Source organism: Equus przewalskii, chromosome 4, assembly GCF_037783145.1.
Source record: "Equus przewalskii isolate Varuska chromosome 4, EquPr2, whole genome shotgun sequence".
Classification (NCBI taxonomy): Eukaryota; Metazoa; Chordata; class Mammalia; order Perissodactyla; family Equidae; genus Equus; species Equus przewalskii.
Genome location: NC_091834.1, coordinates 54,859,461 through 54,982,646, shown reverse-complemented (window position 1 = coordinate 54,982,646; position 123,186 = coordinate 54,859,461). Strand labels below are relative to the sequence as shown.

The following is a 123,186-nucleotide window of genomic DNA, read 5'->3' as shown; positions in this document are numbered from 1 at the left end:
GAACCTTACACGTAACACTTAGGCAAGGTGAGGACGTGCATTCACGACCATGATGCCCCCTGCACACCGACACTGGGAAGCAGAGTCCCTTAAACACAGGATGGGGGGTGGGGGGATACGAGGGGGGAAAGTGATAAAGAGAATGTAAAGCAAAGGAACAGAGTGATGAGGAGACTAATGAGGAGAATTTGCTTCAAAGGGAGGAATAAAATTAACTCAACTCTCCTCATCTAGGTTAATATTAAAAAAATCAAAGTGAAGAAGCACCTTGAAAAACCGGATCTGTTTCATGTTGTGACCTGGGAGTTTCCGCATCATTCCTGCTTCTCAGGTGAAGGCTGGGTAATTTCTCATCCACAGCCAGGGAACGTCTTCCCCGGGGGAGTGGCAGACCCCTGGAAGAGTGCGAAAACACCCAAGGTTTTCGCCAGGCACGGGCAGGTGTTAGGGAGTAAGAGTGTGAGGAAGGATGGAGGCAGCTCTGCGGGAAGACCTCTGGCTGGGTGTGAGCCTAGATCAGAGAGTTAACTATCATCCACCCAGGAAGACACAATGACAATGACTCGGACGGTTGCTTTTCATATGCTGGACAATAATCTAAATGTTTTACATCCCTACAACAATCCACCAGGGGTAGATACTCTAATTGTTCTGATTTTTCAGATGAGAAGACTAGGGCTCAGAGAGGTAAAGTAATGTACCCAAGGTCACACAGCTAGTAAGTACTGGAATGGGACCCCTGCAGTCTGGTTTCAGAATCTGCCACTGAATCCATTCACTGTGCTAAGGGTTTCACAGGTGTTGGCAGTATCTGGGGAAGCTGTATCACCTGCACCACTTAACTTATGCTCTTGGTATTAATGGTTTAATTATAAAAGGTTTAACTTTTTGAAAATATGGGGGCATTCAGTATTACAGGAGACAATATACAGACTTCTTAACCTCAAAATCTTTCCAGGCATGTTTGTTCTGTGGTTTTATTTCTCAGTAAATAGATATACCACTGACTATTTTTAAGTAAAAAATATTGAAGGCATGGTCTTTGCTGGTACCGCTAAATATTGTGAAGGGACCTTCCTGGGCGTGCACACTGAGAATGACATAGGTGAGAAGGGGCCATTTTGGTGGAGGTACAACTAATTATTTATATCTTAATCAATGGAAAAGATTTTGGCATATCTTCATTAGTCTGGAGAATAAATGATTTTGTTTTACACTACAAAACAAATAAAAATACTGTCAGAGAGCAGAATAAAATGAAGAGGAAAGAAAATGATTAGAATAATGTCAGTGAGCTGGGTAAAAGGGAAAGTTAAAGATTTTTGTATTCAGGGCCCCTGTGTTAAACCGATCTTTCAGACCAATGTTTTGGAGTGTGTTCAAACCAAGAAAAAAGAGTGACATTCTTCATGAGCTGCAGATAACAAGAGGCATTTTCAGTGGCATTTAATGCTGGGTAGAGACTGCAGCAAGCATGGAAATAACTGAGAGTCTGAACTCATTGTACTGATTTGTTCTGTTTACTGATGTTCAGAAATAAAAAGACCCCATTGATTCAAGTTCTCTGCCCCCGAATCCTTTCATCAAGTGTGCAAGGAATTGGCATGACACTCAAGGCCAAAAAGAGTGACACCATGAAAGAGAGAGTCGTAAAGGAAGTGGGCTTTCCTGGCAGGAACACCCCAGAGCCTGTGAAAAGGAACATTGAATGTCTGTGGGGCCAAGCCAGGGGCCACAGCTGTCAGATGGAGCCTGAGCGGAACACGTGGCTTCTGCCGAAGGAATTGGGTTTCTGAGAAAAAATTAAGGCCCAGGCCGAGGTGGTGGAGGAGAGGGCAGAATGATAAAACAGACAGCTGGGTTGGCACCAGGAGAGCGCACCAGGCCCTTGAAAGGCAGCCGAATAAGGACCATTGTTCAATGACGCTGCAGCCCCCAGGGGTTTGACCAGACCTGCTGAGAGGAGGTGGCCGTCCCTCGGAGTCAGCTCACATTGGACTCCATGACATGAAGGGCTGGAGTTTAAAGGCTAATCCAACTTTTCTGAGGAGAGGTTTATGAAAATATGCTCTAATAGGTACACCCTTCAGAGAGACAGCAGGCAAAAAAGGGCACCCTCGTAAATGAGATGAATGAAAGAGACCACCAGGAAACAACAACATAAAGAAGGAGGAGGTGGAGGCGGAGGAGGAGGAGAAAGGAGCTTTATGACTGAACCCTCTCTCTATACATGTGTATCTATATTATATATATTTACATTTTATTATGAAAAATTTCAGACATACATAAAACAGAATAGTAGAATGATTCCCTGTATATCCATCACCTGGATGGATCTAATAATTAGTAACATTTTGCCATATTTTCTTCATATTTTTTCATCTATTTATTTCTTTACCATTATTTTAAAGCAAATCCCAGACACTTTCTGAGTACCTCAGTATGTACCACTAAAGAAGAAAGGACATTTCTTGTAACTCCAAGTTGTAACAGTTATGAGTTAATAATTCCTTAACATCACTTTATACTCAGTCCATTGTATTAGTCATCTGTTGCTGCATAACAAATTACTGGAAACTTAGTGGCTTAAAATAGCATAAATTCTTTATCTCCCAATTTCCAAGGTGTGATTAAGGTGTCAGCTGGACTGTGTTCCTTTCTGGATCCCAGGGTCTTTTTCCAAGCTCATGTGCTTGTCAGCAGAATTCAGTCCCTTGTGGTTATAGGACTGAGGTTCCCGTCTTGCTGGCCAGCTACCGTCCCAGTTCTCTGCTGCTCTTTGCAGCACAACTCCTGAAAAGAATGTCCACGTTCACCACACCCACAACCTTTCCTCCCATTCTTCTTTGAAACCATTTCAGTCAGGGTTTCTATTCCACCATTCCATCGGAAGAGCTCTTATCAAGGTCAACATGACCTCCATATTGTCGAATCTGATGCTCCATTCTCAGTTTTCGTTTTATTTCACCTAACACCACCATCAGACAGAGCAGATCACCATCTTCCTTGAAACACAGTCTTTTCTTGGTTTCCAGGACTCCACACTCTCCTGTTCCCTGGTTCTCAGTCTCTGCTGGTGCAATTTCTCATCCTGTGGTCCCCACAACCTCTTTTGGAAACCCCAGTTTTATCCAGATATGGGGAGATTTCTGTGCACAGCCTGCAGTCACACAACTCTACCAGACCAGTATATATAGTGCCACCCCAGATCTGCTGACCCTGTCACCTCTCCTCCCAGCCTGAGTGGTCAGGGTGAAGGCTCCCCTGCCTCCTACTGTTAGAAAACCCCGACCACAGACGCAGCCACCTCAGACCAAGGAGCGCTTATGTGCAGAGCCAACTGATAGAGAGACCTACACCGATTTGCCAGACCCACTGAGGCTGCGGCCTCCTGGGTGTGGAATGCCCTCTGGGGAGTTTGGCCAGAGAGAGAGAGAGAGAGAGAGAGAGAGAGAGAGAGAGAGAGAGAAGATGAGAAGGAGGCAGTAGATAAATTACTTGCTTCTTCTCCCTGACAACAGATTGTTTCAAATGCAGTAGCTTTATGTGGCGTCTCTTGAGATGTCCTGTGATAATGAACAACATTCTGTGTTTGTTACAAGGCTGAGGCAGCTTGATAATACATCCCCTGGTATTTGTTCTCCCCCCTTTCCTGCCTCACATCTCCTTTTCTATCATTCTTCTTCTTTTTTTTGTTTTTTAAAAGATTTAATTGTTCCTTTTTCTCCTCAAAGCTCCCCAGTACATAGTTGTGTATTTTTAGCTGTGGGTCCTTCTAGTTGTGGCATGTGGGATGCCACTGTAGCATGGCTTGATGAGCAGTGCCGTGTCCGTGCCCAGGATCCGAACCAGCAAAACCCCAGGCTGCCAAAGCGGAATGCAAGAACTTAACCACTCTTTCACGGGCTGGCCCACCTATCACTCTTGCTTCTCCTGGATCGTAAGCCCCAAGAAGGCATTAGTGTGCAGAGAAGTCAGGAAAGAGCCTATGGAATTACTCTTTTAAAAAAATTTTTTTGTTTTGTTTTTTTCTTATCAACTTCATTGAGGATTATTTTACAGATAATAAGTAAAGTATAATTTAAATCCATTTAAGTGTATAATTTGATGCTTTTTGTTAATTGTGTACATGCATGAAACCACAACCACCATCAAAATTGAGATCATTTCCACCACCTCCAAAAGCATGTCCAGTACTTTCGCCGTAAGCTTCTTTGCTGTAGATATCTTTGCCACAAGCATTTTTACCATAATCATTTTCTCCACAATTGGCTGTAAAGCAATTTTGCTGTATATGATAAAATAACTGGTTGACAGTTTAGTTTGACAGTTTTGTTTTAACTAGAAAATACGGTGATAAAACTTACTGAAACTGTGAAATAAGAGAGTGTGAAGCCAGATTGCATACTACACTAGAAAATGATAGCATAGCAGTGTGCAAATCCTTTGGTGATCACAGTCATCCCTCCCACCTGTCAAAACCAACAGTTTACCAAGCTATGGCAAATATAAAAGAGGCGGCTAGTCATTCACAACACTCTTCGAGAGCATTAGTTATCAATTCTTTGACTAAGTTACATCAACACCCCATCTCAGCCTGAACCTAAGTGCCTCTCAATACAGCACTTTCCACCAACATTTATAGAGAAAAGTGTTCACCTCCATTGTCCCTTAAATCCAAAGTTACAGAAGAGTGATGCATGAGGAGTGTTGAGTTCATTCCTCTCATAGCTGGTGGAAACACCTGGGTACTGACGGCCTTTCGAAAGCTTGTGAGTGTCCGGGATATAACAGACTAGCACCACCGAGAAGCTGCTGGTGTGAACAGCCCATGAACTGGACCAGCCTGCACCCTTTTCAGCTGTCACAGGGAGACAAGCCACCATTCTTTTTATTTGGATGTTTCTCTGAGCTCCAAAAAATTGGTTCTTCATTTTCCTTTTTCTGTTCAGGAATGGGTCTGGTTTTCTAGAATGGCGGCTGTGTGAGGCTGGAGATGCTGCCCTGAGGAGCGCAAGCCAGAAGGTGGGTGAGGCCAGCACCTGCTCCACATCAGTGAGAAACGCCTGGAGCCTGGACGGTACCCCAATCTGCATGGCTGTGAGCCTCTTGGAGCAGGGGCTTCATTTCTGCCCCTGGCAGCCCTCCCCACCCCGTGACCCTGCCCTCCCTAGGCTTCATGTGCCCCAGGAAGTCATTGTCTCCGCTTGCATTCAATGTGTGGTTCACCAACAACAGAGCAGGTCTACGCTGGGTCCGGGGGAGTAACGTGTCCTGTTCACGGGAACCATGCTCTAAGGTACAAGTGCTTCATAAAGATTTGGGGGTCAGTGTAGGCCCCATGGATGAATAGCTACTGTTAAAATATTAGTCTACACTGCTAGAACTAGACTGAGTTTGATTGTTTCTTTAAATGTGGCCTGGCCTAAAGAGCAATGCACTTGTGAGTATAAACTACCAACTGGATGCCAACTAGATTGAGGGGTTCAGAGCAGTCCCTGCGCCCACCAAGGCCATGTTCTCAGGGGACAGATACCAGTCCAGTGAAGCAATGTCAATGACTCTAACAGCCTCATGGGACCAGAGTCTGAGGAGAAGCAAAGTGAGCTCAGGGGATGGATGTAGGGGGCTAGGTGACAGGCTGGTTTGGGGGGGAGGCCTTCTCTGTCAGGATCCTCAAGGGGATCCCCAGGGGGCCAAGGTTCATGGAGATGAGGAGGACCACTCCAGGGGAGGTGGCCAGTGAAGGAGTGGATGACAAGCAGGTCTGGGTGGCTCCAGAGGGCAGGGGAGAGTGAGAAACTTGCATCCTGGAAGCTACAGGAGGTTCGAGCCGGGCCAGGCAGGATACAGCAGATGTGCTTAGCTTGTCACTCAGGCTCCTGTGGGAAGAATGGTGGCCCAGGTGCAGGGGAGCTCAGCCTCAGTGATGGTGGGATTATTGCCCTTATGAAAAGAGACACCAGAGACTTTACTCTCTTTCTCCCTGCCATATGTGGACACAGCGAGAAAGTGACCATCTGCAAGCCAGGAAGACAGTGCTCGCCAGAACCTGACCATGCCAATACCCCATCTCAGACTTCCAGCCTCCTGAACTGCGAGAAATAAATGTCTGGTTTTCAAACCACCCAGTCTATAGTATTTTCTTATGGCAATCTGAGCAGACTAAGACCACACATAATTATCAAACTTCTGAAACTAAAGATGAAGAAAATGTCTTGAAAGCAGGGAAACAGAAATGATATTGTACCTATAGGGGAAAAAACCCAACTTGAGTGACAGTGGATTTCTCATCAGAAACTGTAGAAAGCAGAAGTGGCACAATACTTTTCTAGTGCTGAAAGAAAGGCACTGTCAACCCAGAATTCTATGTCTGGTGAAAATATCTTTAAAGAATGAAAAGGAAATCAAGACTCTCAGATGAAGGAAAACTAAGAATTTGTTACCATCAGACCTACCCTAAAAGAAGTTCTTGAGAGGAAAGAAATTAAAAAAAAACCAAAAAGAAATCCTGGAACATCACAAAGGAAGAAAGAAAAACAGAAAGAATGAAAACATGGATAAATACATTGACTTTTCATCTCCTCTTGATTTTTCTAAATTATGTTTGATGATTGAAGCAAAATTTATAAGATTTTTGTCTGCTGGTTGTTCTCAATATAATTAAATGAAATATTTAAGACAATTATAAATAGAGGAGGGTAGTGGATCTACGAGGAGGTAAGGTTCCTGCATATCACTCAAACTGTAAACTGCAGAGATCAGTAGATGGTGTCGTTATGTAAATATAATGTCATACTTAGAACAAATACACAAAAAACTATACAAAGAGATACACTGAAAACTACAAATCAAAATGGAATTCTAAAAAATGTTCACCACCCATAGGAAGGTTAAAAAAAGGGAAACAAAAAACAGGGAAAACAAACAGAAAACAAAAAAGATAATACAGACTTAAGCCCTAACATATCAATAATTATATCAAGTGTAAATGGTCTAAACAAAATAAACAAGAGATGGGCAGAGTGGATTAAAAAACATAACTGTGTTCTGTCTACAAAAAAACTCAGTTCAAATATATCAATATAGGCCAGTTGAAAGTAAAAGGATGGAAAGAAATTTGCTATGTAAATATTAACCAAAAGAAAGCAGGACTGGCTACATTAATATCAGATAAAATAGACCTTGGAGCAAAGAGAATTTCCAGAGACGGAGAGAGACATTACATAATGATAAAAGGGTAATTTCACTGAGAAGACATAGCAATTCTAAAAGTGTATGCAACAAACAAAAAAGCTGCAAAATACATAAAGCAAAAACTGATAGAACTGAAAGAAGAAATATAATTATGGTTGCAGACTTCAACACTGCTCTCTAACAAGACATAGAACAGCTATACAGAAAATCATCAAGAAGCAACTCGACAATAGTATTAACCAACAGGATCTAATTTACAGCATTAAATGTTTACATTAAAAAAAGTCTCAAATCAATCATCTAAACTTGTACCTTAACAAATTAGAAATAAAGAAAAGCAAAATAAGCTCAAGCCAAGCAGAAAGAAGGAAACACTAAAAATCAGAGCAGAAATCAATGAAATTGAAAAAAGAAAACTAGATAAAATCAGTAAAAGAGTGATCAATAAAATTGCCGAACCTCCAGCAAAACTGATAAAGATGAAGTGAAGACACATATTATAAATATCAGGGATGAAACAGGAGTAGCAGCCCAGACCCTGCAGACGTCAAAGGAATAAGAAGAGAATACTCTATCAACACAAACTGGCACCTTAGGGCAAGTGGACCAGTTTCTCAAAAAGCACAAGCTACTACACATCTTCTATTTGAAATAGATAATTTGAATACCCCTATAACTATCAAAGAAATTGAATTTATAATTTTAAAGCTCCCAAAAAAGTTATTTCCAGGCCTAGATTGTTTCACCAGAGAAATCTTCCAAATATTTAAAGAAGAATTCTCATCAATTTTACATAATATTTTCAAGAAAATAGAAAACAAAGGAGCACTTCTGAACTTATTTTATGCAGCCAGTATTACCCTGATATTCAACTTCGCAAAGATAATATATAAAAAGAAAACTAAAAACTAATATCCTTCATGAATAGACATGCCAAAAATCCACAATGAAACATTATCAAATAGAATTCAGCACTATACAGAGTAATCAGGCAAGAAAAAGAAATGAAAGAGATCCATATTGGAAAGGAAGAAGTAAAACTCTCACTATTTGCAGATGACATGATTGTATATGTAGAAAACCCTAATGCATCCACCAAAAAACCATTAGAAATAATAAATGAATACAGTAAAGCTGCAGGATACAAAATCAACATACAAAAATCAGTCATGTTTCTATACACTAACAACGAAGTAGCAGAAAGAGAAATTAAGAATACAATCCCATATACAATTGCAACAAAAAGAATACAATACCTAGGAATAAATTTAACCAAAGAGGTGAAAGACCTGTACACTGAAAACTGTAAAACATTGTTGAAAGAAATTGAAGAGGACACAAAGAAGTGGAAAGATATCCCGTGTTCTTGGAAGAATTAACATAGTTAAAATGTCTGTACTTCCTAAAGCTATCTATAGATTCAATGCAATCCCTATCAAAGTTCCAATGACATTTTTCACAGAAATAGAACAAAGAATTCTAAAATTTATATGGAACAACAAAAGACCTTGATTAACCAAAGGAATCCTGAGAAAAAAGAACAAAGTTGGAGACATCACACTGTCTGATTTCAAAATATACTGCAAAGTTATAGTAACCAAAACAGCATGGTACTGGCACAAAAACCAGACACACAGATCAATGGAGCAGAATCAGGAGCCTAGAAGTAAACCCACATGTCTATGGACAGCTAATTTTCGACAAGGGAGCCAAGAACATACAACGGAGAAAGGAAAGTCTCTTCAATAAATGGTGTTGGGAAAACTGGACAGGCACAAGCAAAAGAATGAAAGTAGACCATTATTTTACATCATGCACAAAAATCAACTCAAAATGGATTAAAAACTTGAATGTAAGACCTAAAACCATGAAACTTCTAGAAGAAAACATAGGCAGTAGGCTCTTTGAAATTGGTCTTAGCAGCATCTTTTTGAATACCATGTCAACTCAGGCAAGGGAAACAAAAGAAAAAATAAACAAATGGAACTATCAGATTAAAAAGCTTCTGCATGGTAAAGGAAACCATCAACAAAACAAAAAGACAACCCACCAATTGGGAGAAAATATTTGCAAACCATGTATCCAACAAGGGGTTAATTTCCAAAATATAGAAAGAACTCATACAACTTAACAACAAATAAAATGAATAATCCAATCAAAAACTGGGCAGAGGATATGAACAGATATTTTTCCAAAGAAGATATACAGATGGCCAATGGGTGCATGAAAAGATGTTCCACACCACTAATTATTATTATTATTATTATTACGAGATATCACCTCATGCCCATCAGAATGGCTATAATTAGCAAGACAAGAAATAAATGTTGGAGAGGATGTGGGGAAAAGAGAACCCTCATACACTGCTGGTGTGAATGCAAACTGGTGCAGCTACTATGGAAAACAGTATGGAGATTCCTCAAAAAATTAAGAATAGATCTACCATATGATCCAGCTATTCCATTTCTGGATATTTATCCAAAGAACATGAAAACACAAATGCGTAAAGATTCACGCACCCCTATGTTCATTGCAGCACTATTCACAATGGCCAAGACTTGGAAGCAACCTAAGTGCCCATCAAGGGACGAATGGATAAAGAAAATGTGGTACATATACACAGTGGAATACTACTCAGCCATAAGAAACGATGAAATCTGGCCATTTGTGACAACATGGATAGACCTTGAGGGTGTTATGCTGAGTGAAATAAGTCAGAGGGAGAAAGTCAAATATTGTATGATCTCACTCATAAGTAGAAGATAAAAACAAAAATAAACATATAGAGACAGAGATTGCATTGGTGGTTACCAGAGGGAAGGAGGGGAGGGAGGAGGGTGAAAGGTGTGATTAGGCACATGTGTGTGGTGATGGACTGTAATTAGTCTTTGGGTGATGAACATGATGTAATCTACACAGGAATCGAAATACAATGATGTACACCTGAACTTTATATAACGTTATAAACAAATGTTACCACACACAAAAGAACAAAAATGCTGTAATGAAAATAAAGTAATAAAAACAAGAAAAAAAAATCTTAGCATAGAAAAGTGCTTTAGTTGTAAAATAGCACATTTAATATCACATTATAATCTTATATTTGGAAAAATTGAATTTCAAAATTTAAAAAAACATTATGACTCAATAAATAAATGACAATGTTAAAATCAATCAAATCCTACAAGATTAAGCGCCAGCTTCCCAAAAACCCAAAAAATCTCCATGAAATAAAAAGATTTTTCAGGACCTACTCTCTTAAGCAGTATTATTCACAAGAGCATTCTGGCACAACAATGACTGGGCAGTCCCATGGAGTCATGGGATTTGCTTGCAAGGGCCTGAACCTGGTGTTGAAATGCCTCCAGATCAGCGAGCCCCCATGACACCAAGTCAGCTGCCCAGGACTCCTGGGGAGGAGATCACAACCACTCTCTTCCTCTTTGTCAAAAGTAAAACAAATCCAAATCAACTCACTAGCAACTGAACAGATAAATGCCCAATGGTCTTCTCTGATACCCAAACACAGCACAATTAGTCCAGGAAGTGCATTCTGCCTTGCTGCACCAGTTATCCAGGAAACAGGAGAGCTCAGAAAGCCAGCCACTATGTTGACTTACTTTGCCTGTGGTGGATTGTTTGAAATATTGCAGGAAGAAGGATGGATGAGGATCAGGCATCACATCATTGAACTCTGATGAAGTACCAAGATGCTTTAGGTAACATGAGAGAGAGCACGGTGTGCTCAACTTCAGTCATTCTTGTACCACTTGAATGGTTTTTGTCATATCCAAGTACTTTTTATTACAGTTTCTACTTAATATTTATCTTTGAATCTACTAGCGATACTTTAATCTCATCCTAAGCAACAGTACCCATGAATTCAGGAATTTGATATGCTAACTAGGTTTTTTTTGTTTGTTTTTTGTGGGGTTTTTTTGGTGAGGAAGATTGTCCCTGAGCTAACACCCATGCCAATCTTCCTCTATTTTATGTGGGATGCTACCTCAGCGTGGCTTGACGAGTGGTGCTACGTCTGAGCCTGGGATCTGAACCTGTGAACCCCAGGCTGTAGAAATGGAGTGTGCAAACTTAACCACTATGCCACCAGGCCGGCCCCACCAGCTACGTTTTTTCCTATCTATAAAAAATAATCTACTGTAATTTATCCATAGAAAAGTAATATATTATAAAATAAAAATTGGAAACCTATTGAAATAAAAAATGTGTTCACATACCTCCTAAAGTCATCTCACGTATTTCCTGTGGTAGACATGTCACACTCTGGGACACACTGAAGGAGAAACTTGATCCTGGGTATCACAGAGCTGCCCAGAAAAGTGTTGGCTATGGTGGGATGTGGGGTCTTAGGGAACCTATCCCTTAAAAGAGTCATACATACACACATATATGATTATAGACTGAGACATTGAGTCATGCATGTAATTGACCCCCAAAATTAATCAGATCAGCAAATACTTTATTGATTCAACCTTCTTATTTAGGTAATGGAAGTAGGCTAGCTGGTTTTTCTTCTGCTTCAAACATTGGTTGTTTACTTAGTAGAAATTTTTTTCAAGTTAAATACTTTCTTTTTGAGCTCCTCTCTCCTAGATCTTGTGAGTAAATGGGAACTGGGGAGCCGTGCTGAGATAAAGTGCTACTTTCACAGAATAAAGAATAACTAATGTAGACAGATCTAGAAAAGGAAAAAAAAGGTTTGGAAAAGCCAAAATAATCACAAAGTAGGGACTATAACTTGTACACCACTCCTGTTTCCGTTTCGAGGCTTCTTCTGGTAAAATTGTCATTAAAGAAATATGTTTGCTAATGTCAATAGTGCAGCATGGGTGAAGCCCTTTAGAAACAAGGGTGGCAGTTATAATAAGTTCTCTATATGTTTTATGAGTAGTACTTGTCCAGTCAGGTTACCAAGTGCCAGCAAAAGAAAGTTTCGTTTATAAGCTATCAGTACATGTTGTGGCCTGAGGGGAGACTGGATGGTACAGTGGGCGGGGTGTCTCACTGGGAGCCCCTGCCGCGTTGAGAATGCTCCTGGAGAGGCGCGGGGATCCCAGCAGAAAGCGGCTGGAGGGGAGATCTTTTCAGTCTGTTTTCACTCCAGGCTGGGCATGGGGTGAGGAGGACGAGAAAGAGGACCTCTGCTGTAGGGTTGAAACATGGAGTTGGTGGTGTTTTGTCATGACACAACTGAGGATGTGAAGGGAAAAAGAACAAAAAATAGGAAAAATAAAGTTTCTGCAAGGTCAAGGAAGAGATAGCTTATTTATCAGCAACAAAACAAGGACAGAAAGTATAATCAGGTATTAACTGTGCATCGGGACAGTGTTAGAGCTGAGTTCTAGGACTTCAAAACTGAGGTTAGCCCAGAGAGGTTTGCAAAGTGATTATCTTTTTAAAATCAGGCATCAGGAGCAGAAAGGACACACGACATACTTCTGAAAGATGCAAGATTCAGTCAGCCAGGTGTGCTGATTCACGGCTTCAGGTGATGGGTTGGCAGGATAGGGGCATTGTGGGACAGGCAAGGTCATTCACCACAAAATAAGGAGGACTGAGACCAAGGAGGCTGAGAAGTCAGGCATTGATCTGGGGGTGACATCACCTCTTTGGGGATGGAGATTGGCAGGTTGTGGTACTGGCTTTCCCTGTGGGTCATAGCAGAACTTAGACAATGGCAAAAGAACAGAAATTGGAAATATCAAGGTTTTTACCATTTCTTGTGAACCATTATGGTGGAAGCAGGGGCCACAAGGCAGAAAAGGTGAGAAGAAAGGTACCCACTCCCCCAGGTGACCCAGAGAGGTTAGAAGCTCTGTTGACACTTGGACTACATTTGGTGAGCTTAAGACAATGAAGAAAAAGTCTAGACATTGCAGCTTCCAGGGTCCCCTCCCCCAGCCTCTTCCTCAAAATGGTCACAGGAACATACAACGTGACATGTTGGTGGTGTGATGGAAAGTTCCTTAAAAGCGCAATTCAACAGTCATATGCTTAATGAGGTTAGTGAAGAAAGAACTGAGTGTGCATGTGAGTGAACATGGTTCTAGAAAGTGCATCCTAGCATTACTTGTGCTAGTAAATTGCTAGAAAACCTAAATGTCCATCAGCAATGGAGAGGTTAAACAAATTATGATACATTCATGTGATAGAATACTATGCAGCTGTTAAAAAGAAAGCGGTGGATCTTTCTACCAGAGTGAAAGGTCAGGGCATCAGAAGAGCCTTTGTATTCCATAACTGATCGAGGATGGGCACATAGCCCTGATCAGAGGCACTGAGAGGCCGTGAGAATTTTGTTGAGAATCTTGGGAAAGAGACTTTTTCCTTCACTGACTTTCTGAGAAGATGTAGGGTCTGGAGCTGCTGCAGGAATGCTGTCAGAATGAAAAGGGAGACTGAGAAGAAGCCTAACTGGTACTGAGACCTTAGCAAGGACAGCTTCAGTGGAATGAGGGGTGGGAGACAAATTGGACGGGGTTGAAGAGTGAGGCGAGACTGGGCGGGGCAGGGGAGCGATCAAGCGAAACCAACATTTAGAGAAGCGTGGCTGTTACAGGGAGTAGAGAGCTGGGTGCTGGCTTTGGAAGATGAGGCCAAGGCCGTTTTGCATTTGTTTTTCCCCCAGGGAGACGCTCTAGCATGTGTGACATTTATGGGAGACTCAATGAAGGGGGACAACAGGTGACTCAAGAAGAGAGTGAATAACTGGTGGTGTCACACAGCATGTGTGCAGGGCTGGCCTTGGAGTGCAGAAGAGGATGATCAAAGTCCTCTCTGATGGCTTCTAATTTCTCTGTGAGGTATGAGGAGGGGTCATCCTTCAGAGAGAAGACAGATTAGACAGCAGAGAAGGTATAGAATAGCTTAGGTGGGAATAGGCTCCAAGCTCTGGGAGGGACTATGTGGATTTCTGGGCAGTGTTCCTGAGGTTGAAGGTCATGGCTTCACAGTGTAGCTTTCTGTAGCAGCACTCTGCCTGCAGGTGTACTGGTCGCAGAAGACAGCCTCCCAGGGTTTCAGGTTGGCCAGGCAAGTGCCTGGAGGAAGCTGGTGCAGAGGAGCGTCGGTTACATATCTTCAAGGGCGATGGGATGGATGGGCCATGGAATCTAAGCTAGATAAAGAATCATGTGAAGCCAGGAGGTGCCTAAATCATTTGGGAGAGTTCTCTCCTTTCCTAGAGAGTTTCATTTTCCTCCTCCTTTTGCAGCTTTTACCCATTTTATTCTCAGGTTTGGCTTGGTAGGAGCTGTGTGGCCAGTTAGAAAGCTGTTGTTTCCTGGAGCTACCTCTCTCCAATCTGCCCCCACCAGTGAGCTGCATAAACTGGTACTTTCTGCCAATAAAGTCTTTTTTTCCTTCTCTTTTGATGAGATTCATCTCTCTGGTCAATGACAGGCTTGTACATTCAAACATCAAACACCATAAAAACTTGTTTGAGGGGAAATGGCACCTTCAGAGCAGTTGGAAATTCTGTCTCTCCAGGTCTCTCTGGTTTGGATGGAAAAAAAGCACACAGGACACAAGACCCAAAGCCAGGTCTATACAGTACTGGTCCAGGGGTCTCACCGGAATGGACTTACAGAAACATTGCTGATGAAGCCCCCAGTCCTCATGGCTCCTATTGCTGTATATATTCAATTACAACAAATTTATTACCTATTCTCCTTTGAAATGTGAGTAGGTTATGTCTTCTGTTTTCACGACCTACATGGTGGGGAAGACAGTGGTGGGGGGGATAAATTGATAAGACATTTCAAAGACCAATTTAACAAAACCTATTAAAATTAAAACTGCTCATAATTTCAACCCAGCATTTTACTTCTTACAAAACACTCCCACAATGGTGGAAAGATATATGTTGTAGAATGTCCTATTGAAGCATTGTTGGCTCATAAATAGAGGCATGGTTAAGTAAACTGAGCAATGTACATACAATGGAATATTAAATGGCCTTTAAAAACAGTGAGGTAAATCTATATGTGCTGACATGGAAGGTTCCTCAAGACATTCTGTTAAGTGACAAGATGCAAAATAGTATGATAGCATTGATAATAACTATTAGAATGTGTATAAAGAATAAAAATTGGAGAAATGTGTACAAAGTGTTAAAGACAATATTATTGGGAAACAGAGTATAACTTTTATTTTATGTGTTTCTATGTGGTTTGAACTCTCTATAGTGAACAAGCATTATTTTTGCTCAAGAATGGAATTATTGAGCATAATTTCTCTGCTAAGCATGTTACATTCATTATGATTCACACTATCACTACGTGGTTGATATTACCTCTTCTACAGATAAGAGAATTCAAAAAGTTACCCTGCCCAAGTTCACCCAGTTAGTAAATATTCTCTATCTAAAGACATAAAGAAGCTTTTCAAACTCTACATAATAAAGTTAATGTAATATTCCCAGGCTCAGCTTATCTCTATTTAGAAGCTCACTTCTGGTTATTTTGGCTATTTCTCCTTCCCATTATGATTTCACTTCCCTCTCAAAACTACTAAAATTCATTTCCTCTGAGAATTTACCCCAGGCTGATGGCCCCTCATGCTCCAATAATGCTCCTCGGTAGCGTTTTGATGTACTTATTGCAGTGCCTTTGTATATGTTACCATTTGAATTTACACAGAAGACTCTATTCTTGTTCATCTTCATCTTTGATGATGAGTTCCTTGAGAGACTAGATAGACATTTGTTTGGAACTTCCCATAATCCTTTAGGGCCTGTTTCCAAACCTGCTCAGCAGGTCTTAGGCCTCAATCCTTAGTGTAGCATTTGCATTTGGTGGGTCCTTGATGTCGATAATCAACAACTCCAATAACTCAAGCAGCCTTTTTCTTATACAGGACTATATATTTTCTCTACTGAATGTGGAGAATGTAAATGTCCCTGAGTTGGGTAGCTTCTAAACTAATAGATAATTCCAGTAAGGTCTTCTCTTGACTTTTTTTTGGTGGAGGGGAGATGTGAGTCATACAGAGTCACTAGAAGGTTTCCAAACGGAAAAAGCTTGACAACCACTGTGTTAAAAAATACTAGTGGCAGAGAATTCTTCCATTTTTCTGCTTCAATGTTAACAGGACTAAATGCTGTTTACACTATAAATGACCAAGGAAACAAGACTAGACTTCCAGCTGGTTGATGACATGTGGTTGAGAAAGAGCTTCAAGGTAACTGGTTAATATATTGATTCTAGATTATCTTCCTTGTCTAGTGTAAGCAGAGGGACAAACATATATCCTTACCCAAACTAGTGAATCAAATATAATTTGCATTTTTCTCCACAAATATTTTAATATGTACCCTTAACATTTCATTAATCCAGCAGCAAAAATTACATTTTCTATATTCACAGTCAACTTTTCTCTAGAGTAGTTTTACTCCTTGTACTTCAGTATTTGAATGACAAGCTTCATCTGCACGGCATATTTCATCCAAAAGACTTGGATACAATTTGACAAACCAGTTAATTCATAGCGATCACTTCAGAAATCTAAAAGCTACTTGATAATACAAAATTTAGGGTGGAAAAGAAAGCATTCCATTTTTTTCTAAATTAAATGTTTCAAAACTTGTAAACTTATTTCAAGTAGATGGAAAAGTATAGAAAATAATACAGTGAATAACTATGTACTCATCACTCATGCTATCAAATTTTACCATTGTCACATTTCTTAGATTAAAAAAATAAAACGTCACGGATATAAAGCCCCCTGTATATGCCTCTGAAGCCTCATCCTTGTTTTCCTCCATAGGCAAACACTATTCTGAATTTGGTGCTTCTTATTCTCATGCTGTTATTCTTTTTCTACATTTATATATTCAGAAATAATATATAATATTGTGTTTCATTTTATACTTTAAATAGTATATTATACATATCATTGTGCACCTGTGCTTGTTTGGTTGTTTATACATGTGACTAGAGTTGTTGTACAGATATGTATCTGGTGTATCATTATACCAAAGTGTATCTGGTATCCTGTGGATGGATTTCTGGTTGTTTCCAATGTTTTGCTACTAGGAACAATACTATGTACAGTTTTGTACATGTCTCCTTTTCCCACATGCAATAGATTCTCATATATTCATGTGCATACAATCATTTGGTGAAGCTTGTTAAAAGGCAGACTCTTAATTCAGTAGGTTTTGGATGGGGCCTGAGATTCTGCATTTGTATTAAGTTCCTGGATGATGTTGATGCTGCTGGTCCTAGGACCACACCTTGAAAAGCAAGGGTCTTGCAGAGGAGTGGAACTGCTAGGTTGTAGACAATGTGCATCTTTGACCTTACTAGATATTGCCAAATTGCTCTCTGAAGTGCTTACACCAAGCCACACTCCTATCAACAGCTCACAAGAGTCTCCACAATATGACATCTTCATCAACACCTGTTATTGTCAGACTTTAATTTTTGCCAATTTGATGGGCATGAAGTGGTATCTTGTTATATTAATTTGCCTTTCATGAGTACTTCTGAGGATGGACCTCTTGAGTTTCTTCTTCTCTAATAATTCTCAACATAAACTAATATTTTGGGCAAAAAAAGTTTTCATTTATCTGTTTCATACTTTAAAGTATCTTAAAAAAAAGAATCTTAAAAGATTCCTTCACATTTTTAAGGCTTTCAACTTTTTTTTAAAGTGCTGGAAGTGGAAAGTGCGGAACTGAAAGAATGGGGCTGGAAAGGAGTAAAGAGAAGTAATTACTGCCAACCCAGCCAGAAGAATATCTTAGTCATGTTTATGGATCTTCCTTGGCTGAGAGTAAGAAAAGGAACTGGAAGCTTAGGGACAGAGGGAGGGGTAAGAGGTCTGTATCTTCTGAATACTTCATTTATCTTGAATCTTAGGGGAATGAATTTCACTTAAGTAAACAATCCTACTAAAATTAAGCTTCTGCCATCTAAAAATATTATGCTCCATCCCACAAATTACACGTCCATAAGGAAAAATGGAGGATACATGTATTGCAAAGGTAATGCATATGTATTGTAGAAAATGCTGATAAGCAAAAAGGAAAAACCCTCATAATTTAGTATGTAGTTTAGCATGGTGGTTAAAAGCATGGGCTTTCAAGTCCTGCGTCTGAATTCCAATTTAACCATTTGCTAGTTGAGTGACTTGGATAGGTCATTTAACATCTCCATACCTTGGTTTTCTCACTTAGAAAATGAGGATCATGATAATAGCACCTAGATCATAGGGTTGTGAGGATTAAATTAGCTAATAGATGTAAAGTACTTAGGACATTGTCTGACACACAGCAAAAGCTCATTAAAACTAAGGCTATTGGAGGTAACATCAGCAAGATGATAGACTAAAAAGCATTCGGCCCTCCTTCCCCCATGGAGACACAGATTTAACAGCAATACATGGATTAATTGCCTCTGTGAAAAATCTAGAACCCACTTAAGTGGTTCCTGGTCTCCAAGCAAGTGCAAAGCCAACCACATCAAACCCTGGTAGGGAAATTTGTGGCACTCTTTCTTGTTAAAGCTCCTCCCCCCGGGCACAGTGTGGTGTGATTAGGAGGAAATACCCAATTCCCATCTTCTCTCTGGGGAGGAAAAGAGTAGAATGGATGTCCAACACCCAATTTCTGGGTGGACTGCCCAAGGGACTGGTTCCTATCTTGTGTGAATCCAAGCACTGACAAGAAACAGGAGCCAGGTTGGGAGCTTGGCCTCTGAGAACAAAAGTGACCAATATATACCAGAGTCTGCAGCACCACAGACAGACACTAGGTGGCGCTCCAGTACTATGGAGAGTGGTACAGTACCACAGACCACAGCAGCACAGTACCACAGACATATGAGGGGGAGCTCCTGAGTAGAAATAGGCAGACTTCTTCAATTAGATTACACAAGACCAGCTAGGACATATCACCATAAAAGGCTTGAGAAGTCCCCATAATCTCTAGCAGGGCTGAATGGAGAATGTCCTCTGTACAAAACCAGACTGCAAAGTCTGGGAAAGACAGCTGATTTTTCAAATGCCAAAATCCTAACAGAAGATAGTAAGACATACAAAGGAATAAGGAAACATGGCTCATTTAAAGGAACACATTAAATTTCCTGAAACCAACCCTAAGGAAATGGAGACATATGAGTTACCAAGGAATTCAAAGTAACCATCATGAGGATGCTCAATGAATTAAGAGAGAGCACAGATAAACAACTAAATGAAATCAGAAAAATAATGCATGAACAAAATGAGAATATCAACAAAGAGATAGAAACTATGAAGAACAAAACACAAATTCTAGAAATGAAAATAATGGAACTGAAAAATTTGCTAGAGGGACTCAATATCAGACTTGACCAAGCAGAAGAATCAGTGAACCCAGAGACAGAACTTCCAAAATTACTGAGGCAGAACAGGAAACAGCAAAAAGAATGAAGAAAAATGAAGAGAGCCTTAGGGACTTATGGGACACCATCAAGCACTACATACATCTACACATATAAGTCCCAGAAGAAGAAGAAGGAAGAAAGAAAGGAGCAGAGAGCTTATTTGAAGAAATAATGGCCCCAAACTTCCCCCAAACTGAGAATAAAAACAGACATACAAATTTGTGAATCTCAAAAGACTCCAACTAGGATAAATCTAAAGCAATCTACACCAAGACATATCATAATCAAACTGTCAAAACTCACAAGGAGAATCTTGAAAGCAGAAAGAGAAAAGTAACTTGTCATGTACAAGGGAGCTTCTATGAGATTACCAGAGATTTCTCAGCAGAAACCTTGCAGGCTAGAAGGGAGCAGGATGATACATTCAAAGTACTGAAAGAAAAAACTACAACCAATACTATATCTAGCAAAACTATCCTTCAAAAACAAAGGAGAAATTAAGACTTTTCCAGATAAACAAAAGCTGAGGGAGTTCACCACAACTAGACCTGTGCTGAAAGAAAGGCTGATGGGCTCTTTACCTGAAAGCAGGTGGCAGAGGTGCTGACCTGTGCAGCCATGACTAAGATTAAGGTTTGAGACCTTCAAGGCAAGAAGGAGGAGGAGTTGCTAAAACAGCTGAATGACCTGAAGGTAGAGCTGTCCCATCTGTGTGTTACCAAAGTGACAGGCAGTGCAGTGTCCAAGCTCTCTAAGATCTGAGTTGCTCACATATCCATCACCATTGTTCTCACCGTCGTTAACCAGACTCAGAAAAAGAACCTCAAGAAATTCTACGAGGGCAAAAAGTACAAGTCCCTGGAACTGTGGCCCAAGAAAACATGTGCCATGTGCTGCTGGCTCAGCAAGCATGAGGAGAACCTGAAGACCAAGAAGCAGGAGCAAAAGGAATGGCTGTACCCACTGTGGAAGTACGCAGTCAAGGCCTAAGCACTACACGGTCAATAAAAAACAAACTGGCTGGAAATAAAAAAGAAAAGTGCCAAAGGGAAGTCAAAGTCAAAGTGGAAGAATGACAAACAGCAACCAAAACCATACAAAAATATAAAACTCTTTGGTAAATATATACACAAATATAGAATTAGATAGTGGTGTAATGTAGGTGCACACATCACTTTCAAACCTGGCATAGAATTTTAAAAACAAAAGCATAAAAAATAATTACAAATCTATGCTAATCTATGGACATGTGATATAAAAAGAGGTAATTTGTGTCTCAGTAACAAAGTGGGGGCAGAGATGTACAGGAGCAGAGCTTTTATATGTGGGTGAAGTTAAGATGGTATCAGTTTTAAATAGATTGTTATAATATTAAGAAGTTTTATGTAATTGCAATGGCAGCACAAAGATACTATGAATAGAATATACAGAGAGAAATTAGAAGGGAATCAAAATACGTTACTACAAAAAAAAAAAATCAACAAAACACAAAATAAGGGGCCAGCCCAGTGGCACAGCGGTTAAGTGCGCATGTTCTGCTTTGGGAGCCCGGGGTTTGCTGGTTCAGATTCCAGGTGTGGACATGGCACCACTTGGCAAAAGCCATGCTGTGGCAGGCATCCCACATATCAAGTAGAGGAAGATGGGCATGGATGTTAGCTCAGGGCCAGTCTTCCTCAGTGAAAAGAGGAGGAATGGCAGCAGTTAGCTCAGGGCTAATCTTCCTCAAACAAACAAACAAACAAACAAACAAACACAAAATAAGGCAGCAGGAAGAAAAAAGGGACAAAAAAACTGTAAGATATACAGAAAAACAATGAACAAAACGGCAATATTAAGTCCTTCCCTGTCATTTATTACTTTAAAGGTAAATGGATTAAATGCACCAATTAAAAGACAGATTGGCTGAATGGATAAAAACAAGAACCAACCAATGTACTGTCTACAAGAGACACCCTTTAGATCTGAAGACACACATGGGCTAAAAGTGAAAGGATGGAAAAAGATATTCCATGTAAACAGGAATCTAAAGAGAGTAGTGGCAGCCATACCTAGACAAAATAGGCTTTTAAGACAAAAACTGTCACATGAGACAAAGGAGGACATTATATAATGATAACAGGGTCAATTCACCAGGAAGATATAACAATTATAATATACATGCTCCTAACATTAGAGCTCTCAAATATACGAAGCAAACATTGACAGAATTGAAGGGAGAGAGAGACACCAACACAACAGTAGGAGACTGCAATATCCCACTTTCAGCTATGAATAGAACCATGAGACAGAACATCAATACAAAAATAGAAGACTTGAACAACACTATAAACTAATTGAACCTAACTAATTGAACCTAATGTACAGAACACTTCACCCAACAATAGCAGAATACACATTCTTCTCAAGTACACATGAACATTCTCCAAGGTAGACCATGTGTCAGGCCACAAAACAAGTCTTAACAAATTTAAGCAGACTGAAATCATACAAAGTATCTTCTCTGACCACAATAGAATGAAACTAGAAATCAATAGCAGGACAACTCACAATATGTGGAAATTAAACAACACAGTCTTAAACAACCAATGAGTCAAAGAAGAAATCACAAGGGAATTCAGAAAATATCTAGAGATAAATGAAAACAAAATACAACATACCAAAACTTACAGGATGCAGCAAAAGCTGTCCTAAGAGGGAAGTTTACAGTGGTAAATGCTTACACTAAAAAAGAAGAAAGGGGCCAGCACCGTGGCCTAGTGGTTAAGTTTGTGCTCTCTGCTTTGGCAGCCCAGGGCTACACTGGTTCGGATCCTGGGTGCAGACCTAGCACCGCTCATCAAGCCATGCTGAGGTGGCATCCCACACGCCACAACTAGAAGGACCCACAACCAAAATATACAACTATGTACTGGGAGGCTTTGGGGAGAAAAAGGAAAAGTAAAATCTTTAAAAAAAAAAAAAAGATCTCAAATCAATAACCTAACTACACTTTGAGGAAATTGAAGAAGAACAAACTAAACCCAAATTTAGCAGAAGGTAAGAAAAAATAAAGATTAGAGTAGTGGTAAATGAAATAAACAGAAAAATAATGGGAAAAAATCAACAAAACCAAGAGTTGGTTTGTTATGGGCTGAATATTTGTCCCCCTCCGACCATTCAAATGTTGAAATCCTAACCACCAATGCGATGGTTCTTTGGAGATGGGGCCTTTGGGAGGTAATCAGGTTGAGAATAGGTCCTCAGGGTGAGAACCTTATGACACGATTGATGCCTTTACAAGAGGAAGAGAAAGAGAAATCTCTCTCACGCACTTAGAATCTAGCCTATGCACCGAGACAAGACCATGTGAACACACAGTAAGAAGGAAGCTGTCTGCAAGCAAGGAAGAGGGTTCTCACCAGATCTGACCATGCTGGCACCCTGATCTCAGATTCCAGTCTCTGGAACTGTGGGAAATAAATGTTTGTTTTTAGGCCACCCAGTCTATGGTATTTTATTATGGCAGCTTGAGCAGACCAAGACATGGTCTTTTGAAAAGATCAACAAAACTGACAAACACTTAGTTAGAACTAACTAAGAAAAAGAGATAGAAGACTCAAATAGTTAAAATTAAAATTGAAAAAGCAGATATTACAACTGATGTCACAGAAATAAAAAGGATCTTAAGAGATTACTATGAACAATTATATACTAACAAATTGGATAACCTAGAAGAAATGGATACATTCCAAGAAACATACAACCTATCAAGACTGAATCATAAAGAAATAAAAAGTCTGAACAGACTTATAACTAGTAAGGAGATGGAAGCAGTAATCAAACACCTCCCAGCCAGGACTAGATGACTTCACTGACGGATTCTACCAAACATTTAAAGAATTAACACCAATCCTCCTCACATTCTTCCAAAGAACTGAAGAGGAGGGAATATTTCCAAACTCATTCTATGAACCCAACATTATTCTGATACCAAAATCAGATAAAGACACAAGAAAACTACAGACAAATATTCCCGATGAATAAGAGTGCAAAAATTCTCAAGAAAATACTAGTAAACTGAATTTAACAGCATGCTAAAAGGATTATACACCATAATCAAGTAGGATTTCTACCTGGAATGCAAGAATGGTTCAACATATGAAAATCAATCAATACAAAACACCACATTAGCAAAATGCTTTTTATAATCAGGCAAGTTTAGAAGGTCTGGGCCATTAACCTGCATCCTCAGAGCTTCCAGGACACTGGGAAGTTCACTTAGGACCCAAGGGAGGCTGTCATATAACCAACCTATAGGTAGCACAGGGCTCATTCCGTTGGAGTAGCAAAATTCTAGGAGTCAACTGTAAGTTGGAACAAACATCAGAAAGTCTTTAGAGCTTGAGACCAAAGCAGGAACTTAGGATGGTTGCAAACATATATCCCTTGGGTATAGATTCTATCCAAAATGCTGGGGTAGTTGGAGTCGTACAGTTGTTCAAAAAGTGTAATAGAGAATCCAGAACTTCTGAGGACTGAATCCTTTGCATATGTACTAAAATCATTGGAAGTGTGTATCTTTTATTAGGTAAGGTTATATTTTCACTTTAAAAAGTCAGCTCAATATCAGATCTGTTAGGCAACTGTTCTCATAGTGCAGGCTGTGTAATTTTTGAGGCTTGAGAAAGGAGCACAGAACTCTTGACACATATGCCTCAACTCATGACAGGTTTTGGTTTCTTGGATCAACCATCTACAAGACGTACAAGATATTACTTTCTCACTCTGAGAACAGGGAAATCTAAATATGTCTGAGAATTCTAATAGAAGCTATAGAAACAGAGCTGGTAAATCCTGACCCCTCTTCAAACACTATTTATTCACATGAGATCACAATTTCTGTTCCTCTTACAATCCATCCACTTGATGAGATAATGTGAGGAATAAATAGCATTATATAAAAACTAGGCCAAGACAAAAAGTAGCTTAAAATTTTTGAAGAAAACTCAAATGGTGGTCCATGAGATAGTGAAAATTGAGGGGGAAACAAAATTATGAGGGGAAAATGCCTCCTAGGTCCTAAAAATGAGAGCGTTTACCCTTTAAAAACTGTTATTTCTTCCTTTGAGATTATATTCTCTAACATGAATGTCATGCCGCTGATAATTATTAAGTAGACTAAATATTTAAGCATTTTTTTCCCTTAATGGTTCTAGAAATTATTCCCCCCCCCAAAAAATGTTTAAAGGTAAAAATTTAAAGGGTAAGACAGTAAAATGATGTAGAGTGAGGAAAGTACTTCACTCAGTGCACACTCAGTTTTTTCAGTTCCATTCATAATTATAGCAAAAAAAATCTCTTGCTGAGTATTTTTAGTTGTTTTACTTAAATAGTTAGGCTTGAGAAAAAAACGTTAAATTTCAAAACCCCTGAAATTGTTACTGAAAGCTTATATTCATTATAAATATATATGTGTATATATACATAGATATACATCTATATGTGTCTGCTCTTTTACATGAACAACTCAAAACAATTTTAAAAGCTGTTCTTTTCTGTTTTTGAAATTGCCCTTTTAAATATTTAGAAGTTCCACAGGTGGTGGCTTTAATGGAATTCTCCCCAGAGTAAATTTCTTGGATTGAAATTGCTCCAGTTCTTCTGCTGTCAGTTGATCCTTGGGTGTGAATAACACATTATCTGTGGTGGTGCTGCCACTTGAGACAGGGAGAGAGGCAGACATGCTGCTAATTCCAAAGGCATCACCGGATGACTTGGAAAAAGCAGTGTGAGAACGGGAGCCTGCGCCACCAAAACCAGCCACAGAACTGCTGCTTCCAAAGGCTGGGGCCACGGGAACTCCCACGGGGCCTGCTGCCATGGAAGCTGGAAATCCTGAAAATCCGGGCAATCCAAAACCAGAAGCTGCAGGGCTTTTAAATGAAAATGAAGCAGCAGATGTGATTTCAGGTTTTCTAAATCCAAAAGCTGGAGTAGAAGTAGTGATGGCAGAACTGGCAGAGGGTGCAGCTCCAAATGCTGGAGTATTCTGGGACACAGAAGCGCTTCCAGAAGTGGCAGTGGCAAATCCAGAGCTTGGTTTAAAACTAAAATTCTGAGCACTACCACTGCTGCTGTTATTCACTGGAAAACCTACAAAAACCAGAAAGAGAAAAAAATAATCTATTATAGTCAGAAAATGGAGCCATATTCCGCCCCCCGCCCCTTTTTTTCTTATTTCTGCCATGTTTTGATGTTGAGAAGCTTATTGGAAGGAAGAAGAGAAAAGTGAAACTGAGAAGCTAGAATACACCACTAAACCCGGCTGCCCTGCCTTGCTGCTGTACGGATCTCACCTGCACGGTGATTTTTCTGCTCTCAAGGAGGCAGCTGGAGAAAAGTCAGGGATTAGGGAGCGGACTTTTACTTTCAGCCCCCCTGGTCACACCGAAGCTGTCATCTGAGGACAATACTATGCTGTTAAACACAGTGACAAGAAAGTCCTTAGAGGTGCTGCTCCCATGGCTACGTATTCCTATGAAACTCTTGAAAAATCATTCCTAAAATATACTTGAAAAGCCTGAGCCATATCATCTTTCAAAGAACATGCCCCTTCTGGCCACCATTTCACAAATGCTTGATGAGCCAAATTCTCCGAAGCTTCATTACGGAAGGTGGTCGAATTTAAAATGGCACTTACCATACCTTTGGGCTTTATGATTTGAAACCTATAAAATCCTATTTTTCTAAATCAGTGAAGTCCTGTACTACTTTAATCACTTACCTGGTGACCCAAATGTTACTGCTTGCCTACTGCCAAATCCAAATGTAGGTGCTGCTTGATTTACTCCATCCTTTACCTCGGAGAGCTATAAAAAAAAGTAGGCAAATAATAAAGTACTTGAAGAATAATTCTCAAGCACCTTTTCTATACACTTTATAGATAAATTCAATTTTTAAAATGCGCACTTAAAAATGTGAAGTTAAGGGCTGGCCCCATGGCCAAGGGTTAAGTTCATGCGCTCCGCTTCAGTGGCCCAGGGTTTCACTGGTTTGGATCCTGGGCGTGGACATGGCACCGCTCATCAAGCCATGCTGAGGCAGCGTCCCACATGCCACAACTAGAAGGACCTACAACTAGAACATACAACTATGTACTGGGGGGCTTTGCAGAGAAGAAGAAGGGAAAAAATTAAAAAAAGAAGATTGACAACAGCTGTCAGCTCAGGTGCCAATCTTCTAAAAAAAAAAAGTGAAGTTAAAGGTTTGACATAGAAAAATGCCCACAATATGTATATGTATAGAAAAAATGGACCAATCTCAATAAATCAAGAGTGATTGGGTGATTTTAATTTTATTTATGCTTTTTAAATATTTTCTAAATTTCTTCCGTGAACACATTAAAATCAGAAAAATATTTTTAATAATACATTTCAGTGTATACAGGTTGATCTGCATTTATCAAGAAATCTAGAGCCAGCCCTGATGGCCTAGGGCTTAAAGTTTGGTGCTCACTGCTTTGGCGGTCCAGGTTCACTTCCTGGTCGTGGAACCACACCACCTGTCTTGTCTGTTGCCATGTTGCGGTGGCAGCTCACACAGAAGAATTAGAATCACTTATAACTAGCATATATACAACTATGTACTGGGGCTTTGGGGAGGGAAAAAAAAAAAGAGAGAAATCTAGATATTAGGTGAGGGACCTTTAGAGGCTACACAGTCTACTTACTCTAATGCTTGAACTGAAGCTGATTCACAATTACGTTATTAAAAGATTATCACCATAATCTCTTAAACATTTCCTATTCTCCGAAAATACTTTATGCTTTTGCTATTTCCTGCTGTAGAAATGTCTTCACCTCTGCTTACTAAAATCTTAATCTCCCTTTCAAGGAACTTTTCACTTACCTCCAAGAAGCTGTTCCTAATCAACTCAAGCAGATATAATTTCTCTCATTTGGAAGCCCCAATAATATATTTAAAAAATCAACTTTATTGAGGTATAATTTACATACAATAAGATGTATCCATTATATATATATATTTCAGAGAGTTTTCACAAACTTATAACTACCACGACAATCAGGACTTAGAACACTTCCATCATGCCTAAAAGTTCCCTATGTCCTTTTCCAGTCAACCCTCTCCAAACCCTGGCCCCAGGCAACCACTCATCAGCTTTCTATCACTACAGATGAAGTTTGTCTTTTCTAGAGTTTCACATAAACAGAAGCATATACCTTTTTTTGTCTAGTTTCTCTCCCTCAGTGTAATATTCATTAACAGGTAAGTGGATAAACAAATTACATTATAACCATACAATGAATTAAAAGAATAAAGAATGAACTAGTGATACATGCTAAGCCAGTTGTGGGTGGGCTCTCCAAGAAAAAAGACATAACTTTATTGACAGAGATAATGAATATGCTATAGTCAGGATCATATATCTTTGGAAACAAGTGGGTATATAGCTCCTAAAGGCATTTCTGTATAAGACAAAGAACATACGGTGAGTAAGTGTCCTTCAGTCACGAAAGGATACATTAGTCTAAAGGTGCATTCATAGCATTTTTCCAAAGCAGTTTCTTTTTAAATGCTGATAACCTGGAATCCTTGAATTTATATAACACTTTTCAATTTTCAAAACTAGTACTATCAAGTTAAAATTTTTACCCTAAGAATAGTTTTAGAAAAGCAAAATTATTTGTGCTTTTCTGACTGAGGAAGAGAGAGAAAGCAATTTCAGGACCTTGACTCTAAATGACAATACAGTTCTTGAGAATGTGTGTATCAACTCTTGACAGAGAATGCTAGCTTTGCTTTCCAAATCCAAAGTGAAATTCTCTGTAAAAAAAGCAACAGAAAAGACACTTCCTTGCAGAAAACTCTCCAATACTCACCAAAGCTATTTTAGTTGATGTATTTAGACTTTTCAATTCATTTACCCTGTTCCTCCACTGATTTATTAACTGTTGGACAGAATTTAGCTGAAGAGAGAAGACAGAAAAAAATGAGTCAATTCTGAGTGTTTAAGTCAATCTCTCCAATAAAACTTCACATCTTTATTTGCCAAAAATCACAAAAGTTTTAAAAACATTTTATGGCCTATAACTTGTAAAATCTGCATTGACTTCCCCCTATTTGACAGATATTCCAGCTGGCGTCCCTCTCTCTGTTCTCCAACTTCTTGTATCTGGTTAAGAATCACAAGTACTTGGTAGCACAGAGTTAAATTATATTTGGATGGGAGGCAAACACGTGCACTAGTTGAAATGCATGATCATGACTGTAAACAACAGAAAAATAGAGAGTTTATGTTCTTTCCCAATTTATTCAAGCCTAGCTTTTTTTCAGGTGAGGAAGATTGGCCCTGAGCTAACATCCGTTGCCAATCTTCCTCTGTTTGCTTGAGGAAGATTGTTGCTGAGATAACATCTGTGACAATCTTCCTCCATTTTGCATGAGGGATGCTGCCACAGCATGGCTTGATGAGTGGTGCGCAGGTATGTGCCTGGGATCCAAACCTGCCAACACTGGGACGCTGAAGTAGTACATGTGAACTTAACCACTACGCCACTGGGCCAGCCCCCAAAGTCTAGCTTTTTTATTTTTTGATATTTGATATGTGAGGATGTTAATCTGTATAACAGACTGCATCTTATTTAACTTTGTTTTTCTGGCATTCTTCACAGTGTCTACAACTAAGAGATCCTCCATAAAATGTTTGTCAAATGATGAAAGGGTTTGATTTCTGGGACTGATTGCTGGATAATTTGCCATAAAAATAATGCCATTCCTAGTTACTACAGTCAAAATATATTAGTGCCATTTTAGATAACCAACCAATTCCAAAGAAAGTAATTTCGAAAATAAAAGTAGCCTTGTGCTCAAAAATATTATAGACCTCATCCACTTTGCCAACACACAAGCAAGCCACTAGAAAGAAGATAGCAATTAACAGCTAATCTGTTACCAAGGTAGAGGAACAGGAAACAAACTTACATAACTCTGTAAGTTATTGCTGGTTAAGAAGTTATGGTATTCAAGCCTCAACTCCTCTGGTGAAATGTCTGTAAAACCTGAAGTAAGGAATTAATTGGAATCTTTAACATAAATACTAATACTTTTGATAGGATAGTAAAGCTAGAGGGGCTAGACAAGAAAACATGCTAACGTTGATCATTAGAAAATTTTCATAATCATAAGGAAAAAATTCAAAGCCTACACTCTATTTAATATTCAATAAAGTACAAAATTAGAATAAAATGTAGTTGGTTATTTCATCTTTGAGGGGGGAAAATTTTCTAAAGACGAATGGAATGGAAGGAATAACAAAGAAAAGAAAGAGTAGACTACATATACATTCAAACTTCTGTCTTAAAAAATATTCTATATATCAGAAAGTATAATAAGCAAAATTAAAAGACAAATGGTAAACTGGGAAAACCACAATTGTAATATATATGACAAAAGAAGAGCTAATGACAATGTATAGACAGCTCTTACAAATCACTGAGAAAAATAAGTTAATACAGGCAAAGATAATGAATGGGCAATTTGCAAAAAAGAGCCAGTAAATAAATGAAACTGAAAAGTTCAATTTAAAAATACAAGTCAGAGATAAAATGCTTTATTAGACTGGCAAAAATTAAAAATGGATGATATTTACTGTTATTATTATTATGTGGTGAAATGGATATTCTCCTAAATTGCTGTTAAGGAAATTAAAAAGGTACAACTTTTCTGGGAGGAAAACTGTCAATAAGTGTCACATGCCTTAAAAATGTTCATAACTTCTGACTTGAATAAAATTTCTAGGATTTAACCTCAGGAAATAATCAGATGTGTAAAGGAAACACGTATAAAGATGGTCATTCTAGTATTTTAGTAATAGAGACAAACTGAAAACAACAAAGTAGAATACAAAATTAGATTACGATCCTCATTATACACATAAACACGAAATATGTTTGTGTGTACATTTTTTTTTCCCTTTTGCAGGGAAAGATTCGCCCTGAGCTAACATTTGTTGTCAATCTTCCTCTTTTTTTCTTTTCGCTCCCCAAAGCCCCTCGACATGGTTGTACATGCTAGTTGTAAGGCATTCTAGTTCTTGTACGTGAGCTGCTGCCACAGCATGGCAACAGACAAGACAGGTGGTGTGGTTCCGCAACAGGGAAGTGAACCTGGGCCACCAAAGTGGTGAGCACTTAACTTTTAACCACTAGGCCATTAGGGCTGGTTCTGTGAGTGCATGTTTTAAAAGAAATATACTAAAATGTTACAGTTGTTATCTCTGTGAGATCAGGTGATCTTTATTTTATTTACATATTTCTGTAATTTTCAAGTTTTCCATAGCAACAGCTATAATTTTTATAACTATGAAAACTTTTTAAAAAAGGAAAAAAAATGTTCAGGATATTTTCTACAGAGAATTACTTGTAACCTATATATCATTAACTCCAAGGACCACTAGGTGAGAACAAAGAAAAGACTAAATGTTCAAATCAGAACCCTGGATTACCTCTAACAACTTGTCTTTACCATCTTTATTAACTGCTCAGGCCAAAAAACCTAAGAATCACCTTGCATTTCTCTTTCCCCATATCTAATTAATCAGCATCCTGCCAGTTTCAGCTCCAAAACAGAACCCGAATTGGACCACTTCTGTCTCCACTGCTAGTAACTCTAACCAAGTCATTAGCAATTGTCTCCTAACTCATCTCCCTGCCTCTATTTCACCTCCTCTTCCTTGCCCCCAACAGACCATTTCCTTTCACACAAGAGTCTGAGTGAGCTTTTTCTAATCAGATCATATCCCCTCCCGCTTAAAGCTCTTCGAGGCTGCCCAGTGCAATTAGGCCCAATGTGATCTGGCCCCTGGCTGCCTCTCTGGCCTTCTGTCATATTACTGTTTCCCTCATTTACACTCCTCCAGCGATTCAGGCCTCACCAGTGCTCAAACATGCCAACCTTGTTCCCACCAGGGCCTTTGCACTAGCTATTCCTATTGCTAGGAATGTCTCCCCAATCTTCGTGTAAGTGATATCTTCTACTCATTCAGGACTCAGCTCCAATATTGCATCCAAAGAATAGATAACCACCTTGTCGAAAGGAACACTGTCCCTCTAGTTACTTTCTCCTCCCTCCAGCTGTTCTGCATCTGAACCAGAGAGCACAGAAAATGATCTGAGTGACTATTGTCTCAGTTCTCTCAAGGGTGGGACAAAAGTAGTACCATTCGAGCTGCAAAAGAAAAGTTAATTCATTATAATGATGCCTAAGGATGTCAGCAGTTCTCCAACTTTTTGGTCTCAGGACTCATTTATATTCTTAGAAATCATGAAGGATCCCAAAGAGCTTTTGCTTACATGGGTTATACATATCAATATTTACCATATTTGAAATGAAAACTGAGAAATGTAGACAATATTTATTAATACATTTAAAAATAAGAAACCTAAATAAAAAACAGTTTTCCAAAACAAAAAATAAAAATTTAATGAGATGAGTGGCACTGTTTTATGTATGTAAATCTCTAATTTTTGGCTTAATAGAAGACAGCTGGGTTATTATATCTGTTTCTGCATTCAATCTGTTGCAATATATTGCTTAGTTGAAGTGTATGAAGAAAACCTGCTCTCACACAGATGTGTAGTTGGAAAAGGATGACTTTAATGGCTTTTTCAGATAATTGCGGATATTCTTCTTTGATACTACACCAAAACTTGACAGGTGGTAGTTTCTCAAAGGTCAGCTATAATGTGGATTCAAACCCTACTAATGAACTTTTTGGACTATTATATTAAATTTACTGGTGTATCTTGCACTAAGAATGGATTTTTCAGCCATGCATGATTTTGTAACATCATACATTGGCCATTTGGAAAATATTGGTTAACTGAGTTACTCAGAACTTCCAAATGTTGGCACACGTGATCTTACAATATCAAAAAAAATCATAGCTGTTAATGTCACTATCCATCTCATCAGAGGAGACTTTAAGTATTAAGATGCTGTCATGCTCGCAGTGGTTGAAAACAGTTTTTCATAATTCTAATTTTCACTTGAAAGTTTGAATTTTTGCATTGGCAATAAACACTGTCGGTTGTATTCTTTGAAGTGACAGGCTCAATTCATTTATTTTTTAGGAAATGTTACCAAATACCCAAGTCTAAATAACCATAGTTGTCATTCTTTCAAATGAAAATTGTCTGTGAAAAAAGTGACTAGTTCAGCTCACAACTCAAACGATCCCACCAGTGCTTTCTCTCAAGATAACCATACATACTTGAGTATGTGGCAGAAACACTTTATGTGTGCTTCCCATTTCATCACACAGAATATCAAAAAGGTGTGCAATTGGGGCCGGCCTGGTGGTGCAGCAGTTAAGTTCGCACATTCCGCTTCGGTAGTCTGAGGTTCACCGGCTCAGATCCCGGGCATGGACCTATGCACCGCTTGTTAAGCCAGGCTGTGGCAGGTGTCCCACATATAAAGTAGAGGAAGATAGGCACAGATGTTAGCTCAGGGCCAGTCTTCCTCAGAAAAAGAGGAGGATTGAAGGCAGATGTTAGCTCAGGGCTAATCTTCCTCAATAATAATAATAATAATAATAAAAAGGTGTGCAATCAAGGGTCAAGATTTAATAAAATTAATAATTTTTACCCCTTCATCAAGGACACCGTAAGTGAAAATGGCATTAAAATTTTTTTAATTGACTACTAGTCTGCTAGTACAGTTTGTTGCCTCTGCCTTAATTCACACTAAGATACAAGGAGTTTTACTCATCAATGCTTTTGTACCAACAGTGCAAAAATCAACACAGTGAAAATGGCAATTAATGAAAATATTTTTGAACTTGTAATAGCCCCTAAAAGGGTCTCAGGAATAGGGTTGCCAGATTTAGCAAATAATAATACAGAATGCCCAGTTAAATTTGAATTTCAGACATACAACAAATACTTTTTAGTATAAATATATTCCAAATATTACATGGGATACTCATATACTAAAAGTATTATTCTTTGTTTATCTGAAATTTAATTTAACTGGGTGTCCCATATTTTATCTGGCCACCCTACTTAGGGATCTACATCCTACATTTTGAGAACCACTGCTTTAGGAAGGCATTAGGCATTAGGTTCAATTCTGAACTGATTAAAAAAGGCTTAATACTTCTTTATTTTCTTTATAGAAAAATCACTATCTGGAATTATCTTATTTGTATTACTTATTGTCTCCCTCCCTCAAGAACATAAGCTTCATAAGGAAGGGATCTTGTCTATCTTGCTCAACAATATATCCCTAGCACTTGGAATAGGGCAGGGCACAAAAGAAATTCAGTAAGTATTTGTTGAATGATTGAGTGAATAAATAACTAAGGAGCGCAGTGACACAAATGCTCACAGAGAATGAGCAGGTAGAGCTGAGATAGAGTAGAGATCCCAGAGTCCCTAGGGATTGCAAGGGCTCTCACCCGTTAGGTACCTGCTGTTTACTCAATAGGAGAGTGGGCTCAGAAAAGCGTAGTGGTCCAGGTTGCAGCCCAGAAAGGGCTTTGCAACTATGGACAAAAGAAAACGGGATGGAAAGGAGTATTCTAAAGAAAAGCTATCCCTGTAGCCCAGCTAAGGCTCCCTACCTTCAAACATTATCTCCAGGATAGGTTTCAACATGGTCTATGAAAAATAACTGCCTTTAGAAGGAGAGATAGGGAAGGAAGAGAGTACAGAGTCAGGAAGCCAGAATCAGGTAGCCAATTAATGGGAGGCAGGATGTAACTCTTCCAGTCACTGTAGGCAGCTCAGAGGTTCTACAGCTGTACCCACAGGGAACCAAGAAAGCAAAGCCTGTTCCTGGGCTTACAGAATTAAAATTGTGGTGGGTCCTGATTTTACTATTATCTCAGGAGAACTACGTATCTTAAAAGAACTGTATCTTCCACCCTCAATCTCTGAATTACCAAGTTCATCTAGAATCCTCATATATTTTAACAATGTCCAAACTCTCCCAACTGTAGCTACATTTGTAGTTAATTTCTTTATTTGGTATGGTTTTGGTTTTAGAAAATAATGGTTGTAAAACTTATTTTAACAGCACACAATTTCTCAGTTACCTGAAATATTAGATTTCTTTTTCACTGGTGAATAAACAGAAAACATCCACTGCCCTGATGATTCCCAAACTTCCATATCTTTTACAATTCCTTCCCTGAAAAAAAAAAAGAGCAAAGGATCTTTTTCATCTGCTTGTTAAAATTTATTGTTTATAATTTTCAATGACTGAAATTTTAAATTGTAGTAAATATATAATTCCAAATTTTTCCATTATATTTTCTGAAGTGTTCTTTAAAGCACAAACTTACAGAAATATGAACGATCTTTCATAACTATAAATATTATTATAATATCAAAGAAGTTCATAATTTTGGTTTCCCAGTACATTGAACCATTAACCAATACATTTATTAAGTGAGAACTATCATACCATATATATTTTAAAGAGCTACAATAAAATAAAACACATAATACTAACTTTAATCTTTCTTTGTTCGTTATCATAAACATCAATGATCATTTAACTGGGAAAGATGTTACCACATAAGTAATGTAGAACCGTAACATTTTTAAAGTGGGTGGACCATAGAGATCATTTTGTCCAGTTCTCACATTTTGCAAAAGGGGAGATGGACCCATGGCCACACAGTTAATTTGTTGGCAAAGCTGTGGATAGATTCAGCTCTAAATTAAATGTCTCCCCTCCCCCCATCCAGAAGGCTACAATTAATAAAATGACAGATACCACAGAGAGTACTGTGTTAAATTTAGGACTTTTACAACATCAAATATAAGAAGGAAGGTTTCATTTGTTCTTCTACTTTTTTCCAAATAAACTGTATATGGTGTATGGCTCAAAATGTTTACCACTGGTTCTAATTTGGTTATGGGAAGTAAAAGACTAGTGAGCATATTTAAGTTCTATCCTAGGAGCTGAGAGAAGAGTTACAGACAGCCTGGCACTGTTTTGGCACCAGTCATAAATTCTACCATGAATGTTCTCAAGATATGATAAGGTATCTGCTCCACAATAATGAAGGAAATCAAGAGAAATCAGTTTGAATGGAGTAACCAAAGTAAAAGTTTTAGAAAGAAAAATATGAGATGCTATAAGTGACCTCCAAGATCACAAGTTGCTTTAAATTACCTCATACTTTGTAAAGAACTCATAATTTACAAAAATGTTATGCAGGACTACCTTAGAAAGATATTCACAATACAGTGTTATCAATAGAAAAGTGGAGAAAGTATAATTAGCCCTAAGAAGTCACTGTAGTGATATGGAAAGATGACATATTTTTAAGTGAAATAAAGTCTAGTACGATATATGCAAAATAGTGGTTATCTCTGAGTGACAGCATCACAGGTGCTTGTTCTTCTTTTTGCTTGATCTGATTTTTTAATAACGTATTAATTCTTTTTTAAAGAAAATATTGTAGTTACTTTTGAATAAAGTAAGCAAATGAGTAGTAATTTTTCTGAAGGCTTTCACTTACAGAAGTTTCTTTTCATCTTTGTCTTCATCAGAGCTAGGTGAAGCAAATGGATTCTGAGACAATGCAAACCCCCTGTTCCTACTAGTTGAAGCTCCAGAATCAAAAGAACCGAAAGATGGCTTTTCTTGATCTCTGCTGCCCCCCCATGGTGTGGATTTGGAGAAACTGGATGGCTGGATAACATTGGAATATCTCTGGCTGGTGGTATTCCATCCGCGTCTGTTACTACCTGAAATAAAAAATAAGACAATTTTACTGGCAAGTCCTCTTTTAAATCTCAAAAATTTTATTATATTTTGTCTTATTACGTGCAGACATTATGCAAAGATTCAACAAGAGCTATATTTCTGCTCATTTTAAATCACAAAACTCTTCATTTTTAATTTATATAGTTACATATAATATCAACAAATCACATAATGGTATAATTGCATTTCTGTTTAACAGGACTTCTGTAAATCTATAGAAAAATAACGATATATTACTAAGTTCAGCTAATATAAGCTCATTAGGTAAACAACTGCTTAACAGTGGAGTGGATAGACGGCATGTAACCTAAATCATAAGCTTCTTCAAGATAAAAAGCTGTGTCTTTATCATTCTTTGCTCCCCCACTGGGCCCTACATAGTAGTAAAGTCTGAAAAATGGACGATGTATTAAAGAGTTCGTTGAATGTAAAAGATTAGATTCTACCCTCTGTTCTTGAATAGATGCTTAAATCTATTTGACTCAGTCTACCCTCTTGGAAAAGGACCCCTACCCACCTATCTTTCATAGGGAGATTATAGAGGTAATTTACATGTGAATAAAGTGCACTGAGTTCCTCTGGTATGAGATTTCTAATATTCCATAATTATCAAAATGAGCCAAGATGACTCTCTCCTATCTCTATATTTAAAAAACACCTTATCACTTCAACTATCTCATTTACTCATCACTTCCTAATTGGGGCCAAGATAATTCATCTCGTTTCTGACTGAATTAGGAGATATGCCATTAAATGTATTAAAAAATGGAGTGACGAGAGATATACCCTTTTGCGAAAATTCATCTCCTAACTCTAAAATTACTTAATAAAATCAAAGACAAAAGAAAGTAAACTGCTGGACCAGATCCCTCAAGTAGGGGTTAGTGGTATCTTATTTTTCTAAAGTTCCAAATCCTTTGAGAGAGAACACAACTGAAAATATTCATTCCATCTTTCGTATATGGTTTTTGGTGTCATACTTAATTAATTCCAGAAGTATTCGTTTGTTTCTGGGAGCTAAATACAGTGTTTATTTGACAAGTTTTATTTATACTTTTTCATGTATCAATCTATCCAATCAACATTTATTTTCTAATTAGTACATTTAGAGTGAGTCTCCACAGAATGTCAAATATTACATTATGTTGTTCCTGGAAATACACTCTCATTTATTAGACCCCAAGTCTTAATTTTTGGTTTGGAATATTTCACTAGACCAATTGTGGGTAATGCAAAAAGGCTATCTTCCAGAAGAGGGATCAGAAGGTCAGGTGAATAGTCCGAACGAAGGGAAGGGAGGGGAGAGGGTTAGCATCGTGTGATACCCTTAAGGACTAAGTTCCAACCCCAAGAAAATAAAAACTATTCATCTGACCTTTAAAACTTTGTGTTGTACTCTGGTTTCACGTCTGATCCCTCCTCTCCTCGAAGACGGTCCTTTTGCATCATCCACAATTGGTTTAGTGAAATATTCTAAAAGCTTCGACAACGACTTAGGCCCAGGGAACAGGTCAGCTTGGTACCCCACATCCCCTTTTCCCGCAGCCCAGAGTTCTTCACGGAGTGTCCCGCCCTCCCACTTTCACCCCAAATTTATGAGCATGTACATTTGTCTAAGGTACAACTCTGTAGCTTTTATTAGATTTTCCAAGGAGTTTGAGACTTCCCCAAAGTTAAGAGTTCTGACTCTGACCCCAGTTGCTAGCTCTCCCTAGAAAAAAATTCAGTAAAAATTACAAAGTGTCAAGCGAAAAAACAAGTACCCAAAAGGGTAGTAAGGCGAAGAGCCGTCAATTCGCCGAACCATTGCCACCCAGGCACAAGGTGATTCTGACCATACTTCCGACTTAAACACTCATTTTCTGCCTTTAGTACCCACAAAATCCGACGCTCCTAAGACGCGAATAAAAAACATTGGAGGGAAACTGTACGCCTGGCCCGATAGGCGGGGTCGGGAAGGGGGAGACGCAGGCACGTCTGCGTCACGTGACCCGTGCGCCGCGGCGCTGCGCCGAGCGGCGGGCCCCACGCGGGACGCCCGTTCCCCACGGCGAGTTCCGGCGCCAGGTCTTTCCCGGCTCGGCTAGCGGCGGAGGATGGAGGGAACGTCACCTGAGGGCTGTGGCTGCCGTCCCCCGACCGCACCCCCGGAGCCGGGATGTTCGTTCCAGCACCGGTTTCCAAAGCGGCACCGGCCTTGAAGGAAGAACTGACAAATGGTCATTGCGCCGGCGTCGCCGACGAGCGGTCTTCAGCCGGCACCCTCGCGAGCGGAGAGCCCAAAGCAACCGAAGGGTCGGGCCCGCTACTGTGACGTCATCTTCTCGCGTCCGGGAAATGTCCTCCCTCTTGTCCCGCCCCAGTGCAGCGAGAGGCGTGGATTTTACCTAATAGGGTTTGAGAGCAGCCGGACCGCCCCGCGCTCCGAGTGTGGCCTGGCGAGGCGGAATGTTTGAAAGGGGACTTGGAAGGGTTTGAGTCGGGTGCCGGACCGGACTTCAATGGAGGCTTGAGGTCCGAAATGAGAGGAAAGCGGGTCAAGCAAACCTCCGCCTCCCTGAGATGAGAAGTAACTGTGGTTTGAGAGACCGAGTCGTACTTTTTCATTTGTAACTGTTGAGAAAGTAAAAATTTGCCCAGTCGTTCATCAGGATGATTAATAGAGTCATATAAAACCACTTGTAACGTTAACGGGAAACAGTGTTTCTTTTAAGGACTGACTGCAAGGGAAAAGTATCATAGTAACTCCCATCTTTGGATGAGTACTACATTCTTAGACGCCGAGAAACCTTGTTTTTAAGGTCCATGTAAACGTTGCTATTTGAAATTACATCGGTAAGAATGAAACATCCCGCTCTTGCCTGCAGGATCTAAGACACTTTGATGCAGAGAAGCAGCCTCGATTTCTATCCAGGTGCAGAGCTTTAGATAAGGGGTTCCTGAAAAGAACATTGCATATTTTCTTAACTTTGTAGTTTCCAAGGAAACATGACCCTGCATCCACTTCTCAGTCCATGTCTGATGTCGATGCCTTAACACACAGCTCTGCTTTGAGCCTATGAAAACTTTCATTTAAATTTCTCATAACCTCCACCTTCTCCACAAATCCTACAACGACTATCTTGTCTTTTGTATGGTGAGACAACCCTATCGTTCCTCTGGTGTGCAGTCTCCTTGGTTGCAACCAGTCAATAAATCTGCCTTTGTTGGATTACAGATTTGTCCCTGGTGGTTTAGAACGATTGGCCGTTGTTCTTGCCCACATACTTTGGGTTTTGAGGAGAGGGGAATCTATAGGAGCACTAGGAATAATTGGTGCAACTTAGTTTATTTTTTAAAAATCGGTTTCATTTATTTTGAAACAAATTTATGGGCAAGTTACAAGTATAGTACAAAGAACTTTTTCCCTGAACCATTTGAAACTGTATTACAGACCTGATGCTCCATCACCTAAATACTGTTTCTTACAAACAAGGATGTTGTCCTACGTAACCACAATGCAATCACCAAAATCAGGACATTGATATTGATGCATTACTGTTATCTAATCCATAGATCCCGTTCATGTTTTGCCAAATGTCCTAATAATGTCCTTTACAGGAAAAGGACCTATAGTTCAGAATCATTGTTGCTTTGCTCATTTTTTTAGTCTCTCTCATTCTGGGACACTTCCTCAGTCTTTCCTTGACTTTCATGACCTTGACACTATTAACGATTACAGCTGGTTATTTTGCAGCAGTTCCTCAACGCAGATTTATCTGTTTTCTCCTGATATGCGTCTCTGGCAGGATTATCACGGAAATGATGCCATGGTCGTCACATTGCACCTGTCAGGTTGTGCACGATTTCAATTTGTCCCATTACCTGTTATGTTCACTTTGATCACTTGATTAAGGTGGTGTCTACCAAGCTGCTCCACTGTAAAATTAATCTTTTCTTCTTTGTTATTAATAAGGATTTGGTGGGGAGATACTTTGAAAATATATAAAAAATCTCACTTTACCAAACTTTTAGTTCATTTATTTATTTGTCTCAGTATGGATTCATGGTTTCCAATTTTACTCAATGTGTTATAAGCTTTACTATTATTTATTTTGATGCTCAAATTAGCCCCAATTTGGCCATTGGGAGACCCTTTAAGTTCTTTTGTCCTTTTGACACATCCTATGATTCTTTGGGCACTTCTTCACTTCCTGGACCAAAAGATGCTACAGACTCATCTTACACTTTCCCTACTCCAGTCCTGGAATCAGCCATTTCTCCAAGGAGCCCTGGGTCTTTTTGATGGTCCTTAGAAGCCAAGATCTAAGCTCTAAGTTTGCTCATTGCTATTGTGATGTCCTTGCTCCTGTAGGAAAAGAGGGAGAATTCTCTACCCACTCCCCTTTTCCCCTTTTGGTTATTATGGCTGGTCAAATAATTAAAATGACATAAGGCAGGTTAGCAGGAGAAAGTCAAACAAAGTTTAATGCATGTACATGGGGAATTCACATAAGCATGACGAATTCCAAAGACAGTCAGGCAAAATGAGGTATATATGTCTCTCTGGACTAAGGATAGGGAGATAGAGGTCTGAGACTTCAAAGAGGGAGAAGGCAATTTACAGAAAGATGCAAAGAGTTAATATTTGGTAAACAAATGTTTGCTGGGCTATCTATAGACAATGGGACCTGAGAGAGATCTTTTGATAAAATGGCCCTTGCTAGATGCCTTCCTGCCTACTAGACCTAGAATTATCCATGGTGCTAGCTCCTTCCCGGGATGGGCCCTTCTATCTTAAATTGTTTTAGGTAATTTGGAGGAAGATCAAATGTTCTTCCTGAGTCTTCTGAGCCTTGATTGTCTTCAGCTCGAAATAATCTGCATACCAAAGTGGCGCATCTTGAGGCGGCCTGCCCTGAACCCCATCACTCCCAGGCCCTTTCATGGGCATACATATGGAATACATACTATAGACAGACACACATTTACATCAATACATATTTCTGTATATTTATAAAAAACTGAGTTCCCACTGATAACCTCCAATTACAACCCAAGATCACAGGATTCATTTTATTTTTCTCCTATATTTCTATCTTCCTTCTTTGACAGAAACTTGGCTCCCATTATTAACATATTTATTTTGAGCAATCCCCTTGTATTAACAAATCTCACATTGTGGTCCCTGACTTCTTGTCCATGGCAGCATGTATAAGGACTCTGCTGGGATCAAAGACCTAAAATAATACAGTGGTGGCTGACACTTAAATGAGAGTGAGCATGGTGCTCGGTGAAGGTGTGGAGGTGGCAAGGCCAGAGTCCTGACTGAGATCATCCAGATGGAGTGCTGTGTGAGACGATGAGAGCCGAGATCAGAGGCATGTGGAACTTGGTAGTGATCAGTTAGGGGAGAGGTAAGTGGAAAACAGGAAAGTGGGGCCACTGCAAGGAAACTTCTAGTTTCAAGTTGGCAGAGTAAAAATACTTCTGTCTCCCGTTCCTCTTGAAAATCATCTCAAAATAAAAGGGAAAAAAATCATGTTGGATTATACTAGGACATAATTATAATCTCAGACCACAATTTCTTTTAAAGATTGGCACCTGAGCTAACATCTGTTGGCAATCTTGTTTTTCTTCTTCTTCTTCTCCTCCCCAAAGCCCCATAGTACATAGTTGTATATTCTAGTTGTAGGTCCTTGTGGTTGTGTTATGTGGGATGCTGCAACAGCATGGCTTGATGAGCGGTGCCACGTCCATGGCCAGGATCCGAACCAGTGAAACCCTGGGCCGCTGAAGTGGAGCATGAATTAACCACTGGGCCACAGGGCCAACCTCCTCAGACCACAATGTATGAAGAGTGTATGAAAGAGTGAATGACCACAATTGAGAAGAGTAAATAGTAAGTTACCTAGAAGAGAGGAAGAAAGTCAGATTCCTGTAAGGTGGACACTGATGTTCCCAGAGAAGGCAAAAAAGCCTCAGGAATTGAGAACCACCAGGTACCACAGAAGGGTGGATTATTTGAAAATCTCCATGAGGTGCAGTTAGAACCCAGTGCCATAAGTCCACCCAGTGAGGTGACTATCCCTACCTGATGAGAGAGAGGTTTTTTCTTGAAAAACAGGAACAAGAGAAGCTTCAGAGTCCAGGACATCAAGTGCAGACAGGCAAGTTATGGTACTGACAAGAGAGGGCCTAAGCTATGCTTATTGAATGGTCAGTTAGTCCCCTTGTCTGAGCTCTAGAAATCCTGCAGCCAGGCTTTGAGACCCCCTCTTCCCAACTTGCCCTCCCCCACCCAAGGAGCAGAGGTTTGGAAGATTATTTTCCAGAGAATCAAACAACCCAGAAAAATATCTGTGGATCTTTCATGAATCCTCCCTCAAAATGGGACCATTCCCTCTACGATGAAGTTCAATGATAATTAAGCTCACCTTTGTACACAAAAGCTATCAACTTTTTGTGGGGTTTTTTTTTGTTTTTTTGGAGGAAGATTAACCCTGAGTTAACATCTGCCATCGATCCTCCTCTCTTTGCTGAGGAAGACTGGCCCTGAGCTCACACCTGTGCCCATCTTCCTCCACTTTACAGGTGGGACGCCTGCCACAGCGCGGCTTGACGAGCGGTGTGAAGGTCTGCACCCCAGATCCGAAGCTGCGAACCCCAGGCCACAGAAGCGGGATTTGCAAACTTAACCACTGCACCACCAGGCTAGCCCCTACTTCAACTCTTTAATGTCTCATTTTAAATATAAATGCACAGCCAGGGACCAGATATTTGAGGAAAGACTCCAACAGGAAAGAGCAAAGCAAACAGAAAAAGAAGTCAGAGGAAACAGAAACCAAGAGTATAAAAAATGTTAACCTAAACTATCCTCAGAGAGGCTAACATGAAACAAGAACAGCATGCTATGTAAAAGAACAATCATAAAAAGAAAGTGCTCTTGGTAGTGAATTAATTTCAATGAAATTAAACATTAATAGTGGGAACAAATTCAGTAGAGGGTTGGAAGAGAAAATCCTCTACAAGAATTGAACAAACCAGATTTTGAACCCCATTTTACAGCTTTCTTATGAGGGGAGGCTTAAAGCTCTGTAAAGTAAAAAGCTTTCTAGTTAGTAAAGATAACATTTCAGACAATTTTCCAGCACAGATTTTCTATTTCTCACAAAGTAGTTTGAATCACCTTGGCAAGGGGGAAAGTTAAGAAAATGAAAGCGGATTCAAGTTTTTGAAAGACCTTTAAGCCAATTGTAAAGACACGGGAATATTTAAAGAAAGAATTTGTCACGTGTTGAATGATGATACCTGTAAAGTGTCCTTTCATATCACCAAATTATTGAGACTTAGTGAGAGCTGGTTTGGTACCATGTTGGAGTGGAATGAATTTTCTGAAGTCGTTGGTATATGTTAATAGTACCACCCTTAAAAAACAAAATTTCCTTCAAATGTCTCCTTTCACCCTGGCCTATGCAGCAAATCCAATTTTTTTTTTTTTTTTTTTTTTTTTGCTGTTAATAGCATATAAGGCAAAAGGAATATAGATTGCTTGGTTGAATAATTATTTATTAAATGGCTCATTTTCATGACAAAAGTTTCTGTGAGACTATACATAAGGTTTTTGAAAGCTAGGTCACAATTACTGTTTTTATTACAATTGTTTTCAAGACATAATAACTTTCATGTTAAAGTTGTGACTTTAAAAAGATTAATCTAAATAGGTGTATCATCACAATAATGTCACTGCAAAGGATATAACATTAATATATCATGTATCTACTAAAAAGAAAGTAGAGCACTTTACAGGAATTTTGGCGGGGGGCGAGGAATAGAAAGTTTATTTGACAATATATTTTGCTCATTCATTATCCTGGCATTAACAATTTTGTAGAATATTTCGAAGGCAGAAAACAGACACTAATTAGGAATTACTAATTTTTAAAAACCACTTCATTATAACCTACATCAAACCTGTCTACATACTTATACCGTGTTCTGGTCAGTTGACAGAGCCTAAAGAAAAGACTAGTCCATTTAAAAGATCTTAAACAGTGCTGCGTATTTCCACTTGGGAGATTATCATATTAAGTAATACAACAAAACTGTAATATGATACCTGGATATTTTTCCCTCAAAAAATTTAAACTGGACACATTTTTTTCAATAGGGTGCAAAATTCAAAACCCAACATAAAAATGTTCAGAATAGGTAAAACTAAAGACAAAGATTAATGGTTGCCTAGGGCTGCGGTGTCTGGGGGATGTTACTGGGTTGAATAATGTCCCCACAAAATTCATGTCCACCCAGAGCTTCAGAATGTGACCTTATTTGGAAATAGGCTCTTTGCAGATGTCATTAGTTAAGATAAAATCATCCTGGATCGGGGGATGGTGGGCTAAATCCAATGACTGTTGTCCTTTTAACACCACATGAAGACACAGAGAGACACACAGGGAAGAGGGCCATGTGAAGACACAGGCAGTGATTGACGTGATGCAGTTACAAGCCAACGAATGCCATGGATTGCCAGCAACCACCAGAAGCAGCTAGAGAGAGGCCTGGGCAGTTTGCACCTCAGAGCCTCCAAAAGCAAGCAACCTTGCCAACATCTTCATTTAGGACTCCTGGCCTCCTGAATTGTGAAAGAATACATTTCTGTTGTTTTAAACCATGAATTTTGTGGTAATTTGTTACAGGAGCCATAGGAAACTCATACAGGGGGAAGACAGAGAGTGACTGCTAATGAGTATGGGGTTTCTTTTTGTGGTGATGAAAATGTTCCTGAAGTGTGGTGAGGGTGACACAACTTGGTGAATATATTAAAGACCATTGAATGATACACTTTCAATGGGTGAATTGTATGATACATGAATTATATCTCAATAAAGCTATTATGTACATTAAAAACCCTACATAAGTACAAATATATCTATCATTATGCTTTTTATAATTCCTTTTTCATTTAGACATTTTTAGCGTTTAAGATTATAACCCCCATAAAAAGAAAACAATGAAAATTAAAATAGAAACACTGCTTAAATTTTAAAAATAACCATTACTTAACACATTTGAAATGAAGAATGAATAAAAGTTAGCAGTCTATTTTAAGTTAAAAAATATTTAATATTATCAGATAAAAACTTTGATGGTGACAGCTTTACATGGCTCATTCCATACATTCCATAATGTAAAAGGGCACAACATTACTAAGAAAGAAATGAGTAGTTGGGTTTGTAAAAGATTTATTGAGCACACAAAAGCAATTAATGCGAGATGACAAATACCGAACTCAAATTATTACAAAACTTTTATTAGAGACAACTGCGTCAAATACCTCTGACATGTCCTGTTAAGGAAAAGCAGTGATGTACCTTTTAATCCATAAGAGGTTCAAAGTCAACAATGATATTGTATAAACTATCAGTGCTATTCTAGTGACCTAGAAGTTTGCTATAAATACGCTTATCTTTTGCTAGATAATCATTCTTATTATGATTTGATTTGATTTCACAGTGAGGACTGAGGAGGCATAATCATTTTTTAACCACTGGGAAAAACAGTGATATAAATTAATGATGGGTGCTAAGCTGGACATTTTGTGTTAAAAAGATACACTGTGTTTAATTGGATTGAATATCTTTCATGAGGAGTTGGGTACATTTGTAAGTCCTAAAATGTGTTTATGAAGTCTTGTGAGAGAACATGTGTATGCCTTGACTCACTCTGGCTTGCTTTTAAAATGGAATACATTTGGCACTAAATGGAACAAATGAAGACAAGCAAAATTATGTAAGACTAAGCTGCTCCATCAGAGTTGGCTGTCTTGCCTTACAATTCATACTATTTATTAGTTCTTGACTGAACAGAAACAAACAGACCTAACTACATAGCATTTCTATGACGTATGAAAATAGAATCTAGAGCTAAGATGAGACTGCCTCATTGATGAGCCAATCTCCCACTCTGCCCTAATCATATAGTTACAAATGTGAAATTCATTTAAGAATTCATATTTTCACCCAATGCTTATAATTTTTCAAGTTTTCTTTCTAGATATGTTCTTGGTTATGTGGCCAGCTAAAATACGGTCTTTGAATTAAGTAAGGAAATCCATATAAAAGAAACATCTATTTTATAGGGATCTTACTGTACTTGAAACTTCCTTTAAAAAAACAAAACACCAAAGTAAAACTTTGTAACCAAACTCTCGAAACAAAGCACTGGTGGCCATATTTTTGAGTCTCCGATGAGCCTTGAAGTCCACTCACTTTTCATGTCTCAAGGGTTTCTTCATTTGCTCCACAAGTATCAACAACACAAATTAAACAACTTGTTACTGGAAAAGCTCGGACTTTAGAGTTGGCAATCCATTTGTCTGTTTCAGTATTATATTCAAGGATGTGTCCTAATCGACCCACACCTTGAAAACCAGCCAAGACATAAACTGTAGAGCCAACCGCTGCACACTTCACTGTTACACCCTTCCACGGCATTGGTGAGACCATCTTCCATTCGTTTAATTTAATATCATAATATTCCACATTGTCCAGACCACCTTTGAAAGAATAAAACAACATGAACAACTATATGAACAAACTGAGATTTCTTAAAGTAGTAATTCTTTGCCTTTTTCCAAAATTTTATTGTGAAAATTTTCAAACATGCAGAAAAGGTGTAAGATTTTACAATGAATGCTCACATATCTACCACCTAAATTCTTATTCTTACTTTAACACCATAGAAATTTAACTTAACGTTTGTCGTTTTAGAACCATAAGTACTTATATTTATTCTACAAAATTAAAAATGTTCTATCCATTTTGGAAAAACAAAAAAAGTAAACCAATCAGTGGATTTTCCCTCTGATTAACTTTTATTACAATTATTCAAATACCCTTCTTTTTCCCTTCTGGTATTTATCTTTCAGCAGTTTATGGAAAATAGCAAGAGATACAGACAGGAGAAGGGAAGGAAGTTGCTTCTTTGTTATACTGACATCTACTAACTAAAGATTCAGTCCAGATTCTCCATTTAAAAATTCTTTAGCATTGTACAGCCTTAGTTAAGAAAATAAAAAGGTTAAATTCACTCATTTAAGAAAACAGCAATATTGATATTTTCTTTTTTTTGAGGAAGATTAGCCCTGAGCTAACTGCTGCCAATCCTCCTCTTTTTGCTGAGGAAGACTAGTCCTGAGCTAAGATCCGTGCCCACCTTCCTCTACTTTATATGTGGGATGCCTACCACAGCATGGCATGCCAAGCGGTGCCATGTCTGCACCCAGGATCCGAACCAGCAAACTCTGGGCCACGGAAGTGGAAGGTGTGAACTTACCTGCTGCACCAAGGAGCCAGCCCCCATATTGATATTTTCATGCAATGTTCAAAAGTATTTAGGAAATTTTGTCATTCAGAGTCTGGATACAAGTCCTAAAACTTGTATTTAAAAAGTTTAAAATGTTTTTTTAAAGTTTAAATGTTTGTCACTCAATAGTTCTTAAGCTAGTGTGGATACCATTCCTCAGAGGGTATTTGGAAATGTGTGGAAGCTGTCTGAGACTGTCACAATGACTGGTGGCCATTACCCACATTTCATGGACAGGGATGTTAAATGTACTGCAATATTTCATAAAATGTTAGTTCCCAGAAACTATACAAATAAGTCTAACGATGTAAGTGATAAATGCTTGTATCTAGATTTTAAGAACATTTCAATAATTGAAGATAAGGAAATATCAGCAAACTCATTGGGAAAGTTGAACAGTGAATTAACATCACATACCTAAGCCATTCTGACCACCCACAGCAAATATCTTGTCTTTTACAAATACCAGTCCATGATTCTTCCTGGCCTCAATCATTGGACACAGCTCAGTCCACCTGAAAAAGCAAAAGAAAGTTTTTAGTGTACTTGTTCACAGGAAGTAAAAGGACTGCCACTAATTTATAAGAAAGGTCTGTTATCCCAATTAAGTGCTCATTTATCACTCACATACACACACACCTGGAAGGCTAGAAAACAAAAGTTTAACAGTGGTGTTGAGTAATTTATTTATAGGTGGGGTAATAGGGATTTTATTCCTCTCAATTCTGATAGGATATGAGAAACAGAAGCTATCTGAAGACTGTTAACACGTCTTCAGAAGAAATCCATTTGCTGTAGTTCACAATAACTTGTAAAATAGTAACAAAAAGGAAGGGGAAGATACTTAAGAGAATATGAAGCATTAATACTGTCACAAGAGGTTTTAATCAATACTTACATGAGTAAGTAAAACATGAATTCATCACGGGCCTCTAGCAATCAGTAAATTAGTAGTATCTGTTACTATTCACATCCATCTTCAAATCTACACTTAGAACTTCAGGCAGCTCTGGTAACAAAAGTACTATCATTCTGACAAGTTTAATAACTTGTTAGCATGTTGCTATGTTCACAGCCGCTACTAGGAATAAGATTGAGAATATCACGTGGACACAAGTGTTGAAGGATACTAATTCGCAGGTAGCAGCATCATATACACAGACAACTGTGTTTTGCTATTTTTTCTATGAGAGTCAATGCCACCGTCTGCGTACTCTCCAATACAAACAACTGACATTTGTGATTGTGAAGGTGGTAGTGGCACACAAGCCTGTGCTCTTAATATAACATAAACCAAAGACACCAAACAACAACAAAAGGGAAATCTGGCATAAGTGTAATTCTATAATACGGTTATTTATATCTCTTCTTTCAAACAATTTAATAAATTTAATTTTTTAAAACATAATTAGGGCATAATGATTAACTCTGAAATATTGACAACTCTTTTGTTGCCTTATATTTATGTATTTTGTTTGTTTTAAAAATGGTTTGACAGTGGTTGACAGTCAACTTTCATTTTCAGAGCACTCTGTAAGGTAAGGTGGGCAACACTGCTCCTGCTTTCCAGGATAAACACACATGCGCATCTGGGTGAAAAGACCAGCGTACAGCGTGGCCGTGGGCAAGCCAGTACTACGCCTCCATTGCCTGTCCATGCAGCGAGCTTTACAGAGTGAGCTGGCAAGTGCATTAAACACGGGATGTGACTTGGAAAATTTCAATATGCATACCTCTTTCTTCTCCAAATATGTCCATGACATAAAGTAAGAACACGTTTTTATGTATATCTAAGTCTCCTGAAGGTTTAGAATAAAGGAAGTTACACAAAACATACTTCCTTCCTCTTGTAATTCACAGGCAGAGTATGTACGAGGTCCTTGCTCTCTCCAACTTAGAGGCCTTTCCTAAAATTCTGACCCTAGCACATTCAAATGTGTATGTACATTCTTAATACAAGAACTAAATTCTCTTCTTGGGTTCCTTGTGCCTTTGACATCCTCTTCCACTGAGCTTACAGAATACAATTAACTGTGAAATAAGAGTTTTAAATTGATACATACGTTTCTGTGGCAGGATCATAAACTTCACAGGAATTCAGCACTCGCCCAGAAACATTGTTCCCTAAACTTCCACCGCAAACATAGATCAGGCCATTGGCTTCCACCATCCCGTGGCTGCATCGCTGAGTCAGCATGCTGGGCTTTGTGTGCCAGCTTTCAGTTCTTGTATCATAGCATTCAAATAAATACAGAGCTGAGTTTCCTGTAAAAGAAAAGGGCCCAATCATGCTTAACTTAGTGTGTGTGTGTGTGTGTGTGTGTGTGTTTGTGGGCTTGCAGCAAGCTGATGGAGCACTGACTCATGAGTTATTAGAGGGAAGAATATCTTTAAGGTTTGCAGAGTCATTCCTATAGTCAATCAACAATAACAGCAAAAGGAAGGAATAGATTAAGAAAAAGCTAACCCTGTTTGTATAGACTTTAGAAAATATTCAAAAAAGGATCTGTTGGAGAGGCTTATTTATTGGTAACTAAACTTTAGGAAAAAAATTGGTTTGATCTCAAAAAAAAGTCAAATAAGAAACATTCTGGGGCCGTCCTGTGGCAGACTGGTTAAGTTTACGCACTCTGCCTAGGCAGCCCAGGGTTTCACTGGTTTGGATCCTGGGCACGGACATGGCACCACTCATTAGGCCATGTTGAGGCAGTGTCCCATGTGCCACAACTAGAGGGACCCACAACTAAAATATACAACTATATACTGGGGGGATTTGGGGAGAAAAAGCAGAAAAAAAAAAACTGGCAATAGTTGTTAGCTCCGGTGCCAATCTTAAAAAAAAAAAAAAAGAAACATTATGTACATTTTCAAGCTCAGGTGTGCATGATGAGAATTACCCAAACTTCAAACGTTTACATAGAGGGGAGAAACAGCTATTTACACATGGTAAATCCATACCGTAAAATAGGAAAACTACTATTTGATAATATACTAAGGCTTATCATTTAATATTCTATAACAGCCACTGCACCATAACAAAACTGTTCTTCCTGACTACTCTCAGTGGTTGTGTGGGTAAACCCTGAATTCAAGCTTGTGCATTCTTGGGTATACACTCAAGACATCATTGTATGTTTCTGGTGTACTTTATACATTTTAATGGCAAAACGTATATTCATCCTGTTTTAAAACTTCTCTACATTATAGGAGCTCAATAAAGAGTTTTAAAAATGATCCTATTAAAGATCAAGTGCTTTTTTTCCTTCCCAAGAAAAAAGAAGTTAGAACTTTACCAAATTATTTCTCATTTCCCATTCTTCTGGACTTTGCTAATGCTTAAAAACAACAACAACATCCTTATAATTCCCGATTGCAACCAAGACCTATGAAAGCAAAGATCAGAGAGTAACAAATGGAAGAAGCAATGGTCATGGCTAATGATAACTTCTTTTTAAACATTTCCAATTTGGTAGCTTCAGTTAGTTGACACCGGAGGAAATAAACAGTATATAGCAGATGTAACATATTTAAGCAAAAACCTGACTCAGTAGAGCAAATGCTGAAGAAATGAAGTTTTATATAAATATATAGTAATACCACAGAACAGGTACTTTCTATTATTATTATTATTATTAGGATATATTAGATTTGAAATAGGCTGTATTATGACATTCTGTGAAGAATGCTTTTATAAAGGGGAAGTGGTCACCTCTTAAGTCACATTTAGGAAATCACAATATTTCTCGTATTCATTTGGCACCTAGACGGGGGTAAAAATGTAGAACAGATAAATATGCTGCCCAAAAGCAAAACATTCACCAAGGTAATATCAAAATCATCAAAGAAAATAAAAAGACCTAATTAACATTTAAATTCCATACCTTAGGTCTACTTGGTCTTCCTAGTTTTCTTTAGAAGCCCATTATTTAGCTAAAGAAATTACTTGAAAAGATGAAAGCATGTAAAAGCTATTATGTGTCTAGTTTGCACCTAGAACATTCATTTAGAAAAATCATTCATTTAGGAAAAGATCACTACTGGACACTAACAAATTATTCATCAGTGTGAAAGGTTTTTAACACCCACACATCTGGTTCTGATCAATAAGCATCAAACACCATTACTAGTCATTAGATTAAAAAGCTAAAGAACAAAACAAATGAAAAAGATCATTCATACTTTTTTCTCATAGAAAGAAAGCAAAGATAATACAGATTTTAAAAGCTTGAATGTAGTAAAGAGGTCTCAAAGGGTCTGTGAGTAAGCAGAATTCTGCAAGCTTTAAAGCAAGTATATAACATATCCAAAACAACTAATCTAGAACCCAAATCCAGGTGGTGTCAAAGAAAGCTTCATCATGACAAAACAGTGACAATTAACATAATCTAGGAATTTGAAGTTCTTGTAAATTACTGATTTATAAAGGAGTTAAGGTAAACCTTTAGGAAAATGGGCTCTAAAATGCAAGAGATATGTATTTAAATTACATCAAAAAGTATCTGGATAAGTAACACCAATTGTTTATTTAAATATGAAAGCCAAGATACTTGGCTTTAAATCACTTCCCCCAAACAGAAAGACTGAATAAGTCCTTACCGACTTCGGAGCCGCCTGATGTATAAATTTTGCCCTCTGCAGCACAGGCAGCAAGGCTGTCTCGAGGTGTTGGGGGCCCCAGTTTGGAATACCAGCTGTCTTTCACAACATTATAGCAGTCCATTCGTTTTATGGGGAAAAGCTGAGAACCACCCAAAATGTATACTACGTTGTCCCAAAACACACATGCTGCATCTCTTCGTTTTTCAAAGGGGCAGCGGATGTCTGTCCAGCTATAATCCTGTAACCAAAAAGGACAGGAAGTTTTTAGCAAGGGAAAAATATAACTGGAAAGGACAAAAAGATATAGTTGAAAAAATACAAAATGTAAGAATGTGTTAATTTACTAGAGTGCATACAAAAGATCTTTGGCTTGGGGCTGGCCTTGTGGTATAGTGGTTAAGTTTGGCAGACAGCACTGCTTCGGTGGCCCAGGTTCACAGGTTCAGATCCCAGGTGTGGACCTACACCACTCATCAGCCATGCTGTGGCAGTGACTCACATACAAAATAGAGGAAGATGGGTACAGATGTTAGCAAAGGGCTAATCTTTATTTTTCATTTATTTATTTATTTCCCCCCCAGGAAGATTAGCCCTGAGCTAACATCCACTGGCAATCCTCTTCTTTTTGCTGAGGAAGATTGGCCCTGAGCTAACATCTGTGCCTATCTTCCTCAATTTTATATGTTGGACTTGCCACAGTATGACTTGATAAGAAGTGCATAGGTCTGTGCCTGGGATCTGAAGTGCCAAACCCTGGGGCACCGAAGTGGAGCATGTGAACTTAAGCACTGCATCACTGGACAGGCACCTGGCTAACCTTCCTCAAGCAAAAAAGGGAAGACTGGCAACAGATGTTAGCTCCCAGTGAATCTTCCTCAGCTAAAAAAAAAAAAAAAAAAAAAAATTTGGCCCGAGACTCTCATCCAATTTAATCTTGTGTGATTTCTTCAGAACGTTGGTCGGAGCAGAGGGCAAACAGAAGACACTGACTGCTTTGGTTCTTTTCTGGATCTAAAATCAACTTTAATACATTTGGATATATCACCACCACCACAGTCTTCTATTCTTTCTGTTACTGAGGTTAATAATACAAGAAAATTCTAAAATAAGTGGTTTTATTATTTAAAAAAGCTTTTTTTCAAATATAAATACCTCATCCTTTCCCTGCCAGATGCATAGAGTGATATAAAGAATCAATGGATAATACAAAGCTTAAGCTGCCATTATCCTACTGATGCCTAAAGCCAGAAGGTATTATATGGACTTCTGTAAATATTCAGTTGAGCCAGTGTAGTCAGCTGGACTCTTAAAACTGCAATATTTATTATGAAATACTTGAGTAATCTGTTCTGAGTAGCCTGGAAACTCCCTTTTTTCTTCCCAATGATTGCAAATGAGCCCCTATCAATACCTCACAGCAAGGGCTGTGCACAGCACCACTGTTTCCTCGCTCTGTGTGATGACATCCAAGACACCTGTGCCCTTCTATGTACTCCCAGAGCTATAGCATCTTGGACCCTCCCCTTTACTGAGCAAGGAAGCTACTGTGTTCCTGCTGCTTTCTGAAAACGGCTGAAAATAATTAGGATCAGAGAGACATCCAAACAATTCCCCATCTCACTGACCAAAGCAGTGTGTGATTATTAATGTTGAGTTGCTTTGAGAAAAGTCGACTGTTACCTATCATGCTAGTGTGTCCCGTGTTTCAAGCATTCATAGGACTAGATCAAAGTATCATGGAAGATAAGGAATGGTCTCCCAGGAAAAAGAAGAGCCCCTGACGTAGAATACTTGACTCTTGGTGATGAGGAACATTCTGCTTTTTAGGTGCCCAGAAAAACAGAGCCTTAATCCCTTAGGACTTTGTGCTCAAATTACGATCTATGTATCTCCCTGGATTACTCAGTGGTAAACCTACTGGTAGGCATGCAAAACTACAGTATAAACATAACATCTTCCTGAAGCTTCAGTTTTACTCAACGGACACTGAAAAACTGGGGAAAAATATTTTTACTTGTTTTCTTAGAGAAACTGCATACCACAGAATGAAAGAAAGAGATAAAATAATGACCACATTCTACAGGGAGCAATTCCTCAAAGGTGAACTAAATGATTCTTTTACATATTCTGCAAATCTACACCTAATTCCTACCTGACACAGTTCACTAGTGAAGTAACACAATTTCATTAATAAGATACATTGTTAACTCAGTGAATCTCAAGTCTTGTCACTCTTACACCCAATTTATTTGATATTTGTTATTAGAAAGCAATACAGAAACTTTGCCCTATTTCTAAAGATGTCTTCAAGATCTTCCTTAATTAATTTCAGGATGAGAAAGTTGGTCATATATTCTTTTAAATGATCTCCAAGATATGCTACTCTTCAAATTAAAAATAACTGCCCACGCAGGAGCTGGGATTAAACAAACAAACAAAATACTTTTTCTTTTAGCCAGATGAGCTTAAATATTTAGACACTAGGGTATGAAGTTCCAAAGAATGAAATAATTCTGATGAGTCTGGTAACAGAATAGCTCTAACTTTCTAATGCTACTCAGGGATTGGAGTAGGGAATAAATGGGTGCTCATATGTACCTGTCATAAAGGGCTTGGTTATGCTTCAGATTTAAGAATTAAATTGCTGTCTTTGCACTATAAGCCTAAGGGAAGAAGTGTGTATGTGGTGTGTGCATGTGTGAGAGACACATAGGAATAGACACATGCTTCTATCTACTTGCAATCTGGATTCCAATTTCTCTAGAAATCCTCAAGTTTTTAAATATTTCCCAACTCTCCAAATACTGTCAACGGTCATTGTGCATGTTAGATACTAAGGCTGATAAATGCTAACTATGTATAATGTTCTGCCTACTAGTTCTTCTTCTAGGCAGATAAGTAAAATGATCTCTGCAAGAATTTTTACCTAGAATCTGCAAACCAGACTTTATTTCAGCTAAAATTTAGTTTTACACTTGGGCTAATTAAATACACCTGTCAGGAGTTAAATACACCTGTGTTTGAACATCTCTGGCTTTGGAAGAGTGTCTATGGGGGGAGGGGAGCTAATGATCTTCTTTTCCTTATATGTACATGGGTAGACCTCCCTGGGAAGTCTACCTAATTCCCCCAATCTACCCCTCATCCAAAATAGAGTACTCAGAAGGGAATTTGATGTTTGCCTTTTAATAACTTGTTAAACTGCCTAGGAGATGATGTACGTAGATAAAGAAGCAAGGAGAGAAGGGCAAAAATAGATGGGAGGTGAGGCTTGTCAGCTCAGTGGGTATGAGCACCGGGCCTTACCTTAGTGATGAGGCCACTCCCAACCTGGGACCTGCAGGTGGAGGGAGGGCCACTTATGGCTCCCTGCACTCCTAGGCTACAGAGCAACCTAGAGGGACATGCAGCTTTCATGTCAGCAACAAAATGGATGAAGCACGAGTCACAGATGGGGAGGAGTATGTGTGTAGGCAGAGAACTGTTACCCTAAAAATCTAATTTAATTCAGGTGAAGTTTTATTGAGTATTCCATGCAAGGGTCTGTGCTTAGCTGCTGAGAAGATATGAAAATGAGAAAACTGGAAAGCCTGGAAAAGACGCAGGTAGCAAGATTTCTTAAGTTTTGAACTATCACCTACATACGCGTCCATACATATACACAGGCAGACACACCCAGGTAGAAAGTCCTGTCTTCCTTGGTCCTAGTCAGCCTTTCTTGTCTCTGCTGTGATATAGCACATTCTAGACTTCTTTCCAGCTCAAGATTCCTTTCCTTCTTGCAGGCTTCCCCGATTTCCTTTTCCTGAATCCCCACTGCACTGAAGTGGACTTGATGACTGAGCACTTGGTCACATCTTGCCCTGTGTTGTCTTCCAACTGAAGTACAATGCTACAGGACAGTGTAGTCAAAGCATGTGCTTCTTGAGATGAGGGGCTGTAATATTTTCTCTAATTGCCTCAAGGCAAAAACATCAGCCTGCTATTTTCCTTGAGACTACGGATTGATTTTATATAATCTGTAGTCTGAAAGCACATGAATCCTCAAATAATAGAAACACTACAGATGTAGATTTTAATAATGAAGACAACTAAAGTCCAAACTAAAAGAAATACTTTTTACTTCTAAGACTGGAGAACTTTATTTTGCATCATTTTGAGAGGAAACCAAGCCAAATTAGGGAAGACAGAGTCTTAGAAAAAAAAGAAAGCAAAATTAACAAAATGATAAAACCATAGATTCCTTGCAGAAACCTCAAAGAGGTAATCAATTTGAATTTAAGATGATCAAATTATAAACACTTTCTCTTAAGCCATTATATGACTTAATTTCTAAACGCTGTTACAAAAAAATCAGAACTATGGCAACAATCTATATAGAAAGTAGGTTTATGCCAGATGCCAGAACATTCCTAGAAGTAGTTTCATGAAAATTACATAACAACACTTTTGGCTTCCTTCACTTCACAAGGTCACAAAGAATATAGCCCTAAGGAGCTCGGAATCTTGGGTACCAAGCTGGGCTCTGTGTGGAGGAGCCCTGGGTCTCATCTAAGTCACTTAACTTCTCAGGGACGTTAGTGTTCTCATCTGTAAAACAAAAAGACGAAACTAGATGATCTAAGGGCCCGTCCCTCTCAGCCCTAAAATCCAATGATCTTAGGGTCCAAATGACGTAGAATGTATCACTAAACAAAGAGCTACTATTAATTTATTCATCACTGAGCACTTCCCTTTCCAGGAACTATGCTGAAATACCTTAAAACATTTTCTTATTTAATTTCCTCAATAACTCTACGAGGTAATATCCCCATTTTACAGATAAGAAAACTAAATCGTAGAGACGTTAAGCCCTTTATTAAAGGTCACAGAGTAAGAAAGTGGTGAATCCAAGACTGAAGTCTACCACCTCCAGACTCCAAAGCTGTGCTCTTAACCCCTGCACTGCCCTGCTTCTCTAAAAATCTTACGGAACACTGGATTGGGAGTGGAGCAAGGGTTCTTCTTGTTCCTATTGTTTTTCTAGCTAAGTGACTCTGGGCACTTGACTTGACACTGAATGACCTCAACAGTCTCATCTGTAAAATCAGGAGGTTGGCAGGATGGCTGCTGAGGTCCTCTACTGCCTCCACATCTTACCACTTACAAACACAATGCTCAACTGGCAAAACCATAGCTTCTGTGAAAATAGGGATTTTCCCCATGTCTTTGTGTGCTATCTGGCCCAGGACTTAGCATACTGAAGGGAATGTTTTTATTGGGTGATAGGTCACATTTATAGAAAGGTATCATCCAACAGAGCCACCTTCATTCTTAACCTTCCAAAGGGCAGAGACTGTAGATGCTGCATCAGCTCCTGGTCCGGACCAGTTCCTCACTGCAGTGCTGTCTTTAAATTACACTGACTCCTGTGTGCTTCTTGTCACTATGGCTTCTGGTCCTGCAGTGGCTGCAACACCGAGGAACAGGGAGAGCTGTCACCAACCAACACACATTACCTGGGGTTAGGGACCAGGATTACATCTCCTTTTTTGGTAAATCTAAATACTTGCCATTTATATCCCTTTACTAGAACAACTGTTCTCCTAGGAATTTACCCTGAAGAAAAAACTAGATAGTGTACAAAGTTGGCATATACAAGAGTGTTTCACTGCAGGGGTATTCTAATAGGGAAAAACTAGAAATTGGCCAAATATGCATGAAGAAGATAGGTATTAAATAAGCTACGGTATATCCTTATGATGGACTACTCTGCAGCCTTCAAAAGGATGGTATTTTCAATACATGAAAATATCTCCATAATATAATACTGAGAGACTAAAAAACGTTTTGCAAAATAGCATGTATGGTATGATCTCATATACTTAAAATGAGAGGACTGGAATGGTGTTCACTACCTATTGATAACTGTCTTTCAAAATTGGGAGCTCTTTGGCTTCCTCCTTTATATCTTGCTATATTTGAATTTTCTACAATGAGCATGTATTACTTTCTTTAAACAGAAAAAGTAAATGCAACAATCAGGGAAATGGTGCCAAAAGTATGGTACAAGGAAAACAACTGCTTCTAACAGCAGACGCCTATAATAATAAGTGTTTTAACAGAAACATGAAATGAAAATGAATTTAAGTCAAAGGCCTTAAGAATTGAAAAACTAAAACAGCTATCATACTATGAGGCTGAATTCCAACTACAGGATGGATCAGAGTCGTTGCCTTTCTTTCAAATGGCATGTTTATTAGAACACTCCAGTTTTGCAGAAGTAAACACTTGATTGTGCCATTTTGAAATGCACTCATTTTCAACAGGGTTACACAAATATTTATGGAAACATATTAACATCCCAAGTCCAGAAAGGGATTAATAATCAGCCATTAGGAGAAAATACTCCTGTAACTTAAGTTCTTCAACAAATAGAGCATTGTAGCTAGAAAAAAAAACTTCCATAGTTGGGGGAGGGCATGATTGTGTTGTTGTCAGCTGTTAGATAAAATTCAGAACAATGAACACAAGAATAGGCATTTCTCAGCTGTTAAAATTAGCGAGGCATCTGAAGTGAGGACAGCGACCAGCTCAAAGGGAATTGCTAATTAAGATTAACTGCTGCTTTATAAAGTAACAAAATGTTCTTCCCCTCCACTCTCAAACCAAAACCACACCACCAAAAAACAAAACTCAAACCTAAACTACTCAGAAATTTGAGTATGAAATGAAACTCAGTCCCAAAGTGAAACCTGATATGGATATTATGCTCAATACAAGCCGTTGTCCTTTGCGTAGAAAATAAATGAAACGGTAGGGAAGAATCCCAGTGTGAGCTCCCCGCCAGTTACCTCAACACAAGATTTGCCTTTAAACAGACTTGACGTGTAAGTTTTAATCTCGGCACAGCAAAGGATATCTGTTGCCAATCTTCCTCCTTTTTCACGTGAGCCACCGCCACAGCATGGCCAATGACAGACAAGTGGTGTGGTTCTGTGCCCGGGAACCAAACCCGGGCGGCTGAAGCAGAACGTGCCAAACTTTAACCACTAGGCCATCGGGGCTGGCTGCAAGGTATACTACACTTTAAAGATTGTCTCAGATCCAAAAATGCAGTAACATACTCATTTAATAAAATGTTCTCACCAACGGGACAAACAGCCACTCTGTGCTCACATGTGCAGAGTATAGGAGGCAACACAGAGGGACAAGAGGTTTGGAAGAGGTAGGGAAGGTGAAGGGAAAAAAGAAAATGGAGATGATGGTAAGCCTTTCTACATTTAAATACAGGAAAATGAGAAAACCTAAGGATGTCACAGAGAAAATGACTGAGTGAATGAAGATAAAGAAAAGGAGGGAGTCAGAGGAATATAACTGATATTCACACAAATCCTGAGATTTAAACTGCTTGTGTTCAGACCAGAAAACTGAAGTTTAGAAAGTCTGATTGACTTGTCTAAGGTCATATACCTAGACTTGAAATGCTCTTTCTACAAAACTGCCTTCCTTTAAAAAAAAAAAGAAAAGAAAAAAGGCCTTACAAAAGAAAAAAGAACAATGACCTAGTCCTTCAGTTCTCCCACATGTCTATTTTCTTTTTCAAAGCACAAAGTTAGGGGCCAGCCCAGTGGCACAGCAGTTAAGCGTGCATGTTCGACTTCAGCGGCCAGGGGTTCGCCGGTTCTGATCCCAGGTGCGGATATGGCACTGCTTGGCAAGCCATGTTGTGGTAGGCATCCCATATATAAAGTAGAGGAAGATGGGCATGGATGTTAGCTCAAGGCCAGTCCTCCTCAGCACAAAGAGGAGAATTGGCAGCAGATGTTAGCTCAGGGCTAATCTTCCTCAAAAAAAAGAAAGAAAAAAAAGCACAAAGTTAGATTCCATTCAGTTAAGTAAATACTCTGGGAAGCGTTTACAAAAAATTTTAATAATCATACTTATCAGGCCAAAAAAATGCATTCATACTTAGGATTCCATATATTCTTGTCTTTTCTCTTTCTTCCCATCAAAACTCTACCAATAACTTTCCCTCAAAAAAGCCTCCATGAAGCTTCCATAGACAAACCCAATTTAGGGGGATCTCTTCCTTTCACACCACCTAGGCCGTCACTGTCTATCCCACATCGGACATTTAACTGGCTACGTTCAGTGGCCGCCTCACTGCCCTCAGCTTCTGTGTTCTCTCACTGCCTCATGCTTCTGTGTACAGCTCATGCACTAGGAGTTGGAGGATAGGACCATGATATACGTGTCTTTCACATTCCCAGCTGCTACCCAACCCATAAATTTCAAATTCTAGATGAACTGTGATACTGGTAAATATATGCTAAAATGTTGTTTAAATTATACTTTTACAACCAGTTAACTGTACAATATGCTGTCATACAATACGCTCTGTTGTTTGTAACAACTGAGGATAACTATTATACCTGATCACCAATTTTCAAGGAAAATAATCCACACCAAACCTATCTGAACATGATTTAATACTTCTAGTTATTGTGCCTCTGGGTCATTGCATGAACAATTACCAGCGGTAGCTGACCGCAATTTTCAGGTGCTATGCCTTCTCTGTTGGTTATTCCTCTAACCCTGCACTCATGTGCCTGCTACCCTCCAGCTAGTTCGAAGATGGCTCGAGTCCCTTAAAACATCACCCCACAGAGACACCATTCCTAGTTACCTCATCCCTTTCCACTTACAGCCCTTAATCAAATAGCTATCCTTCTGTTTCCACTCTCTTGGAGCCTTTTCAGGGGACTGATCCATTAATTTACATTACTTATGGCTGGCTGTGGCTTATGGAGAATGAGTTTGATGTCATTCCTTCCAGGGTTAGTCATGTTTTCACTGGGGTTTCTTGCAGGTGCAGTGACTTAACACAAAAGGAAACAGATCCCTGAAGGTGGGAACTTCAGGCACTGCACCCATGTGGGGTGGAAGGGGCCATGAGGTTGCTTTTTAGAACAACACTATAAAACAGTATGTTATGGAGACGCTTGAAAAGAAAAAGACTGAGACTCTCAATAACCCTATTTTGGAAGAGACTCTAGGAAGCCAGAGCACTGCACAGTTTACCTCGGAACGTGTTCCAATCTCTTCTTCTATATGAGTGTGAGGACCACCTATCTAACCAAACTGCTTGGAAAAAATCACGCGTGAGGAATACTTACTTTGCACGAGCTGTAAGAACACCGATTTTTACCCTAGGTGACTATTATATCGACAACTAAGGAAGCTTAAGGGATACCCATGACAACACGTACTTGCATTCCAGCAACGTCAGTCCCTGGAGCGCACAGCTATGGGTCCATGCCACCTGGGATGACTGCTGCCCATTTTGGACATTTGTTCCTGCAGGTGTTCCTGATCCTTTTAACAGTGCTCGCTCTCTTACTTTAGTGCACTGCTTCTACAACACTCTTTTGCCTGCGGCAAACACTACTGATACACGCTTAAAAGCCTCATTAATTTTTAATATAACATCATTTTCCTTAAGCTTTATACTCCTTTTATGCACATGATCTCTTAAAATCCTATGCGATGTGGAACTGCTGGTTTCCATCCTGCTCACCCTGTCTCCGCAGTGAGGGCCCATTTAAGAGGGAAGGTGGCTATGACACTGTGAGAAAAGGCACCGTTTTTCCAACAGGAAAATGTGTCCCGAGTTGAATTTTATTTCTTTTGATTTAGGGCCCAGCCAATCTCATAAAACCAACTGATAAAATTGTTTGTGAAATGCTGTACGAAGTTATACTGGTTCATTCATCCTCACAGACTTGAGTACCCACATTGGGTGGGACACTAAGCTCAGTGATAAGTCTACTGGAGATTTCTGAGTAAGAAAATGTACTCAGGGTACATCTTCCGAACCTGATGGTTCCACATAACGGGGCACCATGGTTTTCTGCCTTTGTAACTTACAGGCTCTGGCCCTCACTCCTTGTTTGTTTTTGGCAGGGCATATGCAGAATCCTTTTTTCTCTAGAGCAAAGTCTCCTAATTCTCCACCACATAAAGTAGCCAGCCTTCCAAAGCTCCGCAGTGGTGGAGCTTACAAAGCTCTAAACTCTCAGAGCCCATTGTTACACTGACAAGAAGAGTCCAAATAAAAACTGGTCAATTAAGTCAACTTTTATTTAGGCATCAATACCATAAGACATTCCCATCCTACAATTTGAGGACACCAATACTAAGAGAATAGAGCACTGGATACAGATAAATAACTCTTTTAGTAACAACTAAGCACTTGAAAACTTTAAAAACAGGGACAGGTGGGGAAGGGGAGGCTGAGCAGGCTTTATAAAAGGACCATAACAAGAACAGTATCATTTCAATTCAATATAGCAACCAAAGACTTCTTTTTCTGTTAATACTCAGGAAAAAATTTTTCTTTCTTATCATTTTTCAATCAGCAATTAATACAAATATTTGTCTCCTCTCATCAGCTATCCAAGGAATATCTAAAGATAACAGTTTATAGGGATATTGGCTTAATTCTGGAGAATTCAATTAAGTAGTACTGCTTAAATTGTCCCCTTTGAAGGAAATCAATTCAATGAAAATGACCATTTTTGGCTGGTATAGGCCACACACAAGTGGATCCCATTTAATACTAGTTAAAATCATTTTAACATTTCTGAAAATATTAAGTTCAGGAATTTTAAAATAAAACAATTCCTACACAGTATTTCTTATTAAGCAGTCTATTGGAATTGAATAATGAAATAATGTTCATTTTGGGAGATTCAAGGTTAATGAGAATTTATAATGAAATCAGCCCCCTAATTGTTTCATATTAGAAATAACAAAGACTAATCTACTTACATTAAAATACTATATACAAATAATAGTAAATAGTGAAAGTCTTTCAAGATGAAGTTTTACAGGAAAAAAAAGAGGGGAGGGGCTGGTACTTCTAATAGAAACATTTAATAAATGAATGTGATTCTAAGAGTGTTAGTGTCAGGAAATAAGGGATAATTGATGAAATGAGGATGTTTTTATTGGTAATTATTGCTTCAATTATTTTAATTTTTCCACCAGAAGTCTAAAAATTTGTGGTTGAACATACAAAAGATTAATTACTTATGGACCACTTTTAAGAGCAAAGTAAGACATCAAATGAGAATTCTGAAGTTACAATCTCACTTCCAGGCTCGTGTAGAACATGCATCTCTTTTCAACTGTCCAATAAAAAAAAAAAAAAATCAAGGAAAGTGTTAGAACTACAGACCAAAAACAAAGTGCTAAGAGTCATTCCACATTTGCCTTATTCTAGAAACAATGTTACACTGCCTCTTAAATTAAATCAGGACTCTCCGTGTCCCTCTGTACATCACAATAGCCATCTACTTTATTTTAGGGTCAACTATTTTATACAAAATCTTGGTTTAATTGCGTTTTAACTGCCAAAATCAACACCATAGTTAGGTTTTGGGAAACAAGAAGGGTGTAACCATTAGCAACACCTGAAAGCTTGTGGTTTGTAGAATTCTAATTTAAACTGCTATGATTTCAGTTTTTGCTTGGGGAAAAAAAGTATATTTATCATTTTCCTGCTCTTAGCTCAAAAAGGATCCTGAAAAATTAAAAAACACATTAAATAGCCACTGAGATTTCAATAGTATTAACTTTACCTGGTGTAAAACAGATGTGTAGGTGTATCAACCTCTTAAGCATACTAACATTGTGCTTATTGGATTGTACTGCACAGGCCATGAAGCCTCATGGTACCTGCCAGTCACCCAGTCTTCTACTGAGAAAGGAAGACAGATGTCTTTAGGAAAAAGTCAGGCTACATTCTGGAGATGGAGGAATGAATCAGAGATAGATGTAGGAGCTGAGAGCAGCCCAATAAGAACAGTCCAGATAGGAATGAGTACAATCTAACCTGATCCTGCCTCCTTGAGGAGGTGGTGTTGTTATCTGGCAGCATATATATCCTGAGTTATGACGCTAAGACTTACGGCAAGAAAGAGAAGCTGTTGCAAGTCTCCTTCTCTACCAAATTAGGGGAGGAACTGCTGAGACTGGTGACTCTGATGGTTGGAGCAGGGCCAGACGTGGTCTTCTTACTGGACTAGATTAAAATCACCACTACAACTTGGCCTACAGCTAACAGTTTGGCTAATGTGTATTGCTGTTCCTGTCTGCCCAGTCCATTAGATGGAATTTCTTTTCAGCTGGCAGGGAAAATAAAATAACTTCATGATCTGACCTCGAGGATCTCTTGACTCTCTAGCTCTGCCATAATCTAAGCTGCAGGAGTAGGCCAACCTACTTTAAGCAGGTACCATTTCTTCAGGAAATAGCTCCTGGCTGGCTGCTAGGTTCTGACAGCAAATGTCTGACACCAAGGGAAACCATATGACCACATCATTAACCCATTTTGACTAGTTTTATCTGATCTACCTAATTACACAGATAGCATGCCTTCAACCAGTAATGTGGTATGTAAACACAGACTGGGCTTATGGAGGTCCCAAAGGCCCAGAATACCTAAAAAGGATAATCACAACTCCTACCCAGTACCTTCACCTGATTCATTGTCTTAGCCCTCAACCCAGGTTATGTCTTCATGGTGGTGTTCCCTATAAATCAGCTGATAAATCTGAGACTGAGTTTGATTCATTTGTGATAGTAACAGCCAAAAATGGACTGCTAAAGCATTATAGCCCCTTCAGGAATGGTACTGAAGGATAACACGATACAGAAGAAACATATTCTGAATTGGCAACATTTCAAGCAGTTGCTTTTATTGTCCATTGCACTTTTCAGGAGAGAAAGCCTAAGGTCAGTTTTTATCAATTCCTGGACAGTGGCTAATGGTTTACCCAGATGGATGTAGATTTGAAATAAGCAAGAATGGAAGATTGCTGACAAGGAGATTTGAGGAAGGATAATGTTAGATGGGCCTCCAGAAACTTATGTCCCATGTGAATTCTTATCAGATTGCCCAGAACTGCAGAAAAGTCTCTTAATAATCATATGGACAGGACTGCATCTATATCTTTCCTCCCCAATTGGATGCTTGCTCAATGGGCTTCTGAGTGACCACAGTGGCAGTGAGAGAGGCTGCATAAGCCAGCAGCGATAGAAGCTAATGGACTTGCCCTCTCTAAGGTCAACATGGCTATTCACTACTGGCCAGTACCCACTTTGTCAGCAATATTGACCAATCCTAAGCCCTTTATTTGTTACCATACCTTGAGGGAACCAGTCAGTTATGAAATACCAGGCTAACTACACTGGGACCCTTCCACTGTTGAAGGGACAGTGCTTTCCCCTCATTGGAAATGATACTTATTCTGGATTCGGATTGGCCTTTGCTGTCTCTTGCACCCTTTACACCATACGTGTTTTTATAAATGCCTTGTATATCACCACTACAGTATTACACAGAATGCCTCCACAGACCCACTTCACAGAGCAAGAAGTATCAGACAAGCATCCTGATGTTGACAGGATGCTCTGGACTCATTAGGTCTATCATCAACCAAAAATGGGGCAACAAAATGATAAAAGAGACCATTATGTGCTTAGATTCAATATCAGTTATGGATACCACCTTATACAGGTGGGGTGGTATCTTTCAGGACTGTGGTATTTGCTCTGCCCCAGCAATATATGCAGTACCAGCAAAATATGGTATTGTCTCTCCCACAGCCAAAAACCACAGTTCTAAGAAACAAGGGGTAGAAACATGAGTGGGTTCTCTCAAGATTATAACTAATAATTTATTTTTTAAAAATTGTGTGTTCCTGGACCTATTACTCAGGATCTTCTAGCCCACCTTGCATAACATGTACTAGAAAACACATTAAAATAGGTGATAATTTCTAGAAGGTTAGATTAAAAGTAATTTTATCTTTTTTCTTTGTCATTTTCTAGGTTTTCCCAATTTTCTAAAATGACTGTGTGTTATTTTATATTAAAACATAATTACTAAAGAAAGAAAATTCTGGCTCCAGAAATAGATTTTCATTGAAAACGGCACATAGGGAAAGTAAGGAGTTGCTAACAAAACATATAGGAGACCGAGCTTTCTATTTTCTTTGAGAGTGGTTACTATGCAGTGCTCCAGAGCAATTACCAAAACATGTGAAACTAAGTCTCAACGTCCTTCTCTGTAAAATGAAGATACTATGTATCTCATAAGATGTGTGAAAGAACACCATCAACTGTAACATCCCTAAGGGCATGAGTTATTACTACTGGTGGTAGGTCAGTGTCTACGTGCTTTCAAAACAAAAAACAAGAATAAAAATTAGTTACCTTTGGATTAAAATATCTACAAGATTGTGGCTGGGAGCCTCCAAACAGGGCTATGCGGTAGTCATGTTTCTTTCTTCTGGGCCTTGTGCCTTCTACCAGTTCTTCTCGATCTTCTGGAGACAGTAGATGATACCTCATTCCACCTGTAGAAAAAGACATGGTAACTCTTCAAGAACTTCAGGCACTTTAATGGTTTAAAAAGGCAATACTCAGACATAATCATGCTTTTATTTTTGTCATCTCCCCATAGTATTCAAGCAAAGAGGGAGGGGGAAGAGGCAGGATAAATGTGTAAGGATCTGAGTCCTATCCAATTGATTCTTCTCAGCAATCATCACTATTCTAAGGTTGCCCCACCCACTTAGTATACACCACTGAATTACCTAGGTCTTCAAGCAATAGTTAAATCCGGATGTCCTAATCCAGTGGTTCACAATCTTAACTGTACGCTACAATCACCTAGGAAATCTCTGTAACTATGTACACCTGGGCCCTACCACAGACCAATTAAAATTCTCTGATGGCTGGGCCCAGGTACTGGTATTGCCACTTAAAATGTGGTTCAAAGACCAGCAGCTTCAGCATCTGCGAGTTTCTTAGAAATACTGAATCCCAGAACTTACCCTTGACCTAGTGAATCAGAATCTACATATTTAACAAAATCCCAAGGTAATTCAGATGCTCGTAAAACTTTGAGAAGTACCGCCTTAGAGGATTCTAAAATGCAATGAAGATTCAGAACTATTGTGATATAACGGGACCCTTTCCCTTCAGCAATTCCTTAATTTCGTCAAGGGCCACTTAACAAAAACTGTTGTAAGGTATCACCTTCAATCAGTGTGGGAAAAGGTGGATAATTCAATAAAAGATGTTAGACAATAATATGGAGAAAAAATTGTACCCCTACCTCATATTTTACTTTAATGTAAACTCCAAATCAACAGAATATTTGAATATGCAAAATTTCATAAATGCACTAAAAGAAAAATATAATAGTTAAAAAAAAAAAAAAAACAGGCCCAGAATCAGGAAGCCTAAGAAAAGACAAAACACACAGAAGCCATGAAAAAGATATTTAGACTTAACTACATAAAATTTCAGGGTAAATTACTGCATGGCAAAAAGAAAAAACAACCAAAAGATAATGACAAAATAGGAAAATATTTATTAATCATATAAAAGAAATATAAAAGATACCCCATTGCTTAATAATAACATTAAGACCACCAACTTAATAGAAAATTAAATGAAGTATCTGAACACAGTTCACAGAAAAAGAACCTTAACAACTTTTTTTTTTTTTGTGTGTGAGGAAGATTAGCCCTGAGCTAACATCTGCTGCCAATCGTCCTGTTTTTGCTGAGGAAGACTGGCCCTGAGCTAACATCCGTGCCCATCCTCCTCTACTTTATATGTGGGACGCCTACCACAGCATGGCTTGCCAAGCATTGCCATGTCTGCACTCGGGATCCGAACCAGGCAACCCTGGGCCGCCGAGAAGCGGAACGTGTGAACTTAACTGCTGCACCACGGGTACGGCCCCTCAACAACTCTTAAACATAGGAAAAGATGCTCAAGTGTTCAAGTCAGAGAAACACAAATTAAAATCATACTTTTTCACTCATCAGATTGGCTAAGATCAAACTGTCTAAAACACAGTAGATGATAAAGCGGGGAGAGGCAGCACCCTCCTACACTGCGGGTGGGGATGTGGATGGGTACAAACTATCTGGAGGGCAATACAGCATGATCCATGAAAATTACAAATGCCCTTGAGCCCAAGAATGCCCCTTCTAGGAGTTGATCAACCTAAAGTACACTGTCAGGGAAGTGGCTAAAAAATGTGGCTATTGAGAAGAATGAGAAATAGTAATATGTACACGTGTACACATGGAATGATCTCCAAGAAATAATGTGGAATGAAAAAAAGCAAGATACAGAACAGTATACAGAGTGTGATATCATTTGTTTTAAAAATTTACATTGTTTATGCATATCTACACACATTTTATACATAGTAAGTTATACATGCATATGCAAGAAAACGACTGTGTACACACACTTACACCTCTGGAAGGACATACAAGATAATAATGGTAACCTCCAGCATGAGGGGACGAGTGGATAGGGAACAGGGGTATCAGACTGACTGACTTTTCACTCTATACCCTTTTATACCTTTTTGAATTATACTTGGTGTGCAGTACGTATTACTGGCCCCAAAATAAAACAAACAATTGTAAACAGCACATGCAAAAACACTTCTGAGGCTGTGTTGGCCTTTATAAGAGGAATAGAGAGAGGACAGGTTTGGAGAATAGTTTGTGAGTGAATGAGCATCAATATTTAGCATTTCCTTCCATTTCAGAGTGTGAGTAGCAGCCCTGGCATTAGAACAGCTAGAAACCTCAGCAGCCAAGGCTCTGGTGCGTGTTCTAGGTCAGGGGTCAAACTTTGTCTATAAAGGGCCAGAGAGTACATACTTCAGGCTTTGCAGGTCACATATGGCCTCTGTCAGATATTCTTCGTTTGTTTTTCACAATCCTTTACAAATGTAAACACCACAGCTCAAGGCTGGCTTAACCATGTGGGGTGCAGTTTGCTGACCTCACTCCCCACTCCTCCTGCTCTAGGTCTAAGACAGGGGCGTTTTTTTTTGAAAACTGGCCCTGAGCTAACATCTGTGCCCATCTTCCTCTACTTTATACGTGGGACACCTACCACAGCATGGCTTGCCAAGTGGTACAATGTCCGCACCCAGGATCTAAACCAGCAAATCCCAGGCTGCCGAAGCAGAATGTCCGAGCTTAACCACTGCGCCACCAGGCTGGCCCCCAAGACAGTGGTTCCTAAAGTGTGGTTCCCTGATCAGCAGCAGTAGCATCACCTGGGGACGCTAGAAATCCAAATTATTGGACACTACCCCAGACTTTCTGATTAGAAACTCTGGGGTTTGAGTGTCACTGTTCTAGAAGGTTCCACACAGGCCACAGGAATCTGTGGAATCTATGAGCACAAACCCCCAACAAGTGAAGACAGGTGGCAGGGAAGGAAACAGGAGGGAACTGTTTCTAGGCAACAAGCCATTGGGTAAAAGTGGCTGACTATGGTCAACTGTGCTGAGCTGCGACTCCTTCACTGAGGGGTTTTTCCTCTCCAAGGTCAGGGCTGAGCACAAACACTCTGGCACCTTTCTGGGTGGTGCTCTTTGCTCCTTAGGCTTATTCCTTCAGGAGTTATTCCTTTGAGAGTTAGGTATGGTCGTTTGCAAATCCTGAGTAAGAACTTTGGCCCCTGGAGTGACTCTGACTCTGTTCTTCATTTCTATTTTATAGCTCATTTCCGTTTAGTTGTAAATTCTTTTACTTTAGTTTTATTCTATTTTTCTTCATCTTTTCTGTTTTTCTTCTACTCTCAAAAGGCAGCACTAAGTCAGATGGTAGGAAGATAACTGATGATCTGAAGAAGGGAGGCTAGAGGCCTTCTTCTCCCCATTTAGCTCTGCCTAGGTCCCAAAACCTGGAAGAGTTTCAGCTGTTTGCATTTAGTCATAGAGTTATAAAACAACTGATTGCTCTTTATTTTTAAAAAAAGGAAAAGAAAAATTTAATAAGCTTAGTAAATCAAAAACTAAACAAAACTTCCTGCTCAAGTGGCTAATCTCTACACTTTGGTGAATTTCTGCAATAATTCTGCTATCTTGTTTCTAAATCAATGCAGAATTCACGTAACGCTATACTCTGACTGAGACTGGGTAACTGTCTTCAACAGCTCACGCATGTATGAAGCAAGGGGCAGCTCTCAACCCAATCAGACTCTCAGGCCAGAAAAATAACACACGGTTTGGGAATGGAGACATAACAAAAAATCTGATATTAACACGTATGAAATCCAAAAGATGAAACCTTTGCTCTAATGGCATCTTTTTGGTCCTGGTTTTTTGACATCTCTCTACACTTAGGAGGCTAGTTGCCATTTATGGCTAAACTTCTTAAAACTTTCTCTACTCCTTGGTTTTCAAGACACCAGCTTGGTTCAAGTAGCTCTGTGAATTCTTCTTTCCTGATTCTTTTCCTCCTTCCACGCCTTAAATGTAGATATTCATAAGGAAATGTCCTTGACTCATACCCTCTTCTCTTTTTCCCTAGATAACCTTATCTAGGTTCAAATACTCCTAGTCTGTTTTCTTTAATTTCAGTTTTATTTAATGAAAAGGTATTATACACTGTTTTATGCTTTTGTCACTTATGAAAATTTTCCATATTATTATTCATCCAAAATATTTTTAGTAACCATAGAGCATTCCATTGTATGGATATATCACAATATTTTTCCAATCTAAGGGACAATATTGGGTCAATTTACCTAAAACCACAGCAGTAGCTGTGTGGTAAGTCTAATGGAAATTTTACTTAACTTCCAGAGCAAGAGACACTATTTAATAATTAGGACACTGAAATGTATTACCACTCTTGAGAACAATATCTTAGGCAGGAGTGAAAGAGTTCATTCCTCTTTTATTTATTTCCTTAACTTTGTGCCTGAAACGAGCTACACAATAAATGAAATTTAAGATGTCCAGATGAGGTACCAAAAAATAACTTAAGGGTTCAAAGTAGGTTCAAACTCCCTTCTAGGGGAGGCTTTCTAATTCATCGCATATAAATTGAAATCTGTACTGCTGCCCCTTTGATGGATACTGTCCATGTGGTTTTTGGTTTAGGACGAATTCAAGAAGAGTCCAGGGTGGGGCCAGCCCCATGGCCCAGTGGTTAAGTTCACCCGTTCCACTTCAGCAGCCCAGGGTTTCACCAGTTTGAATCCTGGGTGCTGACATGGCACTGCTCATCAAGCCATGGGGAGGCAGCATCCCACATGCCACAGCTAGGAGGACCCACAACTAAAAATACACAACTATGTACCAGGGGGCTCTGGAGAGAAAAAGAAAAAAAATCTTAAAAAAAAAAAAAAAAAAAAAAGAAGAGCCCAGGAGAGTTAGCAGGAGTATACTTAACTAAGCATATCATAGTCATTACATATTTCATGCCTGTTTAAAAGACAATGTAAACTTCCACTTACAGTAGTACGACAGATTAGACTTTCAGAAATACCTTCCTGCTACAAAATAACTATAATGCTGGAAAGAATAAAACATTCTTTTAAATGCATAGCTAAGATCCCACCTCAAAGATCAGAGGACCAAAAATGAACAGGGAACTAAACATCAGAAAGGTAAGCACTAAGAGACCCTGGAGCTACTCTTAGCACTTCTGATAATACTGGAAACCCAGAAATTGATTTTACTGGTTGTATGAGGGAAGGAAGAAAGTCTGGGACTTCCACAAGATAAGGTGTTGGAACTGGGATCTCTGCCTAAAGCCGATCACTTGGATTGCATGTATGTTCAGTGAAAAGATAAACTAAGAAAAAAAAAAATCTGCCTGATGTGAAGTCTCCCTCTTTTGAGAATTTATAATGACAACCTTTCCCTCATGCAAGTTGGAGGTTTGACTCTACCCTACCTGCAACTCTAGGAAAACATAAATCAAGAAAAATTCAAAGTAGTCCTGGATTGTTGTGTCCCAGGGCACTTGGCAAAAGCAAACACTATTCTCCTCTTGAGGAAGACAGGGATGATCCCCAGAAATACAATCCAGGACTCCCAATATTCCTTGGGAGTAAGATCAATCAAATGTAACCTACAATCCAAAATAACAACACTCATAAAGAATTAAGCCACCAAGAATAAGTCACCAGAACCAACAAACAGTAGCATTTGGTCTTCAAAGATTTCAGATATTGGTATTACCAAACACAGGATATAAAATAACTATATTTAAAATGTTTAAAGAAATGAAAGAACTGAAAACATGAGCAAGGAAAAAAGACCATCAAAAATGACAAGGCTGATTTGGAAAAAATGAAATATTTAATTAATATTCAAAACTCAAAGGAGGAGTTAAACAATGGATTAGAATAGAAGTAGATGAAAGAAGAACTAGTGAACTGGAATGCAGATTTGAAGAAATTACCCCAAATGCAACACAAAGAGACAAAGATGAATGAAAAGTTTAGAAATCATAGAGAGAAGACTGACATTTCTAATTAAAATTCCTGAAGGAGTGGCAGTATTAGAAGAGATCATGGCTGAGCATCTCCTAAACTTGGTGAAAAACACGGACTTCCAGACTCAGGAAACAAAACAAATATCAAGCAAGGTAAACACAAAAAAATGAATGTCCAGACATATTTGGTGCTAAACACAAAAAACAAAGAAAAGCTTTTTTAAAAAGCCACAGAAAAAATTCAGATTATCTACAAAGAATGACAAGCAGTTATCAACAGTGATGATGAAGGCATGGTGAAATATTATCTTCAAAATGTTGAGAAAACATATGTTCAACCTAGAACTTATGCCCAGTAAACTTTTCATTTAAGAACTGGGTGAATAAAAAGACATTTTCAGATAACAAGAATAGTTTATAATCAATAGACCATAATGTATGAGCTTTGTAAAGCATGTTCTTTTGGAATACGGAAAATACTCTCCGAAGAAAGGTCAAAGATAAGATACAAGATGAAATGGTGGACAAAGAAACTAGCAAACATGGATAAATCTAAACACTCACTGCATTTAAAAAAAATTTGTTTTTAACGTCCCATTTGGAAGGTTAAAAAAAGAGAACTAAAATACAGGACAACAGAAACACGTAAGAAAGAGGTAATATGAATTAAAGCGTTCACAGATCCCTGTTTCCTTCAGGAGGAGAAATATTAATGTCTAAGGTACATATGTTAAAATATAAAGGATAACCATTAAAAGGACTGATACAGAGTGTAAAACTTCCCAAACAGCAGAGGGGAAAAAAATAAAGGAAAAAAAACCTCAATCCAAAAGGAGACAAGAGGGAAGAGAAGCAGAAAAAAAATGGAAACAAACAAAACACACAAAATAAGATGTTAAAAATAATTACAAATATGATAGTAATTACAATAAATTTAAATGGACAACTCACCAGATAAAAGATAGAATGGCTTAAAAAAAGAAAATGAAGCTATACGCTATTTTTAAGAGATTCACCTAAGATATAGGGACACAAAATGTCTAAAAAGAAATGATGGATAAAGATAATCCAGGCAAACACTAACCACACACATATATATATATATATATAAAGAACTCACACATCTCAACAACAGAGAAACCACTCAATTAACAAATGGGCAGGGGCCGGCCTGGTGGAGCAGTAGTTAAGTTCTCCATGTTCTGCTTCGGCGGCCTGGGGTTCACCAGTTTGGATGCTGGGTGTGGACCTACACACTGCTTGTCAAGCCTTGCTGTGGCAGACGTCCCACATATAAAGTAGAGGAAGATGGGTATGGATGTTAGCTCAGGGCCAGTCTTCCTCAGCAAAATGAGGAGGATTGGCAGCAGATGTTAGCTCAGGGCTAATCTTCCTCAAAAAAAACACAAAAAACAAAAAACAAATGGGCAAAGGATATGAACATTTTTCCAAAGAAGATATACAGATGGCCAACAGGCACATAAAAAGATGCTCAACATCACTAATTATTAGGCAAATGGAAATCAAAACTACAATGAGATATCACCTCACGCCCATCAGAATGGCTATAATTAAAAAGATAAGAAATAACAAGCATTGGAGAGGATGTGGAGAAAAGAGAACCCTCAAACACCATTGGTGGGAATGTAAACTGGTGCAGCCACTATGAAAAACAGTATGGAGATTCCTCAAAAAATTAAGAATAGAACTACCATACGATTCAGCTATTCCATTTCTGGGTATTTATCCAAAGAACAGGAAAACACTAATTTGAAAAGATATTTGTACCCCATTATTCACAATAGGCAAGACTTAGAAACAACCTAAGTGCCCATCAGTGGATGAGTGGATAAAGAAGATGTGGTATATATACACAACAGCCATAAAAAATATGAAATCTTGCCATTTGTGACAACATGGGTGGAGCGTGAGGGCATTATGCTAAGCAAAATAAGTCAGATGGAGAGAAACAAACACCATATGATTTTACTCATATGTGAAAGGTTAAAAAAAAAAACCACACATAGATACAGAGAAAGCCAAATACCAAGTACTGCATGATTTCATTCAAAAGTGGGAGACAAAAACAACAACAAACACACACACACAAAGACATAGAAAGTGGTTACCAGAGGGGAAGGGAGCAGAGGGGAGGGTGAAAGGAGGACGCGGACACGTGCATGCGGTGATGGATGGGGATTAGACTTTGGGTAGTTAACACGATATAGTCTACACAGAAATAGAAATATAATGCTGTACACATGAAATTTATATATAATGTTATAAACCAACGTTACCTAAAAAAAAAAACCCAAAAAACAACAGCTAGCAGATAGACAGAATGTTAAACCTAAATGGTTGTGGGAGGAGACACCAATGAGAAGCCAAATCACCCTGCAGAACCCTGAAAGGCTCATAATCAGGTACCAAGTATCTCAGAAGGTGGGGTAGGGATGAAAACAAGGGAACTCTAACATTCTGAAGAGACGACAGTTGAACTGCCAGGTCTGCTTCCCCCACTGCACGCTCAGGTACCACCATGCCCTTCTCACTGCAGAAGACAGGAGGATTGGTCTTTGGTGATACTGAATCAGAGATGTTCCAGACTCAGGGAACCACACAGAGAAGGGTGTTAGACTGAAAACAGGAATTAAGTGAAAGTGTGTATACCAAAATGTTCCCCGACCAGGCTCCCAAACGACTGCACCCAGCTACAGGAGAAAACATCTACAGAGACCGACGTGTGGAGATCCTCAATTAAAAAACTGTCTGGCTATTCTCATTACCCTATAGTTCAGCCCAAGCACTGAAAAGCCGACTCACACAGGCTTACTTACCAGTTTTATAACAACTCACTCTTATAAATATGATTCACAGATGAAACCAAACATTTAAGAAAAGCTTTCAAGAGCAAAAAAACAGAAAAAAAAAAAAAACCTCAAAGGTAATAGAGAAAATGCAGACAAGGGAAAACTTCAAAAGCACTATAATGCTACCTTAGAACGATAAGATATTATAGCCATGAAATAAGAAGTTAGAGAATAAGTAAAAGCTCACAGAAATTTTAAAAATAGCTGAAATAAAATTGTTTAATGAAAAGTTAAGGCTATCTCCCAGAAGATAGAACAAAAAGGATAACCAACTGCTGAAGAATCATGGTACCAATAACAGGACTGAGAAATCTGTGACTGAAAAGAGAATGCCCAAAATGATAACTAAAAAAAAAAAAAAGATGCAAGGTTCACTATCACGAACTCTCAAAACATCAGTAAAAAAAAAAAAAAAAAACCTTAAATGTTTACAAAGAAGAATAAAATAAAAGGATCAGATTTCTCAAAAATAACACTGAAAGCTAGTAAATAATGGAGGAACGCTTTCCACATTCTACCTGAAAATGACTTTCGTTATAATTCTATCCTCAGTTTAACTATCCTTCAATGTTTTATGGTAAAATAAAGATATGAAATCTTGCAATTTGCTACATGGGGACCTTGAGGGTATTCTGCTAAGTAAAATAAATCAGACAGAGAAAGACAAATATTGTTATGACCTCTCTTATATGTGGAATCTAAACAACCAATAAAAAAAAAACCTAACCTCATAGATACAGAGAAACAGATTAGCAGTTGCCAGAGGCAGCTGGTAAAGGGTGAGAAAAATGAGCGAACTGGGGTTTTTTTAGTTTAAATAAATTGAATAAATTTTTTTAAAAATAGAGGATGGCAAAAAGACAAAGAGACATTTCCTGGAAAAGGAAATACTGGTGTTCAATCTCATTTGTGATAAATGCAAATTAAAATCACAATGAAACAGCATTTCACACCTCACAGTTGGGCAAACATTTAAGAATGGCAATAAAAAGGTTGGCTCAAATCTAGAATAACAAGAACCGTCACTCCCTGTTAAAGGGAGTATCAACAGTTTGTCGTTACACAGCACAGGTGGACAAGCACAGGCTGTGTGTCTCATTAATTCTTATCCAAGGCATAGAGCAGATACATGTAAACCATTTCCATAAAAGCAAAGAGCTAGAAACCCTTAAATATCCATTAACAAAAGACTGGATAGATTTTGGTATATTTAAAGTAAGGACTACCAAATAGTAAAAATAAATCAAGAGCATGCATCAACATGGATGAATCTCAGAAACCAATGCTGAACACAAAATAAAAATTACATCACAAAAGGATAATCACAATGTGATTCTACTTATATAAAGAGCCCAAAGAGGAAAAGCCAATGTATTGTTTAGAAACACTTACATATGCATGTGGAAATCTCTAATGAAAGCACAGGAATGTCAGAGGGTTGAGATACACAGAGGAATTACAGTGTCCTGAAGCTGGGTGGTGAGACTACGGGTATTTGTTTTACTATTATTCTTTATATTATCTACACACCTTTCTTTGTCTATTTCTCAATAAAAATCATGCTGCACATCAAAATAAAGTCCAAATGCCATTTAAACATAACATTTGATACCATAAACTTCAAGAAAAACATAAATACGATCTTCAGATGGGGAAGACTCGTGTAAGTTGTTATGGACTGAATTGTGTCCCACTAAATTCATATGTGGAAACTCTAACCCTCAGTACTTCACAATGCGATTGTATTTGGAGACTGGGCCTTTAAAGAAGTAATCAAGGTAAAATGAGGTCACTAAAGGATGCCCTAATCCAATATGACTTTTGGCCCTATAAGAGGAGGAAATCTGGATACACAAAGAGACACCCAGGATGAATGTACACAGAGGAAGGACCATGTGGCAACACAGCAAGAAGGCGGCCGTCTACAAGCTAAGGAGAGAGGCTCACGAGAAACCAAACCTGACAACATCTTGATGCTGGGTTTCTAGACTCCGGAACCATAAGGAAATAAATTTCTGTTGTTTAAAAATAAATAAATAAATAAAAATAAAGATATGAGATTTGTCAAGTCTCCAAATATTTACTGGTCATGTACCCTCTCTCAGGAAACTTTTAGGGGATATGTTCCATCAAACAGAATTAAGGAAGGAGAAGACTTGGGGTCTAGGAAGACAGTGGATCTACACAGGAGATGAGCGAAGGGACATCTCAGCAGAGCAGAGAAGGGAGGCCCCAGGGCGAGAGCTGTGCCTTAGACCCATAGAGCAAACAGTCCATACTGGAACAGGCAGAAGGAAGGCTCTATGAGGGATGTTTCCAAGAAATAAAATAAAAGCAACAGACTATTTAATTGTGCAGACAATTTTATTAAGTGGCATTTTACACAGGTGTTGAGGGGTGGAGACTTGGCCTGCAAGTCAAGAAAATGAAAAAAATTCGGCAATTACTAGCTCCATGCCAAAAACAAACAAACAAACAAACGCTGTTTAAGCAAGAACATGTGATCACAGTACACTATTTGGCTAAGTAAAATAAAGAAATAAAGTGCATAAAGGCTATCGTATACATAAGGAGAAAAAGTGTAAGTAACTTTTACCTTCCATCACACAACATCCCTATTAAAAAAAAAAGCTGGGGCTAAGTCCCCTTCCAGGTAGACAGCTGAGAACACCAATGGATCAATCACCTGGAAGAGCAAAGTCTTGAATGCTTCTCCCTGGCTACTGAGTCTGATCCACTCTAACGGCTTTTAAGTCCATGAGAAACTGGCTACACGATCAGGTTATAAATGGATATCAAGGCAACTTACTTATCACCATCTTAAGGCATTCAGGATTGTCTTGAATAAGCGGTTCAGCTTGTACGGTTTTACTTAAGAAATTCTTTGATATAAGAGGAAACCTGACTTTAGCAAGGATATCAACCATAAATGGCTGGCGATTAGGTTCGTCGTATTTCAACCACCTGACTGCAGCATCATAAACCTAAGGGGGAAAAACAACAAAGTTCTTAGATGGCAGAGACATTGTCAATTACCTATGTTTACTCTCACATTGAAGGGGAGAATCTCATAAAGACACAACCACTTATTTCCAATATTTTATTCAGATATTTGTTTTCATCCCCAAACACCTGCCTGTACTTCAGGACAGTTCACACACTGCTCTAGAGATTCTTGTAGGTAGTATGTTTTTTAGAACTAATCACTGCTACATAACGTAATGACAAGATGTTGAAGCTTTCAAAACATTTTTCAAAACAAAATATAGCTTCATTTTTGGAAGATATGATGTGCATTGGTACTGAAAAAAATCTACTCATCAATGATAGTTTGAATATATGCTTATTTGGTACCAGGAAAGCGGGTTAATTTCCTAAGAGGCCTTCCATCCTAGGAGACATCAAGGTCGCCTATGCTTTTATTTCAGTCTTCAATATTCCTGAATTGTGAACTGATAGACTCATTTACTTTCCAGAACCTCTGAGATATAAAAATTCTATATTTAAAAAATAAATTACAGGGCCTTTATTGAAGAATTATTTTCCAAATAATACTGCAGCATTAACTGCACTGAAGAAGTCCAAGTTCATTAACATAACTGATTTACAAATCATTAAACAAACTGAAAACAAATCTATTATTTCATATACACACACATTTACCACACACGTTTGAGCTAGTTAAATTGTTAATTTTGGTGTCGTGTTAATAAGGCCTAAGTTCTGATGTCCTCAGGAGTTATTTAATTTTTTATGGGAATTGGTCTATTTTTTTAAATAAGCTTTTTATTTTAGAATAGTTTCAGATTTACAGAAAAGTTGTAAACATAGTGCATATACCCTGCACCAGTTTTTAAAATGTTACATTAGTGTGATACTCTTGTCACAACTAATGAACCAATATTGATACATTAACTAAAGTCCATACTTAAAAAAAAAATTTAGTTTTTATCTAATGTTCTTCTTCTGTCCCACAATCCCATAAAGGATACCACATTACATTTGGTCATTATGTCACCTTAGGCTCTTCTAGACTGTGACAGTTTCTCAGACATTCCTTGTTTTTGATGACTGACAGTTTTGAGTTCTGTTCAGGTATTTTGTAGAATGTCCCTCAATGTGGGTTTGTCTGATGTTTTTCTCTTGATTAGACTAGAGCTACTTTTTGTGAGGAAGACCACAGAGGTGACGTGCTATTCTCATGACATTATATCAAGTGTGCATGCTATCAACATGACTTATCCCTGATGATGTTAACTTGTAGGTAATGTTTGTCAGGTTTCTTCAGTCTAAAGTTACTTTTTATTCCCTTTCCATACTGCATACAAGTCAGTTAATTTTGATCACAGGAGTGAATTTTTTCTTTTTGCCTATTTAGGTCTTCCAGGTCCAACCCGAGAACTTGCAAACTGATACTCTGGGCCATGAAGAAGACAGGACAAAACACGGTCAGTGCAAACCTTTTATCTTTAGAAGAAAAGTAACTCAAAGCATACGGTCTTACAGTACCTCTACTAGTTTCCTATTGCTACTGTAACAAATTACCACAAATTTACTATCTTATAATATAGAGAAGGATGTGGGACTAAGAAGAGAGATTAAGTGAATGTCTGCATATCAAAGCGTTACCGCACCCAAATGCCTGCATCCAGCTTGCACCTCTGACAGTTCATCTGACCGTTCTGGAGGTCAGAATCCACAATGGGCCACACAAGGCTAAAATCAAGGTGTTAGCAGGGCTGCCTGGAGGCTCTAGAGAAGAAACCGTTGTCTTGCCTTTTCCAGCATCTAGCAGCTGCCTGCATTCCTTGGCTCATGGCCCCTTCCTCCATTCAGCAACAGCCGGTCAAGTCTTTCTTACATTGCATCATTGTGACACTGACACTTCTGCCTCTCTCTTCCACATTTAAGGACCTTTCTGATTACATTGGGCCCACCCAGATAATCTCCTCATCTTAAGATCCTTAACCACATCTACAAAGTCCCATTTGCCATGTAAGGTAACATATTCCCAGGTCCTGGGGATGAGCACGTGGACATCTTTGGGGGAGGCACTGTTTTGCCTACCATGGTAAACAATAGCTTTATCTCTATCAAGTGGCCTCTCTCTCAAAGGGCAGGCCTTTACAAGCACCCGAGACTTACTTTTCCTATGAAACAGACTTTGGAATACTCTGTTTAATGTAAAGAACACATTCTCTCCCAATATAATTCTTTTCCTTGTCATGTATCCAAACACGAGGCATAAGAAATCACTAAGGACATTTTCACTAAGAAAAATGTGAGAAGGCACTTTAGTCACCTGATCCTCCGCTCTCACAGTCAGAGTGTCCTGGTTGAGGAGATGTGTAACTCGCTTGACATCAAGCTGCAGAAATTCATCAGTTTTGTAAACTTCAGTAAAATGCTGATGAATAAAGTCATCTGCAGTTGCTTTCAATTCAGGACAGTCCAGACACTCTGCTAGCACACTTATACCTAAACACAGACAGAAAATTAGTGAATAGAAAACCATTTTTTAAAAAACCAAATACAAATTGAAGATAAAGTATGACTCCAGGAAAACAAGAGTGAATGAATTTCATAAATCTGGATCCTTTTCTATTGCACTGACTTGTCTATTCTTATGCCAATATTATACCGTCTTATGCATGGCTGATTTTGATATTTGGTAGGACAATCCTCCTTCAGTGTTTTTTCAAGCTTTTCTTGGCTACTGTTAAACATTTTCTCTTGCAAGTAAATTTTAAAATAACCTTATCACATTCTACTTAAAAAAATTCTGATGTGACTTTAACTAGGATTGCACTGAATTTTTGGATCACTCTGGGGACAGGTGACTGTTCTACAACATGGAGAAGCTCCATTTAAGAACATGACATATATCTCTATTTATTCAGATTTTTTATGATCTACATTGTAATTACACAGTTGTCTTCATAGCAACCCTATACATTTCCCCTTCAGCCTTTTCCTAGCTGTTTTATTATTTTTTGTTTGGGAGGAAAGATTCCCCCCTAAATTGGTTATTTATGTTTTACATCAGGAGTCTGCAAAGTACTGTCCATTGGCCAAATCCAGCTATAGGGTCAGCAGCTGAGAACTTTTTGCATATTTTTAAAGGGTCATAAAAAATGTGGGGGGGGGGTGGTGTTCAGGAGAGGGAAAGAAGAAGGGGGGAAAAGGAGAAGGAAGAGGGGGGAGACAAGGACCATACGTCTCGGGCCCACAAAGCGTAAATATTTACTATCTGGCCCTTTACAGAAAAAGTTTGCCAACCCCTCTCCTAAATAAAACCACTGATTATTGTATGTGACCTTTGTGGCAGGCCTCCTTTCGAAGTCATAAGTTGAATTTTTTTCAGTTCATTATCTTTGATTTTCCATGTTTCAACTTCATGTTGTCTTCAGATAATTAGTTTTGATGTTTTCATATTTATACCATAAAGGTTCTCATAACTGATGCTTGCTAATGAATTTGTCAGATCAGCTGTCATTTTCTAAATGTACTGACCAATGCCATGGCAGGCTAGATGCTCACGGCGAGCAGTCTGCTACATCTGTACACTTATACATCAGGGAGATATTTTCACCAAGAACCAATATTTGTTTATTAACTAATTTTTGGCAGTTGAATTTGTTTTAATTAAGCAATCCAATTAAATATCATGCAGATCAATAAAATATGAATGTGAAAAGAAAGCAGTTGTTTCTACGAAAACTAATCTTAAGGTTTAAGACAGACTTGAAAAAAGCTCAAATTAGGCATGACCAAGACAAGTGACAAGATCCAAGAAAACACTGCAAAATTCTAGAGGGATTCTGTACTTAGACTACCTTGCTAAGTTCTCAATTCATTTTAAGGAAACTAAAAATAAAAAATCATAGATGATATATTATTGGTTTGATTTATGTAAGACAGACGATGGATCAATACTCAAATAATAGGCTTGGTCTTACGCTTAAAGATTGGAAGATTGGTACACTTATGTATTATGCTGAAGTAACAACTCCACAGCAGATACTGTCTTGTTTAACCGCCACTGCTTTAATGACATTTTAAAATGGCCTATCAACTACTGCTCTGATTATGCTTGATAAGGAAGCTTTTCCTATTACCTTATTTATTTTTTCTTGACCAATTGCATGATGGAAATCTCCAGCACAAAGCTGAATAGCAGCATGTCTCTCTGTAAAGACTATTTGCTATAGGTTTCAGACACTTATAGGTTAATTAGGTATTCTATTTCTAGTTTAAGAAGTGTTTTTTGAAACATCAGGAATGGGTACTGAAAACACAAAAGTGTCTTCAGCATTTGTTGCTATGATTATAAGTATTTATTTTTTTCCTATAGCTTGTTAGTATAGTAAATTATGTTAGATTTTTTAACACTGAATCATTCTGGCATTTTTGAAGTAAATTCTACTTGGTCACAAAGTATTATTACTTTAATTAATAAACAATTTTTTCAATTAGTTTTAGGTTCACAGCAAAACTGAGTAGCAAGTACAGAGTTTCGGTATACCCCTGTCCCCACAGATGAACAACCTCTCCTACTATCAGTATCCCACACTACAGTGGTAAAGCATTATTTTTTAAAATATATTCATTGATGGATTCAACTTGATTCTTTTACTCTAAAAGTTTTTAGAATAAAAAAACACTGATGCTAAGTGAAACTAAAATTTTATGTGTGTTTGCACATGCACACACACACGTTCTTTGTTTAATGTTGGCATCATGATAACCCTACCCTTGGAGAATGAGCTGGGGAGTTTTCCATTCTTGTCTATTGATTTAGAACAGTTTATATAACAAGGCATTAATCTATTCCTTGAATGCTTGGTAGAATTAACACATAAAACCATCAAGTCTGAAGCATTCATTTGGAACAGATCTTTCTCTTCCCAATGTTTCTGAGGTTACTGGTTTTAGGTTTTCAACCTTTAAAGACAATTTTGGTTATCTTTTGCTTTCGTATCTTGATTTTGTTTCTTCTTTGATTTTCTTCTAATTCTTGATACCGTTTGTTCTTTGATTTTTCCTTCTTTGTTAGGCTTGTTAACTTTGTGACTATTTTATAATGTTCTTTGAAATAATTAGCTTTTGTTCTTCTGGCCAAGTCTACAGTCTATTAGTGTTATTTTTCGATTTCATTAATTTATAATTTGAAGAATATTTTCTACTTTCATTAGGTGTTTAAAAAATTTTTTTTCCTGTTTGAGTGAAATACTTAAGAGCAAATAAAAATAAATGCATTTATTTGCAAAACATTTTAAGATGACAAATTTTCTTTTAAGAAATACATTGGTAACATTCCAAAGATGTTGATTTATTCTATGCTTATTGTCGTATGTTTCCATATAGCCTTTAAGTTCATTTTTAATACCTCTTTAAAAATATTTTTCTAAATAATTCTTCGGTTAAATTTCTTAAGTGTTGAGAATGGGGTGGGAGAAAATAGCTCTCCTTTTGAGGTTAATTTCCAGTTTCACTGCACTGTAATCAGTGGATGTGGCCTGTGTCTCTTCTCCTTTTGATGCTCCAGATTTTCCGTGGCTAGTGATCAGTATTTGCAAACACTTTCCAACGGGGTCTGAAAATTATGTGTTCTCTGATTACTGGGTAAAATATTCTGTGACATCTATCTAAATAAGTTTGTGTTATTCAAATCCTTATACTTCTTCTAAGCTTGATTTTTGAGATTTCTAGGCAATTCTATGAATTATTCAAAAACTTTTCATTAAATTTCTTTTCTGTTTAAACCAGCAAAAGTCAGTTTACTTTGCTTGCGACTAAGAAAGCTTACCAATACATCCCTATCTTGAGATCGTTACTTCTCACGAGGCTGCAGTACTTCCCTCAATAGTCTTCTCAGAAAGGATATAGGTGATTATATACTGTCTCTTTGCAATATCCCAAATGAATGATGTCTTTGAATATAATTCTTTTCTTCTCCCTCTATCATTTGCACGTCTTATGCTACTATCTTGCAACTTTGTGTTCCAGATAAAAAATAAATGTCTTTCTGATTCTCTTTCTTTTCTAAGTAACTTGTTATACCACTTATCCACTGCTGCAGGACACACAATCTCAAAACTCAGTGGTAAAATAAAAATTTATTATTTCCCACAATTCTATGGGTCAAGTACATGGTTCTTCTAGTCTGGGCTGGCTTAGCTAATCTCTGCAGTCAGCTGGCTGCTCAGCTGGGGACTGGATGGTCTACATTGGTCTCATTCACTTATCTGGTAACAGGCAGGCTGGTGGCGTAGGGAACCTCAGCTGAGATAACTCATCTCTGCCCCAAACGGTCTCTAGTCTTCTTGTCATAATGGCAGAGGCACTGCCAGCTGCAAAGGAAAGCAAACCCCAGTGCACAAGCATTTTTTAAGCCTCTGTTCATGTCACATTTGCTAATGTCCCACGGGGTAAAGCAAGCCACAAGGTCAAGCTTGAATTACAAGGAAAACAGACTCCACCTCTTGATGGGAGGAGTTACAAAGTCACACTGAAAAGGATACAAGGATGGAAAGAATTCGTGGCCAATTTTTGGTAATCTACTATACCTCCTCCTCTCTAAAAGCTTATCAATTCTTTCTCCATATTGATTTTTTTAATTATGATAAAATACACAAAAAATTTACCATTAGTGACATTCACTAATGAATTAGTACATTCACAATGTTGTGTCACCATGACCACTATCTAGTTCCAGAATATTTTTATCACCCCAAATATAAGTTCTTCCTTGATCTATATCACCAGGATATACCTTAGTTCATTGACAGGTCTGGTACTTAGTATAATTTAGTCTGAAAGTTAAAGTTTTTTTAAGCTCAAATAAGTTTTCTTCTATTATTTCTTTGAGTATTGCTTTTCTGCCATCTGTTCCTCCTGGAATTACCACTGCACATTAGTGTCCCCGTATCTTTCTTCCATATCTTTTATCTTTTCACTAATGGTTTCCATTTCTCTGATTTTTGTTTTGTATCATGAGGCAGTATCCTCTGTCTGATCTTTAGTTTGATTTTTAGGCATATTCATTCTATTTTTCAATTCAACTGAATTTCATGGAAAATCATGTTTTCTTCCCCCTTCAAATGCATCCTTTCAAGTTCTCTTCCATTTCTTACATTAAATTTGCCTAGAGGAGCCAGTCATTTTTGGCTGTTTATCTTGATTTTTTTTGTCCCTCAAACTACAGGGTTTCCCTCAACTTGGTATGATCTTTGCCCAATTCCATCAGCCACCATGGGCTCCTTTAGCACTTGTGGATGTCAGACTGTTGGGATTTTCTAGGCAGCAGAGAATTGACAAGTGGTGAAAACTAAAACAGCAGTTCTCCAATCAGCTCACAGGGAGAGTCATGCTCAGAGCTAAACAGAAAGCTGGACGAAGCAGTTCCCATGCATACTGAGTGACTGCACTTGGTCCAGCTGGCTAGGCCACTGTCTCTGCCTCAGGCTTAGCCAAAGAATCAGGCTCCCTTATACGCTGTTAGGCTGTCCTGCCTCCTAGCTTTGTAAACAATGATGATAGAAGGCATCCAGAGGTGAAATTCCTAAATGGTCTCCTCAGAAGCCCAAAGTCTAAGGTGTGGTTAGCACAAACTTGCTCCAGGTCCCACACTATGCTTTGTACCGCCAAAACTACTCTCTACTTTAGCTCGTTTTCTTTCTAGTTGAATCACCCCAGTAGGAAATTTAGAATGCTAGAGAGTTAGGGAAACATACTTAAGCCATCATCTTCTAAAAACTTCTTTAAATTCCCTTTTTATAATAAATTTTGTCAGAATATTTATTTATACAAGAGGCACCAAGTTTTAAACTTAAATCCCTAAACTATAGCCCAGAAAGATGGAGGGACTCAGCCCAGAGTGTCTCTGTTGTATAGATGGGATTAAAGGCTGGCCTTTTATTTCTTAATATAGGAATCTTTTCACTATGTAGACCCATGGCTACCTTTCAAAAAAATTCCATCAGTATATTCACCTGCATAGCTATTTCCCTCCTGTTCCATCTAATCCAATTCCTTCTCTGGATACAATCTCATTCCCATCCCCTTCGCCTGGCTTTTATCCTTCCCTAAAATTTATTCTGCTTCCTTTCCACCTGCCTTCTAAGACCATTTTCTCTGCACACACAGTGGGGCAAGGGGTGCCAGATCGAGTAACGAACTGTCTAGTAGGAGCGGAGTCTATAAAAAGCAGGGACAGAGGAGGCTTGTAAAACTTCTCATGCATCTCCAGGAGCCCTGTGCCCCAGCCATCATCTTCTTGTCATCAGCACCGCTCATCTTCTACTGTGGGTCAAAAATCTTAGCATTGGCTGGATTCCCAAGCCTCTCTCTCTACTCTCCTTGACTCTGCTTTCCTTTCCTCCCTGCTTTCATAGCACTTCTAAGCCCAATCATCTTCCCCTCTGAACCACAGCAAGGGCAGGAAAATGTAGTTACAAACATCTGGATGTTCTTTCACATGCCGCTAAGGATCATCTCACAGTGGAAAGCATACCACACTTGGAAAACTAAGATCAACTTTCTCTGCTTCTTCTGATATCAAATGCAAAATATGTACTTTATTAATAGCTTTAAAATGGAGTGCTGTAGCAGTCTGTTAATTAGTATCTTAATTTACAGCCTAGGATTTTTAAGCTTTCTAGAGTAAGTAGTTAGCATATTCAACAACGTGGAGAGGCAGCATAGTGTAGCAATTAAGAATAAGATTACTTGAATTCTAACCCAGTTCCTCCACACACTAGCTATGTGACCTCAGGTGAGTTACACAACCTCAGTTTCCTCATCTGTGACAGACCATAGCAATCATAAGTGCTTCAACAAAGGTAAACATTCATGTTTATGTTATCACATATCATACCACCACCAGATGCAATCCTGTCCTAGATACACGAAAACTCATTATGAAAGCTATTTTATATTTTGGAAAATATTGAGACAGTGTTTAATGGACTTGTTGCTGCCTCGGTTAATATACAGCTCCCTAAGCTCCTCTTAAAATGTATTACAGAAAATTTTCTAGTGGACAATGTCTTTAAAACTAAATGAGGGTACTTATAACTGCTTTTTTCCTTTATTAAAATATAAAGATTTTAAAAAAAACAGGAATCTGATTTCTTACCAAGACAATTTGAAGCATCAACTTGTTCTTTCAAAAAATCAACACACATTTTCTTCACAGGTTCTATCTGGTACTGGTTTGCTGCATCTAACAAAGACTGAACGTTGTTGCTATTCACAGAAATTCTGCAAATAAATTAGAGTATTAATTGCCATAATTTTTAAATTATTTAAATAATGTTACTGTAGAATGTATCCTAGTAGCCCCTGAAATTAAATAAAAAATTAAACTTTTCAGTCCCTGAATTAGTATGGCACAGGATACTCAAACTCCCGCATCCTTGCAGTTTTTCATGCTGAAAAATTTGGAGCACATCAATCTGTTCTAACAATGCTCTGCCACGGCAGATCCCAACCTCCATCCTCCACAACAGAAATGGTCCTTCTTAACTTACCTAGCAGTATAAGCAAATTCCACAAGCTGCTCAATAATGTCAGGTTCAGCATCTTTGAGTTCTACTTCAAAGGACTTTGACTCAAGCATGTTAGCTAAAATGATGAGAAAAAACATAAATGGCAGGAGTACTACCTGAGTTTAACTGAGGAACCAGAACATTCCAGGCATGTCAAATATGGAGAAGAATAACAGAACAGTTCTCTCTGGAAGAGAATACCTCAGACAGCCCAACATCCCTAGAATAAATGCAAATTAATTCTTCACACATGAGATGTGCCTTAAATTAAAATAAGCTAAGAAATTAGTGAATTAGTATACTTGTTAAAAAAAAAAAAAGCCTAAGTGAACAGAGACATAAAACTAGATTTGGTAATTTCTCAAGTCCTAAAATAATTTAGTAGCAGTCTTTTAAATCATTATGAGTAAAATGCCTCTGATGCAGCTGGAACAAAACCACAATGGCAATTACATACCTAGTCAGCTACAGCTTGCAAGGCTCTCACTCTTCCTAAAACCCTGGTAGGCAGCCAGGGCACTAAAGAGCAAACTTGAGGCAGATACATCATATAACCTGATCAAGCTCATAAAACAGAACTAAGTAGAGGAACCAGGACTTGGAGGCCGTTCCCAGCTCCGAATCTAGGGTTCTTTCTAGTATGATATGCTACATTTCATTTTTACTTAGATTAACTTCTGAGATAAAATGTCCTAAGATTTATCTGCTCCTTTGCCTTTCCACCTGAAGTTAAGAAAAAAAACCTGGGCATTTAAGTACAAGCTGTTATCTCCATCAATAAAGACATTAGGCCTTTAGGACTAATGAAAGAACATTTGTCCTTTGATCAATCATCACCATGACCACTTTTCAATCTCTTCAATGTTCCAATGCCTTAGGTTCTTAAGTGCTTTAAAAACTAAGAAAAATGGCATATTTTCACTTAGACACAACCTCATTCTCACACACAAAGAATAATATGTTTTACTTTAAGATACTTACTTGTGAACATTAAGTTAAAAAAGTGACTGGCTGCAGCAAGGACAACACGATGGGCAGGTATCTTTCTTTCCTGGACCATAAGGATCACATCACACAATGTTTTCTAATCAAGAGAGATATAAACAAAATTAAAAGGGATTCACTGGGCCTAGCTTAGCAAACATGTAAAACAGGTGCCTGCCAAATGCTTTATCTCTATTTTCTACTTAAATCCAGTCTTTTTCCAGCATAGAATTTATAATATATGACCTATTTAGGAAGGATGTACAGAGTTTCTGTCACAAGTTTGCTGTATCAAAATTTGGCAGTTTCCCAGCAGTGAGGAAAAAAAAGAAAAGATCCTTATAGTCAGAAAAGAAATAGTCCACTAATTCTCTAGGGAAGCCAATTTTTCTTCTTTCTGACACAAATTCTAAGATATTTCTCATGGTGAGATTTTTATGGGGACATTAAATGACATAACGGCAATGTCTTTGATGGTTTTTCAAACATAGCAGTCTGTTTTTTTTCAATTATCTATCCTTGATAAAATCCAGAGTGCACACTGCATTTCCCAAGAAAGCAGCCTTCATAGATCTAACTTGAAACAGAACAACTCAAAATACATAGAGTGGATGAACAGAATGTCCACTCAGCAATCTTTCCTTAAATAACACTTCTCTCTAATGCACTGCTGATAGGGGCTGGAGAGCAGCCACTTTTAAATTGTGATTTCTGACCAAGGCCAAAATGGTGTTACACTAGGCTGCTGAAAGAAGACAGATCTAGATTAAATACTTCACTAAAATATTGGGAAAATGGAATATTAAAGAAAAATTTAAGGTTTACTAGAATCCTTAAAGATGAATTTCAAGAAAAAAGAAATGTCCTTTTTGTCAAATAAAATCTCAGTTTCTTAATGAAGTTAAAGATACAATGTACAGGTTAGTACCTACAGTATGTTAAGCACTTTCTTAGGCACTGGGAATATAAGGCAAATAATATATTCAGAGTAAAAAAAAAAAACTATCACTCACAAATCTAAATAATGGTTTAGTAGTTTAGAGGATACAGCATTTTGCAAATTTTAAGTATTTATTACTCCTTGAATAAAAATTCAAACAAGACAGTAATGCTTAGAATGAGAAAGAAAATGGGCCCCAAATTGTGGGCTAAGAGATGAACAAAATTTCACTTTTACAGCTTATCTGAAGATTTTTTTATAAGGTCTATAGATTATTGCTTAGAAATTATATGCAAATTACTTATAGTTAAAGCTATTGTTATCCCAACAGTGTCTGAAATTTTTAAATTTTTATTTCCTTTCATTTGGGCAGGGAATTACAGAGTGGGCATAGCTCTTAGGTCATTTTTTCACATACCACACCAAAAAAATACCAAGTAGCAAAAACCAAGCCAACTATTTGGTTACCACCAAAACATGCTGATCAAGTGGCTTAAGAGAAAGAAAGAAAAAAAACGAGAGAAGGGAAGGAAGGGAGGAAGGGAAAGAAGGGAGGGAAAGGAAAAGAATACTGACAGAAGATAGAAAGCAAATCAGATCACAGAGTTCTTGTAGGAAAGGGATCTATGGTTGCTGATGGGAAGTTCCAGAAAACTTAGACCTAAACTAAAATGCAGCAATAAAAACCTTTCCAAGGGTACTCAGCAATAGGCAGCTTTAGAGGAATGAATTTATAGGCACTGAAGGAGAGATATCAGAGATCTCTATTCGGTAATTTAGCCTTAATCAAAGGTTATCTCCAGCTAGATATAAACATTGAGAGTGTGTGTGCGTGTGTGTGTGTGTGTGGGGGGTGAAATGGGAGAAATCTTTTGTATCCAAATGGTACATTTATTTGACTGTACTACAATAGATTAATAAATTTCAACAAGAGATGGGACTGAGCGAAAGACAGAGGTCCCTCCTGCTATCAATCATCTAGGGAAGAGGTATATCCACAAGCAGGAAATGGGAAGAGACAGAGACCCAGATAAGTTGGAGAATATGATAAGTAACAAGTCCTAGACGAATTGAAGACAAACTTAAACAAAAAAACTACCTTTTGAACAATATATGTTCACTGGAAAAAACGCAAGAAAAAAAACTTCACAATTTCTCTGTTTATGCCCCCCCATATTTGTTATATCTTCGTATTTATTATTTCCAGCTTTTGAATCTTTAGTCTCTTATAAGCAGCATAGACTTTTGTATGACTTAGTCTGAAGTTTTCACTATCAAAGATTATTTTTAGTAGGGTTTAGTGTAATCCTTCACATTTATTACTGATAACTTATGTTTCATCTTACACATGCCATCTTCTTTCATGCTATTTATTATGCTTCCTTGCTGTCTTCTTTTTTCTTTAACTGCCAGCTGCTATTTTGGACATATTTTCTTTGCACTCTTTCCTTCCTTTAGCGACTTATTTATAGATCTGTCAAATATTTCCAAACTGAACCCAGCAGGGTTATTAGTCAAATATTGTTCTAGGAATGCAAGGGGGGTTCAAGAACAATAATTCTATTAATGTAACTCATCATATTGATAGGTTAAAAGAGAAAAACTTCAATAGATAGCAAAAGAAGGTTTGATAAAATTAAAAATTCATTTCCTGAGACTCCTTAATAAATAAAATGATGTGTCTATATCCTGAAGGTCTTTCATCAAAAATCAACAGCAAACATCGCATTTAATGGTGAAATAGGAGAGGCATTCTCATTCAAGTTTGAAACCAAATACACAAAGCCCTGTCTCTACTGTTATTCACTATTGTTCTGAAAATTTTAGCCCAATCAGTACAAAAATAAAGACAAATCAATTACCTGTCGAACTAATATGAAAAGTCACTAAGATGGCTAGAAACAAATAATACAAATATGAAAAAGCAATTAGCTAACTTATATGAGTAATATGCCATAAAGAAACATGAATGAGAAAAAAAAGTCATAGCAGCAACAAAATAAGTAAATATCGAGAAGTAAACCTAAGAAATGTGAGGGATCTACATTAAGTGGGAATTAGTATAGGATAAAGATACCACTTCAAAAATGTGAGAAGGTGCAACACAGGTGATGTTTAGGGCAGTGAAACTATTTTGTATAACACTGTAACGATGGATACCTGTCATTATACATTTATCAAAACCCATAGAGTGTACAACACAAAGAGTGAACCCTAATGTAAACTGTGGTTAATAATAATGTAACAATATTGGCCCATCAATTGAAACATGTAGCTACTACACTAATGCAAGATGTTACTAATAGGGGAAACGGGGGGTTGGGGGGAGGGTGGGGGGATTGAAACTGTACTTTCTGCTCAATTTTTCTGTAAATCTAAAACCGCTCTAAAAAATAAAGTTTATTAATTTTAAAATATGGTGAGAGATTGGATAATTGAAAAAAACGGCACTAGGATAAGCTACTCATTTAGGGGAAACACCAGATTTCTCTCTCATACTGTACTCCCTCCTTCCTCTGGGGAAGGTAAGTTCTGGGAAGGAAGTTCCAGTTCTTTCTGCCTCGTCACTTGCAGAATAGTAACTATAGGATGGGCAAGAGGATGTTAGAGGCCACTGACACACACAGCTGGCTCCTGGCTCATTCTTCTTCCATAAGTCTGTCCCCAAAGTGGAACAAAGCTCATTGGAGCAGGCTTGCCCCTGTGGCAGGAGAGAACTGTTCCCATGCATCAGCTGCTCTGCCTCAGAATGGGTGGGTAATTTTAGTTCAGGGGAGAAAGAAGAGAAAGCCAATTTCACACTCAAGTCAAAGTCATGTTCTCCAGTCTGTCATCTCTATTAATTTATCTGTCTCCTGAGACTACTTCCCAACTGTTCAGAACCAGAAGTGGAGGAGGGCCCCTCAAATCTTTATGCATAGACACTCAAAACACCACAGAGGGCGACAGGAACCTTGGTGCTGCTTTAGTGATTGCAAATTGTACAGTTTTGCTGGAAGAGTCCTTTGGTTAGGAAAGACTCACCTCAAAACAAGTAAGCATTTTAGGCACCTGTTGGTGAAACGACACATTTGCCAGGCAGGACTGCAAAAGCAGCTAGGTTCCATGTAAGCTCCACGGCATCTTTTTTTTTGAGGTTCTAACTTTTAACAATATATACTAGCATTTGTATGAGCTATGCAATCAGCTGTCCCAAATTCAATTCTTCATTGCATTCCAAGGAGAGGACTGAGGAATGACTAACTTTGGGTTTACATGGCTTGTCTTCAAGGTTCTGCAATCAGTCCTTCCCAGTGCGATTTCAAGTTGGCCCTGGGTATAAATCCTTGAGCAGACTGCAGATTCAACTATACTTGGGTGGTGGATTTAAATCACTGAAAAGATAAATGGATGTAGAACACTTATTATATGGGGGTAAATCATCTTCGTTGATTCAGATACTAGAAAAGCCTCAACAAAGCCACAACAAACACAAAGGCCAAGAGAAAAATAAAAAAGGCCTCTCCAGGATTCATGTGTGTGCATAAAATTAAGAAAAACAGCATTGGACTTACACATAAAATAAGAATAAGGGAAGTGAGAAAGTGAAAGAATAACAAAAGAATAATCTAGGTTAATAGAGGGAAAAGGGGATTTCCTTCCATAAGGGAAAAATAGGACGTTAGGCGAAACAACTTTGAAAGAGAAAGGAGATATACTTTGGTATAACTATTCTTTAAAAGGTGGGAGTAGGAGGGGAAAAAAACGTTATTTTTGTTATTTATTCAAGGAAGGTGGTATGGGCCAAAGAGATATAATGAAGGAAGAAAACAAAGAATTCAGGAGGAGACTAAACTGGTTCTCTCAGAAAGAGCCCGGATCTAGGAAATTTTTGCAAGATTCCTCTTAAAGATAAAGATAAGAAATCAAAAACATAATTACAGGATTGCCCGTAAAGACTGGGACAGTTATAATAGTAATTATAGTAAGTTCAGGTAGATTTGAAAAGGGAAAAGGAAGAAGACCAGCAACAAGTACTTTATGCATTATTAAGTAATTTGCAAGGTGCTATGGGTGGGAAGACAGGAATGGTACACATTACAGCGGAACATATCTGGGAAGTTTGTGGAAATAAGACTAAAGGAAACTACTAGGTCACATTAAAAGAAAGCCACTTAACCCAGACATAGTCCAGGCCTAAGTTGGATGCTGGACTTGCCCATAATGGGAATTACCTTACTGACAGTGGTGAGGGCTGGCAGTAGCTGAATCAAATCCTGAACACACAGAACTTATTTTTCGCAATGGCAGAGTCTATAAGAAAGGCACTAGAGGAAGATGTTACCAAAACAAGTATCTGGGCCCAAAATCAAAAGGAAAGGGAAAGGAAGGCATTCTGAACTAAGAGTTAGCACTACACGATGTAGAAAGGAAAAGATTCAACTTAAACAGGTTAACAACTCCGCTGGGGCTGGCTGAAAGGAACAAACGGATAACAGAGAAAAATGGGGCATCAGAGAGAGAGCTCATTTTGACACAAAAAGATAACAGAAAGGAATGTGCCTGCTGCCACTGAGTTTCCAAGGCCTGGAAAACTCAAATACTGAGGAAAGGCAAGGTTTCAAGAAGCATACTGTAAAGGCCATACTGGTCCCCGTGGGGAACACAGGCCTTAGAGGGATCTGTTAAAGGTCATTCTTCCTTAGAGAAATAGATGTAAGGAAGCTCACAGCAGGACATGATCATAATGGGGACACAAAGGCACAGAACAACCAGGAGGATCAGAAATGTAGAGAACGCAAGGCTACAAACTGTGCTCTGCACAACCGCCTGCTACAAATGTGGGTCACTCTTTTTTCAAAAGGGAGGGAAGACTGTCCCCAGACAGAACTCACTCATTTCAGCACTGGGTAGCCAAGAACACAGGGTTCAAAAAAGAAATGAAAATTAAGCTTTAAACGTGCAGGACGGACAATACAGAAAAAAGGGAAACTGTAGGAGACCCGGCAGCTGAGTATATCACTCTGGCCAATTTCTAACATTTTGTCTAAGATAAAGAATGTGTCCAACGCCGGAGAAGCATTATTATGCATAGATGAAACTCCTTCCACATACAGTAAACACAGTGTCCCTACTGGCTTCTTTCTTTCTTTTTCTTTTGTTTGGCGGAAGATTAGCCCTGAGCTAACATGCCCATCTTCCTCCACTTTATATGTGGGATGCCTACCACAGCATGGCTTGCCAAACAGCGCTATGTCCGCACCCAGGATCCGAACCGGCAAACCCCAGGCTGCCGAAGCAGACTGTGCAAACTTAACTGCTGTGCCAGCAGGCCGGCCCCTGGCTTTTTTCTTTTTAAAGATTGGCACCTGTGCTAACATCTGTTGCGAATCTTCTTCTTTTTTTCTTCTCCCCAAAGCCTCCAAGTACATAGTTGTATATTCTAGTTGTAGGTCCTTCTGGTTGTGCTATGTGGGATGCCACTTCAGCATGGCTTGATGAGTGGTTCCACTTCTGCGCCCAGGATCCGAACCTGTGAAACCCTGGGCCTCCGAAGCGGAGCACGTGAACTTAACCACTCAACCACTCGGTCATGGGGCCGGCCCCCCTATCGGCTTCTTGATAAGTGATTCCTCCCAGCTGAGTTAGTCTTAGAGTCTATAAAATTATAGACAGCCGGCACAGACTGGCAACTTGTCGAAATTAAAAGCCAAAATTTTTTCTTCTTATGTTTTCTTTGAAAACCCTCTATTCCCCCAGAAACCAAAGTTTCTGTTCTGTTTTTGGCTGGGAACAAGAATGTGGGTTAGGACTGTAAAATAACGTGTCAACATCTGCACTGCTTATTGTAGATATGGGAGATCTGCTTGCATCTTTCCAGGTTTGTGGGGGTGGGGATGATGATGTGCTAATCTAAAGAGTCCTAGGGACCCTTTGGGACACTGAAAACATGTGGCACCAACTACCTTGAAAGTGAGAAATTCAGCTTTGGAGGGGCTAAACTAACGCAATCTATCCCAATGGAAGAGGAGCCCTCACAGCAGCTGCTGAAGAAGCTACCCTGACAATATCCAGACAGTGACTACCTTCCGGCTGAGACTGAGCAGTATAACAACCCAGGGAGGGCAGACATTTGGAATTCAACTGCTTTAATTTTAATTCCCAAGGAGATCACAGATGTGAGAATTTAATAATGAGTGAGTTCATAACAGTCAAATTTGGGGGACTTTATGTTGCTAGCATGGAATTAGATGGAGTGCTTTAAGCTGTCCTTTAGCTCACAGCAGACAATCCGGAGAGCTATGAATGACATTTTCGCTGAGAAAAATTTGAGATGGGAAATGGAAGTAAACTTCCAGTTTGAAGTTAACTTAATGGATATCTACTCCTTTCAAAGGTTTCTGGAGTAAAAATTTAAATAACCTCCCGAGCTGGTCTTTGGAGGATATACAAAAGAACAGTCATTGACAGGGGATGCCTCATCAGCATTTAAGATAGAACCAAGCACTTCCTGTGCAGGAAGAAAACAGAAAACCCAAAACTTGGAAATAACTCAGAGCTACTTGGTCCTTGTTCTGTAGGGAGTTGGGGTGGGGCTCTGCTGCCTGAATTCAGCCATTCAGTCCTCTGAGATGCTCAACACAGGAAATTTATATAAGGATCAATAGCCAGGTGAGACATCATAAAACACACACATGGCAGACGGGCAGTACTTGGTAATCCCCCATACGCAGGGCTTCTCTAGTAAAACAAAGTTGCATTAGTCATCTAAATCTTGGAATCTGCATATTCATATGTCCTTCAAGGAAAAAAAAAAAATAGATGGCTGGGCCCAAACCCAGCTTATGGAGTCTGCCATAAGACACTCCTTACCTGTCCTGCTTAGCAGATGGAGACCTTAAGTAGAAGTATGTGTCTCAACAGAGTAACCTCACCATTAATAAAACAGCAATGTCTCAAGTTCTAAATTAATTCCATCAGTAACCTCTCTTCTCACTGGGCAAAATTAGGAAGAGAGAGAGATATGAGCTCAAGATACCTCATTTCCTTTCCTTTGGGTGAGGAGAAAGTCAGAAATGTTCTCCCCCTCCAACTCTCTCAGCCCCTTTGCCCTCTGTTCCCAGCACCACACAGACAGATACACACACACAGAGTATATTCTCCTTTCAGGGAAAAGCATTATATCAATGGTTTTCAATCTTTTTCTTTAAGCAGCAGAATCCATTTTCAAATAATCTGATGTCATATAATTTATATGAACAGAATGGTTTCTCTGTAGCCAGAATCAGCCTGGCAACCAAGGGAATGAAGAGGCTTCCTCTCTATTATGCTTAATAATTTACTTACAAAAATTTTGTCTCATCTCAGCAATTAGTCTTTCCAGAGGCAGGTTCTGCTAGTTTAGTGATTTGGGGACCCAAGAGAATAATGATTCAATCAAGTGATATAACAATGCTTCCAGAGAATTGGAAGTTAAGACTGTGTCCTGGCCATTTTACCCTCCTCATGCCATTGGGTGGACTGAACAAAAGTTATTACATTTGGATAGGTGATTGACTCTGGCCATCAAGAGAAAAACTGTCGCTCTTCTCCATGGGGCATAAGATGGCTGGAACTCAGGAGATCCCCCCAAATATCTTCTATTATTGGGAGACTCAGTCCTCTATAGGTCTTCTGAGTTCCCACATATTTTCCTGGACATGCCAAGAACACAAGGGCCTGCCACTTTTTAGCCAGGCCACCATTTCTCAGCATTGTGTTGGCAGTGAGTGATCTTAAGGAGACAAATATTCCCCTTCAGGACAAAAAGCAGGCTTACTTAGCGCTTGCTATAAAAATGGCAGATTTCTTAAGCTCAGTTTTCATTCCTTAGCTGCAACACAAACCCACTGTGTGTATAACATCCATCTGGGTCCCACCATGTTGTCCTCATAGCACTTGTTGGGCAAGCAGAACTGATTCATACATAGCTTACGATGCTATGCTATGAGTAATCAAGTCTGTTATCTCTGACCTAGGAGGCTCATGTCTTCTGTCAGCATCATGAAACAGCAACAGGCTCACTAATCAACTTTTAAGTAGCATAAATCAAATCCCAGACCCAACAGTGGTACTGCCAAATCTAGTGGCAAATGTTAATGAAAGACCAAAGTAACCCTATACAGACAAGATCAAAGACTCAAGATACCTAGGAATAAAGTATTAGGTCACTCCATCAGATAAAAAACTTTGAGGAGTTGGCTAAAGACAAAGAATAGGAATAGGCAGTAAAGGAAGAAGTCATAAATACAACAATGAATAAACAATAAAAATATTAATGGATAAATAATAAAAAATGAACGTAGCTTCTACTTTTATTTGCATCCTTCTTCTATTTACATATGTTTTCAACCAGTTTCTTTTCTCCATCACGATCATATAAAAAAGTCTAGTATTACTTAGCCCTTCAGATCTTGAAATGACTATGGAAGGAATGGATATGACCAAGTGATCTTGAAGTTAGATATGGTTAAGTGAAAAAATTTGATTGGTGACATTTTTTTAAATTATAGGAATGAGATTAAGAGCATGCATATTCGTATTGGACAGCCTAAGGTGTAGATCATAGTGGACATTTGTGGATGCTAGCAATCCAGCATCCAATTTGCCCTGCCTATTAGAACCCCAAGCTTCCATTTCTGGAAAAATTCCTCATTATGAACTATCTTGGTGAGAGGGCAATTCTCAGAGCCTGCCTCTCATTACGGAAGCCAAAGGTCAAATATTTCTTCTATTCACTCCTTAGCAGAGCCAAAATCTGGCAAATGATGTAAGGCCAGCTAATTAGACGCCACTTCCAGGATTCTGAATCTCCCGTGAATGACAGCAAGATGGAGGGAAAACTGTCTTCATGGCAGCAGCAGTAGCAAGTGGTCAAGACTGTTCCTGTACTGTAACCTTGACTCCAGAGTTTCTGCAGCCTAGCTACCAGAGAACCCCTGGTTTCTGCTTGTTTGCCACACCTGCTCATCTTCTGGCCTGTGGTCAATGCTGTAAGCTCCTGATACCCTTGCAAAAAATCATTTTTATTTAAGACCGAATAGATTTCTGTTGCTGGGAACCAAGAATCCCAGATTCATCATGATAATAATATCTGTACAACACTGAATAACTTATCAGAGTTTTCACATTCTTTCTCTCACTATTCTCAACACCAGTAAGGTAGGTAAGTATGATATTATGATCACTGTTGTGCAGATAAAAACATAAAAGGCTGAAGAAGTTGTGACCCGCCCAATGTCACACATTTAATAAGAAGACAGAGCTAGGATTCAAACCCAGATCTGTTTGATTCCAAAGATCATGTTATTTCTACTATAGCATGCTGTTTCCCAAAGTAATGAGTGACTAAAGACATTACTAAAAGAAGTTTTATAGAAGAGAAAACCATTTTTTAATAGTTTTGCACAATAAAAGCTTACAGTACAATGTTAGATTGTAATGTTACAGTATAACATTAGATTGTGATTCAATTTAATTGTGATTCAAAAAGAAGGTCTAAGAAAGAACTCATTTAATCCTGGCACACCATTTTCCAGTAAGCCAATGTAAGTATAGAATTTATGGTATTTAGCATAGATGGCACATTCTTAAAGAGTGTCTCAAATATTAATTCTATCCACCACATTTTTGACAGCTCAACAGAATGTAACTAAATTATATGCTGTATTATTATATACTAAAATATATAATATACCCAGCTGTTTCACTGATATGAATGATTGTAGGAGATGCCAACTGGAGTAGTTACCTTACAATTCAATGTAAACGACTTAAATTTCTCAGGAAATGCCTTCGATACACAAAATGGGCCTTTCAAGACCATGTTTGTGCTACACGGCCCTCTTCTTAGGATAACCAACTCAGAGGACTGACATTGAACCACAACTAAGCTGTCAGACCCTTTCCCTTCAGGACTTGAAAATCCGAAAGAGGAACAGACCGGGAGCAGTCTGAGCTGAGGAGGCATGAGGCCAGGGTCCTAGGGAAAGGCAAGAGAGGCCTTTGGGACTGCCAAAGGTTCTTGCAGCTCCCAAATCTTAACTGTCTTCTCCTCAGAAGGGAATTTTAATACAATCATGTCTCCCTCAAGATGTGCTTTTGCACTCACTCATGAGAGCACACACATGTGTCAAGTGTCACGATGGCACAGTGCACTAGATACTGCTGGAATTTAGAGGAGGAACATTAATCCCACCCTGGAAAGCCTGGGCTGCACAGGAGGCAGGTCATTCTCCATGTGCTCACCACTGTCCCTCCTCTGTCCTCTAAAATCTGCTCCCCACCCCCACCATTCCATTAAAACTTTACTTGCTAAAGCTACCAATTTTCAAATCCAGTGGACGCTTTACCTTTTTTGGCCTCCCTATAACATTTATACTCCTGTCTCTTCTCTGTAATATATCTTGGTTTCAACGACATTACCACCTGCTATCTTTCTTCCTTCCACTCAATCTCCAATGAATTTTTCTTCTTAGCCTTTAAAATGTTGATGCTCACCAGTTTCATCCTATGTCTACTTTTCTCCTTCCCTTGAGGTGTTACGAACCATACCTACGACATCAATTATTTACTTAACAAATATTTGAGCACCTATGTGGTAGATGCTGGCAATACAACACTGAATAAGACAAACACAGTCACTGCCCTTGTGGACCTTAGAGCTTAGTAGCAAAGACATACATTAAACTAAAAAGTGATTATTGCCTTTACAGAGATGATAAATGCAGGAAGGAAAGAAATGGAGTGCTGTAAGAGCATATATTACAAAGCGCCTTAACATAATCTAGGGCATTCAGGGAGCAAGCGGCATTTAAGGTAAGAACTGAAGCATGAGTAGGAGGGGAAGAATTACAGGCACTGGCCTCCATGTTAACAGATGATCTCGTCTCCTTCTTTTCAGAGAAAACAAAAGTCTCCAGGTAGACATTTCTTCATTCTCCCAATTCCAAACACACCTAACTACCTACTTACCTACCCTCTACTCCTTCTCTCTCTTATGGAAGAGAACTGTCCCCTCCTATATTAGATTAACCATCCTTTTTTTGGGTCTCATTTCAGGAATCATCTATCATTCTGTCTCATATACATTCAACCTCTACATCTCAAGTAAATTCTTCCCACAGTTTTTAAACAAACATTCTCTCCCATTTAAATAAAACCAAACAAGCTTCATTTGACTCCCTCACTCCCTTCAGGTCCAAATTTCTGAAAAAAAAGCTGTCTGGGTTTTCTCATATCCAACTCACACTAATCCAACTTCCATCTGTGTCTCCCCATCAAAACAACTCCAACTTCAGTCAACAAACCCCTGTGTGTTGCTAGGTCCTATAAGCATTTTTAGTTCTGATCTTACTCTGACTTCTCATGAACTTCAAATTTTTCCATCCTCCTCCTGAAACAATTTCTTCTCTGATTCTCAAAACTCTCATTTTTCTCCTACTCTTCTGGCCATCCCTTTTTTGTCTCCTTTATAGGCTCATTCCCTAGCCTTTATCCTAGACTCTTGAGTCTCCACAGCTTCAATGAAGACATTGTCTTCTATATGTAGCCAATTCACAAATTTACACTTTTAACCCACAACTCTCCAGACCTGTCAATTCATCATATACCTTAATGTCTTATGGGCATCACAAACTGAAGATATCCAGAACACAACTTATAATCCTTTCCTCATAGCCTTGATCCTTTTCCAGTATCTCCTCTCTCAGTGAATAGCATCATCATCCAGCTAGTTATGCATTTGAGAACCCTAGGGGTCATAAGTGATACCTTATATTGAATGCCTCAGCATCCAGTCAGCCACCACCACCACAACAGCAACAAAAATAGCCAACATTTATTGAGAACTTACTCATTATCACATCCCGTTTTAAGTTTTCTTAACTTGGTTATCTTATTTAGTCATCACAACCACATATAGTAGTTATCACTGCCAAGTCCTGCTGATTGTTTCTCCTAACTCCCTTGAATATATCATCTTTTCTTCATTGATATTGCTGCTGCTGCTACCACCTTAGTCCAAGGGACTATCTCACTGGGTTACTGTACCAACTTCCTGTTTAGTTGGCCAGCAACCAGTCTGAGAGCTCTCTAACTCATTCACCACGGAGCAGTCAGTCATATTTTTCAAAAGACAGATAGTACCCACTCATCCCTCCTTACATACACACATTTGAAAGGGTTTTAGAATAAAGGCAAAATCTCCTAACCTGACTTATAAGGCTATGTATGGGCAGGTCCTCAGCTACTTCTCCAGTTCCATCTTTCACCATCCTGCCCCTTATGTTCTGTGCTCCAGTCACACTGGTCAGTCTCTTGTACTTGCCATTTTTTGGTAAGAAGGTCTCTGACTCAGGGCTTCTGCATATGTTGTTCCCTCTAAGAGGCTTTTCCTTAAGGTACCTGGTTAATACACACTCTTATTTCAGCTCAGTTCAATTATCACTTCCTTAGGGAAAACTTTCTGATGGCCAAATCATCCATCTATATGCCCTCGTTGTATCATGTCCCTCTTCTTAATAATACCCACCAGTGTTGCAATTTTACATTTTGTCATGTGATTGCTTGACTAATGTCTCACTCTCCTGCTAGCCTATCAACTGCATGATGACACGGACTGTCAGGTTTTGTTCACCATTGCAACCCCAGAATCTAGCAAAATGCCCAGCACACAGTGTGTTCTCAATAAGCATTCATCTGAGTGGATGAGTTAAAAAGCCAAACTGAGATAGGGGAATAAATAAACAGTGAGCCGAAAGAGGCAGTCAATCTACCCACTTTTGGTTTTAACAAGGAGGAGAGAGGTGTTATTTACAGTGGAACATTGAGACTCCGAGTGGTTGGATGGCTTTGTTGGTTGGTTTAAAAGTTTGAGAGGTTAAAACATGCCTAAATGCCGATGACAAGAATCCAGCTGAGAAGTTAAAGATGCTCAACAGAGATGGAATAACCAACAGTATAACTTTTCTGACAAGGCTAGTATTGAGGGAGTCAAAGCCCAGGTGAAAGTACTGACCTTAGATAGAAAAAGAGGCAGCTTCTCCATTGCAGCAGAGTAAAAAGAGAAAGCGTCAAAAAAGGTTTATAGACTTGGTGACGGAAAGTTCAACGTTAGATAGTTCCAGACTAATGACTCCTACTTATTTGTAATGTCAAAAGAGGGATGATCTGCTGAAAATGAGGATAAAGAAAATGGACCCAGGTTAGAGGGAAATAGTAAAATAAATGGAAAGTAGGACTGCTCACCAGTACTGACAGCCCAGCTGAAATTAGGACTTACCTGGCAGAAGACTGCCCAATAATGGGATATTCCCCAGCTGTGCTTGGATGCCTTGCACACAGAGGGTAAACAGTCATCAACGCTTTTTGCCAGAGAGATGTGAAAAAAGAACAGAGGGTCAAGAAAGCTTGGGGCATTTGAAAGAGAGGGAAGAGAGAGACGCTATCTTCTAAGCTGGACAGACAAAAAGAGAAGAGAGAAAGAGCTAAGAATAGAAAGGTATGAATGATGGCAATTATTATGAGAATTAAATGAGACAAAGCATGTAAAACATTTTGCAGAATGGCTGGTAGAGAATAAGTGCTCAAGAAGGGTTTCTAATATTGAGGATTTAACACAGAAAATTTAGATTACTATTCACAAGAGACCCTAAATATTAACGACATGTAGCAATTTACAGTCTTGGAGTGGTGAGTATACAGACACTGAGTCATTTTAGCTACTAAGTGAGCCCAGCTGACTGCCCAGCATCCAATCCTCACATCACCTTTGTGGTTCTCTCACATAACTCTCAATAAGGGCTTTAACATAAGCTTTTAAGTTCCAATTATGCTTTAATTCATTTAACATGAGAAAACTGTAAATTACAGTGGTACTCAGGAAGGTCTCAAAACACATTCCTCAAATGCTAAGGGTCTCCTGGACTTCATCAACAGCAACTGGATAGCTCTGCTTTGTAGACCCCTCTCCAGTGTAACAGGTAATAAAATTAACCTAAATGGAAAGTTAGGGAAATAAATTAAAAAGTGCTCAACCTAATTAAACAAGATGCCACACTCACTAGAATGGCTAAAGTTATAAAGACTGACAATACCAAGTGTTGGCAAGGATGTAGAGCAAAAGCCTCTCTCATACACAGCTGAGAGAAGTGTAAACTGGCACAACACTGGAAAACCCTATGACAGTATCTATTAGAGCCGAAAGAACTATGACCTTTAACTCAATAACTTCACTCTTAGGTATTTCCCAACAGCAATGCATATATGTACACATCAAAGGCATGTACAAAATGTACTAAACTGTTCAAAGTGGTACTTTCGTAATAGGCCCAAACTGAAAATAACCCAAATGTCCACAATGATAGAATGGATAAATTGTGGTGTATTCATACAGAAGAATACTATCTACAACAACGATGAACTAGTACTACACATAACAACATAGATGAATCCCATAAACAATGCTGACTTTCAGAAACCAAGATGCAAAAGTGTATACTGTATGATTCCATTTATATAAGTTCAAAAGCAGGAAAAACAAATCTATGGTGATAGAAGTTGTAAGAGTGGTTACCTGTGAGGGAGTAGTGACTGAGACAGGCATAAGGGGGGATCTCTGATGTGCTAGTCATGTTCTATCTCTTGGTGTTGGTATGCTCATCTCGTAATAACTCATTGAGCTGCATGTTTATGATTTATACCCTTCTACCTGAATCCTATATTTTATTGGAAAGTTTACATAAAAATAAGAGGCTAGAAATGACTGAAAGGATGATCGAGGAAAAGGCTCCCTAAGACGCTGAGGCTGCTGGCTCTGCAGAACCCCCTTTTGCTACTATGTATAGGATTGGCTGTTATGCTATAGAGAGATAAAATAACCTAAATCATATTATCTAAGATCACAAAACTAATGAATGGTAGAGCAGGGTTTGGAATTCAAGTATTCTAATTTCAGTGTTCTCAAATTCTTGTAGGAATGTTTCCGGGTGTGTATACAGGGGTCCTTGTCATCTGGCACTCATTATCCTGATCCTCAAAGTAATGAAATTATAAGGGACGGCAAAAATTCATAATACAAAAATACTGACTAAAGAACAAGAACACTTATAAAACTGGTCCTTATTCCTCCTCTGACTCAGACCAGCTTCTATTTCTGCCAATTACCATCAACTGCCCTTGTCAGTCATTCTTGGTCTCTCTTGTGTTATGATGTTAAATAGAATACAAATATAATATAAATCAAACTGCACATCTTGCAAAAGGATTCCAGGAAGTTGGAAAAAGTGCTTATTGGAGAACTGTTTGAATAACATGCAAAGCTACTGACAAAAGGAGAATCCAGCAGACTAAGGTCAGTTAAACATTGCGGAAGAGATCCCTGGTTGCTCCCCAAGCATCCATTTTCCCCTTCCTACTCAGTAAGAGAATCCTGATTCTTCTCTAACTGTAGTCCTATTTTAACAGTAAATAAACAGATATTAATATAGTCTAAAGCTAAGTCTAAGAATGGATTTGAATCAATTTTTAAACCCAAAGAGCTAAACATACAGTTTCAGACAATCCCCTCCTCCTCCAGTAAACAGCTGATGCTGCAACCCAGCTGCACTCTATGTAAGGAATGAGGCAATGCTTTACAACGCTACAGTCCAAGGACGAAAACGCATATTTGGGGGAGTGGGAGGGGTGTTGGAAACAAATTTGAGCACTGAATTGTGTTCAACTACCATTTACAGGCAGACACTAGTTAAATGCACCGGTTATCTGAAGTCAGTGGTGTTGTAAATATAAAAAGGTTTACATGAGAGGAACATTAACGTTTACATGAAAATAGATACATGAAAGTAAGTTACATAAAATACAGAATACAGACATTCACAGCTACTTCAGCACAAAGGCCAGGAAAGATTTAAAGGCATTCCCACAGATATCTACCGCATTCCTGCACCATGCCAGGAGCTGATGAACAAAGAAAAGATCCCAGCCGTCCGAGTTTTGCTTAAGGAAACCAGAAGTTAACATCTTCATAAAAATCTTAAATTCCTCTACTGTTGCCCCTATTCCCAACAGAACCACTAGATAAGCGAAGCAGTCATTGCAGTTACTCATACATCCTGCTTTTGTCCTCCTGAAAAACGGGACCACAGTCACAAAACCGAAACATTTCCACAAACCTCCTTAGATGCGTATTTTCTATTAATATAGCTTACAGAATCAAAAAGTAACCAAGTGACTTTTCCATGCTTATTAGTAGTATAAGACGTTATGGAATTAAAATAAATAAATAAAACCTCTCTAGTCTACATTCTCCGGCGTTAAAATCCGTTTTTTCCATAACCCACCTTTCGCAGACGTGCTGAAGACCTTCATTAATGCGCCACACATCAAAGACAGAACAAAGAGCTCCTCTTTACAACAGGGACGCACAGCGCCCTTAAGACACGGCACAGTATTTATCGATGACTGTTTCTGTCCTAAATTAACACGTACCGGAGGATTTGTCTTCAACCAGCTCCACCCGGGTAAGACAGAAGGGGGGCGGGGATCCTTATTTAAGAGTAGCTGATTTCAGCCCAGCAACGCTTCTCCCTGCTTTGGGGGCTGTGCCAATGGGCTTCTCCGCACAAGATCTCACGACACCTTAAAACTGCTGGCCAATGGAGGGATCCTGGCCTCACAAAGAGATAACTAGGGCAGAGCTGTTATACAACCAATACCCACGCCGAATGCCAGCGTCCCCCAGGACTCTGATTTGGGAGCTACAGCCTCGGCAGCCGCGGAAGCACTTTTGCTTGAAAACTGCGACCCTTACTGAGAGCAGCTTCGCTTGCGTGCGAAAATAGAAGGAAGGGCGAGGACGGAGGAAGTGGAGGATCGCGACCCACAGGGCGCGGGGTTCGGCCCAGGCAGCAAGGGGTCCCGAGTTCCGGACCACCTCCCCGCTGCCGTCCGTCGCTCCCACAGAGGCGGTACCTGTTTCCGCATGTTATTCATGACTCCCATGAAGCCTGCCAACAATTTAGCTTCTTCTCGAGCAGCAAGTTTCTTCTCGGTCTTCTTCTTGCTGCTCTTCTCCACCCCGGAGGCTGCCATCCTCCGTCAGCTCGGTTACCGCCCGGGGCTCGCCGCTCCGGGCGAGGGGGTGCACGCCCCGGGCACGCTGGGGCTTCTGTTTACCAAACACCAAAGCCGGGACTGCGGCGGCAGCGTCCTGCTGCGGAGCGGGCGGGCGGCGGCGGCGCGGCCACTGCCGAAGGACAAGGCCCGCGACGCTCTCCCAAGCTCCCGGGGAGGCGAAGTCGCGGGCTCGGCTGGGTCCGGAGCAGAACCCGAACCCGGCCGAGGAGCCTGCGCACTGAGCTCCCCGGGGGCGGGGGCGCGATGAAGGGAGCAGGGGGCGGGGCCTCGCGTCACGCCGCCGCCGCGCCGAGCGACGCTGGGCGCCGCCGTTGCGCGTTTGTGGCCACCCTGCGGAGCGTCAGTTTTGACCTCGAGCCCGTCCGCGGTGGCGCGTGCGTTTTGTTTTGTCCAAAACAGGTTTTAGGAATTTAGACTACGTCCCAAGATTATCTTTTTTGGGTAATGGGGCAGTAGACCACACCAAAATGTTTCGCATTATTGTAAGCTCCATAGGAACAGGGCTGGTGTTTTCACTGCTCTGTTAGAGACTGACATGTTGCAGAGGCTCAGTAAGTATTTATTAAACGATGAAACATGTGAACAAGCTTTTGGGACCCCTTTCCCTGGTCTAACAGGCAAATCTAACGACGAACTGCGTGGGGTTTAAGTCAGTACAATAAAAATTCCCGCTACAGTGCAGCAGCCACGCAGGCCGCCCTCAGCACGTGTTAAAAAGACTTTGCAACTCCTCACCTCATGACTGAAGACACAAGCTAGAGAAATCAGAAACAGGGAAAGATAAAAGGTCCCTAGCTCTTACGTTCCGAGCTGCATTTCGTAGAGACTGAGGGGAAAACTAACGACCCTGGTCTTTGTCTCCCTCTGCACGTATATACGTCAGCATCCCAGAGCTTGTTGGATGTATGACCAGGAAATTATTGTTTATATTATCCTTAATGTATAATCTAGAGAAAAACAGATGTACCCTATCCCTTTTGACATACGTGAAATTTAGTTGTAAGTTCTTTTCTGCACGTACACTGTTTGTAAAAGATAGATAAGCTGCTCTTAAACCCACGCACCTCAGGGCAGTTCCATCAGCACTCTTGAGCTGTTTCCTGGGGCTCAAGCTCCTTATTTGCATTATTGAATAAATGCCTTCACTAATATTACCTAGACTCTATTTCAGTTGACAAAGACTATCATATACTGCAAGTTAAAGGCTTATTACCTGGAGCACAAGGTTTATTTGCTTGGGATTCATAAAGCGAGAACACACAGTCCCATTGGTGTCTCCTTGATATAGAACGCCTGCCTGCTTAGGCTGATTTACTCCTCAGTGTTTGAAACTAAGATCAGGTGTCAGCTCCACGAATCTTCAGTTAGGCTTCCTCAGGTGTTCTATGGAAACACGAGACAGTCACAGGACTCATGAAAATGCTGTTTGTAACTGTAATTATTCTTTCTAATGTATGGTAATATACAGGATTATTTGCAATTGTTCATTATTTTACGTTACAAAAACTTTATGCGTATCCCCTTGATTTTCTACCTGGGTTTATATAGGAGTGTACAGAGACATTTTATGTAAAATAATTTACACTATTGAAGCATTATGCTTTCTCTTCATGAAGACAAACAATATAGTATAACTCAAATGAAAGAGCGAGTGGCGTATAAGCCTCCATTTTTATAAAACAGTAACACATTTATGCCTCTGTGTACTGTATCTTTTTTCTTTTAATCTGGAGGTTCTCAAACCTTCTATATTAGCTAGTCAAAAATTTGAGGTGTTAGAGTGGACCCTGACAATAGGAATCATTTATTCCTAATGAAATTAGACATGTGGAAAATTTTTGCTTTGTTAAATGACCTACAATGCTGGAGAATAAGAGCGTATTTAAACATTTTTAATTGAAAGGAAGTGGAAACCTGTCCTCTACCTCCAAGGCCTTGGGAGACATGAAGGATCTGTGATTCAAAGGCAGAAATGTAGGTGATGGGATGGAGTGCTCTTCCATAACACGGCAAAAGAGACAAGGAAGAGCATCCTTCCTACGTGGTGTTGGAACAGTCCTTTCACATATTGCAGACTATAGAACACGAAAGGTCATGGAAGAGCCATAGGATTCGGAGCTTCAAGAGACTACGGAGGTTCTGTAGCACAGAGGTTAAGCTTGGGGCTTTGCCTAGATTCAAAATCAAGCACCCTCGCTCTCTCATTGTTCAACTTTGGGCAAATTGCTTAACTTCTCTTCTGCCACAGTCTTCTTATCTGTAAAAATAGACCCTATCACACAGAACTGGTATAAGGATTACAAACATGCTTAGCTTGGTGCCAGCATGAGACAAACAGTATTACTTTACTGAATTAATATGTAATATTAACTATTATTATTTAATCCAGCATTTCCCTCGGAATACTAGTGCTATGAACCATCCCCTACCTCCCCCCCAAAATAGGATCCCTGGGAAAACAACTTTGGGAAATAAATATGTCCTTCTTGGAGAAAATCCCAAGTATGTTTGCGTATTAAGCGTCTGAAGATGATTTGCTGTACCTGTTGCTTGAACCTAATAAAATTTGCTGTAGTATACTGCCTTTTGAGGTGTCAAGTCAGCTCATTTCCATTTTCCATGAATTATTCAATCCTCTATCCACTTACAGAATAGGGCCCCATAGCTGCACTTGTTCTATGGGACTTGACTTATACTTGGTATCAAGCTTGAACACCTGAACCAAAGAAAGCCAATTAGTAAACTGAGGTGAAGAGCATCAGATTCTCTCTGGAGACTGGATAGATGGATGTTGGTGAGCTGGCATGTGACAGTTCTGTGGGGAATATGTACAAGGGGCTCAGACAGCCATCTTTGGATCATCATGTGCATACAAAAGTAGAGAAAGGGAGTCTGCGGAGACTGCAGAGAGAAAAAAGTAAAACAAACCCAAAGAGAAGTCAGGGAAGAGACCAGTTGGGGTGTGTGTGTGTGTGTGTGTGTGTGTGTGTGTGTGTAAGAGAGAGAGTAAGAGAGAGAGACAATGAGGTTAACTAAGCCTAAAATTCAGGATCTCTAACTTTAACAGGCCCCTTTCAAGACTGGGGTCCTAGCAATGTGTTCACATGGTCATTTGGTTTTGAAAAGTTTACAAAGGTAAGATATTTTAACCACAATAGATTGAGTCTTTTGTCTCCTTCTACTCTGATTTTACCTGTCTCATACTTCTTTCACTATCAGGTAGTATTGGAGTGGACATGATACTTTGGGAACTAAGGATAGATTAAGTTGGGGGTACATTTTGTTGAGGTTTAGTAGCATATTTTTGTAAATCATAGTTACTTCCATATAATTAAATTATTTTTAGCCCTTCTGATGTAGGTCTGGCTTCCAGGAATAGTCCTTATGCCCACTGTGCAATCTGTGGTGTAATGCAAAGACTCAAGCCCAGAGATCTTGTCACAATATGTCCTACAGTGCCTGATACTGGAAGTATGTAAGGAGTGGAGGATAAACAAGTTTGAAATGTCTAAAGCCAGAAGCTGGTCTGTGGAGAATTCTTTCAATCTTTAGATATGTAAAATTGCAAGCAAAAAATTTAGTACTCATCGAATTCTAGTCAAAAGTGGAAGGAATATATTTGTCATGCATATGTTTTACAATACAGCATATAAATTATGTGTGAACAGAATGGCAGAGTAAGGACCTCTGAAAAGTCACTCTTCCATAAAAGCAGTAAGAACACTGGGAAATTGTCAAAATCAACTTTTTGGGAATGCTGGAATTAAACTAAGGGCTTACGACAAGCCAGGGAATATTTTTCTATATCTTGTTTTCTTTCCTCAATATTATGTTTATGAAGCCCTTCTATGTGATACTTGTAGCTCTAACCCATTCATTTTTTTTACTGCAATATAATTTTTTATCATACCAATATTCATTCTTTATCCATTTTCCACTAGTAGATGTTTAGGTTGGTTAGATTTTTTTCTATTACTAAAAAATAGCTATGAACGTGATACTCCTGTATGTATCTCCTTGTGTATGTGTACAAGATTCTATGGTCTAGGTGTGGAATTGCTTAGATAGGGAATGTGCATTGTCAACTTTACCAGGTTTTATCAAATTGCTCTCCAAAGTGGTTGTATGAGTTATATTCTTGCCGGCAATGGATAAGTGCTCAACAAATTCAGATCCCCAGTTTCTGTCCACATAGCTCATAATCATAAATGGTAAGGAACTGAGAGATTTAAGTTGGTAACTAGTCTTAATTATTTAAGCCATTTTTTCCTGCAATAAAATCAACAAAAACTGACATTTCCCGAGCACTTACTACATGCTGATCACTGTTACCTGTTTTCTCTGTATTGTCTCACTTCATCGTCACATGGCCCTCTGAGCTAACAGACACCTTAGGCACTGACAATTTGGATTTCACAAAAACTGAGAACTTCTTCTCTTCAAAAGACACTGTTAAAAGAATGAAAAGACAAGCTACAGACTGGGAGAAAATATTTGCAAATCACATATCTGATAAAAGACTCATTTCCAGAAGATATAGAGAACTCTCAAAATTCAATAGGAAGAAAACAAACAAACCATTTGGGGGTGCGGGGGAAACAAGCAAAAGATGAGTAGATACTTCCCCAAAGAATATATTTGGATAGGAAACTAGCACACAAAAAGATGCTCAACATCATTAGCCATCAGAAAATACAAATTAAAACCACAATATGATACCACTTCACACCTAGAAGAATGTCTCAACTTAAAAAGACTGACTATATCAAGTATTGGCGAGGGTATAGAAAAAGTGGCACTCTCACACACTGACAGCAGGAATGTAAAATGTATAACCACTTTGTAAAACAGTTTGGAAGTTTCTTAAAGTTAAACATATACCCACTGGATGAATCAGCCATTCTACCTCCAGGTATTTACACAAAAGGAATGAAAGCACATGTCCTTACAAAGACTTGTAAAAAATATTTATAGAAGATTTATTTGTAATAGGCCAAAACTGGAAACAACCCCATGTTCAACAGGTGAAGATATTAAAAGAAAGTGATGTATCCATACAATGGAATACTACACAGCAATAAAAAGGAATTAACTATTGATACATGAAAAAAATGGATGAATATCAAAATAATTTTGCTGAGTAGCAGAGGACAGACAAAAAAGAATATACATCGTATGATTCCATTTATATAATTCTAGAAAATACAGACTAATCTGTAGTTACAGAAAGCAGAACAGTAGTTGCCTGGGCCATGGGTTGGGAACAGGGAGGGATGAGATGGAAAGATTACAAGGTGGAAAGGGGCATGAAGAAAAACTGGGGGAGCTCTAGGGTTGATGTCAACAAGATGGCTGATTCAGACTTCCCTCACTTGTATCTCCCCCTCAACAACAATAATTTGGCATTCATCCGTGGACAAAAGTGCCTTTGTGGAAGCTGTGGGGTTCAAGTAGGTGATTGTAAAATTCCTGTGCAGTCCATGAATGAGGAGAGCTGTTTTGAGAAGACAGGCCTGCACTCAAGTGGCTGGCCCACCTACCATGGTCCCAGCTATAGACCCAAAGCATCTCCCTACCCCTGACGACTTAGCTACAGTCCTGTTTGGCTTCGATTCTGACATTAGCACCATACACCAAGGGACCTGGGAGGAGAGTTGCCTAATGTGGGTCAGGTAATAAACATACAGACCTCAGTCCAATCTGTGAACCCCAAAGAGGCCCATGAACTGGCTCCAGCTTCTCTCAGCCAAAGTCCAGGAGCTCCTGGAGAACACTGATTTAAGACAATCATCTGCAGATGACAGAGCCTTTGTGGAGGTCCAGGAGCCCAACAGAGAAGGTTCAGCACCTGTTGGAGCAAAAAAAAAAATCCAAGGTTGAATGCATTAGAGAGAGTAAGAGAAACAGTTTGACTTTACCTGTGTCAACCCTCCTACAAGGGAGCACAGTTCAAGCCCAAGAGAGCCCTTCTCAGCCCATGATTTCTCCTGTGGCAGAAAGTGAAAGCATGTGAGTGAGCACCTGACTATCCCACCTGTGCAGGCTGCTGCCAAAGAGGCCCATTTCTCTCTCATCCCAATCCAGAGTACTGAGTCATGAGCTGCATGATTGAAGGGTGGTAGTGGCTGGGAGAACAGCAGCCAGGATTCAGAATGACTGTATCAAAGGGACATAGATCTCACTGACCATAACGCAGACTCCATTGGGAGGCCTGCCTGTGAGCCACTGGGGACATCTTGCCTGCAGATCCCCCTGACTGGCCCATAAGTACCCCCAGTACTCTACATGCCTCACTCACATACACCACCACCATGTGGCCAACTCCCTGTGCACACTCTCAATGGCAGTGAGAAGGAGCTTTTGCAGACAGCTAGTGAGCATATGTAGAAAGTCAACCAAAATCTGTGAGCCTGGGAGAGACCGCAAACTCAAGCATTTAGTACCACCCTTGGGAAAGCAAGAGGGAGGCTATCAGCACTAGACCTGGTGCTTTGCAAGATCCAGACAAGGCATATAAGCTTGAGAATTCTGCCACAGAGGGACCAAAAGGTGTGAAGCAGGCATATCTGTACAAGCTCTGAAAAAGCCTCAGAATCCCTGGCAGGCCTGATGGAAGGTATATCTCTCCCAAAGTTAGTCACTAAATGCAAAGGCAGCAACAGAAGACTCCAAGGAGGAGTAAAAATCAAGAAAATATGACACCACCAGAAGATCACAATAATTTTCCTATAACCGACACTGAACACGTGATTTACCTGGTAAAGAATTCAAAATAAGTATTTTAAGGAAGCTCAATTAGCCAACAGAAAACACAGAAAAATAATTCAATGAAATTAGGAAAACAATACATGAACAAAATGAGAAATTTAACAAAGAGAAATCATAACATAGAACCAAACAGAAATTCTGAAGCTGAAGAGTACAATGAATGAAGTGAAAAATGCAATAGAGAGCACCAACAATAGAATGGGTCAAGCAGAAGAAAGAATCTGTGAAGTAGAAGACAAGACCTTTGAAATTATCAAGTCAGAGGAGAACAAAGAAAAAAAATTTAAAAAGTGAAGAAAGCCTATATGAACTATGGGATCAAGAGAAGCAATCTGTGAATTACTAAAGTCACAGAAGTACAAGAGAGAGAGAAGGAGAGCAGAAAGCTTATTTAGAGAAATAAAGTCTAAGAACTTCTCAAATCTAGGTAGAGGTTTGGCCATCCAAGGTTGTGAAGCTCATGGGTCCCTGCAAAAATTCAACTCAAAAAGATCTTCTCCAAGACACAATATAATAAAACTGTCAAAAATGAAAGACAAAGAGAGAATCTTAAAAGTGGCAGGAGAAAAGAAGCTTGTCACTTACAAGTGAACCCCCATAGCCTATCAGCAGATTTCTCAGCAGAAATCTTATAGGCCAGTAGCAAGTGGGATGATATATTCAAAGAGCTAAAAGAAAAAAGCTGCCATCCAAGAATACTTTATTCAGCAAAGTCATCCTTTGGAAATGAAGAAGGTAAAGACTTTCCCAGACTAACAAAAACTGAGGGAGTTCATCACCACTAGACCTGCCTTACAAGAAATCCTGAAAGGAATTCTTCAAACTGAAATGAAAGGATGATAACTAGTAACATAAAACATGTGAAAATATACAACAGACTGGTAAAGGTAAGCATATAGTCAAATTCAAAATCCTCTAATACTGTAATATGGTGGTATGTTTACAGTTAACTCTAGTAAAAAGGTTAAAGAGCAAAAGTATTAAAAACAACTATAGCTACAATAATTTGTTAATGAATAAACAATATAAAAAGAGGAATTTTGTGACATCAAAAATATAAAAGGGGAGGGAGTAAAAGAGGAGAGTTGCGGGGCCAGCCCAGTGGCACAGTGGTTAAGTTCCAATGTTCCACTTCAGTGGCTCGGGGTTTGCTGGTTCAGATCCTGGGTACGGACATGGCACCACTTGGCAAGCCATGCTGTGGTAGGCATCCCACATATAAAGTCGAAGAAGATGGGCACAGATGTTAGCTCAGGGCCAGTCTTCCTCAGCAAAAGGAAGAGGATTGGCAGCAGATGTTAGCTCAGGGCTAATCTTCCTGAAAAAAAAAAAAAAGAGGAGAGTTGTATATAAAATTGAAGTTAAATTGTTATCAGTATAAAATAGACTTTCATATCTATAAAATGTTTTTTGTAGCCTCATGGCAACAACAAAGCAAAACCCACAACAGATAAACAAAAGACAAAGAGAAGGAATCAAAGAATACCACTATGGAAAATTATCACTTCACAAAGGAAGACACCAAGAGAGGAAGACAGGAACAAGGGAACTACAAAAATAGTATTCGTTTCAGTTCAATTCAATTCAATAGGACAGAATTCTCATTCATTCATTACAATGAATGAGATGGCATTAGTAAGTCTTGCCTATCAATAATTACTCAAAATGTAAATGGATTAAATTCTCCAATCAAAAGGCTTAGAGTGGCTGAATGAATAAAAAAGCAGGACTCAACAATATATTGCCTACAAGAGACTCACTTCAGCTTTAAAGACACACATAGTCTCAAAGTAAAGGGATGGAAAAAAATATTCCATGTAAGTGGAAACCAAAAAAAGAAGGGTAGCTATGCTTACATCAGACAAAATAGACTTTAACTCAAAATCTGCAAGAAGAGACAAAGAAGGCCATTATATAATGATAAATAGGTAAATTCATCCAGAAGATAAAACAACCATAAATATATATGTACCCAACGTTGTAGCACCTAATATATTAAGCAAATATCAAAAGATCTGAAGGGAGAAAGAAATAATATGATGATATTAGGGGACCTCAATCCTCCACTTTCAACAATAGATAAACCATCCAGCCTGAAAATCAATATGGAAATTTTGGACTTGAACTCACTTTAGACCAAATGGACCTAACAGACAATACAGAACATTCTATCCAACAGCAGCAGAATACACATTCTTCTCATGCACGCACAGAACGTTCTCCAGGATAGATCATATGTTAGGTCACAAAACAAGTCTCAGCAAATTTAAGAAGATTGAAATCATACCAAATATCTTTTCTGTCCACAATGGTCTGAAAGTAGAAATCAATAACAGGAGGCAAATTGGAAAATTCACAAATATATGGAAATTAAAGAACACACTGCTGAACAACCGAGTCAAAAAAGAAATCACAAGGGAAATTTTTTAAAATCTTAAAACAAACAATAATGGAAACACAACATACCAAAACTTATGAAATGTAGCAAAAGCAGTTCTAAGAGAGACGTTTATAGTGATAAATGCCTAAATCAAAGAAAAAAACCTTCAAATAAACAACCTAACTTTGCATCTCAAGAAACTAGAAAAATAAGATCAAACTAAGCCTAGATTAGCTGCAAGAAGGAAAAAACAAAGATCAGAGCAAAAACAAATGAAATAAAGATCAGAAAAAAACAATAGAAAAATATCAGCAAAACCAACAGCTTTTTTTTGAAAAGATAAACAAAATTGACAAACCTTTAGGTAGACTAACCAAGAAAAAAATGATAGAATGCTCAAATAAACAAAATCAGTAAATGAAAGGAGACATTACAACTGATACCACAGAAATATAAAGGATCAAACCTGGATGATATAGGCTACTATACCCCTAGGGTGTGTGTTATTAATCTTATGGGACCACCAGCACATATGCAGTCCATCATTGACTGAAACATTGTTATGCAGTGTATGATTGTATGTTCCAGTGAATTTGATAAACTAGAAGAAATGGATACACTCCTAGAAACATACAACCTACGAAGACTGAATTATGAAGAAATAGGAAATCTAAACAGACCAATAATGAGTAAGGAGATTGAATCAGTAATCAGAAACCTCCCAACCAAGAAAGGCTAGGACCAGATGGTTTCTCTGGTGAATTCTCCCAAACGTTTAAAAAAGAATTAATACTAACCCTTCTCAAATTCTTCCAAAAAACAGAACAGGGTGGAACACTTCCAAACACATTTTTTGAGGCCAGCATTATCCTGATATCAAAGCCAGATAACGACACTACAAGAAAAGAGCCATAGGCCAATATTCCTGATGAATATAGATGTAAAAATTCTCAACAAAATATTAGCAAACCAAGTTCAATAGCATTTTAAAGGATCATACACCATGATCAAGTGGGATTTAACCTTTGAATGCAGGATGGTTTGACATACACAAGTCAATAAATGTGATACACCACATTAATAGAACGAAAGATAAAAATCATATGATCATCTCAATAGATGCAGAAAAAGCATTTGACAAAATACAACATCCTTTCATGATAAAAACTCCCAAAAAATTAGGTATAGAAGGAATGAACCTCAACATAATAAAGGCCATATATGACAAGCTCACAGCTAACATCAAATTCAATGGTGAAAGGCTGAACGCTTTTCCCCTAAAATCAGGAAAAGATAAGGATGCCCACTCTCACCACTCCTGTTCAACATGGTACTGGAAGTCCTAGCCAGAGCATTAGGCAAGACAAAGACATAAAAGACATCCAAATCAGAAAGGAAGAAGTAAAATTGTCTCTGTTTGCACATGATATGATCTCACATATAGAAAGTCCTAAAGATGCCACCAGAAAACTGTTAGAACTTATCAATGAATTCAATAAAGTTGAAGGATACAAAATCAACATATAAAAATCAGTTGTGTATCTGTATGCTAACAACAAACTGAAAAAGAAATAAACAAAACAATTCTATTTATAATAGCATCAAACCCAACAAAATTCTAAGGAACAAGTTTAACCAGGAGGTAAAAGATTTGTACACTGAAAACTATTCGACTTTGATCAAAGAAACTGGGGAAGACACAAATAAATAAAATGTCCCTACTACCCAAAGCCATCTATAGTTTTAATGCAATCCCTATCAAAATTCCAATGGCATTTTTCACAGGAATAGAAAAAACAATCCTAAAATTTTTATGGAACCACAGAAGACTAACTAAAGCAATCCTGAGAAAGAAGAACAAAACTGAAGGCACCACACTTCCTGATTTTAAACTATACTACAAAGCTATAGTAATCAAACAGTATGATACTGGCGTAAAAACAGACTTGTAGACCAATGGAACATAATTGAGAGCCCAGAAATAGACCCTCACCTAAAAGTCAACTAATATTTGACAAGGGAGCCAAGAATACTCAATGGGTAAAGGATAGTCTCTTCAACAAATGGTCTGGAAAAACTGGATAACCACATGCAGAAGAATGAAGTGGGACCCCTAACTTACACAACTCACAAAAATGAACTCAAAAGTGGATTAAAGACTTAAACATAAAACTTGAAACTGTAAAACTCCTAGATGAAAACAGAGGGCAAAGACTCCATGACATGGTCATGGCAATGATTTTTTTGATAGAACACCAACAGCACAGGTAACGAAGGTGAAAATGAACAAGTGGGACTACATAAATTAAAAAGCTGCAGGGCAAAAGAAACAATCAACAAAATGAAAAGGCAGCCTATGGAATGAGAGAAGATATTTGCAAACAATCTATCCAATAAGGGATTAATATTCAAAATATATAAGGAACTCATACAACTCAATGGCAAAAAACAAACAATCTGATTAAAAAATGGGCAGAGGACCTGAATAGATCTTTCTCCAAAGAAGATATACAAATGACCAACAGGTACATTAAAAGATGCTCAACTAAACATCAGGGAAATGCAAATCGAAACCACAATGAGATATCACCTCACATCGGTTAGAAGCCCTATTCACCAAAAAGACAAGAGATAATAGGTGTTGGCAAGGATGTGGGGAAAAGAGAACTCTTTTGTACTGTTGGTGGAAATGTACAGCAACTATATAAAACTGTATGGAGACTCTTCAAAAAATTAAAAATAGAATTGCCATATAATCTAGCAATCCCACTTCTGGGAATATGTCCAAAGGAAATGAAATCAGGATCTCAAAGAGACATCTGCATTCCTATGTTCATTGAACCATTATTCACAACAGCCAAGATATGGAAACAACCAAGTGTCCATTCACAGATGAATAGATAAAGAAGATGTGACATACGTATATTATTCAGCCACAAGAAAGAGGAAACTCTTGCCATTTGTGACAACATGAATGGACCCTGAGGCATTATGCTAAGTGAAATAAGTCAGACAGAGAAAGACAAATATTGTATGATCTCCCCATATGTGGAATCTAAAAAGGGCAAAGTTATAGAAACAGAGTAAAATGGTAGTTGTCAGGGGCTGGGGGGTGGGGGAAATAGGGAGATGTTGGTCAAAGAGTATAAATTTCTAGTTATAAGATGACTAAGTTTTGGGATCTAATGTACAGCATGGTAACTATAGTCAGTAATACTGTATTATATACTTGAAAGTTGCTAAGAGAGTAGATCTTAAATGTTCTCACCACACACACGAAAAAGGTAAGTATGTGAGGTGATGGAGGTGTCAACTATCCCTATTGGGCAATCATTTCACAGTATATGTCTATCAAATCATCACATTGTACTCCTTAACCTTACATATGTCAATTATAAATACATACGTACGTATATGTCAATTATATCTCAATAAAACTGTAAAAAAAGAAAACAATTTTGAGTGCTGGATACATTATTATCTGTGGTTATTATTTCATAGTTGCATACATGCCTCAAAAATTGTCAAGTTGTACACTTTAAACATGTGCAGTTTATTATATGTCCATTATACCTCAATGAAGTTGTTTTAAAAAAACTATGAGGTCATGGATCCTTTTGTATATATATCAGCAATAACACTTTGTTATTTGAACTGCTTGTATTTTTAAAAAGCATCTAAGGATTTAACAGATTTAAGTGTTGCAGCTTGTTTACTAGATGCAAGATGTCTTCTCAAATCTAACACTTACCGAGTACTTTGTGTCAAGAACCATACTACTATTTTCCTCATTTTGTAGATAAGAAGACGAGGCTTAGGAAAGTTAAGAAACAGCTGGGAAATGGCAGTGCCAAGATTTTTTTTTTTTTCAAAGATTGGCACCTGGGCTAACAACTGTTGCCAATCTTTTTTTTTTTTTTTCTGCTTTATCTCCCCAAACTCTCCCTGTACATAGTTGTATATCTTAGTTGCAGGTCCTTCTAGTTGTGAGATATGGGATGCCGCCTCAATGTGGCCCGACGAGCAGTGCCATGTCCACACCCAGGATCTGAACTTAACCACTCGGCCACGGAGCTGGCCCCCGTGCCAAGATTTTAAACTAAATCTGCCCAGCTCTAGGGCTCAGGTGCTTAACAACCATGCCATATGCTCTTTTGAATTATATTTATTGTTGAAATTTATATACTGTGTGGAAGGTAATCAAGAAATGAACAAACATTTATCTCTCATTTTCTATGAGAAATACCATAGGGGAAGTCAAAGAAATATAACATGGTTCCTGGCTCCCTCTACCTCCCTCAAAGGCTTCAATTCTCTTTAGGATTACAAGACACCTGAAAGCGTCAAAGGTAGCAAGTGAAAATAGTCAGAGGAGTGGTTTGCAAGACTGTCTTTTTATCTATCTCTGTCCTGTGCTGTGCTCAAGGGTAAGTGAAAGAATGGACACTGAGAAGAAATCGGTTGTTTAGTTGGACCCACATTGTTTTCTTAGCTTTTAAATGTCAGATGACTTCCCTTGTTCGTTTTGTTAAAATAATTGATGAATGGAAGATCATTCACCTGGAGGGAAGGGTCCTGAGTAACAAAGGAAGCTGGTAACAAGTTCGGAGACAGTGGGATCACCTTTTTAAAGAGCTCTATAACTGGGGAACCCTTGGTTTTGGAAACCTTTACCAATATGACAGGCAAAAAATGATTTTGCAGTGTTATTTTTAAATTTCCTAGTGAGATTGAACATCTCTTCATATGTTTATTGGCCATTTGTGTTTTTTTCTTTTGTGAATTGCCTATTTAGATCCTTGGTGCATTTTTCTTTTGGACTTTTTTTGCTTATCTATTTGTATGCATTCTTTGTTGAGGTGGGTTTTAGGCAAATTGAATTTGAGTTAATGTATGTGTAAAAATGTCCAGTAAATCACTGAAGATGCAGGATGAGGTCTCCAAGAAAAGAATACAAATGATCAAAAGCAGATTGCTGATCATAGCTCAAGGAGGAACTGGATCCAGCAGAGGCAAAGTATTCAGAGTGACGTGAAAAAACATGTCTTCGTATGATCCTTATCAGCCACACTTCCTTTTACTGTACAATTTAGTGTGGCATGCATGACTGCAGGAAGCCCAGTGTTTTTCTAGTTTTCCTCTCCAAGTATATCCAAGAAGCCCCAGGGGTGCTGATTCATGTCCAAATGTTTGTCCTTCTAGGTATCATTTTTTCTTAGCAAACCCAAAACTCACTATGCCCCCTGGAGGCTAGAGGATTCCACAGAGTGGCCCTGATGCTGTAACTCTAGAATGTGCTCTGATGCAGTGCTAGACTAAGACACCGGGTGCACCACCTTCTGAAACCTGACCAGTCTGAAGACATGCCCTTACCGGGCCATGCTCCCATTGCCCACTGACCGTCTGCACCATCGCTACTGTTGCTGAAGCTGAATCTCACAATTGCTGTCTGCTGACCCAAGCTAAGCCAAACAGCTGTGGCTCTAATTATGCCACCAGGGATATTGCAGATCCTGACCGAGGCTGTGGTTGTTCCTCACTGTACAGAGGAGAAATGCAAAATTTGTTGGCAAATAGGATCTACACCAAATTAGGGCCACACTTTACCACCTTCAAATTCTTACTCACACAGCTGCTTCCCTGGAACCTGAGCTTGTCTCTGGGTGGCTGTGCTGGGGACGTATTCACTAATGAATCCAGACTCGGGATTCGCCTTTCCCGGCTGATCGCTTCACCTATCTTTTCCTGTTTTCATCGTAAATTAAACCCTAGGGATCTTGTTGCTCTTTCCTGTTTCCTAATTTGGGTTGGTCCTCTTGAACTTGGGAGCGAAAGTGACAAGTTCTCATTTCCATTCCTCTCAAGAGCACCATTATGTGTTGAGGGCGCTAACTGACTCACCCTCATTCCCAGCAGCATCTAAATTTTCAACAGCAATGGACACGTTTGGGGATGGGAGGGTGCTATCAAAATGTCCTGTTGCATCACAAAAGCACCTTCTCTCTCTCTCTTAACCTGGCAGAGTTGACCTGAACGTTTGAATCCCCAGCTGAGGTGGGCTTTCTATGATGTCAATGAAGCTTAAGTGTCACTAGCCCTGGCCCCTTCCAGGTGACAGGGCCTTCAGAATGTATTCACACGCTCATATATTTTTGTAAAATTTGCAAAGTAAGATATTTTTGTATCCTTTTTCTTAAAGAGTTCTTTCTCCCCAATTATATAAATTTTAGGCTCCACAAAACCTGGGTCCATTACCTGATCTCAGGCAAAACTTTATTTTAAATTTTAAGAGGCAAAGTGGCATAATAGAATCAGGCTGACCTGATTCCATCCCTGCTTCCACTTCTTACTAGCTGTGCAATGCTAGGCATGTTACTTAACCTCTTTGAACCTGAGGTTCCTCAGCTAGAAAATGGAGATGGTAACGTGTGTCTTGCAGCATTGTTGTGGGAATTAGACCACTTAGTATGGTGTTTGGCACACAGTAGGTAATCAAAAAGTGTTGTATGTTATTGTGGTTTTTATTATTATTGTTTTATTAACTGCATAAATATCTTTCTTGGAGAGTGGGAACTTATTTCCCATGTTTCCTACATATTGATTTATTCTCACTTCATACCTAGACCTGATCAAAATGAGCCTTGAACGAGAAAGAAGAAGCAGCCAGAAAAATGGGGCTCTGCTCTGAGCTCTTAGCTGAGTAATTCAATTACCAAACACTATTTTCTTCTTTCATATCTCAAATTTGAGGTTTTCTGGGTGACTACTGTTGACCAGTTATGAGGTAGGCTCTGATAGAGTTAAACAAAAAGAAGTTCATTTGGGGTTTGTTGGGGCTGCAGCCCAGGAACACAGTTTCAAGTAGCACTTGAATTGCGTTCCGGTGGTTGGTCGAAGGG

General features: G+C 38.8%; 2 protein-coding genes and 1 pseudogene across 7 annotated transcripts; 1 reads left to right on the top strand and 2 right to left on the bottom strand.

Annotated features, from left to right (window-relative positions):
* The first annotated feature begins 20,201 nt into the window (after positions 1–20,201).
* Positions 20,202–20,573, top strand: LOC139082826 (large ribosomal subunit protein uL29 pseudogene; annotated as a pseudogene).
* Positions 20,574–23,752: 3,179 nt separating this feature from the next.
* NUP42 (nucleoporin 42) lies at positions 23,753–40,366 on the bottom strand. 3 transcript variants are annotated; one of them, XM_008535649.2, is made up of 7 exons: positions 38,481–40,366; positions 36,121–36,349; positions 34,684–34,778; positions 29,568–29,644; positions 28,466–28,552; positions 26,350–26,434; positions 23,753–25,718 (listed from the first exon to the last, which is right to left on the bottom strand). In XM_008535649.2, the coding sequence occupies exons 1-7, from the start codon at positions 38,590–38,592 to the stop codon at positions 25,141–25,143; spliced, it is 1,263 nt and encodes a 420-aa protein (XP_008533871.2). In that variant the 5' UTR covers positions 38,593–40,366; the 3' UTR covers positions 23,753–25,140. The 3 variants fall into 3 exon arrangements, with proteins under 3 accessions (XP_008533871.2, XP_070472002.1, XP_070472003.1); XM_070615901.1 differs by having other exon boundaries at positions 37,744–38,694; XM_070615902.1 differs by lacking the exon at positions 38,481–40,366 and adding an exon at positions 38,132–38,433.
* A 3,533-nt stretch (positions 40,367–43,899) lies between these two features.
* On the bottom strand, positions 43,900–107,493 carry KLHL7 (kelch like family member 7). 4 transcript variants are annotated; one of them, XM_070615897.1, is made up of 12 exons: positions 103,286–103,459; positions 103,022–103,176; positions 89,043–89,145; positions 88,044–88,137; positions 87,650–87,774; positions 80,813–80,988; positions 78,320–78,494; positions 66,576–66,718; positions 52,311–52,551; positions 49,778–49,979; positions 48,132–48,229; positions 43,900–46,905 (listed from the first exon to the last, which is right to left on the bottom strand). In XM_070615897.1, the coding sequence occupies exons 2-12, from the start codon at positions 103,049–103,051 to the stop codon at positions 46,622–46,624; spliced, it is 1,671 nt and encodes a 556-aa protein (XP_070471998.1). In that variant the 5' UTR covers positions 103,052–103,176; positions 103,286–103,459; the 3' UTR covers positions 43,900–46,621. The 4 variants fall into 4 exon arrangements, with proteins under 4 accessions (XP_070471998.1, XP_008533851.1, XP_070471999.1 ...); XM_008535629.2 differs by lacking the exons at positions 103,022–103,176; positions 103,286–103,459 and adding an exon at positions 106,975–107,493; XM_070615898.1 differs by lacking the exons at positions 103,022–103,176; positions 103,286–103,459 and adding an exon at positions 106,344–107,355.
* Between the last annotated feature and the right edge of the window lie 15,693 nt (positions 107,494–123,186).

Excerpts from the sequence above, each read along its gene's own strand:
- NUP42 (XM_008535649.2), bottom strand. The coding sequence starts at position 38,592 with ATGACCATTTGTCAGTTCTTCCTTCAAGGCCGGTGCCGCTTTGGAAAC. Across the intron at positions 36,350-38,480 it reads ACGGCAGCCACAGCCCTCAG|GTAGTAACAGACGCGGATGG; the intron begins GTGACGTTCCCT and ends TTTTTATTTCAG. Across the intron at positions 34,779-36,120 it reads AAAGATGAAAAGAAACTTCT|GGAAGGAATTGTAAAAGATA; the intron begins GTAAGTGAAAGC and ends TTTTTTTTTCAG.
- KLHL7 (XM_008535629.2), bottom strand. The coding sequence starts at position 107,094 with ATGGCAGCCTCCGGGGTGGAGAAGAGCAGCAAGAAGAAGACCGAGAAG. Across the intron at positions 87,775-88,043 it reads GAATTTGCTTATACTGCTAG|AATTTCTGTGAATAGCAACA; the intron begins GTAAGTTAAGAA and ends ATTTATTTGCAG. Across the intron at positions 52,552-66,575 it reads GTAGATATTTTAATCCAAAG|GATTATAGCTGGACAGACAT; the intron begins GTAACTAATTTT and ends TTTTGGTTACAG.